Genomic DNA, 121,896 nt, shown 5'->3' on the forward strand with positions numbered 1-121,896 from the left:
CCTCCTGATTTGCTATTTCTTTGATTTTGTTGTCCTGTAAACCAGGGTCTATAATAGAGGCTAAAACTTTTCCCTGTTTTTCTGTCCCCTAAAGAGTTCTTTGCCTTCCACCAGGCTATCCTCCTTTCATTGGATCATCGGCCAATTCCCTTAGTTTTTTTCCATGTCCCTTCTTAGGGACCTTTCCTGTACTCTAAATTCCTTCTTTTTATCCTCAATCTTATCCCTGAATATCCCTCTAAGGTACGCCTTTAAGGTATCCCAGACTAAGAGCAAATCATATCTGCCACAGTTGTTCTCCCAGAATTCAGTAATGAGCCCCGATATTCCCCCTTTGATATCTAGGAGACTGAATCAGTGGGGGTTCATTCTGAAAGAGATTTCTCCCTTACTTCTTCCCCCAGCTTTCAACCTTAAAGCCACCGGCGCATGATCAGAAATAGTGATAGTTTCATACTTCATCCCACTTATTAAATCCAGGGCCTTGTTGTTTACCAGACATAAATCTATTCTGGAGAAGCTCTCGTGGGTCTGACTGAAACAAGAGAAAGCCTTTTTTTCTGAATATAGGAACCGCCAAACATCAACAAAACCGGCTTCCATACAAAAATTCCTTGTTTGGGGTGCTACTGTTCTTATAACTCGTGTTACCCCTCATTCTCATTCTGTCTTTTTCCCCATCCATAATGGCGTTGATATCCCCCATTATAAAAACGGATGCTTGGAGCTGGAGGGGTTTCACACTCGTTGTCGGAGAATGTCCGATTAGTGCGTGGTGGTGGGAGAGAAGAGAAGAAACAGCGCTACCTAGTGAAGAAAGTAATGCCACAGGGGAAAGGGTATGGGTGGATAGGTCACTCACCTATTCACATATGCAATTGGCACATGTAGGATGCAATTCCAGCAGCCAGTGGTCTCCTGTGGATCGACAGTGCCTGGGCCAGATCCCGGGGCTGAAAAGAATCAGTGTGCAAAACCCAAGGGAGGACAGGAGTATCGGCGCTAAGAAAATCCTCACGGATCCAATGGAGTTAGCTCATTCAGAGCGATGAATTTATTAATTACAAATTTAACAAAACAATCGCCAAGATTTTAACTTGCTCCCTCCAGGACCCATAAAAGAGTATATACCTCCCTAATTTATCAATCTCCACTTTAAAGATTGAAATACCTTTGAGGCCCATTTCATTTCCAACCAGTGTTTTAATTCAACAGTGAGATGAGTTTCTAATAGGCAGACTATGGATGGAAGATGCCTTTTTATGTAGTCCTCCACCATACACCTTTTCGTGCGGTTCCGCAGACCCCTAACATTCCAAGCAACTATCTGTAGTTCCATTTATCAGAGAGAGAGGAAAAAAAAAAAAGTCTGCAGCCACAAAATACCCCCCTCCCCACAACCCCCCTTTCCCCACCTTGACCTACATCCCTGCGCGTTCTGCAGGTCTCCACCTTCTGTGCATCCCTCCCCCTTCAACCCCACACCCGCTCCTCCGATTCTGTCTTAGCTTTCTATTCCAATTCTTTCCAGCCAATCTGAGGCTTCCTTACTATTGTAAAAAGCAACTTCAACTTTGCTTTGTGTAACCGTTTTTTAACCTCTTTAAATTTTACCCTTTCTTGTTGTGTATCCTTAGAGTAATCTGAAAAAATAAAAATTTTATTACCATTGTATTCACATACAATGGTAATAAAATTTTTATTTTTAAGCTAATTGCCACAACTATTGCAAGCACCGACCACAGCAGTTAGCCACAGGTATCTACTGTATAATTAAGCAGATACTTGGCCTGTATGGAGTGCGTACAGCCTACGAGCCTTCTCCATATAGCCCTAACCTCTTTATGACGAATCTTGTCATTTATCAAAAGTGGTATGGACTCTCGGGATAGAGATGTAATATTACCACTGTACAAGGCATTGGTTTGGCTTCACCTGGAATATACCGTCCAGTTCTGGGCACCGGTCCATAACAGGAGGCCCTGGAGCTGGAGAGGGTTCAACGTAGAGCCACAAAAATGATAAGGGTATGAAGGGTCTTAGTTATGAGGAAAGATATTTAAGATTTATTTATTTCTGGAAAAGAGATGACTACGAGGGGACATGATTAATTTATATAAATATATGAATAGTCCATACAAAAATTTGGAGGTAAGTTGTTTCGGATTAAATCAAATCAAAAGACGAGGGGGCACTGTCTCTGTCTGGAGAAAGCAAGGTTTAATCACCAAAGGCGACAGCTTTTTGACTATGAGAACTGTCAATCTGTGGAATAGCCTGCCTCAGGCGCTGGTCGCAGCAGGGACAGCAGAGATCTTAATATTTCTTCTGTTGACGCGCGGTGACAGTCTCTATTACAGTGCGCATGCCCCGTCTTTCGCTGTCACACACGCAGGCGCCGGCGTTCTCGTGTATATAAATGACGGATTCCCCGCGCTCGCATCAGCAGCTGACCGCCTGAGCAACAACTCAGCGCTTCCATGTAAGTCTCTATGGATTTACCCCCCCTTGTTGCATCTTTCTTTTAAGCTTCTAGCTATATTTCATTGCGCTCTATGTTTTCTAGTCACCCATCTCCCTCTATGTTCATCTATCTAATATTTTTTATCTTTTATCACTAAATTTTATATTTTGACAACTATACTTAATTACCCATGTTTACTTATAATTCAACTAATTATAGCTGTTCAATTCATATTTAATTCTTTACTTGTTTTATTTTATTTCACAAATTTATAATTCTTTAATTACTATTTAACATTTTAATTACATTATCATTTATGCCATCATTACCTCTTTTTCAACTTGATGGTACACTTTATTTGTACAACACTCGAACGCTCTAATACTTATCCTCAATCCACTGTCTCTCAGTATCCAATTGTAAACTCTATGTATTACTGGTTATCCATTACATGGCTATTTTATGCACCATATATATTTTTTTGCATTCACTCTCTCTGCAATTTCAAGTTTGCATGTATTAATTAATTATTTTATATGTGTCTATATTCATAATTGTTCACTGTATTTTATTCCATTTTATGTATTTATTTTATTAGTTTTGGTCTGATGAAGGGGTTTCCCCAAAACGCGTTACCTTTGGATTTTTATTGCTACCAACAAATATTGTGAATTCCTTTATACTTGAAGATTTCATTTTGGTTACAAGCGCAACCACCTGGCTCTCTCCTTTTTTCGCATTTCTGTATCATTTACTCTACGGTGCCTTTGGTTACCGGTACTTTGGAGAGCCTAGGAGTTACTGCAGTAACCTAAGATTCCCCTCCTATTGGATAATTAATACCACTTACCCACAAGTGGTTACCAGGTGAGCACCCACTTTTTCTCACCACAGTTGGTACCAACTTGTTTCTACATTATCACGCAAGGCGCCGTCCTCTTCCGTTGTCGTTTTTGTTTTCTTTTCTCTACAGCACTTTTTGAACAGCTCTTGTGCATAATGCACCTCTGGCCAATAATAAACAGAAATCAGCAATCCAAATAGTGTTTATGCTTGAATATAAGCCAACGTCCCTAATTATACCAAAAAAACTGGGAAAACGTATTAACTTGAGTATACGCCTAGGGTGAGAAATCCTGAAGCTTCTAGGGGTACATTTATCGTATGTATTATTATATTTGTATATGTTCTCTATGATTTGTGAAGTGCAACAGAATTTGATGGCTCAAAGATTATTATATGCTATGCTAAGTGTGCCATTGTATGATGATGCCCTAGCCTCCCACCAGATCTATTGTTCCACTACACATGTACCAAAACCCCGTCCATGCCCTACCAGCGTAGATATTGCAACTCTCCTCCGTGCATTCTGACCAAATCGCAGCTTGTATGCCTTTTTATAGGCATACAAGCTGTGATAAATCTTGCCTTAGTACTGAAATTCGTTGCTTCGCACTGCATCTTCAGGTCTGAATGACGGCCTTAGCCTCTTTAAGACTGAGTACAGTGATTGGAATGTGCACCTGCATCTTAAAGAAGCTGCAAGGCAGAGGCGTGTATGCCCCACTGCCGGTTGCCAGCTGCAGAATCACTTGCAGGCACATATTCTAGATTCATATGCAAGTGATTATTTACTGAAACCTAGGACCAACTCATCATTTGAGCTGCTGAATCTCCTGAAATAGTGAGGCCAGACGCTGGTGCTCCAACAGCATCGATTATAAACTAGCCGTGAGTGGGACCCTCACTAGCGTATGTCAAGGGGGACTTTTTCAGTTAAAAAATGTGCATTATAAAGCTTATACTCAAGTGTATACATGCAGTTTACATTTGTTACAGTACAAGACATTTTTGGGAAGTCTTTAGCATTGAATATTGTTTTTGTTAATTTGTACTTAGTTATACAATTTTAATTTTATCAAGATCAGGAAATCATTTCTCATTATTCCACTCCTAGTCTTGGATACAGAAGACCACATTCTGACCCTAGAGTCTGACCCTGGAAGTAACATTTTTCACCCAAAGTTGCTGCAAAAAAGTTATTTCCTTTCAGAGTTCTATAAACATTAGGAACCCCAAGTCTATCCAGTATTGTCTTTGCTATATCAGGAACTGCAGGCTGAAGTAAGGTAGCATAGAGTCGTAATGATTCAAGGGTAATATATAGTACAGATTGCCCCCATGCATGATCTTTCTCTTCTCCTTTAAACAACTTCCAAGGGGCCTGACTCTGAAAAAAAGCATTCGAGCACCGTACACTGACGTCTATTGCCTCTAAGGCTTTGTTTGCTTGAAATCTACTCATGTACTGGTGTACCACTCCAGGTAGTTCTGCAATGGCTCTGAGCAATCTCTGCAATTCAATCTGTGCAGATTGTGGAACACTGGTGCATTCATAATATGGCCAGCACTGTCCAGGATTTATTGTGTGAGCAGTACAGCGGTTTAGAAGTCCCCCTAGTGCATCAGCAAGCTCAGAGTTTAACAGTTTGCGGACAGTATAGTGTGTAAAGTCACAGTCTCGCTCAGGGGAACCATGTCGAAGCAAGAAATACCGTAGCCCGTCTCTTGTATATTGCTTAATGCATTCTTTAGGATCTATAACATTTTGAAGGCTCTTTGACATCTTGACCCCATTACAGGTCCAATGAGAGTGGACAAGCAACTTTTCAGGTGGTGGAAGACCTGCTGCTATTAAGAAAGCTGGCCAATAAATGGCATGAAACCGCAAAATATCTTTCCCAAGCAAATGCGATGATGGTCCCCAGGGAGCCATATTTTGATCTGGATATCCTGCAACAGTTATATAGTTTATCAAGGCATCCAGCCAAACATAAATCGTATGAGAGGAGTCAGAAGGAACAGGGATTCCCCATGTTACGCGATTACGTGGGCGAGACACAGAAAGATCTGGCAACTCCTCCTCCAACCATTGTCGAACAATACGGAGAAATGGGGCAGGATGGACTGGTTCTGTCTGAAGCCAGTCAAGAAGTTTAGGACGAAGCTTAGACAGTCTAAACATGTAATTTTTTTCACTCATCCAGTGTACCTAAAACAATTAAAAACAAGAACAGAATGTTAATTAGGATAGATAACATATAACAGTTACAGTCATGGTTCTTCTGAAGGCAGTTCTACAAATTATATCAACAGTTATATGGTTAAAGGGATTTCGGTCCACAAACCACCAGTAGTCGGTTATTCAGGACAGTGGCAGGTCATGTGAGTGGCAAAAGAGTTATGCAAGGATGCACTGTCTCGCTTGTTGATGTCCTATGATCCATGTCCGTCACAAGCTGGGTGATATGCAAGCCCAGTGGGACATCACTAAAGCCAGGAGAGGTTCTTACAAGTCATTTGTACATAGCATTCAAAGTTCTTCTTTCAGTCACTGATCTACAGGTTGAAAGCGGTTTGGGTGCCCGGAATATCAATAACGGTTCCCTTTAGAATAAGCTTCAAAATATGAGATGTTCATTAAGTCCAACATATAATCCTATTGTGCTTAAAGGGATTGTACACTTTAAACAGATTACAGCAAATAATTGATATTGTTTGTGTACTGAAAAGTTACTCAATTTTCCAAAATAATTTCTGTATCAATGCCTTATTGTTTTCTAGATCTCTGCTTGTTGTATTTCTATAGGAAGGTTCTGTGTTTACTTCCTATAGCTAAACACTAATCCTTGGTCATGTGCTCTCACACAGGTGCATGGCTCATTACCATCACACAGCTTTGATTACAATGGGGCACATTTACTTACCCGGTCCATTCGCGTTCCAGCGGCGGCTTCTCCGCTCTGGATTCGGGTCCGGCCGAGATTTAATAAGGTAGTTCTTCCGCCGTCCACCAGGTGGCGCTGCTGCGCTGAAAGTAAACTCATCGCGCCGGAATGCACCGAGCTGGACCAGGTGAAGGTAAGCGGTCCTTATGCGACACAATTCGGTTTTTAAATTCAGGGGCTTGTCCGAATAATTCGGGTTGCTCGAAAACCACGCCCCCTATTTGTGGCGCACGGAAGCTGGTGCGCGCGCGACACAATCCAAACCCGTGCGCCACAATCCCGGGGCAATTCAAGGAAACTCGGCGCAAATCGGAAATATTCGGGTAACACATCGGGAAAACGCGATTCGGGCCCTTAGTAAATGACCCCCAATGTGTTTTATAACAAGCCTTGCACTTGTGTGAGCTCACATGACCATGGACCGTTGTTGCATGACAGCAAGCACAAAACAAGCAGGAGGAATAAAAAACAAAAAACAAACATAATGGAGAATATATAAGATGGTCCATAATCGTTGTTTTTATGAGGAATTTAATTAGTTAGTAAAATAGACATGTCGGGAGAGATGACCAGTCCTCTTTAGATTTACTGTCTGCCAATATCTTCTGGTTCTTTCTAGCAGCCTTTTTTTTATTAGTATTTTACTATATAAAGGGGATGAATAAAGAAAGTTATTGATGCATCCTCTACGTAGACCAATGTGTAAAGCACCTGCCAGCATTTTAAAGGAAACCTACCAATTCGGATAGGGCTTCTAAGCAGCAAATGCCGTGCACCAGCTCAGGGTGAGCTGGTGCCAGCGCTTATGTTCGTTATGTTCTTAAATGGTTTTAAAGCATTTAAACTCTTTATTAATCTTTTTATCCGAAGTAACTTCCCCGCACCGTGCTCGGCGCACCATGCGGCGACCACTTCCTATTCAGGCACACAAACGGTCGTGCGCAAGGTGCGCCGAGCATGGACCACGGTGCGGGGAAGCTACTTCGGATATAAAGATTAATAAAGCGGTTAAATGCTTTAAAACCGTTTAAGAACATAACGGAGATAAGCGCCGGCACCAGCTCAGGGTGAGCTGGTGCATGGCCTTTGCTGCTTAGAAGCCCTATCCGAAGTGGTAGGTTTCCTTTAACAATGTAAAACATGCTATTAAGATAGACCTTCTTCAATACCTGATGTCCACTTTCAATGGATATTCTGATTTTCTTGCCTTCTGCATCTCTGCTCTCCACAGTTTGATCCTCACTTAAGAAAGCTTCATCAGAAGTGCAATACCACCCTTTATATATCCCCTTATAGATATATCCTTTCTCCTCCAGAGTTTTCCAGAAGTGACAAACTGCTTGTAAATGACGGTTTTCTGTTGTGCGCACAAAGTCTGTGTAAGAAATAGCCATTGTGTCAAACATTACACGGAACTGCTGGGAAATAGCAGTACAGAAACTTGATGGGTCATGACCCGAAGCAGTAGCCGTTTGCTGAACCTTGATGCCATGTTCATCCGTACCTGTGAAACACACATAGATTTAGAGTAGAGACCACATGCTGTTGTATGTGTTTTAATGAAGGCAGAAAATTCATGCAATAAAAGACTCCTGTAGCATTTACATCACTTGTGCCATGTTCCACAGCATTTTATGTCCCACACTCCCATTCCTGCACTCTCATTTACTGGAAATAGTCGAGTGCTTTGCAGCTATTTCTGACACTTCCATAAGAGTGCAGGTGCATGATCGTCCTGCTGCTCCACCCATTAGTGAGAACATGACCCCCATTCAAAGTAGAGTGACCTTAGCTGTTCTATTATTGAACAGTATTGCCAATCCGTTAATAGGTAGAGAATGTCTGAAGGCGCTTTCCCACGTTGAGTCTTGGCTGCGTTTGCAAACGCAAACAAATCTGCACCCACCGGGGCGAGCCGTGGCCCGATCGCATCGGCGTTTCTATGGAAACGCCTGCGATCGGGAACGAGCCACCGGTGTTTTGCATTAAATTAGCGCAAAACACCGGCGGCTCGTTCCCAATCGCAGACGCTTCCATAGAAATGCCGATGCGATCGGGCCACAGTCCGCCCTGGTGGGTGCGATTTTGTCTGCGTTTGCAAACGCAGCCAAAAGGCAACGTGGGACAGCGCCCTTAGTCTGAACAGTTTTTCAAAGATCATGGTGATGCCAAAGACTATGGGTGATGCCACACATCAGGTTTTTGACACGTTTGTATAACCTATACCGTAACCTATTCACGCTCCGCATGTGATATATCAGACACTGAGCTCTTTGACATAACGCGACGCGAGCCCTACTTCCATTTTTAACATCACCCTGTCACGAGACAGGGTGACACTTTGGTGGGAGGTGACGGCATCGCCAGCCGACACCCCTCCGATGACATCACAGGACCAATCTGATTGGTCCTGTGATGTTGATCTTCGCCATTGGCCAGTCAATACACAATGACCAATAACATCAATCTGTCACGATATTTGGGCAGATCTTGCTAGCCCAAAGCTTTCCAACATCGCTATTTTGTGATTGATGATGTTGGAGAGAGTTGTGCTAGTGATCTGTCCCTTCACTTTTACGTGCAATCTGTTAGGAGTAGTAGCGTGGAGGAGGTGCAGGGGTTGTTCTGTGTTGTTCCAGTAAAGAAGCCCCCAAACCGGACTGTATTTTGGATTATAATAGATACATGTGAGAGGTGGATTTGTCGGACCAGGTGCTTCAGCCATATAACGCCATATGAAAGTCTAGGTTGCAGTACAAGAAGCTGGCCGTGTACATCACGCAGATGGCACTGTATAACTTACTTGTTACATCGATGTGCCGGCCAGAGGGGAACTTCAAGAGGTGGGAGTGAAGCAGTTGACTTTTAGAGCCCAGGAAGGGGGGAGTGCTAGTAAGTCTGGAAGCGAGGCCACATCACGCACTGTACCAGTGCAGCACTTTGCAAAAGGGGCATAACCCCCCCCCCCCATATACCAGTGTTACACGTGCAGCGAGAAACCAGGGTTATGCATGAAAGATTGTGTATATTATTGCCCCATATGGGGTATTGCTGTACCAGGGAGAACCCGCATCATGATTTTTGGGGTCTTTGTCTCCCGTGGCAGTAGCTGGGCACAAGGTGACATAATGGATATTTTGTACTATGCACTATCCATTATGCATCATCCTTGGGGTCAACCCGTGTGGTTAAAATGCTGAATACACTCCTAAATTAATTTGTGGAGGGGTGTAGTTTTCAAATAGGATCAGTTCTCAGGTGTTTCTACTGTACTGATCCTTAAGGGCATCTACAAATGTTTTATGGTGCCAATTTTTTTTTTTTTTTTTTTAAATGTCTGTGCTCCAAACGCCATTCTCTTCCGAGCCCTGCCGTGCTCCATCTTGTAGATTATTGCCACGTACCCGGGAGACACTGCAAGACAATTGCAAAGCAAATTTTACTGGACACCATTTAATTTGTGTTACATTTGAGCCAGGATCTTATGGGCTAAAATTTTCATACAACCCTAGATAAATTCTTTGAAGGGTGCCCTTTCCTAAAATAGGGTCACTACTCTGGGGTTTCTATTGTACTGGTACCTCAGGGGCACCCCAACACCTGTCTAGTGACAAGGGTGCTCCAAAAGCTACATTTTGCTCCTTCCCTTCTCAGCCCTGACGTGTGCCCAGCCTGTCAATTATTGGCACGTGTGAGATTGCCCTACTCGGGACAACCTGCAAAATCATTTTTGGGGCGTTTTTCTAAAGTGGCATGTGTTGGGCACAATATATTAGGCACTAAAATAACATTTTTGAGATAAAAATGCAATTTTTGCTATGCACCATTTTTTTTGCATAAGATTTTGACCAGCATTTTGGGGGTTAAAATGCTCACCATAGCCCTAGATACTGAGGGGTCTAGTTTCCTAAATGGTGACATCTTTGTTTTTTTTTTGTTTTTTTTTTTATTGTACTGTTACTTCAGGAGCTCTTCAAGTACACTGTGGTACCACAAAACATTTGTAGCCAAACTGGCCTTCCAAAAATCCAGTAGCACTAACTCTGTTCTGGACATCACTGTGCGACAAAGCAGCAGTTGACATCCACAAGAGATTGTCTGATATTGCCGTACTCAGAAGAAGTGGGGCAAAAATTTTGGGATGTAGAGTATAAGAACCTCAAATTGCTTCTGAATGTGTCCATTTTAGGGCTAAATGAGAATAATCTTATTCAAAGATTGAAATTTCAATCCATTTTTGTTTGCTTCCAGAGAAAGAATTAAAGGGTTAACAGACTTCTCAAATGCTGATTTGAATAGTTTAAGATGTTAGGTTCATAAAATGGTGGTACTAGTGGGGTATATAGTACACAAGGCGTATTTTCTGCGTAACAAATTGAACTTCATAAAGACGGTATATAACATTCCATGCAGTGTAATGGGAAGCAGGAAAAAAATTCCAAATGCAGTGAAAATGGTGAAAAATATAACGCATTTGCGCCGTTATCTTGTGGGCTTGGATTTTTACAGCTTTTACTGTGTGCCACAAATGACATGTCTTCTTTAGGCTTGTGTTTTACATGTTATCATGTGTTTGCAAGCTTTGAAGGAGTTTTTCTTCATTGCTGGAAGAAGCTGTGTTTCGGTGCATTCACCCGATTCGTTGTGTTTTTGATGCATTCCACTGGCTTCAGCCTTTATTACATGCTAAAGTTACACTGCATTTTAGCAGATGCAGTGGAAACGCAATGTAACCTTAGCATCAAGGCTGAAGCCAGTGAATGCGTCCTCAACAGTTTCCCAGCTGCATACACTTCTAGCCAGGCAAATGCATGGTAACTCATTTATTGGAACATGTGTCTTTGCATTGCATTGCATGGTTTCCAACTGACCTGAAGGAGAACCATGAACTATTAGAATCTGATGAAATGTGCCGATGTATTCTGCCTTCACATCACTGGCAAGCTTCCTGCCTAGCTATCAGTTGGCACAGAATATAAGCGACATTTTTCAGAATTTGAGTTCATCCATTCATTTTCTAAATAGCCTATAACAGTGATGGCAAACCTTTTAGAGGCCGAGTGCCTAAACTACAACAAAGACCAGCTTATTTATCACAAAGTGTCAGCACAGAAATTTAATTTGTGGTTTATACTCCCTTCTCTGTCACAGTTTTCATTGATACCAGCACCTGAGGACACCAATAAAGCAGAAAATAGTCCCAGGTAGAGCTGTCACTTTAAAATAGCTGTGTGCACAGCAAGTCCTGGGCTGTCTGAGACTGCAGGAAGTTACCTGGAGTCATCTCTGGTGATGGCCTGAGTGCCCACAGAAAGGGCTCCGAGTGCCACCTCTGGCACCAGTGCCATAGGTTCGCCATCATTGGCCTATAATCTACGATAGATAACATTTCCTAATCAAGATTTTGACTAGAGAAGACTGTGGGGAGATCTCACCGGTGCTCAGTCTTGTGTCCCGTCCTGTCAGTGCAGAGTAGCGATGCTGCACGTCGGCCAGCAAAGCGGAGTACACGTGCCCGAGGTGCGGCGCTGCGTTCACATAGAATATGGGGGTGGTGAGGAGATGCGGGCGCCTTACTTCTCCATAGCCGGCTCTGGCCATGTGTGGCATGGAGCCGCGCAGTGCCCGCCTGCCAATAGGCAGCCACGTACAGTAGCGCCACATTATAGCCAGTATCCCGCAAGTTGCACACTGCCACACAGGACGCACTACACATGACCTTCCTGTTCGACAAACGCCTCACGTTTTGCCCACTGTATATAATCCTGTCATTACACCTCTTATACAAAACATCTGCGGAAACGTCACACGTTACAGGCAACTTGCAGAATATAAAAACCTTTATGAAACGTGGACTTCTACAAATCTTTTTGCCCGCACTAAACATGGCTACCTGAGCATCACGCCCCCGCCCTCTTCCTACCGGAAGGCATAGAGCCGTGTCTTGACGTCATTCTGAACAAGGTTGTGTCATGGCGCTTTCCAGACTGGTTGCCTTAAGGCTGAGAGCGGTCCATGCCGGGGTCCAGACAAGGCAGAAGTTACAGTCTACTGGCAGTGAGTGGAGAGAGGCCTATCCATGTTTTTCCTGTTCATTGTGTTATTTCTGACCTGGTCGCAGAGTTCTGTGTGTCCTATGTGTGTTTTCAAGGTTGTACCTGTAAGAGCTTGCCGGTAGATGTAATATAGAGTATATGGCACCCCCTCTAGAGACTGTACTGTACACCACAGAGCATACTGGATGTATTCTGTATCAGCTATGAGATTATTCATCACAAAGTCAATCAGATTATCCTGCATAGAGGTATAAAGTGTTCTCAGCAGGAAAGGTGATGACTACAGAAATATTTGATGTATAGTCAACTAGCTCACCCTACGAAGCCTGCTGGGCCTCCACATTTAAGCTACATTCACACCAACATGTGAAAACTGTCGCATATACGGGTAAGATATCAGCACAAACCAGCTGACCTCTCCCCATATTATGTAGGACAAGACACGGCCACCTTTCTGTCTAGGTAAGGCCATACAGAAAAATCCACGGTCCAGACAACTTCCAAAAACACTAAATCTTCTTTATTAAAGCATAGTGAAAATATACAAATCCAGTGAGACAGGCATGAATAGCGTACGTGTTTCATATGGTATAACCGTCCATAATCATGGCTAATTACAAAAAACTTGCAAAATTAGGTAAATAACAAGTACCAAGATATATATGTAATAAATCAGTGTTACAAAAAGTATCACATTGAAAACTCTATACATGCAGTTATACTATATATCAGTGGTGGCGAACCTATGGCACGGGTGCCAGAGGTGGCACTCAGATCCCTTTCTGTGGGCACCCAGGCCTTCACACCAACACAGTTTTCCAGATATGACTCAAGGCTTCCTCCAGCCCAGGACTCTCTGCTCTGGGTCCCCTGATTCTTCCTCTTCAGGGGGCCCTGGAGGGAAGCTAGAATCCAAATTTCTCCATCATCTTTCTATTGTATTGGTGAACTCGGGACGCCAATACGATTAAAACCTGTGATACAGCAGGGATCCATACGTTACTGCCTAAATTGTCGTTTTTGGCACTTGTGCCATATAAGTAGGTTTTGGTTGTAGCTTGGGCACTCTGTCTCCAAAAGGTTCGCCATCATTGAGTTAGGACATCGCATGGAGGGGTTCCCCTTTATGACTAGGATGAAGTACCAAAGACTTTAAAGATAAGTCACCTGGCCTCTCTCTACTCTTCTATTCTGGGTAATCCTGACTTCCCCCAGGGGCTTTCATAACCAGTGTTCAGACACAACCTCTCTTGTAGTGGAAGGTGGGTGGCACATGGGAGAGTCCCTGATTGACCCTCCTGATCTTCTTCAGGCAACTCCTTGGCAGGGTCTCCTACTGTCTTACTTCCGGAACTCCCTAGCAGACCCCTCCTTGTTTTGCAGGTCAAGGACTGGGTTTGAGGACATATGAGTCCCCCTACAGGATTACATTTCTCCCTATATCCCTCTCTACAGAGCTTCTCCTGCTTGCCCATAAATCAGCAATGAGCACCATGTACCAGGAAACTAATTATCAACTATTAACCAAATGGAATAGGTTGCCATAAATGCTACACAAAATGTTCCCTGAGGTTTTCCCGACCTGCTGGCGATGCAGGGATGGGGTGGGATCACTCCTCCACATTTTCTGGAGCTACCTGACGCTTTCCCCGTTTTGGGATATTGTACTGGAGGTAGTTCACGGTGTGACAGGTAAAGCGCTACGTGATGACCCCATGTGGGTGCTTTTACATCCTCACAAGGTTTCCATAGCCCAGTGGTGGCGAACCTATGGCACGGGTGCCAAAGGAGGCACTCGGAGCCATTTCTGTGGGCACTCAGACCATCGCCCCAGGACAGAGTTCACCAAATAGGACCAAATCCACCAAAACTTCCTGCAGTCCCAGCAAACTTAAGAGATGCTGCTCTCAGTGCTATTTTAAAGTAACACTTCATCGGCTGTTTGGAATTGCAGAAATAGTGAGAAGGTGCTGACAGAACTGCAATATCTTTGGAGGTCATCCTGCTGGACCCAACATTCTTCCTCTACTGAGAGACCCTGTAGGGAAGTTACAATGATGTCTGAATTTGCCCTCCTTCTTTCAACTCTATTGGTTGCCTCAGGGGGGGGGGCATACAATTGAAAGATTTGGAATAACAGGTAGCAATAAGTTACTGCTTCAAATAAGTGAATTTAGGTTGTATTTTGGGCACTTTGTCTCCAGAAGGTTCGCCATCACTGCTATATATCATAGTTAGCCTTATAGTGCAAGTTGGTGTTAAAGCTGCTAACTGAGTTTCTTTAGATATCAGGTGATCATTCAGACAGCCACAGTAGAGATCTGCATCTCCTGGTCAGGGTTCGGTGAGCACCCAGTGTATCACCGTGCCATGACCAATTTGGGGCAGCCGCACCGCAAAATATAGGACGTGTACTACGTAACGGCAAGCATGCGACTGTCTGAATGAACCCCTGACCCATTTGCCCATTTGCTACCATTACGGGTTCAACCTAATAAGGTAAATTGATGTAAGTGTTAATATGTAGTGTTCTATGAACAAGTTCTATCCCTTTTTTTTTTTTTAACTAAATCTTTACTGGCCCAGAACTGTCCAAAAACTAAGTCTGATACATATGTTAAATTGTAAGAGCCTACTGGGTTGTGGAATAGCCGCACCGTGGAGCGGATAATACGGCTAGTTTACACCCTAGTAGCCTGTTAACTCCTACCCTATCTTCAGCTCGCTGGTGCTGAGTGCACTCTAATGAAAAGCTGGTGATCTGTGCATGCCCAATAGCTCAGGCTGTTCAGATGAGATCACCCAGCTCCAGTTAGCTGTGCGCTTAAGATAGGGTGGCAGCAAATAAAAGAGGCTACTGGGGCATAAGCGAACTACCCCATTAAGGTGACTCCCCAGTAGCCTCTAGAGATACTTCACATACTGTAAATACTCTAGTATAAGCCGACCCGAGTATAAGCCAAGACCCCTAATCTTAACACAAACTGGGAAAATCTATTTACTCGAGTATAAGCCGAGAGTGGGAAATATATTGGTTAAAGCCCCAGCCCCTGGTAGTGTATGCGGTGCTTGACATCAATGTTTCTCTTCTGTTAACCATGGTTATCTCTAAAGAAACATGTGCAGTCATCATTGCACTGCACAAAACTGGCCTAACAGGGAAGAGTATCGCAGCTAGAAAGATTGTTGACTGAGGTGCAATCTATCGCATCATCAAGGAATTCGAGAAGAGAGGGGCCATTGTTGCCAAAAAGGCCCCAGGGCGCCCAAGAAGGACCAGCAAGCACCAGGACCATCTCTTAAAAGTGTTTCAGCTTCGGGATCGGGCTACCAGCGGTGCAGAGCTTGCTCAGGAATGGCAGAAGGCAGGTGTGAGTGCATCAGGCTGAGACTCTTGGAGCAAGGCCTAGTATCAAGGAGGGCAGCAAAGAAGCCATTTCTCTCCAGAAAAAACATCAGGGACAGACTGATATTCTGCAAAAGGTACAGGGAGTGGACTGCTGAGGACTGGGGTAAATTCATTTTCTCTGATGAATCCCTTTTCCGATTGTTAGGAACATCTGGAAAACAGCTTGTTCGGAGAAGACAAGGTGAGTGATACCACCAGTCTTGTCTCATGCCAACTGTAAAGCATCCTGCAACCATTCATGAGTGTGGTTGCTTCTCAGCCAAGGGAATCAGCTCTCTCACAATCTTGCCTAAAAACACATCCATGAATAAAGCATGGTACCAGAACGTCCTCCAAGAGCAGCTTATCCCAACCATCCAAGAGCAGTTTGGTGATCAACAATGCCTTTTCCAGCATGATGGAGCACCTTGCCATAAAGCAAAGGTGATAACTAAATGGCTCACGGAACAAAACATAGAGATTTTGAGTCAATGGCTTGGAAACTCCCCAGATCTTAATCCCGGGTGGACAAACAAAAACCAACAAATAGTGACCAAATTCAAGCATTGATTGTGCAAGAATGGATGGCTATCAGTCAGGATTTGGTCCAGAAGTTGATTGAGAGCTGCCAGGGAGAATTGCAGAGGTCCGGAAGAAGGGTCAACACTACAAATATTGACTTGCTGCATTAACTCATTCTGTCAATAAAAGCTTTTGTTACTCATAATAAGATTGCACTTGTATTTCTGTATGTGATAAAAGCATCTGACAAACGCACAAAAATATAATATTTGTCATTCTCAAAACTTATGGCCATGACTGTACTTAATAAAAGAAGCCATGAAGGTATTATTTCAGATGACGACATGTATACAGTCTGTTCAGGGGAGTCAGAACAATACAAGAGTTCTTCAGAATTGGATATTATCCATCTGGGACTTAAACACATCCCATCTGGATCAAAAAGTAGAGCTTCCAGACACCATAACGATATATCTGAACTGGTGGAAAGACAGAACCAACCGGCAAATGAAAGCCGGTCAGGCTGTGGAGAAAACATAGGGGGTCATCCCCTCCAGAGTCGATGGCCACCTTCCAATAGGTCTAGTTCCTCAAACCATTGAGAGCTGAGAGCAGATGGGAGACTTTTAAAATTAAGTGCTCTTTGGTTGAAAGATCAACACAGAAGTCTTTTCAAACAATGTAACCACAGTAACATACTTAAGCCTACAGGGGGTACAAGAAACCTAGACCTTCTCTTGCTATCAAAAAAGATGTTTGCCTGGGCTCGTATCAAATGTCCTGACTTTCTCAGCTATCCACATAAAGGGAATTGAGAACAGTTTAGCGGATTACCTTCGGATTTACTGAAATCTGATTCCCCAAAACGAATGGTGTCTAAACAATGACCTCCTTACAAATCTATCCCAGAAGTGGGGTCAGCTCATAATAGACCTATTAGCTACCCGTTCAAACACCAAAACTAAACATTTCTTCTCTCTAGGCCCAGCTGTTCCGGCATTCTAGTTGGATGTGTTCAGCCAGACACTCCGTTAATGTACGCGTTTCCACCTATACCAGTAATCACTAAAGTAGTATGCAAGATCCAAAGAGACCAAGCGACAGTGATGCTTATTGTACCAAACTGACCAAAAAAGAATTGGTACCTAGCTTTAAAGAGGGTGTCTTTAGCAGATACACTTCTACTACCTACTTCTCGTATCAACCTTTGATTTTAGGGACCAGTTTATCATCCAAACCCACAGGCTCTCCAGCTCTCGGCACGGATCCTGAGAGGCAACTATTAACATCTCTGGGGTTGTCGAATCAAGTAGTATATACACTAAAGGCAAGTCGTAAACCTGAAACTTTTGCCATTTATATGCAAATATGGAAAACATTTGTCTTGTTTGGTAGATCTAATTCTCCTAACCTGTTATCCCCTAGTGTCTCTCAGGTATTGACATTCTTACAAGTCGTCTTTTGTCAGGATCCAATATCTCCAAAAGAAGCTTCCTGGCATTCTCTAGATGTATGAAGAATTCTTGTACAATATATCGAGATAATGAAGCCATGGAGAAAAGATACTAATATCCTCTTACAGTTTAGTGGGAAGAAAAGCTTCAAAATCATCCATTGCTAGATGGGTTAAAACCATCATCAAAGGAGCATACAGTTCTCAGGATTTGGACATTCCAGGGACAGTTAAAGCCCATTCAACTAGGGCTATGGCGACATCTTGGGCTGAAAGGAGAGGCGACTCCTTTGAGGAAATTTGCAAGGCAGCCATGTGATCTAGGCAGTTAACGTTTGCAAGAAATTATAGACTTGACAAAAATCTTAAGATCTTGCGTTTGGTAGAAAGGTCTTGCAAGCAGTAGTCCTTCCTTAAGTACTTATCTGATACATCTCCAGTTGGGGCTGTCATGGGGGGTGGGGGGGTGACGTGGAAATGGGAACTTTTCACTGTTAATTTGGTTTCCATAAAGTTCATGATGGCCCATGTATAATTCCCACCCTTAGGCTACATTCACATTGCCGTTGCCCGCCGTTCCATAGCATGGCAGGCACATGGTGGCACCGAGGAGGAGACGAGTTGTGCTCACCCCTGCCCCTCTATAGGGATATATGGCGCACGACGCCGTATGGCGAGAAAACATAGTACCTTTCCTATCTTTTCACGGGGTACTGAGCAGTACGGTGCCGCACTTGTGCTGCGCCGTGTGCCCATTGGCGTCTATGGGGGGACCTCTATCGACCATATATACGTCCCCCATACGGCAGTGTGAATTTAAATAGGGTTGCATCCAATGCCGGTGTAATTAATTTGTAGTTACTGGTGTGTGGATGGTGGCGTGGGCTTTTAACCTTTCTGCTTTTTTTCACTAAAGAGGAATTCCCCTTGCAATTGGAATTTTTTACCCAATTTCCAGTACAAGGCATTGATTATTAAATAAAGTCACTACGAAGTGCAAGCCCACAAGCAGGTCTTTACATGGAAAAAGAAAGTTATAGATTTTCGAATGTAGGGAGTGAAAAAATGTAAATGCAAAAACAGAGCCTCTTTCACACGTGTGGCAAATCACATCAGTGCAATGCGTGAAAAAACGGCATTTTTGTCTGCCTTTTTGGTCAGTTTTTGCTAGGAGTCATTAGCTGGTTTGTTTTACTGTATTTTTGGTTTATTTTTCATGCACATGTTTCAAATCACATGATTCTTTAACCCCTTCCCGCCGCAGCCCTTTTTCGATTTTGCGTTTTCATTTTTCACTCCCCACATTCAAAAATATGTAACTTTTTTTATTCTTCCATGTACAAAGCTGAGTGATGGCTTATTTTCTGTGTAACAAATTACACTTCAAAATGGTGGTATTTAATATTCCATGCCGTGTACTGGGAAGTGGGAAAAAAATTCCAAAGGCAGTGAAATTGGTAAAAAAAATCACCTTGTGATCACTTTTTATAGAATTTTCAATTTTTTTTTAAATGGCAAAAAAGTGCCATTTTCGACTTTGGGCGCGATTTTCCGTTACGGGGTTAATCGCAGTGAAAAACTGTTATCATATTTTGATCGCGCATTTTCGGACGTGGTGATACCTAATATGTTTATGATTTTTACTGTTTATTTATATCATATTTGAATATATTTGAATTTTTAGGGTTTTTTTAATTATAATTTTTAACTTTTTTTTTAAATTTTTACTATTTTTCAGACTCCCTAGGGTACTTTAACCCTAGGCTGTCTGTACGATCCTATCATATACTGCCATACTACAGTATGGCAGTATATGTGGATTTTACTACTCATACATTACAATGTGCTGACAGCACATTGTAATGAATGGGTTAACCCGAAGTAGCTTCGGGTCTTCGTGAGACCCGAAGCTACCATGGCGACGGATCGCCGCTCCCCGATGACGTCACGGGAAGCGACGATCCACGGAAAGATAGTGGCGCCCGCACGTGTGTTGTTGTTTTTTTTTTTTTTTTTTTTTACGCATGTGACTTGCAAAAGTAGAGCCTGCAAGATTTTAATGCATATTAAAAATAAGGCAAGTCTGACAAAAACCATTGAATAAAATGGGTCACTGTGCAATATGTTCCACACGTCATAAACAAGCACATGTAACTGGCCTAAGAGTTAAACGTGTGTATAATATATATATTTTTTTAAATGAGGCCATGTGGTGTCCGCTACTGCCTACAGTCTTCTAGCATTTTAACCCCTTAGGGACGCAGGGTTTTTCGGCTCATTTCTCGCTCTCCAACTTCAAAAATCCATAACTTTTTCATTTTTACGTGTACAGACCTGTGTGAGGGCTTATTTTGTGCGTAACAAATTTTCCAAATGTGGAAAAATTGAAAAAAAACCGCACGTGCGTCACGTTCTTGTGGGCTCAATTTTTACGACTTCCACTCTTCGCTCCAAATAACACGCCTACTTTATTCTTATTCTCTATTCCAAATTTATATAGGTTTTATTGTGTTTTAATACATTTTCAAAAATTAAACGAATGTGTACAAAAAAGAAAAAAATTTTTTTGCCATCTGACGCTAATAACTTTTTCATACTTTGGCGCACGGAGATGTGTGAGGGGTAATTTTTTGCGAAATGAGGCGACGTTTTCATTGCTACCATTTTGAGGTCTGTGCGACATTTTGATCATTTTTTATTTCATTTTTTTATGTTATGTAAAAGTCGCATTTCGGACATTTGGGCGCCATTTCCCACCTCGGAGGTCACCGCCGGCCGTAACAGTTTTTATATTTGTGTGAAGAGGACTCAGCCCGTGAGCCCTCTTCATACATCCCTTATACCTCTGCGCCGTAGAGCGTTAAGGGGTTAAACTCCTATCAGTAAACAAAATACGTACTGCATAATGTCAAACAGCTCCACTGCTAGAAATACTACTCGGAGATGGTAATGGTAATTACCATATTTTTCGGACTATAAAGCGCACCGGATTATAAGCCGCACCATCAATAAATGCCTGCTAAAACATCTAGGTTCAAATATAAGGCGCACCTGATTATGCACCTGATTATGCAGACCTGTGCACGGTTCATATATAAGGCGCACCTTTGTTTTCTGAGAAAATCAAAGGATTTTTTTGTGCGCCTTATAGTCCGAAAAATACAGTACTCTTCTGGAAAAAAAATTTGTGACATCTGGTTAGGTTGCTTTACACATTTAGGTCTATAAATATTTTTTAACCAGTTTACTGAAATGTAATCAAGGTGTAGTTGTATAATAGACATAAACATTAGTCTTTCAGCTTTTATTTGCGGGTGTCCACACTAACATGCTCCCTAACATGTGCCACCCTGTTTTCTAAGGAAATCTACCTTTTTTTTTTTTTTTCTCCTAACATACCTTTTAGACAACATTTTTGTTATGTTGATGCAGGAACTGATCTTGGCTTTTACTGTATGTAAGCTGTTAAAAAAAATCTAATAGACCTAAAATCTAATAAAATCTTATTTAAGGTTATGCAAACTATCCTCTGGTGCTCCTCATGCCATCACACTTGGCGCTCTGGTATTCTCCTACATATTCACGATTTCAGCATTCATGTCATAGCATGGCCCACCCACCTTTTTGGTGACGTCACAGAGCTCTCGGGAAGTCAGAGTATCCTGTATCCTGTGAAGTGTGCATGCACTTAAGCTCCCGAAAGCTCAAAGTGCACTCATACTTCATAAGTTTAGGCTGTGGCCGGTTTAAGCTCTCGGGAGCTGTAGTGCATGCAGATTTCACAGGCTGCAGGATTAATATTCGGAGCCAATGGGGCTTTAGCCTGGATTCAGCGCTACATCCCCTACACAATAACAGCATCATGTAGATCTAACTAAATACGCTATTTGTATTGTAAAATTCATCCTTGTCTAGGTGATCTATAAGAAATCAGTGATGTCACTAGCTCTCGAAAATGAGGCTCTTTTCAGGGAAACTGGGTACCACATCTGTAAAACAGGCTAGAAGTCGAGTTGTGTCTTTGGCATGCATGTCTGCCGGTGGCACTAGGTCACTAGTGTTTATTCACAACACCACACAGGACAGAAGCGGCCAAATGAATTTTGAGATAATCAGAGACCTACTGCAGTGCAGACCATAACTAGATAGTTCTCTGCTGTGCCAGATTAATCATTGTCTGATGTTGGATATATTATCTGGTGCAGTGCAAGACTTTTGGCTTTTACATCCTATTAGTTTGACTAGTTTGCACAACTACAATATTGAATTTTTCTGGGGCACCTCACAGCTTTGGGGAGAAGGTTAGGGCGTATCAAACCCAACTGGTCCAGGAGCCTTGCACACATTGGATCACATTGGATCTTTTTTTTTTTTTTTTTTTTTTTTTTTTTTTTTAGTTGCCCTTTTAGCTGTAGCTGTAAGCCACACAGATTGTTATCTAGCCAGTCTATACTTATTACCTATAGGAATAAATTTAGAAGTATAATGACCCTGGATAGATTTGAATGTCTCCCATTTAACATTAGTATCATCACATGACAGTATCTGATCCCAGTCTATATCCTCCAGTGCAGGCCTGAATTTCTGGAAATTAGCCCTCTTGTTAGCCCACCTGTTTTTGCTTTTAACAGTTGAAGAGGAAAATAATTATGTTATGATCGCTGTTCCCAAGGGGTTCCCGGACACTGACATTTTGGACTCCACTTTGTTAGAAATCACAAGGTCCAACAATGCATCACCTCTTGTGGGATCTTCTACAAGCTGCACCATTAAATTATCTTGCAGATAGTTGATAACATGTCTCCCCTTCATAGATGAAGAAGAGCCCTCACCCCAATTTATATTTGGAAAGTTAGTCTTCCATTAGCACTACTGCCCCCTCCTGTTCAGCCCGCTCCATCTGTTTATATAGGTGACCCTCTATTTCTTCAGGGATGTTAGGGGGTCTATAAATTACACCAAAAATAATTTTCTCAACGCTCTCCTGGTTTTGAATTTCAACCCACAAAGTTTTGGCCTCCTCACACTATTCTGAGACCACTGTCTCCTTCACAATCGCTTTTAAGTCTCTTCTGACGTACACCACCTCCTCTCCTCTTTGCCCTGTCTTTCCGAAAGAGTGTAAATCCTTGAATATTAACACCCCAATCATGTGCTGTATCGAGCCATGTCTCTGCTACACCAACATCTAACTGTTCCTCTAATACCAGAGCCTCAAGCTCACCCATTTTGCCTGTAATACTTCTGGCATAATACACTTTAATTTTCCAGTTATTTATCGTATACACTCACCGGCCACTTTATTAGGTACACCTTGCTAGTAACGGGTTGGACCCCCTTTTGCCTTCAGAACTGCCTCAATTCTTCGTGGCATAGATTCAACAAGGTGCTGGAAGCATTCCTCAGAGATTTTGGTCATGATGGCATCACACAGTTGCCGCAGATTTGTCGGCTGCACATCCATGATGCGAATCTCCCGTTCCACCACATCCCAAAGATGCTCTATTGGATTGAGATCTTGTGACTGTGGAGGCCATTTGAGTACAGTGAACTCATTGTCATGTTCAAGAAACCAGTCTGAGATGATTCCAGCTTTATGACATGGCGCATTATACTGCTGAAAGTAGCCATCAGATGTTGGGTACATTGTGGTCATAAAGGGATGGACATGGTCAGCAACAATACTCAGGTAGGCTGTGGCGTTGCAACGATGCTCAATTGGTACCAAGGGGTCCAAAGAGTGCCAAGAAAATATTCCCCACACCATGACACCACCACCAGCCTGAACCGTTGCTACAAGGCAGGATGGATCCATGCTTTCATGTTGTTGACGCCAAATTTTGACCCTACCATCCGAATGTCGCAGCAGAAATCAAGACTCATCAAACCAGGCAACGTTTTTCCAATCTTCTACTGTCCAATTTCCATGAGCTTGTGCAAATTGTAGCCTCAGTTTCCTGTTCTTAGCTGAAAGGAGTGGCACCCGGTGTGGTCTTCTGCTGCTGTAGCCCATCTGCCTCAAAGTTTGATGTACTGTGCATTCAGAGATACTCTTCTGCCTACCTTGGTTGTAACGGGTGGCGATTTGAGTCACTGTTGCCTTTCTATCAGCTCGAACCAGTCTGCCCATTCTCCTCTGACCTCTGGCATCAACAAGGCATTTCCGCCCACAGAACTGCCGCTCACTGGATGTTTTTTCTTTTTCGGACCATTCTCTGTAAACCCTAGAGACGGTTGTGCGTGAAAATCCCAGTAGATCAGCAGTTTCTGAAATACTCAGACCAGCCCTTTTGGCACCAACAACCATGCCACGTTCAAAGGCACTCAAATCACCTTTCTTCCCCATACTGATGCTTGGTTTGAACTGCAGGAGATTGTCTTGACCATGTCTACATGCCTAAATGCACTGAGTTGCCGCCATGTGATTGGCTGATTAGAAATTAAGTGTTAACGAGCAGTTGGACAGGTGTACCTAATAAAGTGGCCGGTGAGTGTATAAGTAATTTTACCGGCACATGTATAATCACTATTGTTTTGTAACTTGTGGATCTCCTTATCCACTTCATTAGTCCCCCATACACCACCCACTTCACCGTCCACCAACCTAACCTGCCCCCTCTCCGACCTGTGTAGCCTTTTAGTGTCTTCCTTTTCCTCCTCCCCCCGATCCTATTTTAAATACTCCGCCACTCCTGCTAGCATCTTCTCCCCCAGCACAGCAGCTTTCCTTCCATTTAGGTGCAAGTTATCTGCAGAAAACAGTTTGTACCCCAATGAAAAGTCAGTCCAGTGCTCTAGTAACCCAAATCCTTCTGCTCTACCCCAGGATCTAAGCCATGCATTTAACTCCCTGAGCTGCCGCTGTCTGCTCTGTGTAGCACATGGCACAGGTAGAATTCCAGAGAATAGTACCTTGGAGATCCTTCCCTTAAGCTTTGAACCTAACTCTTTAAAATTATTCTTGAAGCTCCTCCACCTACCATCTATTCTGTCATTAGTACCAACATGGACCATGACAGCTGGGTCAACACCAGTCCCTGGCAGTAATTTATTCACCCTTTCCACCACATGCCGAACCCTGGCACCAGGGAGACAGCACACTGTTCTGTTGAGGCAGTCTTGGTGACAAATTATTCTATGAGTCTTCCTGTTTATAGAGTCCCCTACATCCTGTAGCTGCCTTGGCTTTCCTTGACCCCCATCCACCCTACTACTTGCTGGTCTGCTCCCCCGGCTGTTAGGGAGAGCAGGGTCCGCTAGGTCTTGCCATTTCTGACACTGACATCCTTACATCATTGCACAATTTTGCTCGGAGTTGTTCAGAGTCGGAATTGGCCGTCCGTTTCTAGTACCCCTTTCTACCCCCTCTGTTTACCCAGCTACTCATCTGGTCCTCCTAGCTTTTTTCTCCACCCTCCACTTCTATCCCACTTATTACTTTTCCTCACATGTTGTACTTCATTTTAGTGGTAAATGTTATCTGATAAGAAAAAAAAAAATGATTTTTTTTTTTTTTTAAATTTGCCATATTCGAAATTCAAATCATCGCATTTTCAGGCAGATAGATTTACCACCTAAATAAATTGCTCATATGCCTATGTTGGGGATAAATACTGTTTTGAATTACCGTACTCGAGTATAAGCCGACCCGAGTATAAGCCGAGACCCCTAATTTTACCATCAAAAACTGGGAAAACCTATTGACTCGAGTATAAGCCAAGGGTGGGAAATGCATTAGTCACAGACCCCCCCCAGTATGTATACAGCACTGCCCCCAGTAGTATACAGCACTGCCCCCAGTAGTATACAGCCAGCCCAGCATTAAAAGAAAATAATAAACTTATATACTCACCCTCCGGTTGCCCCGACCTGCAGCGCTGCTCCTCCAATGTCCGTGTGGGTCCTCTTCTGGCTTTGGCGCCCGTCTTCTGTCTTCACTAACTTCGTGCCGGGCGCCGCCATTGCTCTCCCCTGGACGGCGCCTAGTATGACGCGCTGCTGCTGACGTCATACTAGGCGCCTCCTGGAGGGAGCGCCCAAGCCAGAAGAGGACCCGCGCGGACATCAGGGGAGCAGCGCTGCAGGTCGGGGCCACAGGAGGGTGAGTATATAAGTTATTTTTTTAAGTTTTTTTTATGACTGTATGACTCGTGTATAAGCCGAGGGGACGTTTCCAGCACATTTTTTGTGCTGAAAAACTCGGCTTATACACGAGTATATACGGTAAACTTTTTATATTTTTTCATTTAAATCCTTTTTATTGAAAGATTTTCCATATTACAGCAATAAAACATTACTGTATAAAGATATGGCTGGCAGTTCCCAGTACAAATAGCTCACAAGCAATAATCCTCACACAGGAGGGCACAACTTTAAAGGTGGCTAATACAGCCAAGTTTGAAATGTTCTGCTTTCCAGACAGGAAGTAAAACTACCCAAAAAGCTTAATAATTAACATTTACGAAATGTCTGCTTTATGTTGAGATGTTTATTTTATGCATCCTCTCATTTTTCTAGGATGTTATGAGGCGCAGAACTTTAGGTGCGATTTTTCTCATTTTATTTTCACTCACATTTTGAGGGACAACTCAGCTTCCAAGTGACTTTGAAAGTCCTAAATAATAGTAAAACCCCATAAATGACCCAACTATAGAAACTTCATCCCTCAACATTTGTAAAACTTCTATTGAGTCTATTAACCCTTTAAGTGTTTCACATGGGTTAAAACAATATGGACCTGCAATTTAGAAACTTTGGAATTTTTTTGGAAAATAAATTAATTTAGGCCAAAACTGATGGTTTCATAATAAATTAAATGATGAAACGCTCTGCAAGATTTGATGCCCAATACCCCATATGTGGTGGTAAACTGCTGTATGGGCGGACGGCCGGGCATAGAATGAAAGCAGCGCCATTCACAGCAGATTTGTATTGTCACATTGTACAAGCTATAAAATGTAATTTTTTTGGTAATGCGAACATATGTGGCCTTATTTGCAGGATGAGATACAATGTATAGATAATTATTTTTTTTGGGGGGGGAGGGTCTTAAGCTTATTCGTGAGATTTCATTAACTATTTCAAGGGGGACACAAACAAAATCATCAATTTTTATTTTGGATTTTTAGCACTTTTTTTTTTTTTTCCCCTGCTCACCGTAGCGTAAAAAATATTTTTTTCTTCTATTTTCTGATCTTTGCTCAATTTTACTGATCAAAACCAATATTGGAGGAAATCACCGTTTTTTACTATTGCCATAACTTCTGTATTTTTCTGTTGTCAGATCTGGTTGAGGGCTTATTTTTTGTGAAAAGAGTAGTTTTTTTCAGTCGTATCATATTAGAGAACGTAACTTTTTTTTAATCACTTTTTAGAGCATATTTTGTGATGGTGTTTATAAAAAAACAAGGAAAATCCCGGCACCTCGAGGTAGGTGAAAATTAAGTATTCTTTATTTAGCAAGACATTGTTAACAAAATATAACACGCAATGTGGAAAACGCGTTTTTTCGGCTCTGCCTGAGCCTTCATCAGCTGGCGTCTTACTGGAGAATGGTGATTCTTAAACAGGTAAGTGTCCAATGAATGCATTGCCCTACCGGAACACGTCACTAGTCCGCCGCGTCATCAATCATGTGATCACACGCGATCTGTCATTTCCCATGTGACCGATTACGTGATCGTGTCACGTGATCAGTCTTAATAAACTACAATAGTATCCGCTGAAGCTCGTTTTCTATCATCTTGCAGGTAGATGCAATCGGACAATAACACAAGGTATGTGCATAATAATAAGGCATTCATATTAACATAACAACAATTTGGACATACCTGTTTCCAGCATAGTATAAATCATATTTTGTTTTTGCATTCAACAACTGCTTTAGTACCATATTATCAAAATCGCTACATTGCAACATCTATTGTTACTGTCATTTCCGCCGGCAAAGTCGCCGGCGGCGTTTAAAAGGCGGCGCCCAAGACTTCCGGTGCTGCCATGTGAGGAGGTGAGGAACGGAGCTCCCGCCGTCCTTCCCCGCTGACCCGCTAAGAGCCCCACTACAGCAGCAATAAACTCACCCCAACTTACCTCAGGTAGTTGGGAGCATGGACCGGTATGTCCTCCGGAGCTCACAGAAGACAGCACCGAGCATGTAGAGGGAGCAGATTTAAGCCCAGAGACAGTTACAGACAGTTGGCAGTGGAGGTGGCCAGGCACTTAGCCGCAGATGTCCAAAAAACACTGGAACAGACACTGCAGGCCTCTTTTAATAAGCTGGGGGAAGAAATACAACAACATAATGCTCGCTTTGAAGAGCTAGAGTCCAGAATTGCCATGCTGGAAGATGATAGAGCGACAATGCAGACTGACTTAGAAAAGACACAGGAGGAAAATAGAAAGCTAGTAGCCCGCATTGAAGACAAAGAAAACCGCGGGAGGCGGAACAATCTGCGAATAGTGGGACTTACAGAAGCCGTCAAGCAGAATGCATTGAGAGCGCTGTGTGAAAGGGAGCTGCCTTATGCCCTGGGGCTAGACCATATGTGTCGCATTGAAAGAATTCATCGGATAGGCCCCGATCCAGTTCTTCAGGGTAAACCGGTGGACTCGGAAAAACCCAGACAAGTAATTATGAGGTTCTTGGACTACAACGACAAAGTAGAGCTTTTACGGGCGTATAGGAAGCGCAGACGCCCATTAACATATAAGGGCGAACAGGTGCTCATGTTCGAGGATTATTCATCAGCGGTGGCGCAGCAGCACAGGGCCTTCAGTGAAATATGCTCTAAATTGTACAACCACAAAATTAAATTTCAACTGGCCTATCCGGCTATACTGAGGGTATTCCAGGAAAACGCTCAAGCTCGAGTATTTCGTTCTCCAGAGGAGGCAAGAAAGGGACTGACTGAGCTCCTGAGCACTACATCACCCCAGAAGATGAGCCCAAGACATCGTACCAGAGAAAGGCAGACGAACTGTGCGGCAAAACCGACATCCCCGCTGACAGAAAGAGAAGAATCGCCGAAAGAACAGAGGGACTCCAGGAGACGAAGAGATAAATCACCCCAGGACACCTGGGGAACCTGAAGACAGATAAGCACGAGACTTTATAGTTTTGTATATGTTTAAGGGAACGCATAAGCAATAAGGAAGGGGTGGAAGCTTGCATATTAGCAAGGAATAAGGAAAGGGCAACTGGTGTAAGTTTATTTGAGGGAGGGGCGGTGAGGGGGATGCAAAGTACACATGGTAGAAAAAAGTAAAGTCCAGTACACCAAGTAAGAGGATCAGGATTATCCTGGCCTAGTAGGGTGGGGAAAAGAGGGAGGGCAATTGTTGGGCACACAGTTAAGGAAGATTGGGCTTCCATTAAGTTGGGTGATTTAACCCCTTTTTTTGTTTGTTGGGGGGGGGGGTAGATGCCTGTGTGTTGTCTCTTGCTGCCGATCCGGATAACAGGGACGCCTTCCACTGCCACTATCTCACATTATTGCTTAAAAGGAAAGACCCCTCTTTAATTAAACACAATTAAATTAATAACATGGAATGTGAAAGGGTTGCGTTCTCCCAATAAACGCATGGCTATTTTGCGACACCTGAAACGCATGCGCCCTGACATAGTGTTGCTACAGGAGACGCATCTGGATGAATCTGATTTTGTAAGGATGCAGAAGATGTGGGTAGGTAGTGTATACGGATCGGCAGCTAGTAATAAGAAAGCAGGGGTACTTACATTAATTAACAAACACCTTCCCATTCAGGTAATAGCACATAACTCGGACCAGGAGGGAAGGGTATCGGGTTTAACCTTCTCATACCTAGGGGAAACATATGATTTATACAATGTATATGGTCCTAATGATAGATCGACACCTTTCTTTGCTAAGTTGGAGGAAGACGTCCATAAGTCCAAATCCATGCATGTCATCGTGGGAGGGGATCTAAATGTTGTACATAAAGTGATAGAAGATAAACAGAAGGGCCACAAAACACTGGGCCTTCCACGAGGGTAGGAAAGGATTTTAGCCTCATTTCTTGAGAAAAGTTTGGGGGACCTATGGAGGCTCCAACACCCTGAGGGCCGGGAATTCACTCATTATTCTCACGCACATGGTACATGGTCTAGGATTGACTATGTTTTATCCTCTCCCCTGCTAGCCAGACGAGTAACGGGGGCGAATATAGGAGACCTGGTCATCTCTGATCATTCCCCGGTAGAAGTGCAATATGCCGATAAACATCCCAGGGGGTCTCACATGACATGGAGATATCCAAGTTTCCTTTCCAAAGATGAGAACTTCCAGTCTCTACTAAAGGGGTGGTGGCTAGAATTTAGTTCCACACACGAACAACACATTGAGGATCCAGATTTGTATTGGGCATCAGCCAAGATGATGGTTAGGGGACGGATTATGTCTTATGTGAAAGCAAAAAAGCGGGCGGCACATCGTAAGTTTCAGGAGGCTAGCCAAAAGCTCCGTGAGACATACTCTATCTTCACTCAGACCCAGCAGGAATCCGCAAAGGAAAAATGGGTACAGGCAAAGGGGGAATTTTGAAGCTTGGGTAGAAAGGAAGGAAGGGTTTTATCGGTCAGAATGGGAAACGGAGCTTCACAAATTTGGGGATAAAGCTGGGAAGCTTTTAGCAAAATTAGCTAAAGGACGGTATACAGTCCCACATATCGGGGCACTGCGAGATAGTGCAGGTCAGATCAAAACGCAACCACAGGAGATTAATTCTCTTCTTAGAGATTATTATGCACAATTGTACCAAGATAGCCCATGTCAATTGGATAAAGGGAAAGAATTTCTGACTAAAGTAAAGTTACCCACCATAAGTGAGAATCAGCGGACAGAATTAAATGCAGTGATAACGGAAGAGGAGGTGCAGAGTGCGATAAAGTCGTTAGCGGGGGGAAAATCTCCTGGCCCCGACGGTTATCCTGGCGAGTTCTACAAGGGGCTAAGTGAACAAGTGGTGCCACCCTTATGCAGGTACTTCAACCATGTGATGAAAAAGGGAGAGATTAGGAGGGATTCAAAAAATGCCTATATCAAATTATTGCCGAAGCCAGGAAAGGACTTGTTATGCCCGGGGTCTTACAGACCGATTTCATTGATTGATGTTGACATGAAGCTACTGTCTAAAATCTTGGCACAACGTCTGGCAGCAATGCTACCAGGGCTAGTGGGGAAATCGCAAGTGGGATTTGTTAAGGGGCGGGCTGTGGTTACCAATATCAGAAAGGTTCTTGCAGTGTTGGATAGGGTCCAGCATCAACCAAAGTCAGGAGAGAGACCGACACTAGTTGCCTTGGACGCAGAAAAGGCTTTTGATAATGTCAAGTGGGACTGGCTGGGGTTGGTGCTGGATCGTATGGGTATAATAGGGAGATTTCGCACATATCTCAAAGGGATATATGATAATCCAACTGCCCAAATCAGTACACCGGGTTTTATATCGGTCCCTTTTCAGTTACAAAAAGGAACTCGCCAGGGGTGCCCCCTTTCGCCACTTCTTTTTGATATAGCTCTGGAGCCGCTTGCTCGCTACTTCGAAGACTCTAATTTGTATGAGGGTATCTGTATCAAGAAGGAAGTGGTGAAAATAGCGTTATTTGCGGATGACGTAATCCTATTCCTGTCGGATCCGATAAACCACCTTCCTGCCATATTTTCAGCCATAAAGGAATTTGGGGAATTTTCGGGGAATAAAGTTAATGTAGGGAAGAGGGAAGTCTTGGAGTTGAAACTGAATGGGGGCACAAGAGAATGGGAGGGGCTTTCTTTAGGGATAAAACCATCTGCCCATGAAATTAAATATTTAGGAATTAAAATAGGAAGGAACCCGGGGTCCCTATATAAGTTGAATTATCCCCCGTTGATCGCTAAAATAACGGAGGAATTGGAGAGATGGAGAAACTTACCCCTATCACTTTTGGGAAGATGTCACTTGATAAAGATGGTGAGTTTCTCTAGACTTTTATACCAGCTGCAAACCCTGCCACTATTATTACAGCACATGGATGTCAACAAACTTAATAGGGCATTTACAAAATTTGTGTGGAAAGGAGGTAAAGCAAGGATAGCCATGCAAAAGCTCATGCTACCAAAAGTAGGAGGTATAAACTTCCCAAACGTGAGGGGGTACAATCTAGTTTGTTTATTCCGTCATGTTTTGGACTGGCACCATGGGGCATCTTCCCACTCCAATTGGGAGCTAGAAAGAGACCTAGCTGCACCCTGGGACTTAATGGCACTGATGCATACCAGATGGGAAAAAATACCAAAGGAAGTAAAGTCCTCTGTCTTATTGAGAGATACCATAGTCACATGGAAAAAGGTGAGAAGTATGTATGGTTTACCATTTTTGATTTCTAAGCATATGCCTCTGACTAATCATCCAGAATCGCCTTGGCAGGGACAAAGGGGAACACAGTTGGAGTGGGGGGAGAGAAACCCAGCAAAGGCCAAGGCAATGATGAATGAGGAAACGAGAAGCTGGTATAGGGCCTCAGAGTTGGTCGTTAAACATAACCTGTCAATAAGACAGCAGTTTGATACTTTTCAGATATTGTTGTTTTGTAGAGAGAGCGGGACATCAGAAAAGAACTCTGACCAGGCCTTTGAAGGTCTCTTGAATATCGCTCCAGGGCACTATTCAATATCTTTCCTCTATGCAGTTATGAGACAACAACTGTGGGGGAAAGCGAGCTCAGACCTATTTAAGAAATGGGGGGAGAAGTTACAAATACCAGACCCGACTACAATAATCTTGCAGGGTTGGGCCACGGTTAGGCATGTAGTTATCAATGAAAGATGGAGGGAAACCTACTTTAAATTGATGCATGGGGCAATATATGGACTGAATATCCTGCCTACCCCCACTAGACCAGATCGTATCACGGATTGCCCCAAGTGTGGAGCAGTACTTCCAGATCTGTGGCATGGTGTCTGGGCTTGCCCCAGTATTCAAAGATTTTGGTCGCAAGTGGTAGATTACATCAATGGTCATTGGAACACTAATATTATAGAACACCCTCGAGAGTGCTTATTCCATGATATCGGCAGCCAAGAGGAGGAGAGGGAGGAGGAGGATCAGGAGAGGAAAATAGTAAGGAAGTGTTCCAAAACGACTGAGGTTCCCCCATATAGTGCTACTAGTGGCCAAAAGATGCATCTTGTCTCATTGGCTCCAGAGCTCTTCACCCACAGTAACAGAGTTAATTGAACAATTGAAACACCTTTTTAACATAGATAGGATTGATACTTTACGTCATAAAGAAAAGGGAGCGAAGAACTTCTTTCAAAAATGGAAAGTTTTCATAACCAATCACTACAATAGATAGGAAATTGTGGAACTTATGTCTCCCTTCAAATATACCCAATGGTACTGTCAAGAAGACCTAAGGGGTAGATTGGGGGGATTAAAAATCTAGAATAGTGGGAGGGGGGGGGGGGGAGTATACACACAGGCATTAAGGCAGGGAGGGAGGGGGGACTGTTATTGTTATTGAATATGATGTTATTGTTCCCTATCTGGTATTAGGGGATAAGGGATGAGACAAAGCACCTAGTAATTCAATTTTTGACATGTTGACTCTGTGAAGTCAAAAAGTGATAGATGTATGTTGGCTCTGCGAAGTCAAGATATTTGAAAAAGGCTCATCCAACTGTTTGTATGTTTTATTATATGAAAATAAAAAAATTTTTCTTCAAAAAAAAAGGCGGCGCCCACGCGCCGCCATCTTTTTTGCGGTCGCCGCGCCCTCGAACGTCATCGGGGGGCGGCGATCGGTTGCCATGGTAGCCTCGGGTCTTCTTTTGACACGAGGCTACATGGCTTCTGGAGATTCGTTACAATGAGCCAGTGGCTCATTGTAATGAATGACCTGCAAAAATGCCATATATTGCAATACAGAAGTATTGCAGTATATGATAGGAGCAATCTGACCTTCTAGGGGTAATGTACCCTAGATGGTCTAAAAAATAGTGGAAAAAAAAAAAGAAGAAAAAAAGTTTAAAAAATACAAAAAATTAATAAAATATTAAAAATTCAAATCACCCCCCTTTCCCTAGAACTGATATAAAACATAATAAACAGTAAAAATCACAATCATGACCTCCGAGGCGGGAAATGGCGCCCAAATGTCAGAAATGATCAAAATGTTGCACAGACCTCAAAATGGTAGCAATGAAAACGTTGCCTCATTTCGCAAAAAATGACACACAAATGACACCTCACACATCTCCGTGCACCAAAGTATGAAAAAATTATTGTCAGAAGATGGCAAAAAAATGTTTTTCTTTTTTGTACACATTCGTTTAATTTTTGAAAATGTATTAAAACACAATAAAACCTATATATATTTGGTATCACCGCGATCGCACCGAAATAAAGAATAAAGCTGAGCTGTTATTTTGAGTGCACAGTCAAAGTCGATAAAACTGAGCCCACAAAGAATGTGACCACGCGCTTTTTTTTTTTTTAAATTTTTCCACATTTGGAATTTTTTTTCAGCTTCGCAGTACATGGCATGTTAAAATAAATAACATTACGGGAAAGTAACATTTGTTACGCACAAAATAAGCCCTCACACAGGTTTGTACACATAAAAATTAAAAAGTTATGGATTTTTGAAGTTGGAGAGCGAGAAATGAGCGGAAAAACCCTGCGTCCTTAAGGGGTTAAAGGATGAAAATGTCTCACAAAATGGTAGTTTGGGTTTAGATGTCTCTCTGGTTCTAGTATCACTTGTTTGTTTTGATTCCTCCAATATTTTTGTAGGGTATCCCCTCTGTATAAATCTATTTTTCTAATTCTGTTCTAATTTGTTTTAACGTGGGGTCTGAAACTATACGGTCAACTCGTTGGAATTGAGACTTTGGGATTGATTTCTTGACTGAAAGGGGATGGGCACTATCAAAGTGACCACTGTTATGGTCTGTGTCCTTTCTATAAATGTCTATAAATGTCAGAGAGTAATGTGCAGTCTTCCTGTTTAATGTTTGGTGTCTAAAAAGCTCACTTCTTGTTGGCTGCATGTCATGGTGAATTTCAATTCTTCCCATATTGTATTTAAATCGTTCAGGAAGCTAAGAAGGGTGTCGAGTGGCCCCTCCCATATGCAGAAAATATTGTCTATAAAGTGTCTCCAGAGTTTTATGTGCCTCTCAAACAAGGGATTACAATAGACGAATTGATTCTCAAAGAAGGCCATAAACAAATTTGCATATGGTGGGGCCACATTCGACCCCACGGCCATACCACGTTTTTGTAAATAAAAATCATCCTGGAACATAAAGAAGTTATTATACAATATAAGTTTCAGACTTTCCAATATAAATGTTTTTTGTTCGGTACTATATTCACTGTTTTGAAGCATCCACTCAACGGCCTGAATCCTTTTTAGCATTCTCTATAGATGCATATAAACTTGTAACGTCGATGACCAACCAGGTTTCATATGAAATATTTACTGATGTCCTGTACAATTTTTAGGAAATCTCCTGTATCTAACAAAAAGGAAGGCATTTGTTTGGTTAAAGGAGCCAGCAATTTTTCCAGTGTGATTGCTTGTGCATTCATTGGACACCCAAAAAATGCGTTTTCCACATTGCGTGTTATATTTTGTTAATGATGTCTTAGTAAATAAAGAAGAATATTTAATTTTCATCTACCTCGAACACTATGTATGCACGAGCACGAGGCGAAGGTGACCGAGTGCCGAACCACTACAACAAAACATATTTTGTGATGGTGTTTGATGAAAAATTGTATATTACAGGAAGTTTTTCTTGTTTCTTTTTTTTTTTTTCTTCACGTCGTTCACCTAGCGGGTTCAATATTGATTTAGATTTATTGTACAGATTAAGACGCGCTGATACCAAATATGCACTTTTTTTTTTTTTATATACACTTTTGTATATAATATATGTATACTTTTTTTATATAATATAATTTGCATTTTATGTGTAACTGGGGCGATTATGGGACTTTTGTTTCAATTATTTAATTACAAGTATTTTTTTTTACTTTTATACATTTTCCACTTTTTGGCTTGTTCAAGCCTTTACACTGCAATACATTGCTGAGCATGCTTAGTTACATACAGCTAGGTCCTGCCAGGAGGCGGGACCCGGCAGCCTCGGGTCATTCACCGGAACCCAGAGCTGCAGATCCACGGTGGGGACATTTACACGCCGTGGTCTTGCTTGACCGCGGCGTGTAAGGGATAAACACCCGGGGATCAGAGTTTTTCCGATCCCGGGTTTTAGTGCTGGGACTGGGCTGTGATATCACAGCCCGACACTGGCACCGTACTGACCCGATGTCCCGTAATCATCTTCTGACGTGCCGCCGTAGAAAGGCGTCGCGTCAGAAGAAGTACCCTTAATGACCGACGTAGATTCCTGCATATTTTCTTCTTAGTAGAGGAAGGGATTTGGTGGAATGTGTATTGGAAGGGCTTTTGTGTTTTCTGCATGTTGAGCTTGTAAAAGGACACCTTGCAAAAGTTAACAATGATATCCATCACAGCTTCCAGTGAATTCTCATGGTCTAACATAGTGAGGAGGATGTCACATAAAGAGATTAAGTGGGCCTTGTTGCCAATTTGTACCCCCTTGATGTTTCCAGATTGACGTAGCAAACAAGCTATGGGCTCAATAGAGAGAATGAAAATTAGGGGAGAAAAGGGGCAGCTCTGCCTTGTTGTTTGTTATATGAAACGGAGCAGAGACCGTTCATGAGTGAATACCATTGCTGAAGGAAATGAGTATAATGCCTGAATAGACCTTAAAATAAGCCCATCCAGGCCCATGCATCGAAGGGTCGCGAAGGCATCCAAGGACAGCAGCAGGGCCGGGGACTTGCACAAATGAAGCCAATTCAAGATGTTTACTACCCGCCTGTGTTGTCAAAGGCTTGACGACCCTTTATGAAGCCTGTCTGATCATCTTGTCTTATATGGGGTATGTATGACATGAGACGTGATGCAATTATGAAGGCATACATTTTTGTATCCACGTTTAGGAGGGATATGGGCCTGAAATTCCATCTGGTCCACAAAAATGCACTAAATATTTTGGAAGATAAATCCTGATGTAAATCCATCAGGGCCGGGGGCTTTGTGGGCTGGAAGGGAGTGTATTGCTTTAGTGATTTCTTGGGTGGTGAACGGGGAACTTAAGGGTTCGGGAGGCAGAGGTTATAGGTGTGTACAATTTGCTCCTATTTTAAGAGATGGAGTAAATAAGGGATTCTAGATTTTTTGGTGCTAATGTTTCAGGCGCCCGGCTTACATCTTACCCACTTTGTTACTCTGAGTAGTAGGTAGCTTTGAGCTTAGTCAACCCTTTATCATATTGGGAAAGCAGTAACTTTCAAAGTTGAAGCCTGAGATCATCTAGGAGCTCCAGGATAAATTGTGAGGGGTTAGCTTTATTTGCCTTCTCCGCACATTGCACTGCATCTCCACATGTGAGTCGGCAAATCATGTAATCAAGTGGTGTGACAACGCTCCCGTGTCCCTGACCCTGGACACGGGAGTGTGGTCAGAACCACATGATTATGCCCAGCTTCGCCTCTTTTATTTGAGTCAGAGTGTCTATCTGTCAAAATGAGGTCGATGCGGGTATAGGAATCATGTACTAATGAATGGAACGAAAAGTCCCTTTCAGTAGTGTTGAGAATACGCCATGTGTCATATATATCATATTTTCACAATTCCGTGTTGAGTGCAGGCATGCCGCTTCTCACCGTGGAGGTGCAATCCATCTTGGGGGCGGGGTTACGTTGAAATCGCCATATCAATAGCTTGTCCTGTCTGTGATAAAATGGTACGCATGACTGTGGAAGAAAGAGAGTTGTCTGCGATTAGGTACATATACTGAGGCTTTTGTAAAGGGCACATTGTTAAGCTTGCAGATCAGAATGAAATATGTACTATTTGAATCACTGATGGTGTAAGAGATCTGGAGGGCCATAGAAGATTTTATTGCAATGAGAACTCCCCTTTTTTTTTTTTTTTAGAAAAAATGAGCAAGGAATATGTTTGGGAAGGCACGATTCTTGATTCTGGGCACATCTGCAAGGAGCAGAATTTTTTCATTTTTAAAATCAAAAAACCCCCATATAATCCACCCATTTTCAAATCTGCACCCCTCAAACTATCAGAAGCAGCTTTTGGGAAGATTGTTTACCTCTTGAGATCTTCACAGTAATTAAATCAAAATGGAGGTGAAATTTATAATGTCAAATTTTGTCAGTTATACATTCATTTAGCCCTAAAATTTACACATTTCCAAAATAATAAAGAGAAATCCCACCTTACAATTTGTTGTGCAATTTCTCCCAAGTACAGAGATCCCCCACATGTGGCCGTTTTATGTTTTATGGGTGCACAGCAAGTCGCAGAAGGGAAGGAGTGCCCTGCAGCTGCCAGGATTTTAGTTTTTTTCGTTATTGGGGCCATGTGAAGGCTTTTTTTTTTTTTTTTTTTTTTTTTGCGGGATGAGATGCCTTTTCTAGTGTTGGGGTTTTATTGTTGAAAATTTAGGAACTTTGTTTTTGACGGCAGCAGTAGAAAAGCATCAACTCTGTACTGGATTATTTCCTTTTTTTTCTTGTTCACCATATAGCATAATAATCATGTTATCTTCATTCTATGGGTCGCTTCAATTACGGAGATACCATACTTTATTATATTTTACTAAATTTGCCAAATTAAACCCAAATGTGGGGAAAAATCTTTTGCATTGCCGTCTTCCAAGTGGCATCACATTTTTACATATTTGGCTATGGATCTGGTTCTTGGCTCTTTTTTTTTTCTGCAGGACATGTTGTACTTTGCAGCAGTATCATTCTGGAGTACACTTTGTATTTTATTTTTTGTGGGATTCAATAGGTAAAAATGATCATTTTTGGTCGGCTCACTAACGATTTACTTTTATTCTACTGATTGTTACGGATGCGGAGTGGTTTGTGTGTAATGATTTACACTTTTCCATGTGTTATGTCTCTTTATATGTTATGGGGCTTATGGGAATTTATTATTAATTTATAACTTTTTTTTTTTCCTGTTTCCACTAAGGGACATGTACGAGCAATCATACTGATGTATTAGCAGTGTCAGTCTATGCACATGCGTAGGCTGATACCGTGCCTTTAAGATGACGTCATCGACAACATCTTGCAGGTACTGCTGGCAGACAGCTGTGGGGTCCTGATCGGACCCCAGTGCTGCCATAGCAATGATCTGCGCCCCCCGAACATGGCGCAGGGGGGGCGATCGTGGGGGAAAGACTCCCCAATGGCAGGTTAAATGCTGCAGTCGTGCTGACCGCTGCATTTAATGGGTTAAACACCCGCGATTGGAGCCCACTCCCACCGCAGATGTTACACTGGGGTGTCGGGTATTGGTTACAGCCGGCACCCCGTGTATCCTGATGCCGCTTCGGCATCAGCTCTGTGTCTGATATATTTCACTGCACTTAGCGTCCGATATATTGGGTGATGGAGGCTAAATGTGCTTTTTTAGAGAAATTATAATCTGCCCTCAGGTCGGACATTACTTGTCCTCCGGCCGACTCTTCCCGCTCCTCCTCCAAAAATACTCAGTGTCACAGAATTTGTACCTGACTCAGAGGTACCTTATAATAGTAATAATCTTTATATAGTGCCATAAAATTACATAGCGCTTTACTAATCATAGGGGATATATACAAGTATATTACATTACAGAGTGAAAACATTCATATGGAACAATAGGAGTGAGGGCCCTGCTTGCAAGAGCTTACATTCACACAAGAGCTTGTATAATGGTCCAGCTGTTCTTTATGGGAACAGTATAAAATAATCAATAAAAATTCTGTTGCTAGAACCAGCCATCGGCTGCAATTTTATATACAAGGTCCAAGGTGAAAGTCGCTGCAGAGAAGCCTGGAGCTTTGTATATATCTGGTGTTTGCCGGATAAGCAACAGGAGGAGGAAATAGGATGGAGTAGTACAGACTGGAGGCATCCGTGTATAGTTTACTCTTAGTGCAGCAGCCAGGCTTGTCTTTCAGACCAGATTGTAGAGGAGAGAGTTTAGTGAGTGGAAGACCAATTAGTAGAAAGTTACAGTAGCCTAGTCAAGAGTGAATCAGAGCAACAATTGGCATTTTAGCGGTTTCAGTTGTCAGAAATGGGTGGATTCTCAATTTTTCTGAGATGCGTGCGGCAGGAGCGAGCAAGAGATTGAATGAATATATGTTGCAAAGAAGAGGTCAGAGTACAGCACAACCCCAAGACAACGGGCCTGCCTGCCGGCCTCGGTGCTATTGTGATCCCGCAGACTGAGATGGAGAAGTCGTGGTTTGGTCAGTTAGTAGATGATGGAAAGAGTTCAGAATTAGAAAAATTAAGTTTCAAAAAGCGAGAGGACATGATGTTACAGATGGCAGAGAGACAATCACTAGTGTTCTGAAATAAGGCAGGGGTGATGTTACTTGCAGAAGTATATAGCTGCTTATCATCAGCATAGTGATGATACTGGAAACCAAATCTGCTGATAGTTTGTCCGATGGGGCAGTATATAGGGAAAAGAGAAGAGGACCTAGGACTGAGCCCTGAGGATCCCCGACACTGAGAGGAAGATGAGAAGAGAAAGATCCAGAAAAGTAGACACAAAGTGCGGTCAGAGAGATAGGAAGAAACCCAAGAGAGTAGTGTGCTTTTTAGGCCAATGGAGCAAATCGTAGTCTGAGGATAAGCTAGTGGTCCACAGTTTTGAATGCTGCTGATAGAACTGGAAGAAGGAGTAGCGATAAGTCACCTTTGAAAATAGTGGTGAGGAGATCATTGGAGACTTTAGCAAGAGCTGCTTCAGTGGAGTGCATAGTACGAAAACCAGATTGTAGGGCGTCAAGGAGGGAGGTAGCTGAGAGATGGCGAGTTAGAAGAAGAAAAGACCAGATGTTCCAGGAGTTAGGAAATGAAAGGGAGATTAGAAACTGGTATGTAGTTGGTAGCACTGGATGGGTCCAGGGAAGGTTTCTTTAGTAATGGAAAAGATCAGATGAGAGCGGGGTTAAAGATTTTATTGCGGTGAGAAGTGACTGCTGGGGAAAGAGACTGTACCAGATGTGAGGGGATTGAGTCATAGGTAGTGAGTCAAGCAGAGGAATGGAGCCTGGACAATTCTTCCTCTGACTGGCTCAAAGGAAGAGAGCGAAGAAAGTAATGTACCGGAAGTAAAGGGATTAGTGGGGTGAGTGGATTGAGAAAATTTTTCATATCAAATCAATTTGATCTTTAAAGTAGGTGGCCCGATATACGATCTCAAGGTCTGTGACAGGTGGCTTTTGGTGTTAGTAAAGAGTGAAGAGTATCAAAGAGCCTATTAGGGTTTTTGGACTATAAGGTGCACTAAAAATCCTTTGAAATCAAAGGTGCGCCTTATAGTCCAGTGCGCCTTATATATGAACCGTACTTACAGACAATAGCTGCCTTGAACTGTGCACAGGTCTGCCACCTGCTGGTCATTCAGGTGCGCCTTATAATCTGGTGCACATTATATATGAACCTAGATATTTTAGCAGGCATTCATTGATGGTGCGCCCTATACTCTGGTGTGCCTTACAGTCCAAAAAATACTGCATTTATAGTATAATTCAACAATAATAGTAAAAATGGGTACCCATCCTAATAAAATTTTTCCTAGATCCACAATGGACTAGGGACTGAGAGAGAGGGGAGGGGGAAGATGTCTTAGTCTGCATCCTAAATTGAAACAAGTGTAAGTCAGGAAAGATATGTCTCCAGGATAGTAAGTATAGTCAGGTAGGTTAGTTTTACCTTAATCTCTGTTAGTGTGGATGTATCACATAACCAGAGCAGCGGGGATGTGCAAACCAATGGCTAAAGAATGATAATCATGAAAAAAATAGTATCAAATCTTCTATCTTTTTTATTTTAAATTAAATAGCACTAGCATAAAAACATTTAAAAAAGCAAATGGCCACATGAGCCATAACCCATTGCATAGATGTGTCTGATATGCACAATATGCTCACAGCCCCCACATGGTCCGGTATGGACAACCACGGGTGTGAATAAATACAGAGATCTAAGTCTTTAGGACTGGTTGTAAAGAAATATGCATAGGTCAAGAAATAAAGTGACAAGTGCCTCTCACAATGAGAATAAATACATCCTATGTCATGAGCAGTCAATCACATTTCGTCCAAATAGCATATAAATGATATCACCGTGTAAGCGTAGGGGGGGGTGGAAGATTGTGCCCCACGCGTTCCGCTTCCTCAGGGGTATATGTTAGTGTGGATGCTGGGAAAAGTTCTGGTGATGAGACAGAAGAGAGGAATTAGGTGTGGAAGCAGAAGTTACATACCGTATTTTTCGGACTATAAGACACACTGGACCATAAGACGCACCTAGGTTTTAGAGGAGGAAAAATAAGAAAAATGTTTTTTCCCCCAAATAGTATTCTAAAATATTTAATAAAGTAACCGGGCAGTGCAGCCTAGTTTCTCTTTGGAGAGGGGCAGGGGCGAGCAGCGCTCAGCCCCTCCTCCTCTCCGGGGCACCGCCATCTATCTTTAGATAGAATTATGCTGGCATGTAGTCAGGGGGTCTCAAGAACTACCAGAGCTGTATAGGTATGCATATATGTGACAATGGTCAGAAGAGCTTACAATCAATGAGGAGGACGACGACACAGGAGATGACACTGCTTGTACAATGACCACAAGAACTTACAATCTATGAGGAGGACGACGACACAGGAGATGACGGTGCTTGTACAATGGTCACAGGACTTTATAATCTATGAGGAGGACGACACAGGAGATGACAGTGCTTGTACAATGGTCACAGGAGCTTATAATCTATGAGGAGGAGGACATAGGAGGTGACAGTGCTTGTACAATGGCAACAAGAGCTTGCAATCTACCAGGGGGACAGCAGCCACTACAAACCCGGGCAACAAGTGGTTAAGAGTGTGATAGCAGAGACCTGGGGGAAGGGAGGACTTATCACTTATCTGATCCTGTGCTGGGAGAGAAGTTACAGGTCAGACACTGCAGCAGCACTGTACAGGTTCCTCTTCTCGCACAGTGCGGCAGCCTTCATCTTCTGTCTTCACTCTGAGCCTCCCGGGCTACTTACAAGCCAGCGGGGATTGGCCAGAGTCGGTGATTTTTCTCCTCCCCCCCCCCCTCTCTCTCTCCACTGCTGCTGTGCTCCTGCTGCTGCTCTGCCATAATTATCATTTATATCAGTGCACTGAGGAGGGCAGAGCGCAGGGGTGCTGCCATCCATTCCCTCAAGCAGTGGAGGGCTGAGGAGAGGAGCTGTGAAGGGCTGCGCTTCCCGCCTGCCGTTAGTTGGCAGAGCGCAGCCAGGTGTCCTACGTTCCCTCCTGCATCTACATCTGGACTATAAGACGCAACTGTTTTTTCCCCATTTTCTGAGGAAACACAGTGCGTCTTATAATCCAGAAAATACGGTAACTTCAGATGTCAGATGCTATGTTATTGGAACGGTAAATGTGTACTTACATGGTTGGTTGCTGCGAGCCCTGTGTGACGCGCTCATGCCGGCTTTGCGGCTATTTATGTTTAGGGAAGGATGAGCTGCGCGAGCGCCAGATTGTGGCGCATGCACAGTATATCTTATTCATACTCTGAGACATCGTGATTGGAACAGCGACTCTGAAGCCTGAGATAGGTATGTATCTTGGATGGAGAGGTGTGTGTATATATATATGTGTGTATATATATATATATATATATATGTGTGTGTGTATATATATATATATATATATGTGTGTATATATATATATATGTGTGTGTATATATATATATATGTGTGTATATATATATATGTGTGTGTATATATATATGTGTGTATATATATGTGTGTGTATATATATGTGTGTGTATGTATGTATATATGTATGTATATATATTGGTTTTAGTCTAGTTAACTAGGAAGAGTAGTATAATAATATCCTGGATGCTCATTTGTCTAAATGGGTAGGCCTATATGAGCTGGTATAGCAATGAACTTATCTATATGCAGTCTGTGAAAGAAAAAAATACTATACTGACAGAGGGAGTGTATAAATAATAAGACCCATAGTTGAATATGGTCGGGGATCAATGGTTTATAGTTTAGAGCTTGGTATAGGTAAAGTGAAGCATATAGTAACAATGAACCAGGAGGAATGGGATCTATGGAGGTATATGACTGTATATACCTATATTCTATAAGGGTATAAACTGGTGCTCATACAGAAATAATTAGAGATTGTCATAAATATTCGCGTGACGTGGCACAGTGATGCCAGCAACATTAATTATTTCATTTATGAAATGGAGATAGAAGGGAAAGCTGTGAAAGGGAATCATACTTGTTCTAGAGCAGCGGTTTTCAATCTGTGGGTCGCGACCCCGGCGGGCGTTGAATGACCAAAACACAGGGGTCGAGACTCTATTACTTTTTGCTGCGATTCACAGCAAAAGCGGAATAAAACGTGTGTAATAAGCACTCACTGCTTGAGGACCTGTCGGCTGCTGTATACAGGGGAAGCTGGAGGACCTGTGGTGGTGTCATCATCACATGACACTCCGACTTCTCCTCTACACAGACTCCCGTGGAACAGGACTGCTCTTCTCACAGTGAGGAGAAACTAGAACTTGAAGCAGCAGGGGACACACACCAAAACTGGGGGCAGGAATGGGTGGGTAAACTAGAACTGGTGGCAGGAGAGGGGGACCAAAACTGGGGGCAGGAGGGGGGCGCTAGAACTCTGGGAAGGAGGGGGGTGGCTAGAACTGGGGGAGGGAGGGAGAACTAGAACTAGGGGGTAGTTATATTCTTGTACAAAGGGGGCAGTATTATAGTAGTTATATTCTTGTACATAGGGGGCAGTATTATAGTAGTTATATTCTTGTACATAGGGGGCTGTATTATAGTAGTTATATTCCTGTACATAAGGGGCAGTAATAGAGTAGCTATATTCTTGTACATAGGTGGCAGTTTTTTAGTTGTATTCTTGTACATGGTTTGGGGTCACCGCAACATGAGGAACTGTATTGCGTGGTCACAGCATTAGAAAGGTTGAGAAACACTGTTCTAGAGATTTGTTTGGACCATATAGGCACATCGTGTTTAACTTAAAAATCCAATCGTTTTCTCTTTTAATCAATTGAGATAAGCGGTCTGGATTCCTTTAGGGATCTGCTCAATTGGAATGAGAGAGAGACTATTGATGTCACTATTATAGTGTTGGTGGTGTCGAGAGACCCTACGTAATTTTGCACCGGTGCCTGTTTATCCTTTCCCTCAATGATTGTGAGGTTCTACCGACGTACTGGAGTGGACAAGTACATTGGAATAAATGGATTACATAATCTGAGGCGCAATTGATGAAAGTGGTGATTTCAAATTGTTCACCGATTGGAAGATCCCTATACGATGTACCAAAATTTTGCTCGTAAGGCAGCAGTTGTTGTTACATTTGAAACTGCCCTTTAGCTCCGGAAAAAGGGTTTCATTGTCTTGTTGTGGTCTCAAGCTTTCGTAGGGGCCAGTTAGGTCTTAAGTGTAGGGGCTCTTCTGTATGTTAATTGTGGACGGGTGGGAAGAGTCTTCTGAAGGTATATATGGTGATGACATTGGGTCCTTTATCTGTGGTGATATCTTCCTTAATTCTTGACCCTAGACAATCTTTTTGGGCAAGTTTTTCGGTCTTCATGAAGCAGTCTTTGGTGTCCTGTGGATAGCCCTTTTCTTTAAAACGTTTTCGTAGAGTTTGTGATTGTTCGCAGAAGGTGGTGTCTTGGTGCAATTCTTCTTAATCCTCTTAAACTGGCTGTATGGTACATTGGTGAGCCAGCTCTTATAGTGGGCGCTATCAAATTCCAGAAAACTGTTTACATCCACTGATTTGAAATAGGTGCATGTAGATAGACCATCCAGTTGTTCGTTCACTGATATAAGGAGATCCAGAAATTCTATCTTGACTGCGGTGAAATTAAGTGTCAGGGTGATGCCTAATGAGTTAGAGTTGATGATTTAATCTTCAGTACCGTCCCAAATCAGGAACAGGTCATCTATGTACCTTCTGAATAATTTGATGTTCTTATAATGCGTACAGCTTGTGATAAATGTGGCCTCGAACTTGCCCATTTAAAGAGAACATATTGTGTTCAAGTATGAAGCAAATGCTTTGGGTTAAATAATCTACTTGTAATGAAGGTAGATTTGGGTCTCTTTCCAAGGTTTTGCGTACTGCCTCTACTCGTAGTTGATGTGTAATATTAGTGTACAATGAAGTCACATCTAAAGTGAGTAGTTTCATGGAGGGTTTCCATTGGAATCCATCCAATTTCAAGATTAACTATTAGGAATCTCTCAAGTATGTTGGCAAATTTTTAACGTACGGTTGCGTAAATGAGTCAACGTACTCTGAGAGTTTATCCCAGAAATGATGGGGCGTCCTGGTGGATTGATGGACTCCTTATGCATCTTAGACAGATGGTAAAACAGGGCCATCGTTGGGTTAGTAGGGACTATATAAAATCTCTTTCGTGTTTAGTTAGCCTTTGTTAAAGGCCTCCATAGTGGGTAATCCAGACTTGGGTCTGTGTTTAGTTGTATATAATATTCCTGGTCCAATAGAATTCTATCACTTTCTTTTAGGTAGTCGGTCTTGTTAAGTATTACAGTCCCCCTCCCCACCACCACCACCATTGTCCGCAGGTTTGACTATCAGGTCTTCATTATTCATTAGCCCCTTTAGCACTTTTTTTCTCTAATGGTGACAGTTTGTTCCTTGGTTCAGCATTGAAGGGGCTCTCTATAGATCTGAATTCAGTCAATATGGGGGCCCTGACTGTAAGTTGGGTTAAAATTAGCCAGTGGCCGTAGTGTGGTATGAATAAATGGATCTTGGGGTGTTTTCGGATCCATTCTACTTTTTGCCAAGTTGATAGCAAAGTGATGTTTCAGAGTAAGCTTAAGGATATAGATATTTAGGTCCATAAATAGCTCAAATTCCTTAGTGTTAGTGGTGGGAAAAATGAGAGGCCTTTACTTAAAAGGCTAGTTTCTGCACTGGATAGAACCTGGGAAGATAAATTTAAAAATTTAAACTAGTTTTGCAGAGTCTCCTGTGGGTTTCTCTTTTTTATGGTGCTTGGCACCTCCTCTATTCCCTCTGGTCTTTCTTTAATTTTTGTTCTCATGGGGTGTTGGGAGAAAATTGAAAAGGTAGCATACTGTTAGAAAGTGTCTCATTAATAGTCAGGGAATTGGATGGTTCTTCAAACTGGAAACTATTCACAGATGTGTTATAGACTGTGAGAATGGAGAGTTTACTCGCCGTGGGGAGAGGGAGTGTTTCGGTTTGCGAAATTCTATTGTTGGGGTCTTTTTGGGTAGACTCTAGAGGGGGTCAGTCGCATGTTGTTGTTTGGAGGTGTTTTTGTGGGTATTCGTATCTGTATTTTTATCTAGGGTGGTTTTAATGGACGTGTCAGCCATACTAGCGACAGACCCTTCGTTTTTGCGATCTGTCGGGGTCTGAGCACTGAGACCCTGACTGATCAGCAAGTTAGTCCCTATCCTGTGGATAAGGCCTAACATTTGTTCGTGTGAAAACCCTTTTAACTGTGAGGGCCTGATATCCCTGTATGCAATATGTAAGGAATTCACATGTGTTTTTTGTAGCTGTATTTTGTAAAAACTAGTGTTTTTGTGTGCAAACGCATGTGGACACTAATGATAATTCAAAACCTATGAATCAAGGTCAGGTGCTGGATCTACTAAGGCCCTAGCAGTGCCCCTGTGTATGTATGCTTGCATATACATATATATAATATATATTGTTACAGGTTGAAGTTAAAGGACACCTGTCATCAGGTCTGTGTCACTAGTCCTGTCACCTCTACCTGTTGGAGCAGCTCACAAGGATCCATCCCAGCCTTTATCTAGTTATTTCATACATTAATCATTGTAAAATCATCTATTTTTTATCATGTAAATGAGGCTGGTCACATGGTCAGAGGCAGTGATGTCACCCCTGTTACCCCTCCCCTCTCCTCCCCCTGCTCATGTCTGTGTGTAATGTATAGTAAAGTATTGCTGGTATCAGTGCTGCATCTTCTGACATGCTGCATCCTCCTAATATACAGGTGAGAGACACAGACATCAGCTACACATGAATCTGACATGTTCTGCTGTAACATGGCTGCCTGGAGCTGCTGTATCTCTCCTAAACACACACACACATGCACACACAGGCTGCAGGGGGCGTGGCCACCAGCACCAGGAAGCACATCATTATACAGCCTCACATCATTATACAGGCTGTCAGTCATGCACTGGGGGTGTGGCCACCAGCACCAGGAAGCACATCATTATACAGGCTGTCAGTCAAGCACTGGGGGTGTGGCTGTGCCTCCCACTCATGAATAGAGTGGACAGCTTGAATATGCTAATGCTTCATTGGACATTTCACAGGTCATTTGCATACAGCTTTAGGACCTCATTGCTTAGGTTTACAGGCATGTAGAGGGACAATGAAGGGATAGAGGCAATGCTCTCTAATGGCAGTTTATGAAAATATATTTAGTTTAGGGGGGTTATTTTGCATGACGGGTTCTCTTTAATGATTAGTATTATTTGAAAATAATAGACACAGAGAATGAGCTGGAACTGAGCATTTTGAGTTACATTTGTATATTGAATTAAAAAAAAACTTCACAATCTGGATGGACTTTTCTTGACCTGTCACCTTTCATTTTAGAATGTCTGTTGCAGTGCCTTCCCTCCCCTTATAATCAAGTATTCAGAAATTCCAGCAGCCTATCAAATGTGCCGTCCCCCGGAGGAGCTGCTTATGGAATATTTGTTGCAATTGCTACTCTTGGAGGTGGAGTCTATGTAAGTATCAAACTAGACTCTTTAACTGGAATAAAGATGTGTCTTGATTAAATATGCTTTGATTTGGCTGCAAAATATTGTCAATTAATTTGATTAATAGTCGCTACGCGGCTCTACGTTTGAACTGTGGCATTTCAACTGTGGTCTTAAAAAAACAAGTGCTTAAAAACATAAGCATTTTATAAGCATTTCTTTTTTTTAAATATTTAACTCTGGTTATCTCTGAGCCTAGTTAAGGATATTGAATCAAGACACACATACATGTGTATCTACTCAATAGTCAAAGTTAATGTCCTTGTCTAGAAAAAAAATAATAAATACAAAAGTTCTGCCTTTATGAAGGAACATTTAAAACCAAACTTTATTAAATGTATCGTAAAACTGCATATGCTGGAGCTATCAATAGCCGAATAAATGTGGAAGCCCAACATACAATTTCGTAATCAGGCTTGGATTCATAAGGGACCACCACTCACAGTACCTAACTAATCTGCAGTACTGCTGGGGTATTTGTCTACAGATGATATTTATGCATCTGCAACATCCCCCACCGGGGCCTAGACTTTTCTCTTGGGGCCTGGAGGCAGCCGGGGCCCAGAATACCAGAGTGGCTGGCGGTTGCGGCCTGGGCATGCTGTGTCACGGTGCTTGGTATGGGGACCGGAGGGCTGTCCTGCAGCCTTGCAGGTCTCCATTAGGTGGTGTATGCAAGAAATTAGATGAGGGAGAGGCTGTGCTGGTACTGGTTCTCCCTGGGGCAACGGCTTAGTGTCGGTAGTATGAGTCCCTGGTTGATGGATGGAGGCGCCCCTGATGGTGATATAGCCGTAGCAGGGACAACTAGCAGGGCAACATTGTGCAAAAATAACTTGCAGTTCTTTATTTGAACCAAAAGCCGGCAATGTGCCAAACAGAGGCCGGATTGTGAGACCGTCCAGATTACTGGAAAATGGTCATGGAGAGTGAACCTCAGGAGTTTTTTCACCAGCCCGGTTGCCGATACAGGCTGGGAGGTAGCTGTGTTCAATGCTGGAAGCTGCAGCTTTAATCCTAGGTTGGCTGACACGGTATCTCTCACTGTGTGTGCTCAGGTAAATGATCTAGATCAGTGGTGGCGAACCTATGGCACGGGTACCAGAGGCGGCACTCAGAGCCCTTTCTGTAGGCACCCAGCGCACCAGACAGGACTCAAAGAACCTTCCCGCAGTTCCAAGCAACTTTAAAGATGCTGCTTTCAGTCATATTTTGATACTTACTTCGCTACTTGGGACTGTAGGAAGAGGGAGAATGAGTAGACAGGGGCGAATTATCTTGGGTCGGCCTCCTACTGGCCCCACAATTTTCTTTGTGTACAGTGGGACACTGGAAAGAAGCTAAAATGATGCTGTCCTCAGGAGACTAATATGATTGAAAGTTGTTGAAAAGGGAGCAATAAGTTACTGCCTTCATTTTTGTTTGGCACCTCACAGTAAATAAGGGGGGTTTTGGGTTGCAGTTTGGGCACTCGGCCGCTAAAAGGTTCGCCATCACTGATCTAGATGCTCCTCAGTTAGGAACTGGATCCCAAGAGCTGTTCATGAGGTGAGAGCTCAGCACTAGCTAACTGTCAGCACTAACTGTCACTTCTCATCAGCCCCTGGTCAGGTGGTCTCACTCTCTAATCACACTCCAGTTGCAAAGGTGGAACATCATTGGATGACATCAGTAAAACAGGTTAACCCTTGCCTATCCAGGCAGTATCTACCGCTGCATATTACTTCTTGGTATACTGAATGGTACAAGGGACTTATTTGCAACCACTTCTCTGCCATGCGCATTGGGAGGGATGTTGCACATCCACATCACACCCCCTATATTCAAACAGGATGCTAGAGAGTTATTGCATATTTGTTCCACTGTATTCACAGTTCAAAGGTGCACACATGTTTCCACTAAAGTACTTGTACACGATTGTCTAGTGTGTATTGGGGTATATCGCGTTTCCCTGCCAATTAAAGTTTATCAGAGGTAGGGTATCAGTGCCCTATACACGACACTGCAAAATAGATTGGCTAGGTCCTATTGGATGTCCCGTTCTGACACAGTTCCCTAGTCATTGTCCATGTCATTGTCCATATTTTGCCGTGCCGTGTATACTGATACCCTACCTCTGTTGAACTGTAATCGGCAGGGAAACGCGTCAGGTGTAATTACAAAGGTGTAAATTACATATAGTTGGCGATAATCATGACACCTTTTAGGGAATGTTCTTTTAAATATTGCATGTTGGTGATGTTTTGGAGCTATAATGTGAACCTGAATACCCCAATACACACTAGACAAAGTTCTACAGTGGCACAAATATGCATTAACTCTCTAGCATCCTGTTTGATGTTTTTTTCTGTAGATAAATACAGGCGGTCCCCTACTTAAGGACACCCGACTTACAGACAACCCATAGTTACAGACGGACCCCTCTGCCCAATGTGACCACTGGATGTTACTATAGTCCCAGACTACAATGATCAGCTGTAAGGTGTCTGTAATGAAGCTTTATTGATAATACTTGGTCCCATTACAGCAAAAAAATTTTGAAACTCCAATTGTCACAGGTGCAAAAAAAAAAAAATTTGTCTGGAACTACAATTAGAAAATATACAGTTCCGACTTACATACAAATTCACCTTAAGAACAAACTTACGGAATCTATCTTGTACGTAACCTGGGGACTGCCTGTACCCTAGCAGTACTGCAGATTAGTTAGGTGCTGTGAGTGGTGGTCCCTTATGAATTCAAGCCTGTTGTATGTATGTTGGGCTTCCACGTTTATTCAGCTACTGATGGCTCCAGCATATACAGTTTGTATTGTATTAAATGTTTTAAATGTTCCTTCATACAGGCAGTATTTACGTATTTACAGTTTAGTATATTGAGTTTACAACTATATAAAGTTCTTAAAGAAAATCTGATTTGCTGATGGTAGTCCACTTGTACTTGAATGTGTTTCTCTTATTCTTTGTGGATCTTGGAATACCCTGATTTTCACGTGTCGGGTGCAGGTACATGGAGAGGGTTCATGGGCTGAGCACTCATCATAGTCTGTAAGTCTTTGCTGCATCTTGCCGGAAATAATCTTGCCAAGATGATCTTGACGGCCATCTTGTGGAGTGGCAATGCGTTGCTATGACAGCATCGGGTCTTCCAAAGACCCGAGGCTTTTTTTTTTTTTAACCCATTCGTTACAATGTGCTAATTGCACATTGTAAAGAATATGGAAGAAAATCCCCATATACTGCCATACTGTAGTATGGCTGAATATGGTAGGATCGATCTGACAACCTAAAGTACCCTAGGGAGTCTGAAAAATAGTAAAAATTAAAAAAAAAAAGTTTTAAAAAGTATAATACAAAACCTAAAAATTCTAATCACCCCCTTTTTCCTAGAAGTCATATAAATGTAAATAAACAGTAAAAATCATAAACACATTAGGTACTGCCACGTCCGAAAATGCCAGATCTATCAAAATATGCTTTTTCACTGCGTTTAACCACATAACGGAAAATAGCGCCCAAAGTCGAAAATGGCACTTTTTTGCTGTCTTTTAAAAAATATGAAAAATTCAATTAAAAGTGATCAAACGGTCGTATAGTTCCAAAAATTATAGCATTGAAAATGTCATAAAAAGTCAAAAAATGACACCACCCACAGCTCCGTAAAAAGTTAGAAGCGCTAGAAGATGGCAAAATAAAAAAAAAAACCCATAAGAAAACTGCACAGATGCGTTTTTTCACCATTTTCACTGCATTTGGATTTTTTTTACCCCCACTTCCCGGTACACGAGATGGAATATTCAATACAATTACTATGAGGTGTAATTTGTAAAGCAGAAAACAAGCAGTCACAGAGCTCTTTACGTGTAAAAATAAATTCCATTCCTTCCTCACTCTACCTTACTACCCCCTTACCCTCCCATAATTTTAAATTCCTGTTCTTACAGTTGGTGATTGCCCCGGGGAGCCCTTTGTGATGTATATCATCCTATGTGACTCTTGTTTGATTTGTTTATTTGAAATGTAATAAGGACTGCATTCCTGTTCTGCTTTTTGTACTTTGGCTACTAATGAAACAAATGTAAAAAAAAAAAAAAAGGGCCCGGTCGTTAAGGGGTTAAAATTAGCACTGCAGGCTAATTTTCATATTTTTAACATCTAATTTTTGTTATATTCGGGGCATTTCTGAGTATAAAATAAACAGCTCAATGAAGAAACACACATGCAAGTACAATTATTACTTATCAGTGAATCTGACGGTAGATTTCCTGGTAAAACTAATGGTTAATCTTTTGTTTTTTCCCTTTTAGGTGTACAGAACCCTACACCGAGATAAATCACGATTTCACGACAGGCTCTCAACTATTAACTCAATAAGAGAAAGTATAGGTCAGTATACTTTATAGTGGTGTGTGTTTAGTAATGAGAAGCGTTGATTGACAGTTATGGATTTTCAGAAAGGATATTGGGATAGTTAAACAATATTTGCTTGCTAAACGTTTGAAAATGCAGCATCACAAATGTACTGTGGGCTTCCTCTTTCGATGAGAAATGAAGCTGAGACATGACCCCCAGCTTCATTGATCATTCACTGTACCCACAGTGAATGCTCAGAGAAGCTGGAGTGTATTACTCTGGCTTCATTGCGCACTGCGCAGGCATAGAGCGCTCCGGAGCAGGTACATATTAGGCTGCATTCACACACATGTATGGGGGACGTATATGCGGCCGATATACGTCCCCCATAGTAGACCTGGAAAAGATAGGACATGTCCTATTTTTTCCCGTATTACGGTGCCGTGGCCCATATCTTCCTTTGGAGAGGGGTAGGGGTGAGAGGCGCCTACCTCCTCCTCCTCTCCCTGCGCTGCCGTGTGCCCGCCGGCGGGCACACGGCAGTGTGCATGTAGCCTTAATTTGTGTGTGTGTGTGTGTGTGTTTTTTTTATTTTTTTTTTTTTTATTAGAAACCATACAGGGACACTGAAATAAAGGTCTTTATGCTACTTAGAAGGTCTTTATGGGACCATCTAAGTAGCAAATTTTAGCTTATTAAGGCTCTAACCCCTTTTGTAACCCAGTTTCTTTGCCTTTTGTTTATGGGCCTTATTTCGATTTTTAAAATATTTTTATTTAGAATGTAGAGTGTCTTTATAGTAGATAAAGTTGAATAAAGGCACACCTATAAAAATAGTTCTGGGGTCATAAAGAATCTCCCCTTTAATTTTGCACCAAAATGTTGTTTCCTGGTGTCGCATACACAAAGATATCCACTTTTAATGTTTCAATTGGAAATGGGAGCTATATTCACACTGAAAAGCTTAAAATCACACTACATTTAGTGCTTTCTGACCACTGCATTAACTATGTATGGAGGACTGCTTGTTCAGTTTTTCTCTTAATTCCCACAGACTTTGAGGGGGCTGTCATAGCTAGCTGTTGCATAAACATCTTAGCTGGGAATACATGGTTTAACTGTGGAACTCTGTAGCCTCCTTTTGTTAATGTAAAATGAACTGCTCTTTTTACAGCAGAAAGAACGGATAGTTCCTTTAGCAAAGGTAAGTACTGCGATATATATGTTTGTTGTTTGTTGTTTTTAATGAACTAAAGTTTTCTCGGTCGTCCGACCTGGGTATAGGGGCGAAAGACTAATCGAACATTGGCATCTATCTGGTGTTAACTTCAGTGGCAAAATATTTATTTTTGCAGAACAAGTCGAATTCAAAGAGGCTGATACTGACAAACAAGGTAAGAAATTGGGGTACTGTAATTGTACAAAGTACTGTATTATACTGTCTGCCTCTTCTGCATTTGTATGAACTGAGATAAAATCTTCCAGAAAAGCAACGAGGAGAAGCGGTTTTGCCGTCCCATGTACCGTTTCTTCTTATTGGGGGAGGTACTGCTTCATTTGCTGCAGCACGTTCCATACGTGCAAAAGATCCAGGTGCAAAGGTAAGTGTTTCTTTTTATCAGCTTTGTTATGTCTTTTTCCTGTAGCTTAAAGGAAATCGGCAACTTGCTGAAAGTGGTTTTTAGGTGAGATCGCTCGCCAGTCGTTGGGTCCACTGTGATCACAGATCTCATCTTTATTAGTTCCAGGAACAGCCTGGTGGCAGAGGTATACAGTTTAAAATGGGTGCTAATACTGCCTGTAGCTCCTTAGAAGAGCTCCTCATTACTTAATTGTGCATGCCTCTTGCGTACGTGAGCCAGCATTCATGCAGGATCCAATGATTGCTGAGCTCACCTAAAAAGCAATTGGTTTGTTTTGTTTAAATGGAAGTTGTCAGCATAAGCTGACCTAATAAACCACAACCTGTATGTTGTCAGTGAAAAAAAGCACATTTCAGATCACATGTTTTTCATAGTCCAGCATGGTGGCAACGCCGAGGAAATTGACTTCGAAGTGAGACTAAAATTGTTTGTGTAAGGTGGAGAGTTTAGCACTGAAGTTATAGTATCATAGTTTATACGGTTGACAAAAGACACTTTTCCATCAAGTTCAACCGAGCAAGGGAAGGGATTGCATGAAGGGATTAGGGGGAACAATTCTATAGAATATAACCATCAATGTTATTTAGGTGTAAAAAGGCATCTAGACCCTTCTTGAAGCTCTCTCTGTCCCTGCTGTGACCAAGCAAGCTATTCCACAGATTCACAGTTCTCATAGTAAAAAAGCCCTGTCGTCGCTGGTGATTGAACCTTGATTTCTCCAGACGGAGACAGGGCCCCCTTGTCTTTTGATGTGATTTAATCCAAAAAAATTTACTACCATATATTTTGTATGGACCATTCATATATTTATATAAATTATAATCATGTCACCTCATAGTGGTGTCTTTTCCAGACTAAATATATCTAGTTGTTTTAATCTTTCCTCATAACTAAGACACTCCATACCCCTTATTGTTTTTGTGGCTCTATGTTGAACCCTCTCCAGGGCGTCCTTTTTATGGACCGGTGTCCAGAACTGGACAGCATAATCCAGGCGAGGCCAAACCAATGCCTTGTACAGTGATACATGACAAGATCCTACTAGCTTTAGAGGCAGCTGATTGACATTGCATGCTGTTATTCAAATTAATAATCTACTAGTACCCCCAGATCCTTCTCAACAAGGGACTCTCCCAGATTTACTCCCCCCAAGGACATATTCTGCCTTTGGATTATTAGCCCCCAGGTGCATAAACTTACATTTATCCACATTGAACCTCATTTGCCAAGTGGACGACCAAACACTCAGTTTGTCCCAAGTCACCCTGCAGCCTTTGAACATCCTCCATAGACCGTATTACACTAAACAGCTTTATGTCATCTGCAAAAATGGACATAGTGCTATTAATTCCTACCTCTATATCATTAATAAATATATTAAATAGCAGTGGGCCAAGCACCAAACCCTGGGGTACACCACTCATAACTGGTGACCATTCAGAGTAGGAATCATTGACCACAACTCTCTGGATATGATCCTTCAGCCAGTTCTCAATCCAATTGCAAATGATTTCTGACAAACCAATAGCCCTAATTTTACCCATCGGGCGTCTATGAGGTACAGTGTCAAATGAATTTGCAAAGTCCAAGAACACAATATCCACAGCTGCTCCTCCATCCAGGCACCTGCTCACCTCTTCATAGAAGCAGATCAGGTTAGTTTGACAACTTCTATTCTTAGAAAACCCATGCTGGCTGTCACTTATTATACTATTTCATGTTACATACTCCAGTATATAGTCTTTTACTAACCCTTCCAGTATTTTCCCCACAATGGAAGTTAAGCTTACAGGCCTGTAATTGCCTGGCAAAGTTCTAGAGCCCTTTTTATATATTGGCACCACATTTGCCTTGCGCCAGTCACTTGGCACCACACCAGACATTACAGAATCCCTGAAGATGTTAGACAGCGGTACAGCAATAACAGAACTGAGTTCTTCAAGAACTCTGAGGTGCAACCCATCTGGTCCAGGAGCCTTGTACACATTGATTTTATTGAGCTTAGATTGGATCATGTCTACATTCAGCCAGTCTAGTATATTACAGGATGCATGACCCGCACTGGCACCACCCACATCAGAAGTTCTTTCTTCTATCATATAAACGGAGCTAAAAAAAAAAATCATTAAGTATCTCCTGGTCTGGTGTCACCGATGCCCCATTTTCTGAATAAAGGGGTCCTACCTGCTCTGACCAATTCATGTTTTTTTTTTTAATATACTTAAAAAATTTCTTGGGATTTGTTTTGCTATCTATAGCCACCTGTCTTTCATTTTGTATATTGGCTAATTTGATTTCCTTTCTACAGATTTTGGTAAGTTTTTTTGTAAATATTGAAAGCCTCAGGTGACCCGTCAGATTTATATTTTTTTTTGAATGCCCTCTTTATCATTAATTGCCCTTTTAACTGTAGCTGTAAGCCAAGTGGGGTGTATAATCTAACCCGTCTATACTTGTTACCTATTGGAATAAATTTAAGTCAAGCTCTCTTCACCTGAGAATTCCCTCTTCACTGTAATTTAGAGTGCTGGCATCAGGGAAATCATTAACTGCATTTCAGACCTCTATGACTTTATACAACAAATTTACACTTCACTTCAAAGTTCTTTTCTTAGATGATGAAACCTTTCTGGGCTGTAAAAGAAAAATGATGATCTGGGAGGAGTTAATCTTTTTGACAACTTACTGTATAAATTTGACAATTTACAATTTATTTTTCTAGGTTCTGATTGTATCAGATGAATCAGACCCTCCGTATATGCGTCCTCCACTTTCCAAGGAACTGTGGTTTTCAGATGATCCTGATGTTACAGAAACTCTGCGCTTTAAACAATGGAACGGTAAAGAAAGAAGGTAAAAGTAAAGTAAAAGTTAGTCATGTAATATGTTTGTAGAGTACCATATGATTTTTAAATAACTACTGTTTTTTTTTTCTCTGTAAAGTATCTTTTTCCAGCCACCCTCTTTCTATGTGGCTCCCGAAGAGTTGATGTCAACCGAGCATGGAGGTGTTTCCGTTCTAACTGGAAAAAAGGTGGGAATGAAAGGAGGCATAATTTTTTTTTCCATTGTCAGCTTTTTGTCTTGCAATGAACTTATAATTTTCTCATCTGTGGATTTGCGCAAGATTTTGCTTCAGACTAGCTCTAGATCAGACCTGCACACAAGAGAACAGGAAAAGAAATATTCGAACACCTTCAAATTCACGTTTGCAAAGCTGTCTATACCACTATAATGAATGTGATGAGCAAAATACTCCAAAAGAACTTAAAGCACACTCTAACAATAACAAATATATATAGATATATATGGATAGATAGATAGATAGATATACACTCACCGGCCAGTTTATTAGGTACACCATGCTAGTAACTGGTTGGACCCCCTTTTGCCTTAAGAACTGCCTCAATTCTTCGTGGCATAGATTCAACAAGGTGCTGGAAGCATTCCTCAGAGATTTTGGTCCATATTGACATGATGGCATCACACAGTTGCCGCAGATTTGTCGGCTGCACATCCATGATGCGAATCTCCCTTTCCACCACATCCCAAAGATGCTCTATTGGATTGAGATCTGGTGACTGTGGAGGCCATTTGAGTACAGTGAACTCATTGTCATGTTCAAGAAACCAGTCTGAGATGATTCCAGCTTTATGACATGGCGCATTATACTGCTGAAAGTAGCCATCAGATGTTGGGTATATTGTGGTCATAAAGGGATGGACATGGTCAGCAACAATACTCAGGCTGTGGCGTTGCAACGATGCTCAATTGGTACCAAGGGGCCCAAAGAGTGCCAAGAAAATATTCCCCACACCATGACACCACCACCACCAGCCTGAACCGTTGATACAAGGCAGGATGGATCCATGCTTTCATGTTGTTGACGCCAAATTCTGACCCTACCATCCGAATGTCGCAGCAGAAATCGAGACTCATCAGACCAGGCAACGTTTTTCCAATCTTCTACTGTCCAATTTCAATGAGCTTGTGCAAATTGTAGCCTCAGTTTCCTGTTCTTAGCTGAAAGGAGTAGCACCCGGTGTGGTCTTCTGCTGCTGTAGCCCATCTGCCTCAAAGTTCAACGTACTGTGCATTCAGAGATACTCTTCTGCCTACCTTGGTTGTAACGGGTGGCGATTTGAGTCACTGTTGCCTTTCTATCAGCTCGAACCAGTCTGCCCATTCTCCTCTGACCTCTGGCATCAACAAGGCATTTCCGCCCACAGAACTGCCACTCACTGGATGTTTTTTTCTTTTTCGGACCATTCTCTGTAAACCCTAGAGATGGTTGTGCGTGAAAATCCCAGTAGATCAGCAGTTTCTGAAATACTCAGACCAGCCCTTCTGGCACCAACAACCATGCCACGTTCAAAGGCACTCAAATCACCTTTCTTCCCCATACTGATGCTTGGTTTGAATTGCGGTGGAAGGTATCTATTACTAGTATTCCTTACGAATATCCCCTGGATCTTTAAACAAGACCCGGCGCGCTAAGTTCCAAAATCCGGTTTATTTATCCAATAAAACCATAAATAACAAATTAAAGATATAAAAATATACGCAAAAACAAGACGCGTTTTGGATCCGGAATGCGTCTTGTTTTTACGTATATTTTTATATCTTTAATTTGGTCTTTATGGTTTTATTGGATAAATAAACCGGATTTTGGAACTTAGCGCGCCGGGTGTTGTTTAAAGATCCAGGGGATATTCGTAAGGAATTCTAGTAATAGATGCCTTCCACCATAGTTTTCTTCAAACTGTATTCCTACCGCTATGACACCCCAAAGGCTGCATCCAGTTCCACGTCAGAAGCGAGTATATGTGTTGTGCCATCAGCACAACACAAAAAGGTGAGTGCACATTTTGCACATATACTGAACCGAATGTATTGAGGACCACTACACATTGAGCGCCCCCCGTTCTCCTTTTTCCGTCTTGGTTTGAACTTCAGGAGATTGTCTTGACCATGTCTACATGCCTAAATGCACTGAGTTGCCGCCATGTGATTGGCTGATTAGAAATTAAGTGTTAACGAGCAGTTGGACAGGTGTACCTAATAAAGTGGCCGGTGAGTGTATGCCCCTACTACTCTCTGCTCTTACATATCTTGTGCTGTGTCAGCTGTACTGTTTTATGATCTGTGCACCATTGAGATATTGTTGCAATTTTTCTACTCAGGACGTTTTGTATATATGTACATATTTGTAATATACCTTCCCCACCCTTTATACTACATGCCATAGCCTTCTCTTTATCTTATATTTATCTACTCTAGGTCAGATCCTACTACTACAAAGGTAGAGATGACCGAAACGTTGTGTTAAATATTTAGGATCTGTGAAAAATTACTCTTGTATTTCATATACTACGTTGAAGGCTTTGCTATGTGATATAATCACTGGAATAAGAATCATTTTAAAAAAATCAAGTTCGGTGTGTGCCACGTTCTCCATATAAATCCTCGAATCTAAGGGAATTGACTGCTGTCTGGGAAGTTCTATATAGACTTCCCCCTCTATCATACATAAGAAATGTGAAGATCCTGTCAGACAACATTACAACAGTGTCATACCTTCGGTGTCAGGGAGGCACCCAGTCGCCAGATTTAATGGAAGTCACCGGAAGACCACCTGAATCTCTTATCCAGTCTTCTAGAGAGGGTCAGAGAACCAAATGGCAGATTTCCTGAGCAGACAAAAATTTGACACACACGAATTGTCTCTAACAGGAACATTTTGTTTTTATTTATACCTTCCATTAATCCTTTCAAAATGTTTCAATGTTTTGGGGGCATTTACCACCGAAAAAAAACAAAAAAAATTCGTTTGTGATAGCCCATACCAGAAAATCCTTTATTCGATTTTTGCCTTTATAGTGTGTATAATTTGTACATATTTGGAGATCTACATCCCTCAATTGTCTTTCCTGCTTTAATTCTTCAAAAGATAAAAACCACACCCTGTTGAAAAAGATCTGGAATATACAGAATTTATTTCTTTTTCCAAAACCGTAAATTCTCAGATTTTCTTATTCTTTTAAATTCTCATTGTTCCATGGAGCAGTATATTCCACTTTGAATAAACAACTTGACACAACCATTTCCACACCTTTTGAATTAAGTGTACAATCAATAACTTACTATTTTAACTTTTTTTTTTCAAAACTTTAAGACTAAGAAGCATACAAACATTATAATGCTGCACACCTGTTATACAATCATTTTGCCTCCGGTCTCTCTTTTGTCTTTCTACATAGGGAATAAACATACAAAGTAAACCAAAAAACAATTGAAGAAATAATAAACTCTCAGGCATGGTGAAGATCCACCAGCTAGTCTTATTGTAGGGTTGATGTCTCGATTACTTATAAGGGATTCAGTGTATCTATTTCGAATGATAGTAAATCGACTTTAGCCAAAGATCTTATTATTATTATTATTATTATTATATAATTTTTTTATTTTTTTTTTTTTTTTTATAATACTGTTCTGACCTTCCATCATTGTAGGCCATTATTTTTTTCTAGTATACGTTTTGTTATTTACCCTTCTAGAATCTACCCTATTCTAGATTTGCTATCTTTTGTTTTTGTGGCAATGCAGAGATGAAGTGCTTGCTCCATTTGGGTTAGGAGTGTAATTATGCTGAAAAAGTTAGCGTGAAGTCAAATGAATCCCCAGATATGGAATAGATTCTGAAGCCCATTCATATGGGAACTGCAATTTAATTTGTTCCTTTATTCCCAATATAAGCGTTTTTCCTGCATTCAGTTTATAGTATGAAATATCACTGAACGGATCTAATGGGGACAATTAGTGAAGGTTACCGGTTTGTTAATACCATGTTCACTTCAGCAAATAGGCCAATTTTGTGTTCTTGAGAACCCACGACAATACCAGATATATCTGCGAAATCCCTAATGGCCTCAGCTAAAGGTTCCATAACGTGCATGAAAATCAAAGTATTTGCTTTGGGATTTTACCCGTCATCTGAATTGAACTGAAGAGTTCCACTAGATGTGGGGCTAAAGTATTTACCTACATTTTATACTTGTCATTGGTAAGGCCATTGCTTTGGTAACCTCCGAAACAGAGGTGCCGATCGTTGCTAGGGCAACCCTGAGGTCTGTTAGGGCTGCCTTCAGTAGCAGCCAGTTAGGATCGCGCACTCTGCACAATCCTAACATATGTATGTAATATGCTGCAATACATTACTATTGCAGTATATTACAATGAATAAGTGATAAAATAATCTAGTACGGCGCTGAGCCGATGCTTGGCCGGCATCTGGTGAACTACCGGAGACATTCCTGAGTAACGACCGCGGTTGGAGTGAGCTCCGATCGCGGGTGTTGAACCCGTTAAACAAGCAATCAGATGATTTCTTGTTCATGTCCCATGGTGTAACTAATAAAGAAGTATATTCAATAAAAAAACAAATTAATAAAAATGCCCATAAGCCCCAAAACATAAGACATAGAGACATAACACAAAAAAAGACTAAATCATAATACAAACCCCGCATTATATAGTGTTGCCATGTCCGTAACATCCTGTAGAATAAAAGTAAATAATCATTGAACAATAATTTTGGCAAGTATGGTATCCCCGTAATTGTATAGACCCATAGAATAAAGATAACATGATTATTAGGTTATACGGAAAACACAAAAAAAGAATTGATGCTTTTCTAACCCTGGCCTCAAAAAAACGTTTCCCATTCTTCTCCAATCCACGCTGCTTCGTGCCTGTGTATGCCAGAAGATGAGTCCATTTCCACAGGTAGGCCCCATTCCTTCATCAGTTGTTTAACCCCTTCCCGACGCATGGAGAGGGCTCGCGGGCCGAGCCCTCTCCATAGCTGGTGAGTCTTTGCTGCATATTGCAGCGCCGATACGTTGCCATGACAGCTTGACTCTGGGATCCCTCGGAATCTGACCTTATTTCAATGGGATCTGTCCTCCCATACAGCAAGTTGCAGATCTTTCACCTCCTCCTAGGCATAGGTTCCTTGGCAGCTGTTAGGAGTCCCCAGGTCCCAGTCTGGAGCTTGAGATAGGGAGAGATGAGCTCTCAAAGCAGGTGAGGATGTTGTGGTGGATTGCTGGGAAGTTCCCGGAGATCCTGAGTGCTGTGAGTGAAGGACTGCTTCTCTTGCGTTCCCGCCGCCTTTTTATGACCTCATGGATAAAAAGAATGTGGTAAGTTTTTTTTTCTTTTGCCTTTCCCGTGTCACCAGCAGGAGGCAGAGTTGATTCCTCGAGATTTGGATCTAAATCTCTGCTAATTAAAGCTGCTTTGTGGAGTCTGGAGCATGGGCGCACTTATCTTACCTCATGCACCACCGCCCAGGCCCCCCCTTTTTTAACTTTTTTAAAGTCCCACACTCCTACAAATCAAAAACATCCCATTGTTCACCTAACTTATTATTTAGCACCCCAAATATATCAGTTTTCCTGTTTTCCCCAATGAGCTTTATTATAAATCTTTTATCTTCTATCCAGTACAGGATATTAGTCAGTATGTAATTAAGTATTGTAAGTAATTACCTGAACAATATCATTTTAGCCAATGCCCGATTTTTATTTATTTTTTCTTGTATTCCTTAATTAATACCATCGTGTTTGGTATGGATTTCCTCGAGTTCCTTAAATAAAGCAAAATATCATCGGCGTAAAGAAGTATTTTATCTCCCACCTCCATATCCCTCTATTGTCTCTGTTGCCCTATTTCTAATTGCCATTGGTTCAATGAGCATTGAGAATAAAAGGGGCTGCATAACTGCAAATAAATGTCTTAAATTATTCCTAGAATTACAATTTGGCATAAATCTTCATTGGTCCTCTTTTCCAAGACGATCTGCCAGAAATTTAGCTATTATTTTACAATTCGTATTAACTAAGCCAATAAGACTCCCTCTCCAAAGGATCCTCTTTTTTACATATTGGAGTTATGCAGGCCTCCAAGAATGATGTTGGTAGTTTGCCAAGTATACTGTCCTTCCAAGCTTGTACTAGTACCAGAAACCTTTTCCATATATCTCAAATGGGAAACCATCTATTCCAGGGAAGGAGTTTCCTTTACAAGTATCTAACATTTCTTGGAGCTGTTGGAGCTCCCTTGTAATGTGGGCATCCAGATCATTCATCTCCTCCTCAGTTAATTTAGTAAATTGAATTTGCGCTAAATATTCTTGAATTTCCTCACTTCAGGGTTTAAATTCAGAGGAATTCAATCTGTGATAGAAACTTTGAAATTCACTCAGAATTTCCTCTTCCATCTGTACCGCCTCCCCAGAGGATTTTTTATTACAAATAATTAGACATTTCTCTTGTTGTGTTTTTTTTTTTTTTTATCCTTCCCGGTAACTTCTTACCTGGCCTACCCCCTCACATAAGGATTTTTGTCCCCAAAAGAATATTATATTTTGTTCTTTTTCATGTAAATACAGGCGGTCCCCTACTTAAGAACACCTGAATTGGACGACCCCTAGTTATAAACGGACCATTTTGGATGTTTGTAATTTACTGCACATTGGCCTTAGGCTACAATATACAGCTATAACAGTTCTCAGGAAGCACCAGCACCAGGAAGCACATCATTATACAGGCTGTCAGTCAAGCACTGGGGGTGTGGCTGTGCCTCCCACTCATGAATAGAGTGGACAGCTTGAATATGCTAATGCTTCATTGGACATTTCACAGGTCATTTGCATACAGCTTTAGGACCTCATTGCTTAGGTTTACAGGCATGTAGAGGGACAATAAAGGGATAGAGGCAATGCTCTCTAATGGCAGTTTATGAAAATATATTTAGTTTAGGGGGGTTATTTTGCATGACGGGTTCTCTTTAAATTGCTTTCTATTACAACTACTATCGCTGCTATATCTTCACTATAAAGAAAACCCTACACAATTTCTAACGTTCAAATTCAACCCCCTAGTGTTCCATGTTATAATCCTGACTATCAGGGTCCATCAGAAAAAAAAAATCTGCCAAACCTCACCGGTGCCACATCGACCCCTCCCCTTTCCCCCTCATTTTGCTCCAGAATCCTCTGGAACTCTTACCTCGGGAGCTGCCCATTGCCCCCAGCCACCCTATCCTGCTTCTTTTCAGATACCCTTTCCGTCCAAACAGTCTGTAACTGATTTAACATCTACAAAAATATGTAAGGTGCCTTGATATAGAATCCTCAGTTTAACCGGGAATATCATTGAGTATATTAGATTTGCTTCCCGCATCCTTTTTTCACTTCATTGAAAATGTTTATTTTTTTTACTGTGTCCCTAGAGAAATCAGGATAAATGTCTATTTTGTCCAGTCTGGATGCTCTCCTAGATTCTTTCAATATGGTATCTCTATCATAAGTATTTTTTACACAATTTTTCTGGGGAAAGTGCAAGGATGCGGGTGGGGGGGTGTCTTCCTAGCAACCACCCTATTGGGTATTTTCCACTATAAAGGTACCGTATATACTCGTGTATAAGCCGAGTTTTTCAGCACAAAAAATGTGCTGAAAAACATCCCCTCGGCTTATACACGAGTCAATACATGACTAAGTATATACTTGTATACTTAAAAATTAATTAAAAAATAAAAAACTTATATACTCACCCTCCGGTGGTCCCGACGTGCAGCGCTGCTTCCCCGATGTCTGCGCGGGTCCTCTTCTGGCTTCCACGGCCGTCTTCTGTCTTCTGCGGCCGTCTTCTGTCTTCTCTAACTTCATGCTGGGCGCCGCTATGGTTTTCTCCCAGGCGACGCCTAGTATGACATCAGCAGTGGCGCGTCATACTAGGCACCGTCCGGGGGAGAACAATGGTGGCGCCCAGCACGAAGTTAGAGAAGACAGAAGACTGGCGCGGAAGCCAGAAGAGGACCCGTGCAGACATCGCGGGAGCAGCGCTGCACGTCGGGGCCACCGGAGGGTGAGTATATGTTTTTTTTTTTTTTTTTTTAATGCTGGGCTGTGCTGTATACTACTGGGGGGGGGGCAGTTCTGTATATTACTGGGGGGGGGGGCAGTTCTGTATACTACTGGGGGGGGGCAGTTCTGTATACTACTGGGGGGGGGCAGTTCTGTATACTACTGGGGGGGGGCAGTTCTGTATACTACTGGGGGGGGGGCAGTTCTGTATACTACTGGGGGCAGGCTGGCTACATACTGGGGGGGTCTGTGACCAATGCATTTCCCACCCTCGGCTTATACTCGAGTCAATAAGTTTTCCCAGTTTTTGATGGTAAAATTAGGGGTCTCTGCTTATACTCGGGTCGGCTTATACTCGAGTATATATGGTAGGTAAGTTTTTTTTTTTTTTTTTCCTTTCCCTCTTTTTTGACCAACCAGTTTGGGCACAGAAGGGGTTAATAAGTTTAACTATAGGACATATGAAACCCATAATTGTGCTGTTAAAAACATTTCATCCCAAAAAAACAAGACGCCATACATCTATGATGACAGAAATATAGTAAGTGAGAGAAAAATGTTGTTTTGGTTGCCATTACTGTGGTCAGAGCAGGCCAGTCTGTTGCCATTACAGAGAGTCCCCTGGTTACGTACAAGATAGGTTATTTAGGTTTTTTCGTATGTATGTAAGTCGGGACTGTATATTTTTGTGGCTCCAGAGAAAACTTTTTTTTCCCAGTAACAATTGAATTTTCAACATTTTTGCTGTAAGGGGACCAAGGATTATCAATAAAACTTCATTACAGACACCTTACAGCTGATCTTTCTGCCTGAGACTAAAATAAAGCTTCCAGAGAGTTTTGCTGGAGGTCACAGTGGGCAGACGACTCAGTCTTTAACTAGGGGTTGTCTGTAAGTCAGGTATCCTTAAGTAGGGGACTGCCTGTACTGTGGTAACAGAGCAGGGAAGTATGAGAGGGAGGAGCTGTTACTGAGGGCTAATTGGAGTTGTAGTATTCTGTGTCTGCCATCTGGGAGATAACTACGCCTAATTAAGAAAGCTCCAAATATTTTGAAATTGTAAATGCAAACTATTATAAGCTCCATTTTGTGATTATCGACATTCAGTTTGTAGTATTCATTTATTTATAGCATTGTGGGTTTTTATATCACAAGTTCATATTTCCAGAATACGCCTTTAAGTGATTTAATCCAGTCCGGAGAACCAGGCTTAGCAGGCTGAATGCACCTGCACTAAATTACAGCAAATAATGTTGCTTTATGTTGCTTACAACTCTGAAATTTTTCTTTCTTTAGGTAGTACATTTAGATGTACGAGAGAATAAGGCGAAATTGGATGATGGTTCTCATATCTCGTATGAAAAGTGCTTGATCGCCACAGGTACTGTGTGTTATTGTGTTTATTTTTTTTTTTCTGTTTTGTTTTTTCTTTTACTATTTCATATTTACATAGATAACAAGCGCGGAGCAGGCTAGCGCGGAGCCTCCCGATGCATGCATGCCTGTCTGTCATGGCCTGGTGTGGTGTTATCATCCAGAACATCAACTATGAAGTGAGATGTAACTTTTATGAAGTCAAGGAGATGGAGAGTTTACCACTGAAGTCAATTGCACCCAGTTACGTCAAATGCACCTCTTACTGTAATTGATGGTGCTGCATCCAGGGACATCATTCATCAGATCTCCCAAAGTCCGGCATATGGTGTCAATCACATGGGAGGAGGTTTTCAGAGGCAGGGAGAGATAGACTTCAATGATAAACTCTCCGCCTCCCTGACTTTATACATCTAACTAGCATCAAAGATGATTTTCTGGATGATGCCACCAAGCTGTGTCATGAAAGAAACATGATCTAAAGCTATTCAATGGATTGACAACATACTGGTTTATTGAGCCAGGGTTTTTCAATCTGCCAATCATTGCAAACTCTCTTCCCAAAATCATAAATTGATAAATAACAAAAGCGTAACCAGAAGTCTGTGGACAATGGAAGATTGCCAAAAGATCAACGAGCGTGTAATGGCAACCGGATATGATCTGGGCCTTAAAGGAAATCTTACACCTGGATGCAGTGCTTCTAAACAAAGCTCAAAAGAACGGATCATGTTGCATGTTGGGGTGAGCCTCATGAAAGTGTGCCTGGTTTGGAAGCTGCATCCATGTAGTAGATTTCCTTTAAAAACAGGGTAGCGGCACACTGAGATCAATGAGCGCTGTCATCACTGGTAGAGCGGAGCACATTAGCAAGTACCTACAGCTCTGCCATGGCTTCTGACGTTGGCTGTATGTGCCGGTGTTTGAACACAGAGCAGTGCAGCGTCCGAAGCAAGAGGGAACCTGAACGGTGAGGTCATGTTTACTCGCCACATATGCAGCCAGGGTAAGATGCCAGGGCAGAGAAACTGGGAGGAGAAGAGCAGCCTGGACAGGTGAGCACTTGGTTTTTAATTTATTTTCTGTGTGTTCTTTGGTAGTCTCCAGGATAAGTGCCTTCTGAGGGCTCTCCTGTGTTAGTGCCTACTGTGGGGGCTCTCCCGTATTCTCATGCCTTCTCTTGGAGCTCTTCTGTATTGGTGCCTTTTCTTGGGGCTCCCTAGTATTAGTGCCTGCTCTTGGAGGGGAAGGTCTCTAGTATAAGTGCCTCCTCAGCAGGGGTCTGCAGTATTATACGTCTGCTCTGGGGGTTCTCTAGTATTATACCCCCTTCTCTTGTGTGGGGGGGGGGGGGGATGGGTCTCGTCTCTAGTATTTTATCACTTGCTCTGGGTGAGTCTTTATGATTTACCTATGTTCTTGTGAGTCTCAAGTACTACACCTCTGCTCTGGGGTTGGGAAATCTCCGGTATTATACATCTGCTTGGGGGAAGGGGGTGGTCTGCAGTATTATGCATCTGCTTTGGGGGGTCTGCAGTATTATGCCTCTGCTCTAGGGTCTTTACAGTGGTTTGGCACTGTTTTTGTATTCTGTGGGCTGTATTAGTTAATGTACAAATGTAGTATTAAATATTTTCACGGGTGGAATTTGTGCTGTACTGTAGTTTTTAGCATGTCAAGGGTGCTGGTTACGAATGTGGCCCCTTGAAGTTGAGCAGTTTGACAATGCAGTCTTCTGGTCCTATATGCAATCAGTCTAACCATGTCCCCTGTGTTTTTTACATTGTGTGAATTTTATTTGTATAATGATGCATATGTCATAAACTTGTTTATTTTTAACTTTTCAGGAGGTACCCCTCGTAGTCTTCCTGCCATAGAACGTGCTAGTGAGGATGTGAAGCAGAGAACCACACTATTCAGAAGGGTATGCTTATCAATCTGTGTAAATGAAAACAGATGACTTAATGATATGTTTTACTAGGTTCTGATGTTTCACTAAATTTTTTTTGTCGTAGATATCAGATTTTCGTTCTTTAGAGCGCCTTTCTTGCAAAGTTGGCTCTATTACAATAATAGGGGGGGGGTTCCTTGGAAGTGAATTGGCTTGTGCCTTGGGGAGGAGAGGTGAGTTTGAAATAAGATATTTCTTATGCTTTTTATTTTCTTTTTGGAGCAGTGTTAGTGGACCTAACCTGTACTAAACATCTTTACAGCACAGCGGTCAAATCTGGAAGTTATTCAGATGTTTCCTGAAAGTGGAAACATGGGAAAGGTTCTTCCTGAGTATTTAAGTCATTGGACTACTGAGAAAGTTAAGAGGGGTGAGTTTGGATCCTTATCACAAAACATGTCTTTCTTATTTAACTGTTCTGTATGTAATTTTTCTTTGTTTTTCATTGTCCTGTTTAGAGGGTGTTAATGTAATATCTGATGCTGTTGTAAAGTCTGTCAGCTACAAAAACGGGAAGCTACATATTTCTCTCAAGGATGGAAGACAGGTATTACAATCCATTGGCAAATATTTAGTGACCTGTGTAATTGTTTTTTTGGAATTACTTATTTTTCACAGTATTTTGTTTATGTATTCTCACTGAAAGATGAAGGGCCTTTCACCACTTTGAGAAACTCATACTCTTTACACCCTAACAACCCTTTCCCTGCCACAGATGTATTTCATATGTCCTCCCAGGGTGACACCTCAATGACCAAGTAGATATGTGATATGTCCTGAATTCTAGGAGCTATATCTTTTGGATCCCTGGCTGTGCTGTATATACTGCCGGGCCATGTGTGGGGGCTCAATGTATATATACTGCCGGGCCATGTGTGGGGGCTCAATGTATATATACTGCCGGGCCATGTGTGGGGGCTCAATGTATATATACTGCCGGGCCATGGGCGGCGGCTCCCTGTCTACTGCCGGGCCATGGGCGGCGGCTCCCTGTCTACTGCCGGGCCATGGGCGGCGGCTCCCTGTCTACTGCCGGGCCATGGGCGGCGGCTCCCTGTCTACTGCCGGGCCATGGGCGGCGGCTCCCTGTCTACTGCCGGGCCATGGGCGGCGGCTCCCTGTCTACTGCCGGGCCATGGGCGGCGGCTCCCTGTCTACTGCCGGGCCATGGGCGGCGGCTCCCTGTCTACTGCCGGGCCATGGGCGGCGGCTCCCTGTCTACTGCCGGGCCATGGGCGGCGGCTCCCTGTCTACTGCCGGGCCATGGGCGGCGGCTCCCTGTCTACTGCCGGGCCATGGGCGGCGGCTCCCTGTCTACTGCCGGGCCATGGGCGGCGGCTCCCTGTCTACTGCCGGGCCATGGGCGGCGGCTCCCTGTCTACTGCCGGGCCATGGGCGGCGGCTCCCTGTCTACTGCCGGGCCATGGGCGGCGGCTCCCTGTCTACTGCCGGGCCATGGGCGGCGGCTCCCTGTCTACTGCCGGGCCATGGGCGGCGGCTCCCTGTCTACTGCCGGGCCATGGGCGGCGGCTCCCTGTCTACTGCCGGGCCATGGGCGGTGTAACCAGGAGGAGGGGGCATACCTGGGGTGGGATTCTAGGGGAGGATGGAGGACCCAGGGAGCTTGCTTTGTGAGACTTAGGGAGTTTTCTGTGTGAGACATGGAGAGGGTCTGAGGGAGGAGAGAGACAAGACCTTGGGGGGTTGGGTGCTAGCTGTCTGGAGGGGGGGAGCAGTTTTATAGTAGAAAATAAAATACATAAGCCAGATCACCCACGTGTCTTGCGTTTCCAAGTCCTCCTCCCAATGTAAGTGGTGTTAGTAACACTTTTTCGAAGCCAAGACATAAGCATCAGACCAAAGTCCACTTGAGTCTAGCACGTGGACACTAACATGGAAACGGTCATTCTTTAAAAGTTGCATATAATCGTGGTACAGCAATGTCCAAATGGTCAACGCGTTTTAACACTAGATCATTTGGACACTGCTGTACCCTGATCCTATGCAACTTTTAACCCCTTAACGTCTTGGCCATTTTGCACCTTCCTGACACAGCCCTTTTTTTGAAATCTGACATGTCAGTTTGTGGTAATAACTTTGGATCACCTTAATATATCCGGGTGATTTTGAGAGAGTTTTTTTTCGTGACAGATGGTACTTCATATTAGTGGAGAAATTCACACACTATGTTTAGTATTTATTTATGGAAAAAAAATGGAAATTTGAAAATTAAAAAACAATTTTTTCCAAATTCGAAATTTTACAATTTTTGGAAAGTTAGTCATATCACCAAAATAACTTGATAACTAACATTTTCCTTATGTTTGCTATAACTTGGCAACATTTCTCTATAGACTATTTCTCCTATATGTAGAATTGCCCCACATGTGCATATACAATGTTATTTGGGTGCACAGTAGAGAGAAAGAGTGATGTTTGTCTTTTAGAACCCAGAAATCCTTTACATGTGTCAGGTCTGCATTTGGAGAGCTCTAGTGGTACAAAACGGAGTAGAACCTAAAAAGTGACCCCCACGTACCCTGCGCTGCTATGCTGAATACATCCAGGGGCATTACTACAGCCAGGGGCACAACAGAAGCTCGGGACACAAGCCAGTTACGGGCCCCTGGTCTTGACAGACAGCGAAGCAGCTGCTACAGCTGTAGTAACGCACCTGGATAGGAGCCCCGGCTGCGAGCCAGATGCGGCCATCAAAAGAGCCACATCTGGCTTGCGAGCCATAGGTTCCCGACCCCTGTGGTAGATCAACCCCACCCATATATTTATTGTAAGCCAGGATGCAGTCTGGCTTGGGGGCAGCGGTGGTGGTACCTTGTGCAGGGGTGAGGGTGCTGGAGTCCCCATGAATGGTGGTCAGAAAAAGGACATCCCTTTTGTCCTTATAATTTACCAACATCATGTTCTGATTGCAGAGTGCCTTCATGTCCCCCTTTCTAAGTGGCTGCCTAACAAGGGATCCCAGAGGTACAGTGCCGCACACTACAGTACCTCTGGAGCATAAGGATTGGCAAAGTGGAATGCTGGTATAAAAGTTATCCACGTACAAGTAGTAACCTTTATCCAGAAGTGGGTGCACCAGATCCCACACAAGCTTCCCATTAACTCCTAGGACAGGGGGGCATTCTGGAGGGCTAATTTAAGTGTCTTTTCCTTCATAAACCCTAAACCTGTGGGTGTACCCTGTGGTACTCGCACACAACTTGTACATTTTGATTCCGTACCTTGCCTTTTTGCTGGGTAGGTACTGGTGGAATTTTAACCTGCCTTTGAAGTGTACCAGTGACTCGTCTACACAGATGTTTTGTAAAGGGGTGTATGCCTTGACAAACTTTGTGCCAAAATGGTCGAGGATGGGCCTAATTTTATATAAATGGTCATTTTGAGGTGGTCATTGTGCATTATCGTTGTAATGTAAAAATGTAAGAATTGCCTCAAAACGTGGCTGTGTCATTACCGTGCGGTAAATTCGAGTACTGTAGAATGCATCAGTACTCCAATATTGCCTAACCTCTGTTTTTTTAATGCCCATGAAGAGCAAGGGACCCCAAAACTTCATAATCTCTACTGCATCTACAGGGGTCCACCTAGAGAATGATGAAGCAGGGTTTTGTGCAAAAAATTGTTGGGCATATAAATTTGTCTGTGATACCATGAGATTTAGGAAATCCTCAGATAAAAAGAAATTTGAAAAAATCAATATCGGTGGGGCCATCCGTCTCAAAATTCCTCAGCTGCCCACGAACTCAGGAATTTGGGGCATGTAAACTCGAGGGGGTGGCCTGGGGCGCCTTCTTGAGGGCCCCTCATCACCTGAGGAAGAGTTGGTGCTGAAGGAGGAGGAGGAAAAATAAAGAAATTGGGCATCCTCCACTTCTGAATCAGTCTCAGCAAGGAAGGCATAAGCTTCCATTGCTGAAAAAGATCTTTGGGATATATTGGACATTTTTATTGAGGCGGGGTGGGGGGTATATAAATGTTGTGCTTTAACACGTGTAAACTTTATTCAAGGAGATGTGTATTGTCTATAGGAAGTATAGTTTAAAGTTGGAGATTGACAGACCCCCTCTTTATACTTCTTATATAGGGAATCAAGTTTTATCCTTACCTGCTTCCATCCCCATATTAGTTCATTAATCAACCTCTCAGTCGAAAAAGATATGCAAGGGGAAAAAAAAAAGAAAAAATAAGTTTCAGTTAAAATTTAAGCACCTATTTGGTTTATGATTTGCAAGCAGCCTTCTGCTCATACTACATTCGCCACTGTCACTTGTGCCATGTGAGCCGAAATGCTCAATAATATGCAAAATCACTATAGCTTCCTGGAGGATGAGGAAAAAATGTTTATCCTTCACCATTTCTAAACCCCTCCCATTGTGGGCCAACCCAGCCTTCCCCCTAGGGTCAATTAACAGACCATCTCATAAATGTTAAGAGAAAAGAGAATTGATAGGGTAGGCCAACCCCTACATGGATTTGGATCTTGCTTGTGGACTCTGTACTAAATACAACCTCGGTTATGACCAATTTATGCAATATGCTGAGGTGAGGGATGTTCTTATGGTCAAACTTAGAGACATTAGGAAAGAGACAATAGTGAACTAATTAATTCTGTGATTATAGACAGAGGAACATGGACACCTCTACCCCCACTCCATAAGGAACTAACCTTTCAAAAAACGGGGGTGGGGGACTGGTTGAAAGCACAACTAAAGAAAGCCGGAAAATGACAACCAGACAGGAGGGGAAGGTTCGAAAATGACTAGTATTAATATCTCGAGCTATATCCTCACAGAAGATGAGATTTCGTTATTAAATAAAGGGTTAAGTTTTTCTCCAACACAGGATTTTAGCCTTTTTAATACTATATTAGATGTTAATAAATTGGCACGCAAAATAACTGTGAAAAGACATTTTGCTGGTATGGATACTGCTTTTGAGAAGTGTGATGTGGATGGACAATCTAATGGGTACAACTATACACAGTTTGTCTTATTAGATGATAAATTTTGTGGTTTTCAGACAATTAGCTTGTGTGTCTGCCCAGGCCAATAATAGTGTTCCTAAACCCTTCACAGCAAGTAATCCTGGATTTTATCCTTTAACATCTAGAACAGCTGAATTAGATAGATTCCAGGAGCTGGTTGAGAATGAGTTAACTGCCTCTTTTTCAAAAGCTAACCTAGTATGACAGGAACTGCGGGAGCGTATTCCGATCTAAGACAATAGGGATTTAACTGTAAGGTCAGCTGATAAGGGGGGCCTCTGTGTTGGTCATGAATTCTACACTTTATAAAAAGTAAAACCTTGACATTTTAGATGATATGCTGACTTACCGCAGACTGACTCCTAATCCTACACAATCATGTACCATTGCATTGAAAGGCCTTTGGAGGAAGGATGTGTATTGATTGTCCAACCATTCCTATTTCTCACTCGCTCCCAAAGATCCATAAAGGGATATTCCTTCTCCCTTATACCCTATTGTGGCAGGGATTGGATCTTTTGGAGAGTGTCTAAGAGGATGGCTAGAGATGCTCGGCACTTGCTGCAAATAATTGAAAAATTGGGGGCAGAGAATGGATGCAGCCTAGCTACTTGTAATGTTGTGGCGTTGTACCCATCCTTTCCCCACACGCTGGGAATCCATATCTTGGAAAGACATTTAAACAATTACAGTATATACAGCCCCATTCTTAAAGAATTCATTGTTATGGCTACCAAATTTCTTTTACAGTATATTTTTTTTGTTTGATGGAGACTAAAATGTCCAGGTGCACCTATAGGACCAAGATATTGTTTTTTTTTTGTATGTAAAACTTCACATTAAAGGGGATGTCATAGAAGTGCTATCAAATAGAAAATCTGTAGCAGCTAATTCTATTTTGATGTCTACATCATGCCATCCCAAGCATGTCACTATAGGAACATCCCTTATGGGGAATTTATTAGAACAAAAAGAAATTGTTCCAACAAATCCAATTTTGTAGAAGAAGTCTGTGTGGTGGGTGGAAGATTAAAAGAATAGGTTTATTCTGCATTGTGGTACGCTGATGCAATGAATTTAGTACTATAGCCCCAAACTGTCACTTTTGATCTCCAAAAATGGCAAATCACGCACAATACAAGGATCAAGATTTAAACCAGCCACTTTTGTAACACAGTATAGCAGATAATTTGGGGAGATTAAATGAATAAGCAAGAAATACTTACCAATACTTTCACGAGACAAAGATTTACATAATTTTTTTTCCCAGGGAGCAAGATTTGTGGCTAAAAGAGGCACCACTTTGGGAACATCTGTCCTCTAGTTTGTTATCGAGTGTGTGATCACATTTTGTTGTGGCAATTCATTTACATCCTATACCACACAGGCAACATTCAACATCAAAACTTTTATTAATTGTAATTCTTCCTATGTGGTATATTTAGCAGCAGGTATTAAATGCAGAATTCGATATGTGGGCTGCACCATCTGTCCAGTAAAAACCTGCATCAGACGACATATTTCAGATATAACTAATCTTTCTTTTAATGTGTCTTCCCTCACACAACATTTCAGGGATTTACATGAAGGGGATGTTACAGATCTCAGGTGGACAAAATCCGCAGACAATCAGGGGTGGTGATCATCATAAGAAGTTGCTTAATAGAGAATCCTACTGTATTTTTGTTCTAGACACTAGGCAAACTAGGGGAATGAATTCCCGGCATGACCTTATCACTAGTTAGTAAGCTGAGATAATGATCATTGTATTTGTGTTGTAGTGATAATATCCAAATGTGCTGTTTGTTGACAGTAAAATACAATGGTGCAATACCAACATTTTGTATTTATTGGAAGTTTCATAACTATATTTGTGTGTCATACTCTAGCATTGTGTAATGTTCCTTTCCCCTCATGACTAATAAGAAGCAGTCTTGGTTTTTAATGGGTTAATATTTTAACCTCCTTTTTTCTCCTCCCACCAGTCATGTGACCATGGTTAGGGGTTTTAATTAAATAGCATTAGTGAGAATGTTTTGTTAGATCAGACGAAGGCTTTTAGCCGAAACGCGTAAATTGTTATTTGTGTTTTTATCCGATGTGCCATACCTGTTTTATGGACTTTGGTCATGTCTGAAAGTCCAGCGTCTATGGAATGGTATTCGAGATATGAGTTGGGGTTGTGTAAACCCCCTAGGACCAATATTGTATCTTTTACATTAATGTGGGCAGTCGGAGGTCTTGTTAAAACCTTGAGATCTTCATAGTAATTACATCAAAATGGCGGTGAAATTTAGAATTGTCAAATTGTCAGTTATACTTTCATTTAGCCCTAAAATTTATACATTTCCAAAAGATAAAAAGAGAGAACCCATCTTAAAATTAGTTTTTCTATTGTACAGAAACCCCCCACACGTATCTCACTGTACACAACCTTATAACCCAGCGTCAGCATGGGTTTATGAGAGATCGGTCCTGTCAGACTAATCTGATTGGTTTCTACGAGGAGGTAAGTTCAAGACTGGATCTGGGGGACGCTGTGGATGTTGTATATCTGGACTTTTCAAAGGCATTTGACACCGTGCCACATAAAAGGTTGCTATATAAAATGAGACTGCTGGGAATAGGAGAAAATCTGTGTATGAGGGTAAGTAATTGGCTTAGTGATAGAAAACAGAGGGTCGTCATTAATGGCACATTCTCAGATTGGGTTTTTTAGCATTACAGAGGGATTTGTGGAAGCTTGAGGGATGGCCAGAGAAATGGTTGATGAGGTTTAATGTAGATAAATTTAAAGTTATGCACTTGGGCCATGGAAACAAAAAGTATAATTATGTTCTAAACGGTCAATTACTTAGTAAAACTGAAGCTGAAAAGGACTTGGGCGTATTGGTGGATGGTAAACTTAATTTTAGTGACCAGAGCCAGGCGGCTGCTGCTAAAGCAAATAAAATAATGGGATGTATCAAGAGAGGAATAGATTCTCATGATAAAGACATAGTTTTGTCCTTATACAAATCCCTGGTCAGACCACACATGGAATATTGTGTACAGTTTTGGGCAGCAGTGTATAAAAAGGATATAGTAGAGCTGGAACGGGTGCAGAGGAGAGCAACCAGGATTATTAGGGGAATGGGGGAACTAGAATACACTGACAGATTAAAAAATTTGGGATTATTCAGTTTAGAAAAAAGACGACTGAGGGGAGACCTCATTACAATGTACAAATACCTGAACGGACAGTACAAGGATCTCTCCAAAGATCTTTTTATACCTAGTCCTGTGACCAGGACAAGGGGGCATCCTCTACGCCTAGAGGAGAGGCGATTTTACCATCAACATAGACAAAGGTTCTTTAATGTAAGAGCAGTGAGACTGTGGAACTCTCTGCTGCAGGAGGTTGTTATGGCGGACTCTATGTACATGTTCAAGAGAGGCCTGGATGACTTTCTGGAGAGAAAAAATATCATGGGTTATGGGGATAAAACATTTATTTAATTCTTAAAGGTTGGACTTGATGGACTTGCGTCTCCTTCCAGCCTTATATACTATGATACTATGATACGTGGCCATTACTTGTTTTATGGGCGCACAGCGAGACACGGAAGGGAAGGAATTTTAGTTTCCTCATAGGCCCCTTTTGTAAGCTATAAAATGTGTTTTTTTTTTTTTTTTTTTTTTTTTTTTGTGGGATGAGATGCTTTTTCCAGTGTTACCACTTTGGGGTTGGTATCCCCTATTGTTGAAAATTTAGGACCTTCTTTTTTTTTTTTCTCTTTTCCTCGTGTTCACCGTATAGCCTAATAATCATGTTATCTTTATTCTATGGGTCAATACGATTTCTGGGATTTGCAAAATACAACCCCAATTTGGGGAAAAATCTATAATTTTTGCATTGCTGTCTTCCAAGTGGCATAACATTTTTTTACTTTTCTGGCTATGGAGCTGGTTGATGGCTTCTTTTTTGCGGTTATACCGTACTCCATGTACTCCAGAATGATACTGTTGCAAAGTACATGTTTTCTGATCACTTTTTATTGCATTTTTTGTGTGATTGAAAAGGCAAAAATCATAATATTTGGCCGGTGTTTCTCGTGCGGGTTCAATAATTATTTACTTTTATTCTACGGGTTGTTATATATGTGGTGAAACTATATATGTGGGGTTTGTGTTATGAATTAGACTTTTTTAAGCGTTATATATGTTATGGGGCTTATGAGCATTTTTATGGATTTATTACCATATATACTCGAGTATAACCCTAACTTGGCTTATACTCGAGTCAACTAAAAAAATAAAGTCAAAACTCACCTTTCTGACATCACCCGTAGGTTCTCTTCTGCCTCCGATGCACCAGTGCCACCTCGGGTCCTTCGTATCCTCTTCAGGTTCTTCTGCTATTCTTCAGCTCTTCGGGCTGGGCAGGCTGTATGCTACAGGGGCTGGGCAGGCTGTATGCTACAGGGGCTGGGCAGGCTGTATGCTACAGGGGCTGGGCAGGCTGTATGCTACAGGGGCTGGGCAGGCTGTATGCTACAGGGGCTGGGCAGGCTGTATGCTACAGGGGCTGGGCAGGCTGTATGCTACAGGGGCTGGGCAGGCTGTATGCTACAGGGGCTGGGCAGGCTGTATGCTACAGGGGCTGGGCAGGCTGTATGCTACAGGGGCTGGGCAGGCTGTATGCTACAGGGGCTGGGCAGGCTGTATGCTACAGGGGCTGGGCAGGCTGTATGCTACAGGGGCTGGGCAGGCTGTATGCTACAGGGGCTGGGCAGGCTGTATGCTACAGGGGCTGGGCAGGCTGTATGCTACAGGGGCTGTGACCAATGCATTTCCCACCCTCAGCTTATACTTGAGTCAATAGGTTTTCCCATTTTTTGTGTTGAAATTAGGGGTCTCGGCTTATACTCGGGTTGGCTTATACTCGAGTATTCTAGGCACGGCCGATTGGACCCCAGGGCTGCCATAGCACCAATTGGCACCCCCACGAAGAAGGGGGAGAAAACCCCTCCCGCTGACCGCGGGATTTAGCGGGTTAAACGCCCCCGATCGGAGCCCACTCTGACCGTGGGTGTTACACTGGGGTGTCAGCTGTTAAAGATTTGTTGGCCGCAGAGCGCAAAAAGGTTATACTGATCAATCAAATAGATGTTTACAGGTTTAATGGGGTTCCAGTGTTTTAAAGGGAACCTGTCAATATAAATTGGCCTAATAAATAATTACCGGTATGTTGGCTTGCAACTTTATACCTTCCAGATCATGTTTCTTTTACGGCCCACCTTTGTTCCATTATCCACAAAAACAACTTTGTAGGGAGATTTGAAATTGGTTGTATAAAGACAAGGAGGTGGAGCGCTTGACACGGAAGTCAAACTCTCCCTGCCTTAGAATGCCTCCTGCCGTGTGATTAGAAAAATGCACAGGACTTCTGCACCCAGAGAAATCACTTACCAGATCTACAGGTCTATCAATTACAATGATGGCGATGTTCTGAGAAAAGAGCTTGAATTCAGTTTTAAATTCTCTGCCTATACAACCAATTTATACTCGCTTCAAACTTGATTTTCTGGATGATGCCACCACACTAGGCCATGAAAGATGAACTTGATCTAGAAGGTATTAAAATGCTTCTACACACTGGTAGTGGTTTATTAGGTCAATTTTTTTTGACAGCTTCTTTTTAAGCTTTCTACTTTTAGATAGATTTGCCATCAAAATAAAGGAAAATTTAATCTGACTCTGATTTACAAATTTTTTTTAATGAAAGATAAAAACAAAAATGAGAATCACAAGAATTAAGACAAGTAAATAAGAAAAACATATTCTAAAAATGTATACTTTCTTCCTTTTTAAACTTTTTTTTACTTTTCATGTTTTAGGTTGAAACAGATCATGTTGTTGCAGCAGTTGGTTTGGAACCTAATACAGAGCTGGCAAAATCTGCTGGTTTAGAGCTAGATGGGGATTTTGGAGGATATAGAGTTAATGCAGAACTACAGGCTCGCAACAATGTGTGGGTGGTAAGTTTTGCGCGATCTTAATGTAATTTCTTTTTAGTGACCCGGTTTCATAGAATTAATTCCTTCTCCAAATTTCATAAATTCGTAGACAGTTTTAATATATCTTTAAAATGTATACAAGATTATATGTATACAAGTACTCTAATTGATATAAACACACAAAGATCTAAATAGCAATTTTCCTGCAAGTGATTTGTCTGAGATGGCCTCTGGATAGGCCCTCAATATATGTTTGGGCCCCAGTCTGGCATTTTTATGGTACTGTTGGGCCCGATCCTAAAGATTATTGGAGCCAAAGGTGGCTACTCTTGGCACTCCTACAGTAGCTCGGCTCCCATTCACATAAAGGGAACCAGTCACCAGATTATTTTTTATCAGGGGACAGGCTGTTATAAAGTACTGTATATGCCAAAAAATGTCGTTGTTTGTTATAACTTTTAACTTTTTTAATGTTATATGTTATAACTTTCACGTTTCAGATACCATATACCACAAATCTTTTTAAAGGGGTATTCCCATGAAGACAAGATTTGAAAATCTATTCAGGATAACAAAATGATAGAATTTACTCACGAAATTCTCTTTTCCTGGAGTCCAAAGGCAGCACAAGAACAATGAGATTATGGTCCCTAGGCATAATCACATAGAGACAGGTTAGCACTGCAATGACTAATCACCATGGGGTGGAGCTAACCCCAGCCATATAAGCTCCCATGGGAGCATGGGCACTTTGTAATATTAAACAGCAATAATTTCAAACATATTAAGAAGGGAGGGAGCCTTGTGCTGCCTTTGGACTCCAGGAAAAGAGAATTTCGTGAGTAAATTCTATCATTCCTGATCGTCCTTAAGGCAGCACAAGAACAATGAGACTTGCCAGCAATACCCACTGTAAAGGGTGGGTCAAGCACGCCAACTGAAACACTCTTTTGCCAAACTTAGACCCCCTCTGCCACTAATGAGTCAAGCCTGTAGTGACGAATAAATGTAGAGGAGTTTGACCAGGTTGCAGCCTTGCGAATGTCATCCAGAGGAATATGGCCCATCACAGCCCATGAGGTCGCTGTTGACCTTGTGGAATGGGCCCTGATCTTCAAGGGAGATGGAAGTTTTGATAGAAGATAACATTTTTCAATGGCAGATCTAATCAGCGTAGCTTTGCTGGCTTTCTGCCCCTTGTTGGGGCCCCTTAGCTGTAAAAAGAGTGCTTCGGACTTACGGAAGAAGTCCGTTCTTTAGATATATATCAGAATTGCTCTTCTGACATCCAGCAGATGCCCTTTTCTCTGCTCCTCATCTTGTGGATTTGGAAACAAAACTGGTAGACAGATTTCTTGTGTAATGTTCTTGAAAGATGGAACTTTGGGAAGAAATCCTGGCATGGTTCTTAGGATAAGGCATTCTCCTAAGTCCCTTAGGTATGGATCCCTATGGGACAAAGCTTGTAGCTCGCTAACGCGCCTTGCTGAAGAGAGAGCCACTAGGAAGAGAGTTTTCACTGACAACCACTTGATTGGAGCCTTTTGCAAAGGTTCAAATGGTGCACCTACCAGTTGTTCCAGAACCGTAGGCAAGTCCCAGGAAGGGGCTGGAGGATGAGGATTTGGATCCATTCTTGAGAGAGCCTTGAAAAAATTTCTTATCAAGGGGTTACCTGAGAAGATGTTCTGCAATTGTGCGTTTATCGCATTAAATTGGACCTTAAGAGTATTGATCTTGAGGCCTTATTGATATCCTTCTTGCAGGAACTGAAGTACTAAATTCAAGGAATCAGGAGTAGTGGTGTTTTGAGCACAGCATGACTTAAACAGACCAGACTCTATTGTAGACTTTCATTGTAGAGGGTCTTCTTGATAATAGCAGAGTGTTTATGACTTCCTTTGAAAATCCTAAATTTTTCAAGTTTTCCCTGTCAGTCTCCAGGCCGCTAGTTGAAGCATTCCTGGGTTCGGGTGAACCTGACCTCTCTGCAGGAGTAATTTGTGGGAAACCGGAAGTTTGATAGGATCCTCTTTCGAAAGCGACCACGCGAGTGAGAACCAGGCCCTGCGTGGGCGAAAAGGAAGGATGGCTATGGCCTCCGCCTTGTCCACTCTGATTTTCATCAGGACCCTAGGGATGAGAACCACCGGGGGAAATACATATATCAGGTGATGTGACCAACTGATTGATAGACCGTCCAGAGCCAGGGCTTTCGGGGAGCGAAATATCGTGCAGAAGTGAATGCATTTTGAGTTCTCCTCTGTCGCCATCACATCTATCAGTGGTGTACCCCATCTGCTTGTCAATAGGGAAAAAATCTGATGATTTAGTGACCATTCCGCTTGGGGAAGATTCCTGCTGAGGCTGTCTGCCAAATGATTCAGGTGACCTTTGATGTGGACTGCTGTGATGGACGGGACATTGAGTTGTGCCCAGCTCATGAGCATCATGGAGCGACTTCTGGTGCCTCCTTGTTTGTTTATATAATAAACCGTGGCTAGGTTGTCTGACCGCACCAGAATCTTGAAGCCTCGTAATATTGGCTGGAAATGTAAGAGGGCCAATCTGACCGCCTTCAGCTCTGTGAGATTCGAGGATAGGTAAGAATCTATCTTCTTCTACTTGGCCCGGAACTGGAGATGATCTACATGGGCACCCCAACCCCAGGAGGATGCATCCGTAGTGAGGACCTTCTGTGGCCGGGGAACCAAGGACACCCCTTTGAGGAGAGAGGACGGCGTCTGCCACCAGGAGAGATCTGTGATCGTCTGTGGAGAGACTGTTAGATATGATTGTAGATCCTTTTTGCCCCGTCGCTAAGCCCTCAAAAGATCTCTTTGGAGGGACCTCATTCTTGCTCTGGCCCAAGGCACTGTGTCGATTCTCGAGGTCATCTTCCCCAGGACTTTCATAGCGAATCTGATCACTTTCCGCTGACTTTTGAGAATGGACACCATTTGTTGGATAGACTGTATTCTCTCTGGAGATAACGTGATTCTCCAGTTGACAGAATCTACGATGAACCCTAGAAACATGTTGCGAGAGGGTGTGAGGTGAGGCTTCTGATGGTTTATGAGAAAACCGTGGTCTAGCAGTGTCCGTAAGTTTCTCTGAAGTTGAGACTCCAGAAGAGCTTGGGATGAGGCCTTGACCAACCAGTCGTCCAGGTATGGAATGATGCATATATTCTGTAGTCTTAAGACTGAAGTTAGCACTATTACCACCTTGGTGAATACTCTTGGAGCCGACGAGATTCCGAAGGGGAGGCACGTGAATTGAAAATGATGAATCCCCAGTCCATCTTTGATGGCAAATCTCAGGTACTTCCTGTGAGGAGGGAAGATAGGAATGTGTAGATATGCATGCTGGAGGTCGATTTTGGCCATGAAATCCCCTTTCTGTAAAGTGGTCATCACTGAACGAATGGTTTCCATGGGAAAGGTCTTCTGGACCAGGAAGCTGTTGATGAATGACAGGTTGATCACTAGTCTCCATTTGCCTTCTGGCTTTGGAACTGGAAACACACGAGAATAAAAACCTTGTCCCCTTTGATCGGCGGGGACTGGCTTCAGGGTTGCTTTGTGGATGAACTCTTGGATCAGCTGCCAAAGGACCTGATTGGATCGTGTGTTGTACATAAACCTGTTCGGAGGGAACTGTTTAAACTCCAGTTGATATCCTCTGCGTATCACTGAGGAAACCCAGGCGTCTGACGATGTTTCTGACCATTGACACCAAAAGTTTCCTAACCTTGCCCCCACCTTCGGTAAGGGACTCCTGGCGTCAAAGGCCCGACTATGAGGCAAAACCGGCTTTCTTACCCACGAAGGGTTTTTTTCCCCTTCTGAAGGAGGTTTGCTTAGGAGGAAGTTTCCCTAATTTGGCTTTTGGAGATTTTCTCCTTTGCGAACGGAAGAATCTAGTCGTTTATTTCTTCTTTTCAGGGAATTTCGCTCTTTTGTTTCCTTCTAGCGATTCCAATATTGTGGATAGCTGAGGACCAAACATCGAGGCCAGCTGAAAGGGTAAATTGCAGAAGTTAATCTTAGATACCACATCACCATTCCACATATTGAGCCACAGGGCTCTTCTTGCTGAATTTGAGGCTGCTAGGGATCTGGATGAGCACTTGAGGACCTCAAGGTGAGCATCAGCAAGAAATTCGCCTGCGGATTTCAACATCGGCATAGTGTCTGATAACACCTCTCTGGGCATACCTTCATCAATACTAGTGATAAGATCACTTAGCCAGACCCTGAGGGCTCTGCCTACTGTAATGGAAGCCAGGGAAGCTTTACAAGCGCCCACTGTAGATGTATATGACTTTTTCAAACTAGAATCTGCCTTGCGGTCCATTGGATCCGACAAGCGAGAAGAATCTTCTGAAGGGAAGATGGCTTTCTTGGATAATTGAGCGACTGCTAAATCCACTTTGCATATAAAGATTGGGAGAATATCCCCAGACTCTTCCAGTTTGTAGAGGCTCTTAAACCTAGGACCTAAGTCCATCCTCTTATCTGGCTTAGACCAGTCCCTTTTCATCCAGTCTAATAGAACGGGGTGACTAGGGAGAACCTTGTTTTTTGACACAGGAAAATAAAAGTTGTTCCTCTTTGGATTTATGATCTACATTTCTGTCAGATTCAATTGTATCCTTAATGGCTTTAAGCAAAGCTGGGAAATACTCCTTATTTAATAAGTAAAAGTCCTCTGGATCTTCCGCGTCAGAGGAAAATACATTCATATCAGAATCATTATCAAATGAATCATATAAAACAACTGAACCAGAGGGGGATCTCCCCGTTACCTTCTCCCTTTTTGCATCATTGAATGCGTTCGCAAGTTGATGCTTAAACCATGCAAAGAAATCTGCCGATTGAATGCGATCGCCATCCATGTCATCTGACAGGGGTTGCTGGCAGCTAGAGCAGAGTCTGTGATGAGACTTGCGGGATCTCTTGCGGCTTGTTCCTGAGTTAGAGGTTGACATCTAACAGGAAAAAACAGATAATACAAGCAGAGATCAATATGCACATATTCACCACTAGAAAGGTGCATAGCCCCTCACCATGTACTAACCACAGTAGCAGAAGGGTCCGGGCTTGATGGCAGAGTGCAAGCTGAGACTAGGCTCGGGTGAGTTTTTAAATTTTCCGCTCCTCCCCTTACTTACGGTCATGCTGAGCGTGTGGGATGCCGATCTAGAACCTTTCTGCATTGTCTGCAGGGGAACACAAAGGGAGATGCACATACCTGCCGAAACGGGAAGTCGCACGTGGCGCGGGACCATCCAGCCTGGCGCCTGAGAGATGCCGAGGTCCCCGGAGGCCAGCCCACACCCGGATTGGTATCAGGACTCCCACGGCATGCGACCACCGCACCTGGATAAGGGAGGAAAGGGGGGTATTAAACCGTGTGCCCCTCCGTTGCCCAGGATGCTACTACACAGCGTATACGATCTGGGTGTTAAGGCTTGGAACCCTTACTGCGTCTTACGTCTTGTCTCTTGGGAGACCTAGATAAAGTAAAATCCAAAGTGCCCATGCTCCTATGGGAGCTTATATGCTGGGGTTAGCTCCACCCCATGGTGATTAGTAATTGCTGTGCTAACCTGTCTCTGTGATTATGCCTAGGGACCATAATCTCATTGTTCTTGTGCTGCCTTAAGGACGATCAGGAATGATACGTTCTCTTATTCAATGTTGTTAACCAAAATACATAATTTCACAAATATAATTCCATCCTGTATCTATCTGTGTTTGTGTTTTACAATTTGGTTGTCCCTGAATCTTAACTTCTGACTATAGTCCGGCAGATTCTTTAGCTTCTCTTGCATTGTAGGAGCGGGGGTAGGGGCAGGATGCACAGAGCACACTACAGACAGAGGCATTTTCTGGTTCAGCGGCATGGAGAGGACACAGCAGCAGCTCTACAAACAAGATTAGCTCTGTATCCGAGAGGAAGGGGTGACATAGCAGTGATAATTGTGTTTTATTGATTAGGAGAGGCGGCAGAGCTGAGTGTCTCATTGTGTCTTATATCCATTTCATGACTCTCATCTGTCTCATCTTTTTTTTTCTGTGTCAGAGTAGGATAGTCGACTGAAATGAAAATGTAACTAAACCTGGAACCTTATAATCTAAGCACATTGTCAGCACACAGCATAGCACAGAGGAATCTTGAAGGGACCGCTTGTGCCCGCCCACACTCTGGAATCTTAAACTGACCATAGGGGCAAAAACAGCAATAAAGCTGAGTAAAATTATCTTTATTGTGTAAGCATGATTAGGGGATTCAAATTTGAGAACTTTTATGGGAAAACCCCTTTAAAAACGTACTTGGCATATACAGTACTTTGTCCATAGCAACCAGTCCCCTGATAAAAATATAACATTCTGATAACAAGTTCCCTTTAAATAACACTGGTTAAAGGGATATTCCAGGACATTTTATCCCATCTATCATTTGTATTAGTCTTAATATGGAGAGAATCAGACACCTGATTCCTCTACTCCAGCGAGTTATGCTTCCAGACCAATGATTTCTCAAACATTGGTCACATGACCTGTTTGTATCAGTCTCATAAAAATGCTGCCATAATGTTTGACACTGTGCTTGTGAAGAAATCCCTGCTAAATAAATGGATAACTGCCTGGTCACAATTTTCAATACATTTGCTGAAAGCATAATTGGTTCAAAATTAAAGAATCACTTAATCGCTTCTAATCACTCATCACTTATAATCCTGTAGAAAAGAACCACATCTCTGTGAAAATCTTGGTCATTAAAGGCTGTAGATTAAATGAAAGCTATAGGAGACTAGGTAATTTCTGGTGCCAACTCTTTGGTTATGGTAACATGATATGTCTGTGTATAGATTTGTTTCCATAACGTCCCCCATGACGGCCCACTAGGAGGATGACCCTTGACCTCTGTAGGGACAGGAAGCAGAGAGGTTAAAAGCCTCCCCCCCCCACATCCTCCCGCCAGTGTCTTCCTGTCCCTACAGGGGTCAGGTCAAGAGAGGGTCTCTCTCCTCCTAAGGGAAGGGGGGGACGTTTTTGAAAAAAAAAAAAAAATCTCCATACTCACCTGAGTTACCTGGGGTTACGCCGACTGCGGTCCAAGTTCCCCTCTGGACAGTCCTCGGTTGGCCCGGCGCTGCGGGCTCTCCCTGGACAGGAGCATCGTCCGGATACCGTCCTCTCCGGCGGGCTGGTCCGCCAGGCCCTCGCGCGGGCGCAGGAACTACGATTCCCAGAAATCCTCCCGGCCGGTGACGACTTCCGGTCGCGACCGGAAGTGACCGCGGACGCTAGCGCGGGACACGGAGGCGGCCACCGGCAGGGGGATGGGCTCCCCATGAAGGTATTTAAAACCTCAAAAGCGGGTAGTCAGTTGGTCTGAGGTCTATGACTTGTTTTCTATCTTTGGCTCGCCGTCCCAGACATCATAATGGCTGATGAGGCAGACTTGGGCCTACTCCACCCCCCGGTGCACGTGAGTGGTGCTGTGTGGCAAGATATATACACTCACCGGCCACTTTATTAAGTACACCTGGTCAACTGCTCGTTAACACTTAATTTCTAATCAGCCAATCACATGGCGGCAACTCAGTGCATTTAGGCATGTAGACATGGTCAAGACAATCTCCTGCAGTTCAAACCGAGCATCAGTATGGGGAAGAAAGGTGATTTGAGTGCCTTTGAACGTGGCATGGTTGTTGGTGCCAGAAGGGCTGGTCTGAGTATTTCAGAAACTGCTGATCTACTGGGATTTTCACGCACAACCATCTCTAGGGTTTACAGAGAATGGTCCGAAAAAGAAAAAACATCCAGTGAGCGGCAGTTCTGTGGGTGGAAATGCATTGTTGATGCCAGAGGTCAGAGGAGAATGGGAAGACTGGTTTGAGCTGATAGAAAGGCAACAGTGACTCAAATCGCCACCTGTTACAACCACGGTAGGCAGAAGAGCATCTCTGAATGCACAGTACGTCGAACTTTGAGGCAGATGGGCTACAGCAGTAGAAGACCACACCGGGTGCCACTCCTTTCAGCTAAGAACAGGAAACTGAGGCTACAATTTGCACAAGCTCATCGGAATTGGACAGTAGAAGATTGGAAAAACGTTGCCTGGTCTGATGAGTCTCGATTTCTGCTGCGACATTCGGATGGTAGGGTCAGAATTTGGCGTCAACAACATGAAAGCATGGATATATCCTGCCTTGTATCAACGGTTCAGGCTGGTGGTGGTGGTGTCATGGTGTGGGGAATATTTTCTTGGCACTCTTTGGGCCCCTTGGTACCAATTGAGCATCGTTGCAAGGCCACAGCCTACCTGAGTATTGTTGCTGACCATGTCCATCCCTTTATGGCCACAATGTACCCAACATCTGATGGCTACTTTCAGCAGGATAATGCGCCATGTCATAAAGCTGGAATCATCTCAGACTGGTTTCTTGAACATGACAATGAGTTCACTGTACTCAAATGGCCTCCACAGTCACCAGATCTCAATCCAATAGAGCATCTTTGGGATGTGGTGGAATGGGAGATTCGCATCATGGATGTGCAGCCGACAAATCTGCGGCAACTGTGTGATGCCATCATGTCAATATGGACCAAAATCTCTGAGGAATGCTTCCAGCACCTTGTTGAATCTATGCCATGAAGAATTGAGGCAGTTCTGAAGGCAAAAGGGGGTCCAACCCGTTACTAGCATGGTGTACCTAATAAAGTGGCCAGTGAGTGTAATTGTTATGTTTGAGATCACCAAGTCATTGTTTCCTTGCCTTCCTTCCCTAGGAGCAAGTTTTCAAGGGGAAAGGCAAGGAAGAAAAACCAGGGAAGTCTGAAAAATCTAGAGAGAAACTGGAAAAAAGCAGGATTCCTGTTAAAAAATGTAGTATGTGTTTTCGTACCCTAATTAAAGGTTATAAGAAACTGATCTGCAAGTCCTGCATCGATGATTTCATGCGGGAGGAGAAAATGTCCTTTATGGATGAACTTAAGACCTTTATAGAAGAGAAAGTGGGTTCTTCGGTGGCGGCAGCAACTCAGGGAGCCCCCCCACGTAAAAAAGCTCGGATTGTATCGGCTTCCTCATCAGAGGAAGAAGAGGGGTGCATTTCAGACTCTCCTTCCTGCTCTCTGGCCGGAGACCAGGAACATCAGGATCGTGAGCAGGCAACAAGCTCCCGCTACTTATTCCAGAATGACGATCTGGACGACCTTCTGAAAGCTATGCGTGATACACTGAACCTCGAAGATGAGGAACCCCCTCTTTCTCGGGAAGACAAATTGTTTGGGGGACTCAAAGCCAAGAAACATCGCGTCTTTCCCCTTAACGATACCCTTAGGGGGTTAATTAGTCAAGAATGGAAAGACCCTGAGAGGAAAATCGCGGTCTCAAAGAACTTCAGAAAGCGCTTAGTCTTCGACCCAGAAGAATCAAAAGATTGGGACTCATTCCCCAAGGTTGATGTGCAGGTATCCAAGGTCTCAAGGAAGATGGATCTGCCTTTTGAAGATTCGGCTCAGTTAAGAGACCCGATGGACAGAAAATCTGAAGCCCTTTTAAAGAAAGCATGGGAAACATCCATGCTAAGTCTTAAATCAAACTTAGGAGCCACCTCGGTGGCGAGAACATTATATTTCTGGCTGGGGAAATTAGAGTCCCATATCCGGGAGGGTACTCCCAGAGAAGCCTTATTGGAAAGCATACCGTTATTAAGATCAGCTACTGCTTTTCTTGCTGACGCATCTGCAGAAGGAATAAGGTTCGCTGCAAAAGAAGGAGCTCTTACCAATGCCACCAGGAGGGCCCTATGGCTAAAGCAGTGGAGCGGGGACATCCGCTCTAAATCCAAGTTGTGCAGCATTCCTTTTTCCGGGGACTTCGTGTTTGGACCCGAATTGGACGCCATACTAGAAAAAGCGTCTGACAGGAAAAGGGGATTTCCAGAGTCCAAAACAATACCCAAGAAGTCTTCCTTTCGTCCTTTTAGGAACACCAGAGAGACTTACCGTGGCAAAGGTAAGCAAGGACGCTGGAGTTATCCCAAAGGAGGAAGGGGAAGGGTTTTCCTTTTCTCTAACCCCCCAGGGGGTCCAGGAAACAAGAAACAATGACGCCAAAGTGGGGGGGCGTCTCCTGGGATTCCTATCCCAGTGGACGAAGATCACCTCGAATCCCTGGGTATTGACCATTATGGAATCGGGCTACAGAATAGAATTCTCATTACCCCCCCCCCCCCCCCTTCTCCAAGGTTCATCATGGAGGATGGGGATTTCGCATGGAGTCGGTAAGAACCGCTACCCAACTTATTCACACAGACTCCTATATGTGCACATTAGATCTAAAAGATGCATACTATCATGTACCTATTCACCCCTCATCTCAGAGATTCCTAAGATTCTCGGTTCTCTCTCCCGAGGGCTCTGTCTTACACTTTCAGTTCCGTGCACTTCCATTCGGTATCTCATCGGCTCCAAGGGTCTTTACCAAGATCATGTTGGAGGTGGTAGCCTTTTTAAGACTACAAGATATATCCATCATCCCTTTCCTAGACGACTTGCTAATTATAGGGAAAGACAAACAAAACCTAATTTTGGCAAGAGAGTCTTCCCTAAGAATCTTAACAGAGTTGGGATGGTTAATCAACCTGAAAAAATCAAGTTTAATACCTTCCACTCAAAAGACTTTTCTAGGGATCATACTAGACTCAACTCACCAAATGTCTTTTCTTCCTCAGGAGAAAGTATCCAACATAAAGCACCAGATTCACTCATTCAGACGGAAGGACTCTATACCAGTCAGGCAGGCGATGAAGATCCTGGGGCTCCTTACAGCATGCCTACCTGCAGTCGCATGGAGTCAGAGCCATACTCGGATCCTTCAGAATTGGATCTTAACTTTCTGGAACAGGAAGTCTTCAGGGCTAGACAAGAAGATTCGGATTCCTTCCTTCGTAAAGAGGGACCTGCTGTGGTGGACGGAATCAAGGAACCTAGAGAAAGGAGTATGTTGGCACCACCTCCCAAGCATCACTATTGTGACAGACGCAAGCAGCTCAGGCTGGGGAGCAATCCTCCCTTCCCACTACGAGCAAGGGTCCTGGACTCTAGCCCAAGCAAGAAACAGCTCAAATTACAGGTAGTTAAGAGCAGTATGGGAAGCGCTAAAATCAAACACAGCCTATCTGAGGAATCATCATATCCACATTCTATCGGACAACATCTCGACAGTGTCCTATTTAAGGAGACAAGGGGGTACAAGGTCCCCAGTATTATCGAAGCTGGCTCGTACCATCTTCCAGTGGGCAGAAGAGAACATCCTTTCCATTTCGGCCACCCATCTGAAGGGAACCCTAAACAGAGAAGCGGATGATCTCAGCAGGAGAGAAATCCTACCAAACGAATGGTGTCTCAACCAAGAGATCTTCTTACATTTAACCAGCATCTGGGGCATGCCCCAAATCGACCTATTTGCCACAAGGGAGAATACAAAATGCCAGCAATACTTTTCTCTGGAGGCAAGCGAGTCCAGGGATCACATGGATGCGTTCAGCCATCGTTGGAACGGAAGTCTCATGTATGCCTTTCCCCCAATTCCCCTAATTGCGAGAGTACTCAGGAAAATCTTGCTCGACGGGACAAGGGTGATCCTGATCTGCCCAGATTGGCCAAAAAGAAGCTGGTATCCGCTGCTGAGGTCCCTATCTGTCCAGCAACCTCTTATGCTACCGATTCGGAAGGACCTCCTGTACCAAGGTCCGATTTTCCACTCAGATCCAGGAAGACTCCGTCTGGCGGCTTGGATCCTGAGTTCGAGTTCCTAAGGTCCCAAGGTCTCTCTCGGGCTGTAATAACTACTTTGAAGGCAAGTAGGAAAAAGGTTACTTTCGCCATATATCATAAAATATGGAAAAAGTTTGTGACCTTTTGTGGGGCTAATCCCCCCTCCCAGACTAACCCAAATATTTTACAGGTATTAGACTTCCTGCAAAAAGGACTAGAAATTGGTCTTTCCACTAGCACCTTGAAAGTCCAAATTTCGGCTCTGAGTGCATTCTTCGACCATCCCCTGGCGGACCACAGGTGGGTTAAAAGATTTATTGCAGCTGCAAATAGAATTAGGCCTCAGATTCTGAAGCGGGTTCCCTCCTGGGATCTCTCCCTGGTTCTGGATGCTCTCTCCAGACCTCCTTTTGAGCCTTTAAAGGACGCTAGTATAAAAAACTTAACTTTAAAGACTTCTCTATTGATAGCTGTGACTTCAGCTAGAAGGCTGGGGGAACTCCAAGCCATTTCTATTAGAGAACCCTATATGTGCATTCTCCCTGACAGGATAACTCTGACTCTGGATCCAAGTTTTGTTCCCAAAGTGGCGTCTGGATTTCACAAGAATCAGGAAATAATCCTTCCATCCTTTTACGGGAATCCTTCTTCAAGCAAGGAAGTAGCGTGGCATTCCCTGGACGTAAGGCGCTCGGTTTTAGAGTATTTAAAAGCCACAAAATCCTGGCGCAAAGATCACAATCTCTTTGTTCAGTTTCAGGGGAAGAACAAAGGGGTAAAGGCATCCAAGACCACGATCGCCAGATGGTTAAAGACTGCCATAGCCTCTTGTTATACAGAGCAAGGGAAAGAAGGTCCTCCTAACCTTAAAGCCCATTCCACCAGAGCCATATCTGCCTCCTGGGCAGAAAAGAGGGGCGCTTCTCTTGAACAAATCTGCAGAGCTGCCACCTGGGCTTCTTCATCCACCTTTGCTAAACACTATCGGCTAACTCACAGGATCTCGCCTTCGGTCAGAAGGTTCTCCAGGCTGTGGTCCCTCCCTGATTCTACTAATTTTGTAGATCTCCTAGTGGGCCGTCATGGGGGACGTTATGGAAATTGTGAATTAGACTCACCGGTAATTCAGTTTCCATCTAGTCCTCCATGACGGCCTATATAATTTCCCTCCCATGATTTTCTTTCACTTTGTTGTAAAATTCTGTATGTGATACAAACAGGCAGAATAAAAATACGTTGTATCTTCCACCGGTGTAGTTATTTGGTAGACACTGACGGGAGGATGTGGGGGGGAGGCTTTTAACCTCTCTGCTTCCTGTCCCTACAGAGGTCAAGGGTCATCCTCCTAGTGGGCCGTCATGGAGGACTAGATGGAAACCGAATTACCGGTGAGTCTAATTCACAATTTCTACACATGCATAACGATGATACTGTTACAGACTAAGGCTATGTTCACACTGCCGTTGCCTGCCCGTACCGTAGCGGGCAACGGCAGTGCACGGGGAGAGGAGGAGGAGGTGGTGAGCGCAGCTCACCCCCGCCCCTCTCCATAGGAAGTAATGGCACACGGCGCCATACTATGGCGGCGCCCGTGCAATCGGCAAGAAAATACCCGATCGCGGGTGTTACCGGTAAGCCTTTGCTGCAATATGCAGCAGAGACTTACCGGCTATGGAGAGGGCTCGGCCCGCGAGCCCTCTCCATGCATCGGAATGCGACCACCACCGTGAATACACGGTGGGCGGTCGCGAACCGGTTAAAAATAATTTCCTCTGCCCTCTGTCTTCACCAAACTGTGCTGTGACCAGTAGTTAGCCAATGGAAAAAGCACTCCTCTGCCTCTCCTAGGGACTTTTCAAAACCCTGATCCGGTCTATTTAAACCACTAAACATTTCTCCATAAATGATGGGTGATGAAAAAGTAAGGTTTGAACATCAAATAGATCCTTTTCCATATGTTTGAAATGACCAAATCTAAGGAAACTCTTGGTTTATGGCAATGGACAATGTAATGTAAACCCAGTCCCTCCACCATATCAAATACATTATAAGGTCCTGTCTGGCATAGAATTGTGCTACTACCTGAACCTGAACAGGTGCAGGCTAGTGCACAAGCGTGAGACAGGAGTGCTCTACACTGGCCCACTCCACTTTTGTGCTCGCATCGCTTCACTTGACATGAAGGTCGTGTAAGAGGGAAAACAAACACAGTGGGGCTCATGTACTAAGAGTCCAAACGTTGCACTTTCATCGGATTTCCAGAATAATTGCGTTTTGCGCCGAGTTGCCCCGGGTTTTTGGTGCACGCAGTCGGATTGTGACGCATCAGCGCCGGCTTTCACACGACAGAAATCGGGGGCGTGGCCGTCGGTCAACCCGACAGATTCGGAAAACATGCAGAATTTAAAAACCAGTTTGTGTCGCAAGATCACCTTCTTCTTCCTGCAGCATGTGAGTGCTTGAACTCCGGTAGACCTCGGCACAGCAGCGACACCTGCTGGATATATCGGGCGCACGACCTTAGGAAATCCCGGCAGACCCTAATCCTCGTTTGACAAAGCGCCGCTGGATTCCGACTGGACAGGGTTAGTAAATGTGCCCCAATATGTGTGAAATTGTGAAATGCATAATGCAGAGTTTGAAGACTGGTTGCTTCAATGGTTATACATTGAAAATCGCCAGGATTTATTGCTGTATTATTTAAACCTCTAGCCACTTGTGTGTTTTTCTTTGATAGGCTGGTGATGCTGCCTGCTTTTATGACATTAAGCTTGGCAGGAGAAGAGTGGAGCATCACGATCATGCTGTAGTGAGTGGGCGCCTTGCAGGCGAAAACATGACCGGGGCTGCTAAACCTTACTGGCATCAATCCATGTTTTGGTAATGTATCATGTGTTACAGAAAATGATGCTTAAGCAACACTGAGGAAAAGTGTGTTCTTGAAAAGATAGCTTGTGAACATATGAGTAGTGCTGTCAGTTGGATACCACAGTGATGTGGCAAATTTTGTTACTATTTTTATAAAAAAATTTTCTTAATGACTTTTGCATAATCTAGATAATTTTTGGTATCCGCTCTTCTACAAGTTCATACATTATGTAATATTACATTCCAGGAAACTAATATAGAGGATATGTAATTTTACTTTTTAATCCTGGGCAACATTTTGCAATTCAATTCATCCTCCCATAGTCAATTATCATATCTTAATAGCTTTAGACTATGGTAACATGCTACATTACTTTAAGGTTAAAGTAATACTACTAGACAAATAGGATGAGATTCTGGTATTCTATCCATTGAACTGGCCATATGTATTAGATAGGTGGGGTGAAGGAGCCCCACCTATCAGCTGGGGTATAGAAAGTGGCAAGAAAAGACAGGGAGAAAGCGCTAATAGTGTGACATCTTTGGGGGGGTAACAAATGGACATAAAGCTGTAGATTGTGCTCACCGGTTTTAGGTAGTGCTGCAGATGGGCACAATACTATTGTAGGCTTTTTGGTGATAATTTTTGTCTGGTGCTGCCTCCAGATAATCTCCTAAATGGAGTTGCCAAACACTATAGGATGTGGTGAAAGTGGTCTATTGTTGGGGTCCAAAAGGATGGCGCACACAGAGGTGAGTATACTAAAAATTTTTATTCAAGGTCTTTAAACACAACGCGTTTCGGGCGTTCTACCCCTTTCTCAAGTGAATAAGACTGAGTACAGTGACAGAAAATAAAGAGGAGTTTTAACCCAATGGGGCAAGACAAGTATATAAATAAGTAAATGAAAAAAATAAGTAAAAAACTGATAAAAAACATGGTAAGTATTGGTTGTGCAGATACGTTCTTAAATCGTGAACATGGTCGTAAAATTATATCATCATTGGAAGTATCACATCTGTGTATCAACTATAAAATATTGTACAAATAATAAACAAATGGTAATAAAGATTTGTAGATATACATACACACATATTGGACCATAATTTCATATAATAGTACATATAGATGTTGATGACCTTTTATAAGTAACTATTAATTTTTAGCCATGAAAATAATATCTAATCCCTTAAAAGTTATTATGCTAAACAAAGTAATACCATGGAGTATTTTGTTATAGTTTGATATTTGCCATTTTACATTTTACTTTAGGAGCGACTTGGGTCCTGATGTTGGTTATGAAGCTATTGGCATTGTTGACAGTGCACTCCCAACGGTTGGTGTGTTTGCCAAGGCAACTGAGAAGGACACTCCTAAAAGAGCAGCTGAGGAAAGCGGTAAGGAAGTCATAAAAAGAATCTTTGAATAATGAACACTATACACTGCCTCTTTTGGAGTAATGACGAATACAATAAAAGATGTAGATTTCAAGTGTAAAAGTTCTTTCTCCATTTAGAAGCTGCACATAACAGATGGTCCTGAGGCCACCACATACCTGCTCTGTCTCCTTTTCCCAAAAAAATAATTGTTTTCTTAGAATAGAGTCCAAACTTAGAGCTCATAAAAAAAAAAAAAATCGACAGGTCCTTAATGTAAATTGAAACACTTTAGGCCCTTAGAAAACAACTGTAAAGTATTAAAAAAATGTCCTTACTCGTCGCTAAGCTATAAGCAATTCTCTAATTTACTTTCATAAGTCATCTGCAGCGGTTTGCCTGCTTGCAGGGGTTTTACCTTGTACTCCTGACTGCTCTCCCTGCCTTTGTTTGGTTACTATGGGAATTAAGTAGCCATACTCTGGAGAGGATGGTTGGTGGCTCTTGTTGGGAAGGGCACTAGGAGTGAACCTTAAGCTGCTAGGTGCAGGAGAATATCAGTCCTCGCTATTGCTGGCAGCATGTAAAAAAAACTCTAGGACCTTGAGTGATGTCGCAAGCATTTCGCTGATAACATTCTTCAGGTCTTCTAAATACAAACATGCTGCAGTCTGAATGGAAGTCTCTGCATAGAAAACTGCCCAATGCTATGTAGCTGGTTTCATTTGAAAGTTTGAATGTAGCAGAATTGTGTATGTGTGAAAAGTTTTAATGCACAAAGAAAGACAAAGCTCAGGCTCCCCATTAACCCCTTAATGACCGCCCTATCGGGTTTTTACGGCGGTCATTAAGGGTACTTCTTCTGATCATCAGAAGTAGTTTTCGGGACACCGGGTCTCGCTGGTGCCGGTGTCGGGCTGTGATATCACAGCCCAGACCCGGCACTAACACCCGGGATCGGAAAAACTCCGATCCCGGGTGTTTAACCCCTTGCACGCCGCGGTCAAGCATGACCGCGGCGTGCAAGTGTGTCCCCCGTGGATCGGACCACCCCGGTGTGCTTACCGGGGGATCCGATCCCTCCTGCCGCTGCCCCGGGTTCCGACGAGTGACCCGGGGCTGTCGGCTCCTCTTCTCGCCGGGTCCTGCCTTCCTGGCAGGACCCGGCTGTATGTAACTGAGCATGCGCAGCATGCTCAGTTACTTTCACTATACACTGAAATACAAGTGTATTGCAGTGTAAAGGCTTGAATAAGCGATCGGATGATCGCTTATTCAAGCCAAGAAGTAGAAAATGTAAAAAAGTAAAAAAAAAAAAATTAAATCTTTTTATAATATAATTAAATAAATAAATAAAATAAAAGTCCCATAATCTACCCAGTATAAAATGCAAATAAAGTATATAAAACACAAAACACGTACATATTTGGTATCACCGCGTCCGTATTAATCTGTACAATAAATCTAAATCAATATTGAACCCGCTCGGTGAACTACGTAAAAAAAAAACTCGAAAAACTTCCCATAATATAAAATTTTTCATCAAACACCATCACAAAAAATGTTCTAAAAAGTGATCAAAAAAAGTTACGGTACCTAATATGATACGACTGAAAAGAAAAACTGTTTTCGCAAAAAATAAGCCCTCAACCAGATCTGACAACAGAAAAATACAGAAGTTATGGCCCTGAAAATTTGTCAATAGTAAAAACAATGCGATTTTCTCCAATATTGGTTTTGCTCAGGAAAATTGAGCAAAATAAGAAAAACTATATAAATGAGGTATCACCGCAATCGTAGTAAACCTGAGAATAAAGATAAAATATTATTTTTACGTTACGGTGAGCGGGGGGGGGGGGGGGGATGCTCACAATCCAAAATAAAAATTGATGATTTTGTTTGTGTCCCCCTTGAAATAGTTAATAAAATCTCATGAATAAGCTTTAGACTCCCAAAATAAATGATTTATACATTGTATCTCATCCCATAAAAAATAAGCCCTCATATGATCGCATTACCAAAAAAAATAAAAATTTATAGGTCGTACAATGTGACAATACAAATCTGCTGTGAATGGCGCCTCCATTCATTCTATGCTCGGCCGTGCGCCCGTACAGCAGTTTACCACCACATATGGGGTATCAGTACACTCGGGAGGAATTGGGCATCAAGCGTTGCAGTGCGTTTCATCATTTAATTTATTCTGAAAATGTCAGTTTTGGCCTAAATGAATGTATTTCCAAAAAAATTCCATAGTTTCTAAATCGCAGGTCCATATTTTTTAACCCATGTGAAACACTTAAAGGGTTAATGGACTTAATAGAAGTTGTTTTACATATGCTGAGGGGTGAACTTTCTATAGTGAGGTAATTTATGGGGTTTTACTATTATTTAGGCCTTTCAAAGTCACTTGAAAGCTGAGTTGGCCCTCAAAATGTGAGTTATGGCAATTTTCATGAAAATAAGAAAAATCGCACCTAAAGTTCTGCGCCTCATAACATCCTAGAAAAATGACCGGAAGCATAAAATATCATCCCAACATAAAGCAGATATTCTGTAAATGTTAATTATCAAACTTTTTGGGTAGTTTTACTTCCTGTCTGGAAACCAGAACATTTCAAACTTGGAAAATGAAGAATTTTTACAAACTTTTGCCAAATTTTCACTTTTTTTCAGAACGAAACGCAAAACTTATCACTTAAATTTTATAACTAACATGAAGTACAATGTGTCACGAGAAAACATTCTCAAAATCACCGGCATATGTTAAAGCGTTCCGAAGTTATAACCAATTATCGTGAGACATGTCAGATTTGAAAAATCGAGTCTGGTCATTGAGCTGAAAACTAGTGTCGGTGATAAGGGGTTAAATTCTAATGAATCAAATAATATACACACAGCTCAGTGTATATATACAGTGCAACCTCTTTGCTCAGGAAAGGGGTGGTCTGCGAATGGGGGCAGCTTTCATGTAATGAGTGTAATGGCAAAAAATGTTACAAATCAGACCTTAAATTATAAAAAATTTTGGTGTGTGTATACACATATTCATCTTGTTATTACTGTGTCGCTGGTTTTTGGTGTAGATGTTTTAATATATCTTTTTATTTGAGGTGTAGATTACTGTATGGTTATTTATGACCATGATGCAGAGCTCTTTCCTGCCTTACTGCTTGTACAGAGATCTAGTCCAGAGCAACACCTGTTTTTTGTCCTTATTGGCTGAGCTGATTGTGCCCTCAGTGCCCTTAGATGTCACAACCAGGAAGTCCTGCCTGCTTCTGGAGAATGATATAGGTATTGTTGGCTCTCTCCAGCTGTTCTAGAGCTATTTGTTGTCAAGTAACTTTTACATTTACGCTTTAAAGGGTTAGCACCTACGATCTCACGCCAACCACAGGTATGTCAGCAGTAGGTTACGGCTGATACACCGCGATTCTCGATGGCGGCTTAGCTCCGGCATAGGAGCTGCAAGCCGGGTGGTGCGGAGCAGCAATGGGTCAAAGTTTTAGCTTTATGTTCGTTCTTTGATACACCCACTGGTGGGTTCGAAAATTTCTAAAAACTTTCTCTGGACTAAGGGTGCAGTCGCACGTTGCAGTTTAAACTGTATTGTAATCCGCTTTGAGGTAAAATACATTTGTTGTATAGGTGAATGACATTTGTGGAACAAGTTTCCCCTTCGAAATTAAATTCACCCACTCCTTTCATGTCTTTCACTTGTTAAATTACCAAAACTGTATCTAAAACCACCTAAAAACTGATTGTCATGCAGTTTTAACTGCAATGTGTGACTACACCCTAAGGCATCAACTGTATTCTTCAGTGGCATCCTGGGGCCCTCCCTTCTTTCAGGAAGCTGGAATGCAGATGGATTGTGATGTAATTAGAACGTTTCTAGAATATCTTGACGTAATATTAGTACCAAAATATGCAACCCAAGGATTACAAGACAGTAAATCAAGCTGCACATGAAATGTATCTATCGAAATGTTTGACTGGCAATCATAGAAAATTTAATAAAAATGTAAATCTTCTTATTCAATTTATTAAAAAACAAAAATGGAAAATATATGTAATTTATGACAACCAGGGAAAGATCAATTCATGTGCGACCAACAAATGTAAAAAAACGTATTAAATATCAAGGTCATATTTCATGTATATACTCCAAGGTAATTATAGGGTACATGCCAATTCTGAATGTGTAAACGTGTCTCAATACATTATAAATACTGTAATAACAAAGCTATGAGCACAGTACATTTTTTTTTAAACCAGATAACCTTTTAATAAACTGTTCAATGCAATATACAGCATATACAATAGTCACATTGCTTTTATTTATAACAAAAACCTTTGCCGATCAACACCTGTTTTTAATGGGTGTACATGTTCTATCCCAGCTATAGGATCTGAGTTGTGACACGTACGTATGTATTCAATGAGCCTAGGTTCTCTACTTCCTGATTTTATTGACCTCCTGTGCTTGTTAAACGTAGGTTCCTATGTAAAATCTGTTGCACGAAAAAAAAGACCGCATGATTTGTTCTGCAAGTCATGAAGTGTCTGGGGATATCATGACCCCAGCATGATATGTATTTTGCTTTTTATGAATTGTTGGCAGAGTTCCATGCCTGCTTAAATGAAATGTTGTCCTCATACTGTGAGGGTGTTTTGTATATCCCTAGTCCTCTGGGGACTCTTCCACTTGCTTCATATGATTTTAGTGAATTGACTGTCCAGAACAAACATACCTCTTTTTCTGCTAGGTTTTTTCTTATATTCTAACAAAAAATTAGCCCTCACTTGTTTTAATAAGATTTCTTCTCCCAATTCTGTACTGTTCACGTTATTAGTAGAATTTAAGAGAGAATTTAGAGTTCCATAGCCACTGACAGAGGTGTGCTGTAATCCGTGTATACAAGTGCATACAGCGTAAAAAATATGAGTAAAAAAAAGATCTTATTAATACCAGGGAGGGAAGTAGAATAGAAAAAAATTGTGTTCGTTTTAGTATTGCCATTTTTGCAGCAACATAACTTTATTTTTTTTTTTGTGGACAGAGCTGGTTGTGGGCTTCTTTTTTTACATAATAAGTTGATCTTTCCAGTGTTACCATTTTGATGCTTGTAACTTTTTATGATCACTTATAACAGTGGTTCTCAACCTTTCTAATGCTGTGACCCCGCAATACAGTACCTCATGTTGCGGTGACCCCAAAGCATGAGATTCGCAGTAAAAATGTAATAAAATTGTGCCTCCGATGGCTCTAGGCGAACCCCGGTTTTGGTCGCTCGACCCCCGCTGGGGTCGCGACCCACAGGTTGAGAACCATTGACTTATAAGAACATTTTTTGTAAAGCAATTTGCTAAAAATTGTTAATTTCAGGGTTTTTTTTGTTTTTACAGTGTTTCTTGAGCAGGTTCAATTATGATTTATTTTACAGATTGCTACAGACGTGGCAATACCAAATACCGTATTTTCCGGGCCTTTAGGCGCACCGGAATATAAGGCGCATTAGTCCGATGCGCCTTATATATGTAATAATTCCATATATAAGGCGCATCGGACTATAAGGCGCGGGGTCCGGGGGCGTGTCGGAGGTCCGGGGGCGGAGCGGAGACGCGACGCGGAGAAGAGACGCGACCCGAAGACGAGAAGCGGTGACGCGGGGAAGGTGAGGGGGAGGTGGAGGAGGGCAGCGGACCATACTTACATAGGTCCCCGCTACCGGAGACAGCACATCTCCAGCGGGAACTGCAGACCACGTGGCAGAAGTTGTTCGTGCCGCGTGGACTGCAGTTCCCGCTGGAGATCTGCTGTCTCCGGTAGCGGGGACCTAAGTAAGTATGGTCCGCTGCCCAGCGCCATACATAGGGCGCACCGGACTATAAGGCGCACTTTGTATTTCCAAGGAAATCTAAGGCTTTAAAGTGCGCCTTATAGTCCGGAAAATACGGTATGTGTTTTTTGGGGGGGGATTTTGTGTTTTTGGACTTGATTACTTGCGTTTAGGAAATTGTTGTGTTTGGGGAACCTTCATTTTCTTTTATTTAATTTTATTTAAAAAAAACTTTGTTTAAAATTTTTTTTTTTCCTCACATGTTGGCCTGACCAAGTGATCTTGTGATCACTTGAAGAAGCCCATACAGCTTACACCGTGCAATACAGATGTATTGCACTGTGTAATGTAATACAATGAGCATGCTTCGGAAGAGATCGCATAGCCCCGGGGCACTGGGAGACCCCGTTGCTGCCAGCGGAGAATTGGATCCCCCGCGGGGTGTCTGAACCACATGAGACCGCGACTTCTAAGGGTTTAACACCCGTGATTGGAAGAATCTCCAGTCACGGATGCTACAGAAGGATGTCAACTGCAATATGCAGCTGACTCTCATTCTGTATGGTGCCTGCGCTGAATCTAAGCCAGTACATGCCAAGCACCGTAATAGAAAGGTTCGTGTCGTGAAGTCCCTTCCCGCTACTGCGCATAGGGAAGGTTAAAGAAAATCTCCCATTTGATTTCATGCTTTATGAACCAAACGTACCTTGAGAATGCTGTAGCTACACTGATGCAGACATATATCTTGTTTTTTCAGCAAAAGAACTTAGCGCAGAGTTTAAACAATTATGATAATGAAGCTCTCTCGCTTCAGTGCCTGGCTCAGCGCTTTTTTTTCTCTCACATTAAGTATGCTCTATTCGAGAGAATAAAACCCTATATGGCGATTATTCCAGGCCATCTTCGGCGCCAATCAGTCAGAATCATTACTTTTTATCATCAAATGTCTTTATTTACAAGCTGGGTAATACGTGTTTCAAGCCCGAAATGGGCCCTTCTTCAGTTGCATACAGCCTAAAATTGCATTAAAACATACCTGACTTATATAGTGGTATTTTGGCGCGAAGTAAGGGGGATGTTACGCCAGAGTGACGTGAAAATGTAAACAAAAACAGAAATTGTAGTAATGATTCATTCATATAACATTCGGTTGTGTTCGGTGGTTATTGATAAAACTCTTTAAAAGATAGACTAAAATAGGCAAAGTAAATTCATATTGATAATATAGATTAAAAAATGGAAATGTATATACATAAAAAATGCAGCACATAATCATATTTGCTGTGAGTATATAATTAAGACATTATTACATATAGCTATAATACACAATTAAACTATATTAACCCCTTAAGGACGCAGCCTGTTTGCAGGTTAAGGCTCGCAACTTTTTTTTGAAATTTGACCAGGGTCTCTTCCTGTGGTAATAACTTTTCAACGCTTTAAGATATCTCTGTGATTTTGAGATTGTTTTCTCGTGAGACATTGTAGTTTATGTTAGTAGTGTCATTTCGGTGATCCGTTCCTTTTTTGGGGGGTAAAAATTCAAAAATTTAGGAAAAATTTGAAAAAAATGACTATTTTCAAAGTTTCAAATGTTATACTTTTTAGACAAAAAGTGATACCACAAATTTTTTTTGATAGAAACCTTTTGCCATTGGTCTTCTTTTTATATCCATTATTTGTTTTAAGTTTCCATTTTTTTTATGGATGTGAGAAGGTTTGAAGTTTTAGTAGCAACTTCTCAGATTTTCTTGAAATTTGAAAAATGCGAACTTTTTGGTGATCAATTCAGTTTGGAAGTGCTCTATAAAGGCTTATGTACTATAAACCCCCACAAGTAACACCATTTTATGAACCTAACATCTCAACCTATTCAAATCAGCATTTAAGAAGTCTGTTAACCCTTTAATTATTTTTCCGGAAGCATATGAAAATGGAGTGGAAATTTTGAAATTTCAATTTTGGATTTCAATCTTTCCAATTTAGCCCTAAAATGGATACATTCAGAAGGAATTTGAGGTAAATATATATTCCTAATTTCTTGCCCTGCTTCTTCCGAGTACGGCGATACCAGACATGTGGATGTCAGCTGCTGTTTCCCCGCACAGCGATGTCCAGAACAGAATTAGCGATACTGGGAATTTGGAAGGCCAATTTGGCTGCAAATATTTTGTGGTGCCACAGTGTAATTGAAGAGCCCCTGAAGTAAAAGTACAATAGAAAACCCCCCAAAATGTCACCATTTCGGAAACTAGACCCCTCAAAGAATTTATCGGTGGTTGTGGTGAGCATTTTAACCCCCGACACGCTGGTCAAAATTTTATGCAAAATAAATGGTGCAGAGTAAAAATTGCGTTTTTATCTCAAAAATGTCATTTTAGTGCCTCATATACTGTGCCCAACCCATGCCACTTTAGACAAACACCCCAAAAATCATTCTGCGGGTTGTCCCGAGTACAGCAATACCACACATGTGCCAATAATTTACAGACTGGGCACACAGAAGGGATGAGAATGGAAGGAGTGAAATTTTGATTTTCCAGCTCCGTTTTCACACGTTTGGATTTGGAGTGCCATGTCATGTTGGCAGGGCCCGTGAGGTGCCAGTGCAATAGAAACCCCCAATAAATGATACCATTACGGAAACTAGACCCCTCAAAGAATTTATCGGTGGTTGTGGTGAGCATTTTAACCCCCGACACGCTGGTCAAAATTGAATGCAAAGTAAATGGTGCAGAGTAAAAATTGCGTTTTTATCTCAAAAATGTCATTTTAGTGCCTCATATACTTTGCCCAACCCATGCCACTTCAGACAAACACCCCAAAAATCATTCTGCGGGTTGTCCCGAGTACGGCAATACCACACATGTGCCAATAATTTACAGGCTGGGCACACGGCAGGGGTCAGGAAGAAAGAAGCACAATTTAGGTTTTCAAGCTTCGTTTTCACTAGATTGGTAATGGGGGGGTACCCCCGAGGTACCAGTACAATAGAAACTCCCAAGTAGTGAACCCATTTTGGAAAGGGCACCCCTCAAAGAATGTATGTAGGCTTGTATGAGTATTTTAACCCCTAAGGTGCTGGCTCAAATGTAATACAAAGTGAGTAGTGCAGAGAAACAGTTGTATTGCAATTTATCAAATATGCCATTGAAGTGACAAAAGTATTTTGCCCAACTCATGCAACTGGGGAAAAACACATCAAAAATCATTCTGCGGGTTACCCCGGTTAGGACAATACCCCATAGGAGGCAATAATCTGTAGGATGGTGACACGGCAGGGCTCAAAAGGGAATAACTTGTTGGAGCACAGACATTGTACTTTTTTTTTTCTTTTTGGCATCATGAAAGATTTGTAGATGCCAATAGGGGCCAGTACAGTAGAAACCCCTAAGAACTGACCCTATTTTGGAAACTACACCCCTCCATGAATTAATCTAGGGGTATAGTTAGCATTTTAACCCCACAGGTGGACCCCTGAAAAAGTGCAAAATGGATAGTGCATAGTAAAAAATATCTATTATGTCATTTTGTGCCCACCTGCTGCCATGGGAGACAAACACCCTAAAAATCATGATGCATGTTTTCCCGGGTAAAGCATACGGGACAGTAATCTACAGGCTGGGCACATGGCAGGGCTTAGAAGGGAAGGTGCGGCATGATGTATAAGCTGTGCGTCAGGGTAACAACAGGGTACTCTAAAAATCCAGGGATGTATGATAAATTCGGAAGCAATCTTTAATACATAACCCTGGTTTTTCTGGGCATGTCTCACAGTGATGAATGGTGTCCTTCCGAATGCCATTTTTGGAGCACACCCTGCACCTCTTTTGTGACCTTCCCTTGCTGGCTGTTTGGGGAACTACTCCTGGAAAGTGCTGCCCTGGTACAATACGTGATGTGGCCTCACTTCCAGATGTGCTAGCACTCCCCCCTTCCTGGTCTCCAAAAAGAAAGTACTTTATTACCATCTCTTGAAATTCCAGGAAAGTTCCCCTCTGGCCGGCATATCGATGCAGCACATAAGCATTATACAATGCCATCTGCATGATGTGCACGGCCAGCTTCTTGTACCACACCCTCGACTTCCGCATGGCATTGTACGGCTGAAGCACCTGGTCAGACAAGTCCACCCCTCCCATGTATTTGTTATAATCTAAAATACAGTCTGGCTTGGGGGTTTCTGTACTGGCACCTCGTACTGGGACAGGGGTGGTGGTGTGCTCATGTATTGTGGTTAATACAAGGACCTCTCTCTTGTCCTTGTACTTAACACACAATACAGAGTCGCTGCATAGTGCCCTGCTTTCGTGCCTTTTAAGTTTTTGCCCAAGCAGCGACTTAGGGAGACCTCTCTGATTTCTGCGTACAGTGCCGCATGCTGCAGTATTTCTGGAAGTGAGGCACTTGAACAGGGTGGTGCTGGTGTAGAAATTGTCCAGGTAGAGGTGGTAGCCCTGGTCCAGCAGTGGGTGCACTAAATCCCACACTATCTTCCCTGTAACACCCAGGAAGGGGGGGCATTCTGGGGGCACTATAGTGGAGTCCTTCCCTTCATATACCCTGAACTTGTATGTGTACCCTGATGAACTTTCGCACAGCTTATACATCTTCACACCATACCTTGCCCTCTTATTGGGCAGGTACTGGCGGAATTGAAGTCTCCCTTTGAATTGTACCAGGGACTCGTCTATGCTCACATGTTTGGCGGGAGTATATGCCTGGGCAAACTTGGCACTAAAATGATCTAATATGGGCCTGACCTTAAATAACCGATCATAACTGGGGTCACCTCTGGGTGGGCACTGTGTGTTGTCAGTGTAGTGCAAAAACTTATGGATGGCTTCAAAGCGCATCCTGCTCATTGCCATGCGGAACATGGGGGTGTGGTACAGTATATCTGTACTCCAGTAGTCCCTGATTGAAGGCTTCTTTACTATCCCCATAAGGAGTATTATGCCCCAATACTTGTACATCTCTGCTGCAGTGACAGGGGTCCACCTGTAGGGTTGTGCATAAAAGGACGTGGGGTTTTGGGCAATATGTTGTGCAGCGTAGAGATTTGTCTGAAATATAATAATATTCAGCAGCTCCTCATCAAAAAAAAACTTAAAAAAGTCTACAGCTCTGAGCCCTGTCGTGTCAAAGTTAATGCCAGGATGGCCCAAAAAGTCAGGGACCTGAGGGGTATAATTATCTGGGGCTACCCATGTGGGGTCAGTGGAAGCCCCAGGCGCTTCTCCTGCAGAAGTCCCAGGCGCTTCTCCTGCAGAAGTCCCAGGCGCTTCTCCTGCAGAAGTCCCAGGCGCTTCTCCTGCAGAAGTCCCAGGCGCTTCTCCTGCAGAAGTCCCAGGCGCTTCTCCTGCAGAAGTCCCAGGCGCTTCTCCTGCAGAAGTCCCAGGCGCTTCTCCTGCAGAAGTCCCAGGCGCTTCTCCTGCAGAAGTCCCAGGCGCTTCTCCTGCAGAAGTCCCAGGCGCTTCTCCTGCAGAAGTCCCAGGCGCTTCTCCTGCAGAAGTCCCAGGCGCTTCTCCTGCAGAAGTCCCAGGCGCTTCTCCTGCAGAAGTCCCAGGCGCTTCTCCTGCAGAAGTCCCAGGCGCTTCTCCTGCAGAAGTCCCAGGCGCTTCTCCTGCAGAAGTCCCAGGCGCTTCTCCTGCAGAAGTCCCAGGCGCTTCTCCTGCAGAAGTCCCAGGCGCTTCTCCTGCAGAAGTCCCAGGCGCTTCTCCTGCAGAAGTCCCAGGCGCTTCTCCTGCAGAAGTCCCAGGCGCTTCTCCTGCAGAAGTCCCAGGCGCTTCTCCTGCAGAAGTCCCAGGCGCTTCTCCTGCAGAAAAAGGGACCATCATCCCCACTAGCTGACTCGGTGTCAGAGGCAAGCATGTTATATGCCTCCAACACGGTGTACGTCTTCTGAGACATTGCACACAAAAAAAATAGAGAACAAGAAAAATTAGATAATGTGCACCAAACTACACGGATAAACAGTCTAGCAGGCACACAAAAAAAAAATATAATGCACACCAAACTACACGGACAAGCCACACAGATGGCACACACAAAAAATAATGCGCACTAAACTACACGGACAAGCCGCACAGATGGCACACACAAAAAAAAAAAGATAATGCGCACCAAGCCACACGGACCAGCCGCACAGATGGCACACACAAAAAATAATGCGCACTAAACTACACGGACAAGCCGCACAGATGGCACACAAAAAATAAAGATAATGCACACCAAGCCACACGGACCAGCCGCACAGATGGCACACAAAAAATAATGCGCACTAAACTACACGGACAAGCCGCACAGATGGCACACAAAAAAAATAATGCGCACTAAACTACACGGACAAGCCGCACAGATGGCACACAAAAAATAATGCGCACTAAACTACACGGACAAGCCGCACAGATGGCACACAAAAAAAAAAAAGATAATGCGCACCAAACTACACGGACAAGCCGCACAGATGGCGCACACAAAAAATAATGCGCACTAAACTACACGGACAAGCCGCACAGATAGCACACAAAAAATAAAGATAATGCACACCAAGCCACACGGACCAGCCGCACAGATGGCACACAAAAAATAATGCGCACTAAACTACACGGACAAGCCGCACAGATAGCACACAAAAAAAAGGTAATGCACACCAAACTACACGGACAAGCCGCACAGATGGCACACACAAAAAATAATGCGCACTAAACTACACGGACAAGCCGCACAGATAGCACACAAAAAAAGTAGCTATGTACGGGTACACCTACGGCGTTCTGGAAAAAAATATTACCAGGCACCGAAAAAAAACCTATGTGCACCGCGCAAAAAGGCGCTACAAATGCACCTAGCTTGCCCTAAGACAAACTAACTACCGCTAAGATTGCTAAAGATTCTGTGCAGCGCTATTCACACGGCGCACTGAAAAGTGCGTCCAGTGCAGAACAACGCTAACACAGCGCACTGAAAAGTGCGTTTGGGTTCAGAAGGGACAGACAGGGAAAAACGGAAGACACGTGGGATCACACAAGGCGATCACACAGGGAACACACAGGACACAGGAAAAAACAGATAGGGATGGGAATTTGTAGGGAACAATAGGGATCAGATAAGGATCAGAACACTATTTATAGTGTAAAAGTGTATTTTGGTGCACACAGTAACGCTCTTTCCTCTCTCCAGCGATAACAAACCAAAATGGTGCCGCTGGAGGAAGAGGAAAGGGCTAAAAGCACGTTTTTTAGCCTAAAATCGCTGTAATTGGCCAGTCAGGTTTGACTGGCCAATCACGGCGATCGGCGGGCGGGACCGATTTGATTGGTCGGGTGACGGAGACAGGAACTCCTCCTGCCTCTGTCACCCAAATTTCAGCCCGATGTCACCACGTCTCGCGACGTGGTGACAATTCTAAAATAGTATGCGCTCGCGCAGTAGCTGTACTGCGCTGAGCGCCAATAGTGGGAAGCTGCGCAGTACAGCTACGGCGCGGAGCGCTAAGGGGTTAATATGATGTAGTGATCTGTAAACAAGCAGAAGTTTGTGGGCATGAATTACCTAATCGTTATCTTGTATCTCTGTTTGTTGGCGTACTGAACTACGGAAGCCTGTGTGGGAAAAAATAGATCAAAAGCAAAGGACAATAAGGGATGCGGTCCGCGGAGTGACGAGGATCTGTGTTGAATGACCTGTGTATTTATGTATTGCACCACGGAGGTCTCTGGGGAACAAATTGGGTAGAAGGCAGAAGGATCCATGAGGAATGTGGTCCCCGGAGCAGCGGAAACTGTTGGGATCCAAGGGAAACGGACACTATGTCGTGGAGATCATGATAATGTGCTGTATTCCAGCACGGTAAGTAGAAACCTTTAAGTCTAAAGACGAGTGGTAATAGAATTAATGAGGTACTGGATTGGCGGCTATTGAAAGAATGGTGGGATTAAGTCAATATTGTTTGTCATCCCATTTAGTCCTGAAGGTTTGATGGTTTTTAATCTGTATATCCAATATGTTTCCCTCCTTTTTTAAGGCTTTAAATCTATTATTGACCTCCTGACTAATATGATCAATGGGGATTATGGAAATTTTTCCTTCCCCTTTGTTTCAGTGTACAGTGTTTCGAGAGGCCATGTTTCAGAATTTTGTGTTTGATAATTGTATCCATGCTGGTTGATCCTACAATGGAGGGCCTGAGTAGTTCTACCTACGTACTGTAGACCACATTGGCATTCGATCAAGTATATTACACATTGGCTGCTGCAAAAATATATTTCAGATTAAATGTTTCATTATCATGAGCTCCACGACAGTGTCCGTTTCCCTTGGATCCCAACAGTTTCCGCTGCTCCGGGGACCACATTCCTCATGGATACTTCTGCCTTCTACCCAATTTGTTCCCCAGAGACCTCCGTGGTGCAATACATAAATATACAGGTTATTGAACACAGATCCTCGTCACTCCACCACTCCGCGGACCACATCCCTTATTGTCCTTTGCCTTCAATCTATTTTTTCCCACACAGGCTTCCATAGTTCAGTACACCAACACAGATACAAGATAACGATTAGGTAATTCATGCCCACAAACTTCTGCTTGTTTACTGATCACTACATCATATTGATATTGTTTAATTGTGTATTATAGCTATATGTAATAATGTCTTAATTATAAACTCACAACAAATATGATTATGTGCTGCATTTTTTTATGTAAATACATTTCCATTTTTCAATCTATATTATCGATATGAATTTACTTTGCTATTTACTATTTTAGTCTATCTTTTAACCCCTTCACGCTCCGTGGCGGATATATCCGCCACGGAGCGCAGTGACTTAGCGCTCAGTGGCGGATATATCCGCCACGGCGCTTATGCCGGCTCGGCTCTGGATCAGAGCCGAACTGGCATCGGGAAACACGGGGTGCCGGCTGTAACTAATAGCCGGCACCCCAGTGTAACACCCGCGGTTGGAGTCGGCTCCGATCGCGGGTGTGTAACCCGTTAAATGCCGCGGTCAGCACGACCGCGGCATCTAACATGCCTCTGGGGTGTCTTTCCCCCACGATCACCCCCCCCCCCCCGAACCGTTTTCGGGGGGCACCGATCGCTGCTATGGAAGTGCTGGGGTCCGATCTGGTCCCCAGCACTGCCTGCAGGCACTGCCAGTAAGATGGCGTCTGTGACGTCATCTTACTGGCATAGTGCCAGCCTATGCAAGTGCATAGGCTAACACTGATAATACCCTGCAATACATGATTATTGCAGAGTATTATCATGAACAAGCAATCAGATGATTGCTTGGTCATTTCCCATGGTGGAAAAGTGAAAAAGTAAAAAAAAAAATGTTATTCAATAAAAAATAAAGTAATAAATCACTAAAAATGGCCATAAGCCCCATAACATATAAAGAGACATATAACCCCAAAAAAGTCTAAATCATAACAAAAACCCCACATATATAGTATCACCGCGTCCGTAACAACCCATAGAATACAAGTAAATCATTATTGAACCCCCACGATAAACGCCGTAAAAAAAACTGCTATAAACCTTCCAAAAATTATGATTTTTAGCTATTCAATCCCACAAAAAATGCTATAAAATGTGATCAAAAAACCATGTGTACTCCGACATGATACTGGTGCAAAGTACAACATGTCCCGCAAAAAATAAGCCATCAACCAGCTCCGTAGCCAAAAAAGTAACAATGTTATGCCACTTGGAAGACGGCAATACATAAATGATAGATTTTTCCCCACATTTAGGGTTTTGTTTGACAAATTTAGTAAAACGTAAGAAAATATATTCAAGTCTGGTATCCCCATAATCGTATCAACCCATAGAATAAAGATAACATGATTATTAGTCTATACAGTGAACACCAAAAAAAAAAGTAAAAAATCCAGTACAGAATTGATGCTTTTCTACTCCTGCCCTCAAAAAAAGTTCCTAAATTTTCAACAATAGGTGATACTAACCCCAAAATGGTAACAATGGAAAAAGCATCTCATCGCGCAAAAAAAATGGCATCACATGGCCCAAATAACGAAAAAGCGAAAATTTTATAGCCTTCAAAAGGGGCCAATGAGGAAACTAAAATCCTGGCAGCTGCAGCGCCCTCCTTCCCTTCTGCACCTCGCTGTGTGCCCATAAAACAAGTCACAGCCACATATGGGGGGTCTTTGTATTCAGGAGAAATTGCAGAACAAATTGTATGGTGGGTTTTCTCTTTTTATATTTTGGAAATGTGTAAATTTTAGTGCTAAATGAACGTATAAGGGAACAATATGACCATTCTAAATTTCACCCCCATTTTGATTCAATTACCATGAAGATCTCAAGGGGTTAACAATCTTCGTAAAAGCTGTTTCTGATAGCTTGAGGGATGCAGATTTGAAAATGGGTTGGTTATATAGGGGGTTTTGATGCTAAATATGTAAAATTTCATTCAAAACTGTATTTATCCCCAAAATAGTCAATTCTGAAAATCCGGAAAAGCGATATTCTATTTGTAAGCCGCGTGACATCAAAATAAATTATCCAGACATTTCAGAAATTATGAAAATGTAAAGTAGACAAATGGGAAATGTTATTCTGCAACTTATTTAGGTGGTAAATCTATCTGCCTGAAAACGCAATGATTTAGAATTTCGAAAATGGCAAATTTTTCAAAAAATTTATCATATTTTCTTTTTTTTGTAAATAAACGCAAAACTTATCTGCCAAAATTTACCACTAAAATGAAGTACAACATGTGGGGAAAAAACTATCTCAGAATCGTTTTGATAAGTAACAGTGTTCAAAAGTTATAACCATATAAAGCGACGCAAGTCCGAATCCAAAAAATCGGGCTGAGCCTTAAGCTACAATATGGCTGCGTCCTTAAGGGGTTAAAGTGTAACCGTCATTTCAAAAAACTTTTGATATGTTGTAGAGCAGGTAATTTTAAGCACTTTTGTAATTGGATTAGTTACCCGAATCTTGCTGCTTCCTCTTGTATTCTGCAGACTTCCCCTAGATGGCAGTAACTGCTCAGATAGCTGTTACTATGGCCATTCCGTCGTCATAAAGAAGACTACGGACAGAAGACATGCCCCCCTCCCCCTCCCTGCACACAGCCGATCGCCTCACTCTCCCTCTACACAGCTGTTACCTCATGTGTAACTGCCTCAGCACTCAGCCATGTGCAGGGAGAAGCCCAAACTAATGTAATGATCAAACACCTACATTCTTATCTCTCAGAATTAATTCAGGGTCAGACAGTAGGTGTTCTCCTTATGGAGAGATTGCCAATTAAGGCCACCTTGAAGGCGTGTGTAGACTTAAAGCCATAGATGCTCCACTAGGGGATTCTGGGAAGAATGCAAATATGTTTTCCAAGGTGTTAAATGGAAAACAATACCTCCTTTTGCTACCTTGAAAGGCAGCCCCCTTCACTTCTTGTAGGCCATACTTGGTGTTAAGGGGGCTGCCTTTCAAGGTAGCAAAAGGAGGTATTGTTTTCCATTTAACACCTTGGAAAACTTATTTGCATTCTTCCCAGAAATAATCCACACAGGCAGAAACTGCAGCCCCCCCTTCCCCCATCACCTCACACAAGGAAATGGCAGGAGACTCTCTCCAAGTCTACAAGCTGTGCCCTCATGTGCTGTGCTGGAGTGTTACATAGGTAGGTAGGTAGATAGATAAACAGATAGACCTGGATACATAGATAGATATGATATAGATAGGATATACATAGATAGATATGAGATAGAAATATGAGAGATAAATGGATACTAAATAGAGAGATATGAGATAGCTCTGGTGTCATTGGTCAGCAGCAGGCACTTGTAAAGAAGTGACAGGGGTCAGGCTCCGCTCCTCCATCTTGCTGATTGTAGTTTTTTTGAGAGCTGGAAACCCTGGTTGCTATGGGCCAAAAAAGGTAGTAAATGAGGACCAAGAGGCAAAATACTTTGAGGAATGACTCCCAGGGACACCTGGAGCAGAATGATGTATTTTAGTTTTTTTTGCTCAAAATGACGGTTACACTTTTTAATGTAATTTTAGGCTGTATGTAACTGAAGTTCGGGCTTGAAACGCTTATTACCCAGCTGGTGAATAAAGACATTTGATTATAACAAGGAATGATTCTGAGTAATTGGCGCCGTAGATAGCCTGGAATATCGCCATATAGTGTTTTACCCTGCTATCCGGCAAATCTCTTTGCCAGAAGGAATCCAGGACAGCTGCCTAAACCACCCCAATATTAAAGCTACTACATGTGTTGTACTGACTGTACAACCATAGTAGGTGAGCAGACTACTAATTATATTCCTCCTCTTAAGTCAGAAACTGCTTTCACACATGTGGCGCCATTATCGCCTTTCTCTCTTCTCTTTTTAATCTATTCGAAAGAATGATTTAATCACTGTTTTCCCTAACAGGCAGAAGTAATCAATCGCTGCACCATCCCCCAGCTGCTGTATATGAGTGATCCAGCTTCAGAAAGCTCCACGAGTAATGTGTTTATGTATGGCAGCCAGCAGCACCCAGTTTTCCCATGGTCCTGAATGTTATTCAGGCTATTCCTCAGAGATTTTGGTCCATATTGACATGATGGTATCACACAGTTGCCGCAGATTTGTCGGCTGCACATCCATGATGCGAATCTTCCGTTCCACCACATCCCAAAGATGCTCTATTGGATTGAGATCTGGTGACTGTGGAGCCCATTTGAGTACAGTGAACTCATTGTCATTCAAGCTTTATGACATGGCGCATTATCTTGCTGAAAGTAGCCATCAGATGTTGGGTACATTGTGGTCATAAAGGGATGGACATGGTCAGCAACAATACTCAGGTAGGCTGTGGCGTTGCAACGATGCTCAATTGGTACCAAGGGGCCCAAAGAGTGCCAAGAAAATATTCCCCACACCATGACACCACCACCACCAGCCTGAACCGTTGATACAAGGCAGGATGGATCCATGCTTTCATGTTGTTGACGCCAAATTCTGACCCTACCATACGAATGTCGCAGCAGAAATCGAGACTCATCAGACCAGGCAACGTTTTTTCCAATCTTCTACTGTCCAATTTCGATGAGCTTGTGCAAATTGTAGCCTCAGTTTCCTGTTCTTAGCTGAAAGGAGTGGCACCCGGTGTGGTCTTCTGCTGCTGTAGCCCATCTGCCTCAAAGTTCGACGTACTGTGCGTTCAGAGATGCTCTTCTGCCTACCTTGGTTGTAACGGGTGGCGATTTGAGTCACTGTTGCCTTTCTATCAGCTCGAACCAGTCTGCCCATTCTGCTCTGATCTCTGGCATCAACAAGGCATTTCCACCCACAGAACTGCCGCTCACTGGATGTTTTTTCTTTTTCGGACCATTCTCTGTAAACCCTAGAGATGGTTGTGCGTGAAAATCCCAGTAGATCAGCAGTTTCTGAAATACTCAGACCAGCCCTTCTGGCACCAACAACCATGCCACGTTCAAAGGCACTCAAATCACCTTTCTTCCCCATACTGATGCTCGGTTTGAACTGCAGGAGATTGTCTTGACCATGTCTACATGCCTAAATGCACTGAGTTGCCGCCATGTGATTGGCTGATTAGAAATTAAGTGTTAACGAGCAGTTGGACAGGTGTACCTAATAAAGTGGCCAGTGAGTGTATATTAGTACATGTAATACATCTGGATACGTTTTCCAGGTGGGATGATTAAAACCATGCCTCTTTTAGCTGACTTGTATGGCAGCTCCCTTGACATCAAGTTTGGTCAAGGGAGCTGCCTTACAAGGTAGCTAAAAGAGGCTTGGTTTTCCTTGTGCTATCCTGGAAAACTTATTTGCATATTTTCCCACAATCTTCTAGTGGGGCATCCATGTCTATAAGTCTATAGGAATGTAGGGTTCTGAAGTTAATTTTGAAGTGTGTGTGTGTGGGCTTTTAACACAGGTATAATATTTAGTCTGTGTTTCAGAGAAAAACCTGGGAATTCAAGCTAATGATGACCTTCCAGTCACCCTCAGCCATTCTTGGTCTTTTACCATAGGACCTCTAAATCTTTCACACTGTTTACACCGTGACCTGGTCCAAAGAAATGTTTTCCCACAAGTGTTTCCCATCTACTGGTTTATGATGTGTCTGTCTGAATTCATCCTGCTCTGTAACTTTTTCTTGGTGAGCAAATAGAAGTGTGTCAGTATATGTTGGTGTATACCTAAAATGCTAACATGTTCATTGAGAGGAAGTCATAAACAAGTAATTATCTGATATTAGGAAAAATTAGGAGAAAAATTTCTTCCAATTTCTTTTTTCCCGGCAGTTGGAATAATCCCTGGATCAAGATTTAACTCCAGAGTTAATCGTAATCCACATACGGTCATGTTCTCAAATCTAACGTTTATCCACTTTTTGTCCTTACTCTTTGAATAAAATAGGCACTGGGATTCGCTCAGAGACCGATTATGAAGGAGTGGTACAATTAGCGAGTGACAGCTCCACAGTTAATCCTTCACTCCCGTCTCCTGCACAGCAGGGAGATTCCTATGGAAAGGGAGTGGTGTTCTACCTTCGAGATAATGTGGTGGTAGGAGTTGTGCTATGGAACATCTTTAACCGCATGCCGATTGCACGCAAGGTAAGAATTCTAGGTTACCACAAAACAGTAGGTTCTGATTAGGAACTGATGCATGAAAATGGTATGAGTTGAAAATCTGTATGTGTTTAATGCAATTTGCCTGTATACAGGTGCAATAAAAATTATTTATCTTCTGATTTTTAAGAAGTAACTTAAATCTATTGTAGCTTAAATCTATTAAATCTAGCTTAAATCTATTGAACATAAAAAAAACCTGAAGTCTTGTGCCTATTGTGCTGTAGATTTTCCAATTAGTGTATGCACCCTTATTCTGTATATTGCTAAAACTGGACCTTTATACTGGGTGATTTATTTTCTTGCTTTCACAAGTCTTCACAGCCTTACACTCAAGTGTCAATTAGCCACATACACAAAGTATTGGGTTCAATCTAAATTTTTCTTTTTGTCCACTCTTGTGGATTGATGGATTTTGTGTATATACTGAAAAAATCGGTGGGTCAGCAGGATGATCATGTCACTCTTAAATTGTATGGGAGGGCATCCAAACAAGCGCTTTTGTCTGGCTACTTCCGACACTTCTGTAAAATTGAAAGGTGTGGCAATATGCATGCTTGCCCTGCCATTCCACCCATTTTCGAGAATGGGACACTCTCCAAATTGTTGGACCCCCATTGATCATCTTCCTATAGCTTGAAAAGTTGTAAATACCCTTTTTAATGGTGCACTTGGGGAAAACTAGATCATCAACCATCTGTTAATCATGGTCTTTACAATTTATATTCTAGATAATAAAGGATGGGGAGCAACATGCTGACTTGAATGAGGTAGCCAAACTCTTTAACATCCATGAGGAGTAAAGTTATGAAGAATGCTACGAAGAAAAAAATAATCAACAATGCTTGTATAAGAAAGTGAAATAATCAGTACCTGGGACTTAAAGTTCAATGCAAGTTTGGTCATGCCATAAGAAGCCATCCATGGCAGTGTAGAAATTCAAGAAATGCCATTGTTAAGTTTAAAGGAAATCGACCACCAACTTCAGACTTGATAAACCAGGGGCACTTTGTCATAGATGCAGGCACAATGACTTTGGTAATCTGCTTATATTTGTTATTCATTCTAAAATCATCTTCCATACTTTGGCTTCTCAGGCTGTTATACTGCCCCCCCATACTATTTTGGCACTTAAACTTCCTCTACTGCCCTGAAATTACAGCAAGGAAAGGGTTAAGCAGACCATGGGGATGGAGGGAGTCTTCTTGCTTAGTGCAACAGCCTGTAAAGCTATTTTCTTTTAAATATTAAAAGAAAGTTGATGATGGATATCAAATATAATAAGATTTTACCACAGTCAAGTGTCACTGTTTGATTGTGCTTGATTTTGATAGTAGATTTCTTTTAAAAGAAATATACTGATTCATTCCTTTAAAAGCAAAATGGATGAAGACTCTTCTAAGCTTCCCAAGGCAGAATCTTTAAGGTCTCCTTTTCCTAAAAATGGGGTTAAAAAAATATGCTAATGAGTTGCAAGTGTTCTGGGGGCATGTAATTGTCTGTTCAGCCAGAGCCCAAAGGTGCTCTTGGTTGCTGGATGTCACCAGGTTTTTAAGGTATGTTTCGGATTTTATATTTCATTTAATGGAATATACCTGTCCAAGTGCAATACAAGTAAACAATAGCAAATGGTTGTACATGTTCTGATGTATGGATCATAAAATATGGATAATTTGTAATAAATGTTTTGGAAAATATCTACAATATTTGTAATTTGTAATATGTTAAAGTGAAATTTTTAAGGGAACTTGTTACCACATTTTTCACAAGCACAGTGACAGGTTCCCATTGAGCCCTATTAACCAAATTCCACCCCTATTTTAGTAACAGTTGTTTCCCTGAGACCCCAATAAAATCAAATTTGTTCAGGGGATATGTTCTAGGCTAGGCTCGAGTTCAGCAGCTCCTCCACATGCCACCTTCTTACCATTCAGAACTTGGATGCCATCATCTTGGTCCCGTGAAATCATGATCTAGATGCCAGAAATACAAACAAAGGTTGGTGGAGTAATGCCCCAAGTTCACCTGTACTGTTGAATATATGCAGTCCAAAATAGGTGAGGTCTATAAAACGTAACTTTTAATACGCAATGAGTAAAGGAAGGGGAAAATTGGTGATGAGTATAATGCTATTAATGGCTATGCTGCCACAGCTAAAAATAGGTCAAGGGTAAGCGTCACTATTGTGATTATTCAGACTTTAATGCATCCAGTAATAATGTGATATGAAAAATATACGTGGATGTAAGGTGCTCATCTATAGCTGGTTACGAAAGTCATAAGATGGTTAGTTATTCCTTAGAAAATACTGTCTGTGGTCATTGTGACAAGTAGACTGTATAGTCAAAAGAATATGTATGTAGATATTGTTATATTACTTCCAATATGGGAATTGACCAGGTTAGGTCATTAACAGGGTCTTTTTTTTTTTTTTTTTAAGGGATAGGTTAGGGGAAAATAGGTACCACACCACTCAGGGCAGAATAGGCTTAGTCTCCGCAGTCTCAGGGAGCACAACCACATCCCACCCTGCTCATCACAACAGCCTCACTAATCTACGTACATATTCTTTTGACTATACAGTTGTCATGGGTGCTCCTATGACCCATGTATCGGGTTGCAGGCGCACCCATGTGCACAACTGTCTGCGCTTCAACGACAGCTGCTGTGGCCCAGCGCCGAAGTCCAACCCTCTTTGTCGTGGGCTCTGGTAAATACCGGGTGCAACTTACACTCTGTAACACACCAGATGTAGTTCAGGAGTTCATTAACAACATTTTCAGAGACCTGCTATATATATACCTGCTGAGCATGAGTCCCATAAAATTCATATGCAACTATTACTCAGGCGCCTAAGGGCCAATTGCCTGTGTGCCAAGCTCGAAAAGTGTCTATTTCATCAAGAGTCTTTCTTTCCTCGGGTATATCTCTGGCAAGGGACTACTGATGGATCCCACAAAATTGTCTTCAGTGGCCTCGCCCAGTGGGCCATCCAGAGATTCCTGGGCTTCGCTAATTGCTACCGGGAGTTCATACCGCATTTCTCCTCTCTCGTTTCTCCCATTGTGGCACTGACCAAGAAAAATGTCTATCCTAAGCTTGCAACAAGAAAGACAATTTTTAAAGTGCAGGGGTTCCAGCATCCAAAAATGGATGGTCAATGGATGGTTGGCAGCTGAGGAAACTTTCTCCAAGCTGAACTTTAACTTTGCCTCTGCTCCTGTACTCACTCTGCCTGATACGGAGAAACCGTTCCTACTAGAGGTTGACGCCTCCTCAGTTGGAGCCGGTGCCGTTCTCACCCAGAAAGGGCCCAAAGACCGAACTCTCACTAGTGGCTTCTTCTCAAAAGTCTTCTTTACCGCAGAGAGGAACTACTCCATAGGTGATCAGGAACTTCTGCCCATAAAACTTGCCTTGGAAGAATGTCGTTATCTTCTGGTAGGAGCTTGTCATCCGGACAGTATCTACACTGACCACAAAAATCTCCTGTTTCTCCAGACTCTCTCTGTTTCTTCTGATTTTCCTGCCGTGGAAGAGTTGGTAAAAGATCTCAAGTCCATCTGGAAGCACTCGTCAGTTTCTACTTCGGGCGTCTGTCTGCACCAAGACCTAGGTCAACAAGAGACGAAGGCCTCCCCAAGTCTTCTCTCCGGGTGATAGTGTGGCTGTCCGCAAGACATGTCCGGTTGAAGATTCCCAGCTTCAAACTTGGTCCTCCTTTCCTGGGTCCATTCTAGGTGCTGAAGGGCATTTATCCTGTGACTTACAAGATTCCTCTGCCTCCCCCCATGCGCATCCCGAACTCCTTCCATGTATCTCTTCTTAAGGCTGTCATGCTGAATTGCTTCTCCTAAGGCTGATGCCACTTTTGCAGTAAAGGAGATCTGGGGCATGAAGTCTGTTAGAGGGAAGTGGTTTGGTAGGGTTCGGGCCAGAGGAGAGATCTTGGGAGCGTGAAGACAACATTCTGGACCGCAGGGTTCTTTTCTTCTGGCCAAGAAGAGGGGGAGGCCGAAGGGGGGATACTGTCATGGGTTCTCCTGTGACCCATATCTCAAGTGTTTCGGTGTGGTGGCGCCCCATCGCAGCGGCTGCAATTGTGCTAACCTGTCTGCGCTCTAGCGGCTGCTACTGTGGCCTGGTGCATGCGTTATACCCCCTAAGGCGGATGTGCCGCGGCTTTGTGAAATTTAAAGGGCCAGGGTGCCGCTAATTGGTGCCAGCCAATTGCTGCCCTGATATATAGCCTACCTCTTATTGTGATTTTCCGTTGTGACCTCTTCTTCGTCCCCTGATCTCAATTCTTTGCCACCTGCTTTGACCGTTTGCTACATTTCCCCCTCCGCTTCTGTGACGTCTGTCCTGACCTATTGCCTAAGTCTCTGAATCTGTCTGCCATTGCTGTACTTTCGCCTTGGCCACTACCACGAGCAAAGTCGCGCCTGGGGAGCGACCTGGTGTTATACCACCGCTGCAAGTCCAACCCACTTTGCGGTGAGCTCTGGTGAATACCGGATGCCTTTTAGACTCCGCTCCCACGTGTTAGCTTTCGTCATTGCTCGCTGCGGTTCAGTGGGTCCCAAAAAAAAGTACACCAGGGAAGATAGTGTAGACTTCCTACCCGATTCAACAAAGTAAATCTACCAAAAGTACACAATAGATGAGTAAGTTATTTAAAATACATTTTTGACATTTTTATCAAACAATACAACCGTGTATGACTGATGACATTAGGGTACAAAAGCGAGGAAAATACCTTTGGATAGTGTGGGGTGCTATTAGTTTAGTGAGCTTTTGAAAGATGTTATGCTGATAAGTCTATTGTATCAGGGGTTAACCGGGGAAATAGGTTTACCCACGGGTCCCACATGTCTTTAAATTTCTGAACAGTCCCATTTCTATAGGCTATTAATTTTTCATACACGGAGTGTTCTGCCATCATGTCTGTTAGTTCATGGATAGTTGGTGGGGTATTGCTTTTCCATTAACTTGCTATAAGCAATTTAGCCGCTAATATAATATGTCCCACCAATTTATGACTTTTAGTTAGTCTTTTAGTAATCCCCACTCCTACCAGTGCCAGTACCCTATCCGGACTAATGGTTCTCGTTGAGATTTTAGAACATATGTCAAATACCATGTTCCAGTAGGTATTTAATCTTGGGCACTCCCAGAAAATATGTGGTAGGGAGCCCTCAGACCCACAGTCTCTCCAACACTTTCCAGATGTACCTGGATAAATTTTTGCTAATTTCTTTGGTGTAAAGTACCACCATGTTCTGGTGTACTTCTAACATATTGGCAGAGTGGGATGCTTTAGAGGCCCAGTAGAATGCTGAAGCCCATTCTTTTTGGTCTATGACTTTCCCTAGGGCATTCTGCCATTTTATGAGGTGTAACATGTGGTTTTTGGCTTCCTTTTTTCTTATAGCTTCGTATATGT

The 121,896-nt window shown here is 42.6% G+C and overlaps 2 protein-coding genes and 1 long non-coding RNA gene across 9 annotated transcripts; 1 reads left to right on the forward strand and 2 right to left on the reverse strand.

Moving 5' to 3' along the window:
- Positions 1–1,477: 1,477 nt before the first annotated feature.
- Positions 1,478–12,088, reverse strand: MARS2 (methionyl-tRNA synthetase 2, mitochondrial). Its single transcript, XM_072123661.1, has 3 exons — positions 11,688–12,088; positions 7,422–7,756; positions 1,478–5,516 (listed from the first exon to the last, which is right to left on the reverse strand). The coding sequence occupies exons 1-3, from the start codon at positions 11,914–11,916 to the stop codon at positions 4,407–4,409; spliced, it is 1,674 nt and encodes a 557-aa protein (XP_071979762.1). The 5' UTR covers positions 11,917–12,088; the 3' UTR covers positions 1,478–4,406.
- Positions 12,089–12,125: 37 nt separating this feature from the next.
- AIFM1 (apoptosis inducing factor mitochondria associated 1) lies at positions 12,126–118,147 on the forward strand. 6 transcript variants are annotated; one of them, XM_072123654.1, is made up of 18 exons: positions 12,127–12,309; positions 48,492–48,628; positions 52,968–53,046; positions 54,188–54,217; positions 54,369–54,407; positions 54,499–54,614; positions 57,379–57,509; positions 57,600–57,690; positions 66,886–66,970; positions 68,811–68,887; positions 68,979–69,087; positions 69,177–69,284; positions 69,373–69,461; positions 79,799–79,939; positions 94,457–94,599; positions 95,861–95,985; positions 116,236–116,435; positions 117,182–118,147. In XM_072123654.1, the coding sequence occupies exons 1-18, from the start codon at positions 12,225–12,227 to the stop codon at positions 117,251–117,253; spliced, it is 1,857 nt and encodes a 618-aa protein (XP_071979755.1). In that variant the 5' UTR covers positions 12,127–12,224; the 3' UTR covers positions 117,254–118,147. The 6 variants fall into 6 exon arrangements, with proteins under 6 accessions (XP_071979760.1, XP_071979755.1, XP_071979757.1 ...); XM_072123656.1 differs by having other exon boundaries at positions 54,191–54,217; XM_072123659.1 differs by lacking the exon at positions 48,492–48,628 and having other exon boundaries at positions 12,126–12,309; positions 54,191–54,217.
- Positions 57,386–62,818, reverse strand: LOC140076880 (uncharacterized). Of its 2 annotated transcripts, XR_011849671.1 has the most exons (5): positions 62,599–62,818; positions 62,178–62,212; positions 60,867–60,908; positions 60,234–60,346; positions 57,386–57,813 (listed from the first exon to the last, which is right to left on the reverse strand). It is a non-coding gene; the product is annotated as an uncharacterized lncRNA (long non-coding RNA). The 2 variants fall into 2 exon arrangements; XR_011849670.1 differs by lacking the exon at positions 60,867–60,908.
- Positions 118,148–121,896: the final 3,749 nt, after the last annotated feature.

This window comes from Engystomops pustulosus, chromosome 9 (assembly GCF_040894005.1).
Source record: "Engystomops pustulosus chromosome 9, aEngPut4.maternal, whole genome shotgun sequence".
In the NCBI taxonomy this organism is placed as follows: Eukaryota; Metazoa; Chordata; class Amphibia; order Anura; family Leptodactylidae; genus Engystomops; species Engystomops pustulosus.

Bases quoted from the DNA above. Each gene is read 5' to 3' on its own strand.
- MARS2 (XM_072123661.1), bottom strand. From the start codon at position 11,916: ATGTGGCGCTACTGTACGTGGCTGCCTATTGGCAGGCGGGCACTGCGC. The intron at 7,757-11,687 runs GTGAGATCTCCC...TGTGTTTCACAG, and splicing joins GGACACAAGACTGAGCACCG to GTACGGATGAACATGGCATC. The intron at 5,517-7,421 runs GTATTGAAGAAG...TAATTGTTTTAG, and splicing joins CCATTGAAAGTGGACATCAG to GTACACTGGATGAGTGAAAA.
- AIFM1 (XM_072123654.1), top strand. From the start codon at position 12,225: ATGGCGCTTTCCAGACTGGTTGCCTTAAGGCTGAGAGCGGTCCATGCC. The intron at 53,047-54,187 runs GTCAGTATACTT...CTCTTTTTACAG, and splicing joins CTCAATAAGAGAAAGTATAG to CAGAAAGAACGGATAGTTCC. The intron at 69,285-69,372 runs GTGAGTTTGGAT...TGTCCTGTTTAG, and splicing joins TACTGAGAAAGTTAAGAGGG to AGGGTGTTAATGTAATATCT.